At 39.4% G+C, this 136,070-nt stretch overlaps 14 protein-coding genes, 1 long non-coding RNA gene and 1 pseudogene across 23 annotated transcripts in view; 8 read left to right on the forward strand and 8 right to left on the reverse strand.

Moving 5' to 3' along the window:
- Positions 1–1,997: 1,997 nt before the first annotated feature.
- On the forward strand, positions 1,998–3,177 carry LOC111328135 (uncharacterized). The gene is made up of 2 exons (XM_088734413.1): positions 1,998–2,045; positions 2,683–3,177. Exons 1-2 carry the CDS (start codon positions 1,998–2,000, stop codon positions 3,175–3,177), a joined length of 543 nt encoding a protein of 180 aa, XP_088590539.1.
- Positions 3,178–5,844: 2,667 nt separating this feature from the next.
- LOC148723296 (adenosine receptor A2a-like) lies at positions 5,845–6,474 on the reverse strand. The gene has a single exon (XM_088734414.1). The coding sequence runs from the start codon at positions 6,472–6,474 to the stop codon at positions 5,845–5,847; it is 630 nt and encodes a 209-aa protein (XP_088590540.1).
- Positions 6,475–13,181: 6,707 nt separating this feature from the next.
- On the forward strand, positions 13,182–37,743 carry LOC111328136 (protein SDA1 homolog). 2 transcript variants are annotated; one of them, XR_015991419.1, is made up of 24 exons: positions 13,182–13,364; positions 14,214–14,318; positions 17,148–17,246; positions 17,828–17,883; positions 19,310–19,436; positions 20,361–20,519; positions 21,050–21,130; positions 21,496–21,597; positions 21,839–21,911; positions 22,539–22,642; positions 23,134–23,191; positions 23,874–23,932; positions 24,789–24,865; positions 25,411–25,508; positions 25,887–25,963; positions 26,076–26,159; positions 26,885–26,936; positions 28,237–28,313; positions 29,262–29,404; positions 29,832–29,947; positions 30,547–30,631; positions 35,959–36,042; positions 36,164–36,250; positions 36,865–37,743. XR_015991419.1 is itself a non-coding variant. In XM_088732273.1 (24 exons), the coding sequence occupies exons 1-24, from the start codon at positions 13,275–13,277 to the stop codon at positions 36,907–36,909; spliced, it is 2,103 nt and encodes a 700-aa protein (XP_088588399.1). In that variant the 5' UTR covers positions 13,184–13,274; the 3' UTR covers positions 36,910–37,743. The 2 variants fall into 2 exon arrangements, 1 of the variants encoding a protein (XP_088588399.1); XM_088732273.1 differs by having other exon boundaries at positions 13,184–13,364; positions 29,262–29,369.
- A 523-nt stretch (positions 37,744–38,266) lies between these two features.
- Positions 38,267–44,675, forward strand: LOC111328125 (transcriptional regulator Erg). Its single transcript, XM_022932507.2, has 5 exons — positions 38,267–38,541; positions 38,662–38,806; positions 39,371–39,446; positions 41,654–41,770; positions 42,793–44,675. The coding sequence occupies exons 1-5, from the start codon at positions 38,519–38,521 to the stop codon at positions 43,062–43,064; spliced, it is 633 nt and encodes a 210-aa protein (XP_022788242.1). The 5' UTR covers positions 38,267–38,518; the 3' UTR covers positions 43,065–44,675.
- A 232-nt stretch (positions 44,676–44,907) lies between these two features.
- On the forward strand, positions 44,908–72,962 carry LOC111328126 (beta-lactamase-like protein 4). 4 transcript variants are annotated; one of them, XM_088732277.1, is made up of 14 exons: positions 44,908–45,147; positions 54,587–54,702; positions 60,733–60,976; positions 62,186–62,215; positions 63,343–63,483; positions 64,612–64,752; positions 65,729–65,850; positions 66,936–67,097; positions 67,670–67,798; positions 67,979–68,093; positions 69,184–69,259; positions 69,614–69,754; positions 70,583–70,692; positions 71,560–72,962. In XM_088732277.1, exons 3-14 carry the CDS (start codon positions 60,776–60,778, stop codon positions 71,938–71,940), a joined length of 1,749 nt encoding a protein of 582 aa, XP_088588403.1. In that variant the 5' UTR covers positions 44,908–45,147; positions 54,587–54,702; positions 60,733–60,775; the 3' UTR covers positions 71,941–72,962. The 4 variants fall into 4 exon arrangements, with proteins under 4 accessions (XP_088588403.1, XP_088588402.1, XP_088588401.1 ...); XM_088732276.1 differs by lacking the exon at positions 44,908–45,147 and adding an exon at positions 54,107–54,468; XM_088732275.1 differs by lacking the exons at positions 44,908–45,147; positions 54,587–54,702 and adding an exon at positions 56,566–56,887.
- Positions 72,963–74,503: 1,541 nt separating this feature from the next.
- LOC111328137 (uncharacterized) lies at positions 74,504–75,607 on the forward strand. The gene has a single exon (XM_022932518.2). The coding sequence runs from the start codon at positions 74,504–74,506 to the stop codon at positions 75,605–75,607; it is 1,104 nt and encodes a 367-aa protein (XP_022788253.2).
- Positions 75,608–81,403: 5,796 nt separating this feature from the next.
- Positions 81,404–84,877, reverse strand: LOC111328127 (uncharacterized). Of its 2 annotated transcripts, none has more exons than XM_088732163.1 (2): positions 84,802–84,877; positions 81,404–84,547 (listed from the first exon to the last, which is right to left on the reverse strand). In XM_088732163.1, the coding sequence occupies exon 2, from the start codon at positions 84,530–84,532 to the stop codon at positions 83,327–83,329; it is 1,206 nt and encodes a 401-aa protein (XP_088588289.1). In that variant the 5' UTR covers positions 84,533–84,547; positions 84,802–84,877; the 3' UTR covers positions 81,404–83,326. The 2 variants fall into 2 exon arrangements, with proteins under 2 accessions (XP_088588289.1, XP_022788244.1); XM_022932509.2 differs by having other exon boundaries at positions 84,755–84,861.
- Positions 84,878–85,254: 377 nt separating this feature from the next.
- Positions 85,255–97,079, reverse strand: LOC111328124 (uncharacterized). The gene is made up of 2 exons (XM_088734415.1): positions 92,843–97,079; positions 85,255–87,110 (listed from the first exon to the last, which is right to left on the reverse strand). Exons 1-2 carry the CDS (start codon positions 94,796–94,798, stop codon positions 85,770–85,772), a joined length of 3,297 nt encoding a protein of 1,098 aa, XP_088590541.1. The 5' UTR covers positions 94,799–97,079; the 3' UTR covers positions 85,255–85,769.
- Positions 97,080–97,355: 276 nt separating this feature from the next.
- On the reverse strand, positions 97,356–99,085 carry LOC148723297 (ubiquitin-like modifier-activating enzyme 5). Its single transcript, XM_088732161.1, has one exon. It carries the CDS (start codon positions 99,022–99,024, stop codon positions 97,735–97,737), a length of 1,290 nt encoding a protein of 429 aa, XP_088588287.1. The 5' UTR covers positions 99,025–99,085; the 3' UTR covers positions 97,356–97,734.
- Positions 99,086–100,294: 1,209 nt separating this feature from the next.
- Positions 100,295–106,972, reverse strand: LOC111328103 (uncharacterized). The gene is made up of 3 exons (XM_022932474.2): positions 104,442–106,972; positions 102,722–103,506; positions 100,295–101,375 (listed from the first exon to the last, which is right to left on the reverse strand). The coding sequence occupies exons 2-3, from the start codon at positions 103,500–103,502 to the stop codon at positions 100,687–100,689; spliced, it is 1,470 nt and encodes a 489-aa protein (XP_022788209.1). The 5' UTR covers positions 103,503–103,506; positions 104,442–106,972; the 3' UTR covers positions 100,295–100,686.
- Positions 106,973–108,590: 1,618 nt separating this feature from the next.
- Positions 108,591–117,842, forward strand: LOC111328104 (caveolin-1). Of its 3 annotated transcripts, none has more exons than XM_022932475.2 (3): positions 108,591–108,724; positions 108,844–108,980; positions 116,056–117,842. In XM_022932475.2, exons 2-3 carry the CDS (start codon positions 108,861–108,863, stop codon positions 116,407–116,409), a joined length of 474 nt encoding a protein of 157 aa, XP_022788210.1. In that variant the 5' UTR covers positions 108,591–108,724; positions 108,844–108,860; the 3' UTR covers positions 116,410–117,842. The 3 variants fall into 3 exon arrangements, with proteins under 3 accessions (XP_022788210.1, XP_022788212.1, XP_022788211.1); XM_022932477.2 differs by having other exon boundaries at positions 108,600–108,697; XM_022932476.2 differs by having other exon boundaries at positions 108,626–108,742.
- LOC148723298 (uncharacterized) lies at positions 109,231–110,447 on the reverse strand. Its single transcript, XR_015991380.1, has 2 exons — positions 110,234–110,447; positions 109,231–109,601 (listed from the first exon to the last, which is right to left on the reverse strand). It is a non-coding gene; the product is annotated as an uncharacterized LOC148723298 (long non-coding RNA).
- A 462-nt stretch (positions 117,843–118,304) lies between the features above and the next one.
- LOC148723299 (uncharacterized) lies at positions 118,305–119,945 on the reverse strand. Its single transcript, XM_088734416.1, has 3 exons — positions 119,680–119,945; positions 118,822–119,304; positions 118,305–118,599 (listed from the first exon to the last, which is right to left on the reverse strand). Exons 1-3 carry the CDS (start codon positions 119,943–119,945, stop codon positions 118,305–118,307), a joined length of 1,044 nt encoding a protein of 347 aa, XP_088590542.1.
- Positions 119,946–120,021: 76 nt separating this feature from the next.
- Positions 120,022–120,981, reverse strand: LOC148723300 (uncharacterized). The gene has a single exon (XM_088734417.1). It carries the CDS (start codon positions 120,979–120,981, stop codon positions 120,022–120,024), a length of 960 nt encoding a protein of 319 aa, XP_088590543.1.
- Positions 120,982–125,733: 4,752 nt separating this feature from the next.
- Positions 125,734–136,070, forward strand: part of LOC111328129 (caveolin-1) — a 14,816-nt gene continuing 4,479 nt past the window's right edge. Inside the window, exons 1-3 of one of the 2 annotated variants that reach the window (XM_022932510.2) lie at positions 125,734–125,834; positions 126,148–126,286; positions 131,664–131,839. In XM_022932510.2, coding sequence (XP_022788245.2) covers positions 131,768–131,839 — 72 coding nt within the window. In that variant the 5' untranslated portion in view covers positions 125,734–125,834; positions 126,148–126,286; positions 131,664–131,767. Of the gene's footprint in view, positions 125,835–126,147; positions 126,287–128,863; positions 129,447–131,663; positions 131,840–136,070 lie in introns of those variants that run through there. The other variant, XM_022932478.2, reaches the window with a different exon arrangement.
- On the forward strand, positions 132,848–134,225 carry LOC148723301 (uncharacterized; annotated as a pseudogene).

The following is a 136,070-nucleotide window of genomic DNA, read 5'->3' on the forward strand; positions in this document are numbered from 1 at the left end:
CATTAAAAAGCACCATATAAGACACTCGTTCTACGTCGTTCAATTGCAATTTTTGTTTAGGAAAAGGCATTAGTTATTGGCAATGTTAGCCACACGACAAAATAAATTTGAACTTCCTATAAGACTGTTACATTCTTATGATCCCCCTAACTGGCAATTAATTGATAGTCAATTGTGTATAGTTACTCCCTTGTACTCTGCGAGGAATGATCCCCCCTTCATTCCCTCGAAAAACCATGTTATCCTCCCCTAAAAAAAATAGCCTCCAAGCCCCTTACTCCCAGGCGATAAATAACGGCTGGTTCCCAATATTTAGAAAGTGACTACCACCTCGAGGGCATTTTCGAGGAAGCAGTAGTGCGGCAGTACTTGGTAATTGGAAGTAAAATCTTCGCGTACAATTACGAGTCTTTGAGAAGGATACCTGTGGTATCCCTCACTATCATCGTCGGCTCGTGTCCCTTGATCACACACGTGTACTTTTTGGGTACCTATTTTTATAAGAAGGTACTACAATCAAACCAGTGCTGATACCATAAACAGCACCGTCCGTCCTCGGAGAAACTAAAGATTTATCTGTTATCCGCTAGTAGTCAGATTTTTTTTTGCATTCAAAGTGCAATGGAACACAACATATTAGGAGACACCCTTAGACAAGGGAAGTGCTACTGTCCATTGAGTAGAAACAGGGTTGGTGCTTGAGAACAGTTAAATAATAACAACAAAACAAACATTTTTTAGTACTCTGGCTTGGAATCCGCTGAAGTCGGAAAAGTTTGAAGTTTGAAGTTTATTGAAGCTTAATAAGAAGAAAGCTTAATAAGAAGAAAGCTTAATAGGAAATGACAAATTAATCTAATTATTATTGATCTAATTTACACTTTCTTGTTCATGAAGACCGTTCACGCCCGTAAATAGCAGGAGCTAGTCGAGGCGGGCGAGAATTAGAGGTACAGCAGGGGTGATAGAGTACAAATAAGCCATTTATTATCGTCATAAATCTATACTGTGTCGTGTTGCGTTCCCACAAAGAGAGGATACTGGGTACATTTCGCAAACTGGCACAACTTTTATAATCTAATCTTGAAACGATTCGAAAATATTTTTTGACAAATGTTAAAAAAAACAAACACAGCATCGAATAGCTCTTGCATAACTTATAAAATTTTAAATAGCCCAGTAGCCCCTAAGGATTCATCATACCTTCAAGTACGCTTAAAGTGACACCATAGTTATCACGAATCATATACTCCGGTGTCCTTAGGAAAACGTTGTAAAATATATTTTATAACACACACCTTACAACTGTATTTGCAAGATTCCCTCTGCTTCTACGGAGCAAACAGCGGGAAAAATCTTAGTGTCGAATTCCAAACAGACTCAAGAACCGCATAGATGTCAAAGAAAAGAAAAATGTTTACTTTTACTTCTACTCTCAGACGGATTTAATTCCTTTGCAGCGGTTAAACACTCTCCCTTGAGAGCTAAACTATTGTTTATTATTAAAATCCTGGCTTTGTTCATAGAGCATAAAAAGCCTTGTTTAAAAATCTACAACTCATCTTTTTAATAATAATATTCCCAAGGGTTTTTTTTTAAAAAAAAGTAACTCTTACAGCTTTTTCAAGTTTAAGCTTCTTGTTAGTGGATGTTATTTGAAGTTTGCAACGAGCTTTTTCCATTGATCTATCATGGCCACTTTTTCACGATGTCTCCCTTATCTTCCCGTATTCTGGTCGCTTCTATTAATTCTCTCCGTTTTAATGTCACGTTTAATGGCCAATGCAAGCCAGACTCGAGAGGCTGTGCTTAAAACTAGTTATTCCATGGTGCACTCAATTTTCTGCGAAGTTTTGCATCTGTTAGCTCTAGTTGGAATTTTCTCGATAGTCGTACGTTATTTACAACTGGATCTGGCTATTCAAGGCCTTGCACGAGAGTTTAGAGATCGATTCAACCGTTTAAGATCGGCTTCTGTTTCTATCGGACTCGTAAGTATGCTTGGAATTTCGCTGGTGAGCAATTTTCGACGACCAAACTATCAGGTAAGTCTTCTGATCGCATGTACAACTTACCGATCAAGGGAAACCATATTTTAATTCGAGGTCTAGAGCGTATCTCTTTTTACGCTATACGCCAATTTCACGCCTAAATCACTCATCGAACGCCTAGGAAGGCGTAATCAAGTTGTGCATGGGTATGAACTTTGGGTAGCTTGATGGGGCGTAAGTTGGTGGTATTTCTTCACCAACTGGTTGCGTCGGATAAAACTTGATTAAGCATCTAATGATGCTGCTCTCTCTCTCTCAAAACTCTCATAAACTACAGTGAGTGTCAAAAGAGTTGAGGTACTCAATGCCGTATATCAGAAAATAGGAGCAGATTACTTCGGTTGGCAATTCGCTCTGACGAAGGGCTAACGCTCGAAACGTTAGCTTTTAAATCCATTATCTACTCAGTTATTAAAACCTCTACTACCGCCACCGACGCAGCACCACAGCTCTTTAGAAACTTACCCCCTTTTTGAGGGATGCTATAACTTCATTCCACCGATACGCATTTTTAAAAGAAGTTAGTAGGAATTTGATTGTAGAAGGATCGAAGCTTGGGAAACATCGTGCAAAATGAGTTTCGACTGTTTGTGTCACAGAAAAAATCTCACTGATTTTTTATTTCTCTTAGGAACATACCGAAGTCCCTGGTATTATACACTACATTGGTCGAACTTTGGTTGGAGTTTGTGGAATAACGTATTGTTCACTTCAAACCATTATCACCTACTACCTCATTAAACCGCAAACAAATACGGTCAAGCTTTTCGCGCTGCGCCTTGCAACATCGATTCTTCTGTGCATGAGCGGTCTCATGCACGTGTCTATGGACGTGTGGCTTGCAGCACGGCTTTTGAAAGGAGCCGCCAATTCTGAGAAACAGAGATATTCTAACTTGAAGGATGAAGAAGACACCATGTTCTTTATAAATGATATCAGTGAATGGTTGACTTTTGTGCTTTTTGCGCTGTTTTCGTCGACGTATAGTGTGGAATTTCACCGTCTGGATCGGTTGGAAATGAGCTGTTTTGAAAAGGATTCTCAGGAAAAGAAGCCAGCTGAACGGTTTCAAAACGGTTATTTCAAACTAAAACAAGAAGGGAGTGAAAATTCTGATCTAGATTGAACTAGTGATAGTTTTGAATTCCTACCCGACTTAGAGAGGAAACTGAACAAATCGACAGTGGTTTAGCGTGGTCTGTACTGTTATCGACAACGGTATTCATGATCACAGTGGCTGCGCCTCGCAGTACAGACCAAGCTAAACCACTGTCGATTTGTTTTCTACCACAATATCGACCTCAATAGAAACGATTTTTTCAATGCGTGACACGATGCATGACACGTCGACGCCCATTCCTACATGGTAAAACAAAGCAGGCTAATGATATTATCCTTGAAGAAAATAATGTCATCACTGAGAAGAATACCGTTGCAGAGCTTTTTAATAATCATTTTATTCAAGTCGCTAACAGTGTTGCACGGATAAATGACAGTGACTATGGACAGGACTTCGAAAATCATCCTAGTATTTTGGCCATTCATGAACATTATGGGGACAACAATACGCCACTTTCTTTTGATTTTCACTGTACCAACTGTGTGCAGGTTGAAAAATTGCTTAAAGAAGTTAATATGAGCAAGTCGAGTGGTCACGACATGATACCGCCGCGACTAATCAAAGCATCGGCAGCTGTGATAGCTGAGCCTATTGCTCATATGTTTAATGCCTCAATTGCTCAAGGTTGCTACGCGAGTGTATGGAAAATGGGGCAGGTGACACCGCTGTTTAAGAAGGGTGATGAATTTAAAAAAGAAAACTATAGGCCTGTCACAGTCCTACCTGTACTCAACAATATATATATGAGAAGCTGCTAATAGCACAGCTGGGAGACTTTTATCAAGCGATTCTGTCGGATTCCATCAGCTCTTACAGAAAGTTCTACAGTTGCGAGACGGCGCTGCTAAAGTTAATTGAGGACTGGAGGGCTATGCTCGATAAAGGGGAATTAGTTGCGGTAGTCTCAATGGATCTTTCTAAGGCTTTCGATGTTATTCAACACAATCTACTTTTAGCAAAACTCAAAGCTTATGGTGTGGGAGAGAGAAGTTTAGCACTGTTCAAGGATTATTTCTCGGGGAGACAGCAGAGAGTAAAGATTGGGGACACCTTTTCCAGTTGGAAAGATGTTAAAAGAGGAGTTCCGCAAGGAAGTGTTTTGGGGCCTGTGTTTTTTAATATATTCATCAACGACTTGTTTTACTCGGTTACGCAAGGTAAATTTCACGCATATGCGGAAGATCATCAGTTATACTCTTCTGATGTCGACCCAGTAGTTCTAGAGAACTGTATTTGTCGGGAAGTGAGAGTTGCAAATAAGTGGTATCGCAGCAATGGAATGATTGTAAATGGGACAAAACACCAGGCTATAGTCTTGGAAAAAACAGGCCACTCCTTCTCTTTTCCATTAAAAGATTCTTTGGATATATTTGGAATAAATGTTGACAATAGGTTGCGTTTTGATAATTATATATCAACTATTTGTAAGAAGATAAATGGCCAGTTCAATATAATGCTAAGATTTCGTAAACTTATCTCTAAAGATACTCTACTAAGATTGTATAAGGCTTTTATTATGCCACATTTTAACTATGGTTCGTCTGTATGGCACTTTTGTGGTGCGCGTAGTACTGATAAGATAGATACTTTAAACAAGCGAATTCTTAGAGTTATCTTGCAGGATTATAATTCTCCCTATGACTCTCTACTTAGCAACGTTAATTCTAAATCTCTGTATAACAGACGCCTTCAGACTTTCTTAATTATATTGTACAAGAGCTTGTTTTTTAACTGCTATCCAGGCTATCTAAGGAATATGTTTAGTTTCCGGTCTGTATCCTATAATCTACGCGGAAATTATATTTTGTCTCTACCGTCTACAAAAACTGCTACTTATGGTCTTCACTCCTTTTCATATATGGCTTCAAAACTATGGAACTCTCTTCCGGACTCTTTTAGAACGTCTGACTTTTCTGATTTCAAGCGCAAGATTCTACAGTATGACTCTTTCTCATAGTTAAATTTTAGAATGTTACAATTTTACATTTTACATTTTACATTTTAGTAGTATTTAGAATTATACTTGTAACTCGAAGATACTAGCTTATTCTTTAGCTACTCCAAATTCGAGATTAAATAAAGTATATGTATGTATGTATGTATGTATGTATGTATGTAGCAGCGTTGTCTGTACTCTTATCGACAACGGCTCATCAGTTTGCTGCGGTAAAAATTTCCTTTGTGCTTCATAAAAATAACAAAGTCGACCGAACGGATCAAATTGGAACAAAATAGATATTTTTGATTCTACTTCCTATAAGAGTACAACTGTTCGAGAGGAAATTTTTTTTTTTCAAGTGTTCGTTTCACTCTGGAGCTTTTCTTATAGGCCCATTTACCAAGCTGTCTTGATTGGCGTTGCCATTTTGTCATCTGGTCGACATACATGAAATCTCAGCTCGGTTAGTACGCGGAGATTTCAACTCGAACACATGAGAAACGTTCTCGGGAACTGAGCCTGTCCAATTGACGAGTACCAGGCCTATGTGTCCCCCGCACAGTGTTGTACCAATTGGCTTGAAAAGCCCGAAGGGGAGTGGTCAACTAACCCTATGTATGTATGAGCAACTGCGCACCTACTCCTCCCCTAATCCCTTATTAATCCTAACCTGTTATCCGTTGACTGTTATTAGGTTAGGAGAGGGGTGGGTGCAGAGTTTCTCAGATAAATTCTCATGCTCGGCTTGAATGCATTATGTGAAACAACGCTTCACGAAGCTTTTTCATCCGCCAGCAGTAAATCAGTGGATTGAGGAGAGAACAGAGATAAACAGAAGCGAAGGACCACGCTGCTGATATGTACAACACATACGGTTCCACTAAATCGTCTAAGAAAGTTGCGCATACATAAAGTACGATTACAGGGAGATAGGACAATAACAGCGCCATTAAAATGATTGTCAGGGTGTTAGCTGCCTTGTGGTTCGTTTTAAGGCGCTTGACTTCTTCGTCAGGTAACTGCTCACTTTGTAGACGGGGTTTCTGTTTTATGGCTTCTAAGAAGACAGCTGTATGGGAGAAGACGATGGCAGCAATGTAAACAACAAGAACAAATAGGAACGGTAAATCTGTTGCTAGCAGCAGCATTGAATAGAAATCTGATTCAGTGTTTATGAAGGCCTGAAAATTTATAACAATTATCTCAAATGCTGAAATAGCCCAGGCCGTCAGTGCGCCAGCTATAACTCTCTTCTCTGTTACGATGTCGTCATATCTGAGGGGAAGCTTTACGAAAACGTAGCGTTCAACGTTGATCAACGCAAGATGGCCAATTGATGCCAAACTAATTCCTAATGCGATCATCACTGTTACTGTATCGAACGTTCAAAACGGCCCGAGACAAAGGATGTGCTTAATTTCTGACGCCACGGACAAAGGTTGCACGAGCATGCCAACCAGAAAATCTGTTCCCGCCAAAGACGCCAGCAGAATGTTGTAGGGAGTTCTCAGCCGCTGTTTCGTCGTTAGGACGATGATGACCAGTGCATTTAAAAGCATAGCTATGATGGCTGAAACAGAATTGATGCAGATAACAGCAACCAGATTGTTGTGGATACCATCCGCTTAGTATCTTGACTGCCAAGCTGAGAAGGACAGATTTTCGCAGGTTTCTACTGACTGGTTGGCCTTTGACTGACTCGTTTTTGGCATTTTTAGGAAACGGGTTTTGGATACCCCTTATCTCAGATCAGACGGTGTGAAAATTCTAGTCAGGCAAGTTTTCCTACGTGCAACAACCTTTCCTCGTGTTATATCATCGTTAGCTTTAAAGTTTGCCTCTGGTATTGCAAGTTACGTGTGTGCTGCAGTGTCTATCGCTTAAATCGCTTCTGAAGCTTCCTCTTACTTTGGTCGGCATTTCTTGAATTCGAGTAAATCGTCTTAAGTCCATCTGTAAAATTATCTCTTAAATAAATCTGTGCGTGCGTGGCAAAGATAGGTGTAGCCTTACCTGTGTCATTAGAAAGCAGGTCAATGAACCTCCCTTATAATAGCGCACATAATTATTATTTTATAATTTAGTTGCAAATCAGCCTTACTCGCGTTTAAATGAAAACTATGTTGGTTCTTAAAAGTGTTTTCAAGTTCTGAGCGGCTTATTTCCATAAAATTTAAAAGAAAGGCAATTAAGCCGCCATTTATTTTTTCATGATCTGAGAACGCAACCATTTTTTGCTATTTTTAACGAAAGAGTTTTTTTGTATTTGTTTATCTGTTTAGCCATATACTCACCATTGGCTTCGCAGAATCACAGCTGCTTTTTCCCACGAATCGTTTGACTTCGATTAAAACGAGTGGTACTGCTTTAATGAACTTTTATTTCGGACTCCAATAAATGGCAGACAGCTTTATCAATTAATTTGAAAATTTACGTTTCTTCAAAGAACGAATTTCCAAGCCAACAAAAGGAAAAAAGGAGATCTAAATATGCTGAAATTGATATGCAGGAGCTTTTGGATTAACGTGATCTTGAATCAGCCATAAAGAAAAATACATGGGTTAAGAGTAATCTTTCTTTCCCCTCTATTGCAGGATTTAAAATATTGATTAGAAGCAAATCAGTAAATAGAACAAGTACCGATATTCCTTTATACATCTTTCTGTAACAGGAATAACAGCTGTGGTCTTTTTCTTGTGGGTGCACGCATTCTCATGTCCGTATAGTTATGAAAACGAGTTAATAACATAATGAAGATCAATAACTTAACTTTCCGACATAATTTTAATGGCGAAACCGAACGTCGAAGAAAATACCTCTGAGTTACCTCGGTACACTTGTGCTAGAGATAGTTGACGTAAACCTACGATTAAATATTAGCCAGTAGGTTGCAAAGGGGGCTCCTGATCCTGTTTCACACGTTACGTGTAGTTAATCAATATTTCGCTTGTCATGAATTGAAAACAGGGGGTGTGTGGCCTACGACCGCGGTGCATTATTTTTACACATTTCCAACCTGGTGGTATTACCAAGTGATTGCTGCGTTCCGAAGAGGAAAATTCAAGTCCATTTTTCCCTAATGCTAAGCTATACAGAATAGAAAAACGGGGAATTGGAAGATAAACCCTTCCACAATAACTCGAAGCTATTGATTTCTGGATTTACAATTTATATTTTCGTATTTTGTAGCACGAATGAGAGGTCCTAATTACGAGGGTGCAAATCCTCGTGAATCGCACTCCATTCTTTTATTTTTTTCACTATTCCTTGCTTGTACTTGTTCAAAAAATGCACCTACTTATTCCCCTTGGATAAGACTAATCATTGAGTGGATCATAACTCAGCGCACCTCTCGCTATTTCTCCGAAAACTTTGTTTGAAGCTGACGGTTTTTCGCTTTGTGAAGTTATGTGGCTAGCTATTTGCTCGCGAAAGGTCCGACTCCGGTCACACAGTCTTACAGTATATCGGACAAACTAGGTTCTTTTTGTTTGTTGTTGTGTTTTTTTATTTTTTTATAACCATTTAACAATTCCTTCTATCCCCAATCCCATATTTGTATAAGCTATTTTCGTTATATGAACTTCATATATTCATCGTATCTGATTTATCATCACGGGTTTATTACGAATCAACTTAACGGCCTGCTCCCAGTTGGCTTGTTAGCTCAATTGGTAGAGCGCTGCACTAGTATCGCAGAGGTCAGTGGTTCGAATCCCGTACAGACCTGAATTTTTTTTTTTCTTTTTTCCGGTCTGATTTTCTTTATTGCATAAATAGCGCTCTCTACTGCGAAGATTGTACATCATACATTAGCCATTTTCTCACACACTAAAGCAATCTTTTTACAAAACTTAAATATGATCTAAAAGATGAACACTTTCTCATCCAAAGGCATACTACACAGTAAGAGTAACGAAACAATTTGGATGATAAATTATTATGAACAGTCCGACTTTTTTTTTTCAAATAAAAAAAATTAAACAAAAAAAAAAAACCAATGCTTTCCATTGGTTAACCGGAAAGGGTCTCAATGGAGTTAACCGTTAACCATCAAGTGGCCCAAAATTTAACCCAAGTTCAGTCATGGAAAGAATATCTATTGCCTTTGGGTACATAATGTGTAATATCTATCACGTCAATGGTTTTCTTACTTAGAGAGGATAGATGCGTTTTTCACACTTTAGACATTAGGCGTTGCAAATTCCTTCCATCCCCAGCCATATATTTGAAAAGAAGAAGATCCCAAAACCTGAGCTTGCGTGAAATATTAGCAAATAAAGTATGTCTTATATTCGCCCAGTGGGAATAGTTGTAACCAGTGGGAGCTACTGGCCAAGCTTCATTGGGATGGAACTGCTGATTACTCCGCTGCGTTTGCAATTCCATACCCGTGCTAACTTGCGCTCGCCTTAAATGCAATTTCTCGAACAAGGCTCCACGAAGCATTTTCATCCGCCAGCAGTAAATCAGTGGATTGAGGAGAGAACAGACGTACCCAACCGTGCAGGACCATGCTGCCAACATGTACAACACATGCGGCTCCACTACATCGTCTGAGAAGGTTGCACCTCATAAAGTACGATTATGGGCAGGTAGGAGAACAACAGCGCTGTTAAAATGATTGTCAGCGTGTTAGCTGCCTTGTTGTTTGCTTTTTAAAGGCGCTTGGCTTCTTCATCAGGTAACTGCTCAGTTTTTAAACGGCGTTTCTGCTGTTTGGCTACCAAGAAGACAGCTGTATGAGTGAAGACGATGGCAGCAATGTAAAAAGCAAAAACAAATATGAACACCAAATTAGCCGTGACCAGCAGAATTAAATACAAATCTGATTCAATGTTTAAGAAGGCCAGAAAGATCATCACAACCATTCCAACTGCTGAAACAGCCCAGGCCGTTACCACGCAGCAATAACTCTCTTCTCTGTTACGATGTCATCATATCTAATAGGAAGCTTTATGAAAATGTAACCTTCAACGCTGATCAATACAAGATGACCAATTGACGCCAAGACACTTCCTAGTCCAGCGGCCGGTTGCCAGAGTGCCAGCAATAGCGGTTATCCATGATTAAGGCGTGTTCCTTATTACTGCACTGCTTATCCTGTACCGCGCATCAAATCACGGAATGGGGGAATAAGGGCGCATATTGCAAGAACACGGCATGGTCTTCTTTTAATCCATAAACGAGGTAAAGAGGTACGATGGTCCGTCTAGCTCTTAAAAGAGCACGGAGACCTGTATTGCCTACTTATTATATAATTTTGTTTTACAAATTATTTCAAAAAAATTATCGAGGGCAAAAAACGGTATACCAAAAAGTCTGCACGAAGCCCGTTACTCGAAGATGCAACAAATGACTTCGACTCCAGGAAGTTTTTGAGTCGATGTCGTTTGACTTTAAGTGAAGATTTTTCCCCAAGTTGTGTATCAAATTGTTTCTTGGGCTCGAGACTTTATTATTAAGGTTTTTTCAAATGTTACTTTAAAAACCCTTGCTTCAGGCTACTACAACACGTACCGTAAAGGGATACAGCCATAAACTGGGAAAATTTGGCCCATAATATCTCTTAAACAAGCAGGTGACTTATCTTTTAAATGTATTTTTCGAAACAGACATTGGTAGGGGAACATTTAAGGAAAGTTTAAAGAAAAATGTGCGATACCTTTGTTTTCTTTTTCTGAGGAATCACCTTAAGAAGTAAATTTTAATAAAATTTGATGTCGAAGGTACTCCCTTCTTACGCTTTGTCCGGATTTTGAAGGATGTCTATGGACATCTACATTTACATGCTTGGTACAGCCTAAGAGGTGCAGTATCTTAGCTCGTCATTGAGTTCCTTATAAATTTATTTTTAGCAGTATGTAGATATCCGGTCGTCCTTCAAAACTGGCGAAGAGTTAATAATGGTAATTGAACTGAGTGGAGTGCAATTTGGGCTGAAATCATACGTGCGATTTGAAATCACAAGTATGATCTCAGACCAAAATTGCACGACACGAGGTTCAATTACCACTTTATTACATCCATTTTGAAATCGCCCAGATACAGGACTTGGTCAATTCAAATATTTTACTGATGCAGTACTGAGCCGGTTTTTAAATAAAAAGCAGAACCCGAAACGCTTTTACATCTTATTTTGTATGCAAAACAGAAAGACTGACGTCATGTGTCAAAAACTCAGTCAAGCGTAAAATGATGCGATTTAGAGCGAAAAATGGTGAGATTTGTGAATAAATCGAACCAATTAGAGCCAATCAGATTACAGGGACCACCAGTGGTTTCAAAGTGGATGTAATAAACGCTCGAAACGTCAGCTTTAGAAACTCTTAACTCTTCAACTCCTGAGTTGATAAAACCAGATGATCTTGTAATACCCCCACCGACATAGTGCGCTTATGCTTCGTCTGGAAGTTTGTGCAACTTCAGTCCGCAAACTGCTGTTGCATTTGAATGTGTTGCTCTAGGATGTTTTCGATGGTGATGATCAGTGCTTCATAGGCCAGTTTTAAGATATTTGCCTTGCACGTGGAGGGAAAAGGAAGAGTTGCTGGCAAGTCTAGGCAACAGGAAAATGGATCTTGGTAACTGGCGGTATCAGCATTTAATAACTTGAAGGTTTGCCGGGTGACTTTAACTCAACTGGTCAACTATGGTTGAACTTGTTACACCGCGCTAAATGACCAAAATTTGTAGCAATATTGTAAGAGGAGATGTGACGTTTTTACTCGATATATGAAAAAAGAAAAAATACGTCTGTTCAGTTTTAGAAAGATTCAAGACAGGATCAGACTCCATATTTAGCGACACATCATGTACAACCACAACATAAAACTAAATATTCCAAACAAGAGTCTTCTTACAGTAAGTTGAGATGAAAATTGGCAACCAGGTCAATGAGAAGCTTAAAAATAAAATGTCATGTTTGATCCTATTGTATACTTTCCTTAACTTTTTATTTCTATTTTAGTGATTTCAGATTTTCAAACAATGCCCTTTGATAATGCAAGTAATGTCTCTGCGGTCGAATAGAGAATTTAAGATTTAAATTGTTTCCTTTTGTTTCGGAACTTCCTTTGAATAAGGTTACCAATTGTAAATGTAAGGCGGAATTTTTCACCGGCGAGCTTGCTAGATTAATTGATCAATGCTGATACTACATTTTTTTCGATAATAAATATTTATCTTAAGCTTTTATCTTTACCATTCGTTTGAAAATGCTGTGAATTTGTCCTCATCAACAAACTCAAATTTCCGTCCAACCCACGTTTTTTTGTTGTTATTGTGCATAGCAAAGTCGGCGAATGCAGCCGACAGCTGTTCAGCTCATCATGGCTGACCGCTTGGCAACGATACTCTTTGAGAGTCTGAGAAAAAAAATTGTAAAAATGGTGCGATTTAGTTTCGCGGTTTCGACAGGGTAGAGAGTGTCGAAAGTTCCGTGAGTCTCATGAATGCCTTTTCGAAGTATAATTTTCTTTTTTACCCCGACCTTTGTTTGGTTTTCGTTCTCAGGGGCGACGCGTGTGATCTGATCATTTAGACAATCACGTCAACAGAGCTTGAACTTGAAACTGAAGTTAAGGTGATGCACGAATTTGAAGTCGAATTGAGCGCTTGTTTTTTATTTTTTAAGTTTTTTAGTTGACTTGAATGTTGTGCCCTTTATCATGATCCCGAATTTGCGTTCTCTCCTGTCAGAAGAGAGGGGAGAATACGTCTCTGTAACTCAAATAGAGGGTGGCACAGTGACCCACTAATAAAGCTACTGACTCGGTTGTTGATGTGTGTTCGCCGAGGCGCCTCGCCTCTCTCTAAACTATCCGGGATCTCATAGAGTGGACAACCTTGCTGGGCTTGAAAGCCGATTTACATTACAATTAGAGCACGGCATGGCGCCTTGGCATTCTCTGAGCTCGACTTTTAATTAAAAAAAAAAAACTACCACTCGACTGTAACGCTTTTACATTACAATCCAAGATAGGTATGGGGTTTGCCGCTGAATGAGTATGTCGCCATATCACGCCTGCAGATTTCGCTGTACAGCAGTCATCTTTACAGCCAGACTTAAGTATGTCATGTATGGGGAATTATTATATACCTGCCTAACTACAGAAGATGAAGTTTATTTCATTTTAGTTATTTATTTCTTGAGAAAGTCGATATGAGTGATAGAAACAGAAACAAATTACCAAATAACTTACCCCAGCTGCAGAATTTGGTGAAGAGGGATCCTGACTCGTATAAAGAAGAGGTAAGAGTGTGATCGGGTGCGTGTAAATGTCAGTGTTCCGAATACTCTAAAAGATACACGTGCTGGGCTTTAATAACCAAGACAAATCTAATCATGTATGTTACCCAATTCTTTTTTCCCGAGTATCTAAGTCTCCCACACCGATTTAAAACGGGAGGAGTTTTTTTGTGTTATCTTCTGGTAGGGTGATCTTGGAACACTGTCTCTATCACGACTGGTCATGTTTCGTTGGCTTGAATGATTGATTCTTTAACCCCGACGAGTGACCAAGACAGAATTTCTCCTTACCGTATCAATACAATATCAAACAGACAAATGATGAGATTGAAGAAAAAAATCAATTGAGAGATAATTAGTTGATCCAGTACAGAATTCTCCAAACTAGCATCACCAGAATTGTATTGCAGACAGTAAGAAGAATTTAATGAAATCTTGGGCGGGAAAAGGGTTACATACATTTAAGCTTACCCACAAATGCTTCGTTCCCAGAGATGATATGAAAAGTTTAGGATCAGGCACCAAACATTTTGTAGCTTTATTGGAAAGATTGTGTTAAGGTGATGATAAATTTGCTTTGTTTATTTCACTTTGATCCTTGTCGTGCAAGGAATTTATACAAGCAGGCAAGTACAGGAAAGATTTCTGCATAACCCTATACTATTTTAAAACAAATCTGTCTTCTGAAAGGCAAACTATTGTTTCCTCGTTGTTTTCTTTAACCAAGAACTTTATGCGTAATGAAGCGTGAAGCTGTGTGGAAATCTTACCCCTGTATATAATATCATGCCATAATTGTCCAGACTGTGAAAATAACATATGTTTGTTCCTCTTTTACTTTTTTTCCTATAGTTTGGTCAGCAGTTTCGGCACTATGAATCAAATCTTCAGATCTTTAAGCTTGATCCATCCAGTGCCAACAAAACCCTTTCTGATTTGGTTATGTTTCTCAGCCAGGTAAAGTTTGTTTGTATCAAATACAGTCAAGTACATTTGTTGTGTGAGACATGGTTGTCCAACACCTAGTGTTCACCCCTTTAACACCCAGATTTCATTGATGATTCTCCTTACTGGTTGCCATGCCATTCATATTCTTCTTTATTCTATCACTTGTCTGTTTGGTATTGTATTTTTATTATATGGCTGTGTCTCACAAGGACTGGGAACTACCAAATTCATGAATTTGATTGGTTGAAATCAGTATTGAAAGCAGTCTAGACCGGCATCTAGACCGGTCTAGAAAATAAGGTACGAAGAATATACAAAATTGGCATATAAGACAGCCATATGATAAACATTAACCGAGCTAGGTTGGTCTGTATGGGAGAATCTTGACCTCGATCGCTGGTACAGACCTTGAACTTTTGAACTTTGAACTTTATTTTTATTTAGACACAGTAAATCTATCAGATAAAATGATAATATTATTACAATCTATTATTACAGTTACAATCTATTTTAATCTATATAAACATGATCTAAAATTTAAAAGTGAAATAGAAAAAAAAATAAAGAAATTCTGCTTTACATAGATGCCGTGTGTGTTTTGTCGATTCAGACGAAGAAATTGCGACAACCATTTCGGAAGGATTGAAGTGATTTTGCTTGCCGCAATTCAGGGGACAAGCTATTCCAGATAACCGCACCGTTATAGCTAAAGCTATTTTTCAGGAAATTGGTGCGGGGCAATGGAACAGCTAGTTTGTTTTCAGAGTTCCTTAGATGATATGGAGGATCATATTTAGTGAAAAGAGAACCAAGATAGTCGGGCGCAAGACCATGTATAGATTTATAGACCATGGTGGCCACTTGTATTTGTCGCTGAGTATCTAACCGTCTCCAGTTAAGTTGCACAAAAAGAGGATCAGCGCTTGTGTCATAACTGGAGAAGGTCAGAATACGGGCAGCCCGGTTTTGCAACTTTTGGAGCTTATTCGAAAGACCCTTGTTCGGTCTGTGCTGGTGATCTCGGTCAAGATTCTCCCATACAGACCTCCTGCTTGGTTAATAAGAACTAAATATTGTAAGGAGAAATTCTGTCTTGGTCACTAATGGGAGTCTAAGAGTTTAGAGGTCTGGGTTGAGACCTGGTTGGGATCATTGTGATGTGTTCTTGGGTAAGACAGGGAACTTTCAAATAGCCTCTCTTTATCCAGGAGAATCATTAAGAACCAGCAAACTGTCAGGGAACTCTGGGAAAAAGGTTGACGGCCAGCTTTTGATGGACCAGCATCCCATCCAGAAGGGGGAACATGTAGCAATACTCCAAGTCCCTTCATACTACAAAGACCAGGATAAACCCTGGCACCTTTTGGCCTATTTGGTTTTAGTACAGACCTTGTCGATAATTTATATTATTTTGTAGTTAATGAACAGTCAATTCAATCTAATTATTTATTCGGCAAGTTATGGAATTTCTCAATGTTCATGCATGTATATCTCTCTGTTAGTACTTGCGCTATGACTGGTTAATTTAGCAGGCTGTATTTTACTGTATGTGATTTGCGCTTGCAACTAGAAGCGTTACTGTAGCTTTGAAGGTTACAGATGTATAGTGACCCATTTATTTTTGTACTAATTGCCAGAGGAAACAAGTCAAACTAAAAACCAAATAGACAGATTGTTTTAAATATAAAATAACATTTGAGAGTTCAGCGAAATGTAACTTACAATTTGTAGGGCATTCCACACATCTTATACATCTTTATGCGATCTCTGGTTGACCGTTATGTTCAGTATTAAATTCGTCTTTAAATAAAAGGGGGAGGTTGATCCCCAGACTCCCTGGGACAATGCTCTGGTACCAAAACTATTATACGCTAAGTGCAAATCAGTATGCTTTGTTCAATTCAAAAGTTTGTTTAACTCTTTTTCCATCAAGAGTGACCAGCATCTAATTTCTCCTTACAATAACACCCCTGAATCATGCATTAAGGTCATGAGAGTGAAGGAAATGATCACCAGCTAAACAAACTTTTGATTGTTAAACAGATTCTCTTTGTTAGCACCCAGGGAAATGTATGGAGAACAGTGTGGGGAATACACCTGCTGATGTTAGGATTTTGAAGCCAGACATATGATAAAGCTCCTACTCAGCTCATTTTCTTGGTCCATATTGTAACTCACAGAGCCTCATTTTTTCCATTTGGATTTGCTCAGGCCATAAATCTGGATGTATATCTTATTAGACATTTTGTTGTGTAGTATCACAGAGAACTTTATGAGTTGTGCTATATTTTGACAAACCCAAAGGGTGAATCAAAATACAAATAACGAGTAAAAATACTCAGCGATACAACACATCAAAACGTCTAATAAGTTATTTATTATCCAACACACCAAATTGTTATTTCAATGCGGCTAAATTTTCCGGATGTTTATATACACAGAGTGCGTGACAGAAGTATGTGAAGCGAAGTGGAATTGGCCTGTTTTTGTGTTACTGTTTCTATTTTCTTTCATAAATGAAATTTCATTGTCATCTAACTGCTTTTCTTTGTTCAATTTATCTCAGAAACTTGGATTAATATTTGCCAGCCATTCCAACTCTTTGTTGTCAGAAAAATGATTTAAATTGTCTGCCATTTTTTTTGGAACTTCAACCCAATTTGTCGCTTGCGTGATTCAAGAAAACCTGTATAACTGGTTCTCTGGAGTACAGTTACCACATGATATTTATTTGATGATGTTATTTCTACTCTACGGAGTGTGGTTGAGTAATGAATATATTTATGTTTACTTTGTAAATCATTGTTCTTGAATCTAATTATTTTCTTGTATTTGTAGGTTGCACACTGCTACACAGAGGAACTGGAACATTTCCCTCAGGAACTTATTGATGTCTTGCAAAGACATCACAGTGTTATGGATCCTGAGCTTAGAATGGTGCAGTAATTTCAGTGTTTATTGGCATTGGTTAGACTATGAGCAGTCCCTTTTTTTGGCAAGGTCTGTAGCACAAGTAAAAAAAATCCTTGAAACTGAAAAAGTTTATGTTAACGCACAGCAGGGAGTTCTTGAAGTGACGTTGATGTGCTTGTAGGAGCTCCATGAATGAGCCACTTGAAAAGTAGGGACTGCAGACTAACCTTACTTTTCGAGCATCTCATTCATGGAGCTCCATTGCACACTATTGTTACTCCAAAAGCTCCCTGTGGTGTACTAACTTCTATTTTTTATTTTCACTTTTTTTTTTTACTTTCACAATGGACATTGGCAAAAAGGAGGGACTGCTTGAAGTCCAGGCATTGGTGTATGACCCAATATTTATGTACCTGACAAATTTTTGTAAGTCAAAGCCCTGATTAGCATAGATTTATTTACTTCTGGAGACACCTCAAAGATGTTTGGTGGTTTTGAGTTGTACCACTGATAACAAAGAACAACTCATGATCTAAAACTCACCAGCATGTCTAGCCAGCCTGTGCCGTAACTTGTGTTTTTCATGCATGAAAAATTTTTTTCAGACAATTTGTAGAGCTCTTATCCTGCTTCGAAACAAGAACTTATTGTCACCAACAAGGTAGAGGCAATTCATTTTTAAATACTTTAAAATACTTTAATTCCCAATTATAAACCCATTAAATTGTATTTCCTATGAATTTGTACTATTGTTATTACATGCCCACATGTTCCTATACCTCATCATATTAAGTAATAAGACAAATCATGTACAGCCTTCTAGGAAACTGTTTTTTTTCCCTGACTATCTGTTTAGAGCACTCTGTCAGGTAGCTAAAGCTATACAAGTGACCAGTATGGTGGTTAGAGGTGTACTTGTGTTTATTAGTGTTTTATTAGTGTTTTATTAGTATTTTATTAGTGTTTAGAGCACTCTGTCAGGTAGCTAAAGCTATACAAGTGACCAGTATGGTGGTTAGAGGTGTACTTGTGTTTATTAGTGTTTTATTAGTGTTTTATTAGTATTTTATTAGTGTTTAGAGCACTCTGTCAGGTAGCTAAAGCTATACGAGTGACCAGTATGGTGATTAGAGGTGCACTTGTGTTTATTAGTGTTTTTTTTTAGGCAGTCTCTCCTTTTGTGCTTCTTAATCCTACACTAAGTTCGAAGAATTACTCACAAATACAGTTAACATACATTAACACTCAAATGTTAGTTGACAGTCCCTTGAAACTTGAATATTGATTCTGAAAACTTGAGCCTGGAAACTTTATTCTCATTTTCTTGAACTTCTTAGATTGAAGGATTGAGTTCTGAGGGACTGTGAACTAATATTTGAGTGGTAATGTATACATATCATAATGGAAACCACCCTGACTATTCTTATAAATGCTATCTTTTGAAATTATATTGATCACTTTTAATTTGAAGCATCAACATCACCCCCCACCCCACTTGTGAAGATTGGTGTGTTCAAATTCCTGTCCCCCAGGGGGCAAATAATGTGTTCAAATGTGCTACCCAACATTTTTCAAAAGGCAAAATCAGTGACTGTGACTTTCTACTTTACTGACCAAGCTTTAAAACCTAGATTTTGCAGACCTTTTCTTCCCTGAGCCTTCTTATTTAACCCATTACTCCCATGAGTGATCAAGACAGAATTTCTCCTTACAATATCAATACAATATCAAGCAGACAAGTGACGAGAATAAAGAAAAATGTCAATAAGGGGAATTTTTAGTTGATCCAGTACAAAATTCTTGGAACTAACATCATAAGAATTGTATGGCAGACAGTTAGGAGAATCACTATTGGGATCTCGAGAGTGAAAGGGTTAAAGATATAATGCTTGGATTCCAATGGAAAGACTTGACACTACTGGTTCAAATTTCTCACCCCAGCCAGGCAAGGTTCAAATTCCCCACTGCCCAGTGTGTGGAAGGGTGAGGGGATGTTGAAGGTTTGAATTCAACTGTTAGAAATAAATGGCAGTGAACTTGGTGCTGAATTTTAACTGAGCCAATCAAATTTTTTTTGAACTCTTTAGTCTCCTAGAGCTCTTTTTCGCATTGTTCAGATGTAAGGATAAATTACTGAGGCAGGTTTTGTACAGTCACATCGTCTCAGACATCAAGAATATAAATGCCAAGCACAAGAATAATAAAGTTAATAATGTGAGTACATGACATTGAGGTGAACTTTGAAAACGTGCTTTTAAAAATTACAAAATGTAATATTTTTGGTAGTCATGGTAATGATACTTCTAGCAATGGATTTATGATTACTACTTTTTTTGTTACAGTTTTAGGCAGTTCTTAGATTCATGAAATAATCTATAGTACATTTTGACCATCTACTGAGTGATAAATATTCTGACTGATGAACGGAATGAAAGTCTCACAGGCTAATTGACTGAATGACTGACAAACTGACCAACAGACTGGCCAGCTGACTGACTGACTGACAAACTGACCAACAGACTGGCCAGCTGACTGACTGACTGACTGACTGACTGATTGGCCAGGTGCCTGACTAGCCAGCCCACTAGCTGCTAGATTGAATTACTGACTGACTGACTGAGTAGATAATTAACTGACTCACTGACTCAATGACTGAGTAGCTAATTGACTAAGGGCTGATAGTTTCTAAAGAAACTGTTTGGGGCTGCATTGGTGGGGGCAACGAAATAATTTGAATATATCAACAAAGTTGAAATGGTAAATTGGCCACCGTTACGATTATAAAAGCTGACGTTTCGAGCGTTAGCCCTTCGACTGCTGACTTTGGACTGATTGACTAGTTGACTGACTGACTGAATGGCCAATTGACTGACTGACAGACTGTCTGACTGACTGACTGTCTTACTGTCTGACTGACTACCTGACCGACTACCTGACCGACAGGCTGATTGAGTGAGTGACTGACTGTCTTACTGTTTGACTGACAGGCTGACTGACTCTCTTACTGACAGGCTGACTGACTGACTAATTAACTTACTGACTGACTGATGGATAACTTACTCTGATTAATTAATGGTTTCATTGGTGAATTGATTAACCAGTCGCATGTAATGGCTTTGAATTGTCATTTTACTCTAGACTCTACAAAACTTCATGTACACAATGCTGCGAGACAGTAATGTTATAGCTGCGAAGAAATCGTTGGATGTAATGGTGGAACTTTACAGAAAGAACGTATGGAATGATGCAAAAACGGTTAATGTCATAACAACAGCTTGCTTTTCAACGGTTACAAAGGTAGCTAATTTGAATTTAGTTAATAAATAATAGCTCTTAACAGTACTTAGTGTTAAAAAACATCAATTTTAAGCTAAAGTACCTGACTCTTTGAACACTGAGAGTGACTAAGATGTAGTATCTAGTTTCTCATTACAATATCACCCCTAAATCAAAACTGAGGGTCTTGAGAATACAGGAAATGATCACCAACCAAAGGAGCTCCTGATTGTTAAACAAATTCTCCTTGTCAGCACCTTAGGAAATGTATAGAGAACAGGATGGAGAATATACATGCTGATGTTAGCGTATAAAGTGGAAATGGTATTTCTCAAGCAGTGATTTGAACTGATTTTCCAACATGAAGATACTGAAAAAGAGTTTTGGAGAAGGGTATTTTACTTATGAGTGAAGAAAATGTAAACCACTGCAATCCCTGTTTTCTTGTGATGCTCAATTGAAATTTCCTCAATATATTTTGGTACATTTTTGTACCGATAAATTGATCAGATTTGTGATTTACCATATTTTTTGTATTTTGATGCCTTTAGATTATGGTTGCTGCTCTGACATTTTTCCTCGGCAAAGATGAAGATAATGAAGATAAGGACGAAAGTGACAGTGACCATGAGGTAATGGTACATTATTTTTCACGCGGAAGAAGGGGGGGGAGGTGTGCGCGGTGAAACTTACCTGATCTCCCCTTAAAGCTCTGTTATATTTTTATGATCCCGACCCCCCCTCCCCGTAATTGACAGTCGATTTTCTTTAGTCCCCCCTTTGTGCTCGTCGGTGACGACTGATCCTCCCTCTGACCCCCCAAAAACCATGTGATCTCCCCCCTTCCCCCCCCCCCCAAAAAAAATCTTCGCCCTCTTAGGCGTTAAATCGTGAATAGTCACTTAGATAAATGAACTACATTCCCATGGCCAAGCTTAGAATTGTAACGAGAATTTACATGTAGTGTAGAAATTAATTATGATTGCATTTTCACCAGTTAGACCAATCTGCTGTTCGAAGAATGCTCCATGCTGGTGGAGTGAACAAGAAAACGTTAAAAAAGAAACATAAAATTGAGAAAGCAATGGTAACGTTAAAGGTAATTAGCCACATATCTGTAGAAGATAACCAGTCAGAGATGATATTTACTTAATAATACAAAACGCAACCGCTTACAATTTTTTTTCCTTTAAAATAATGATTGGTAGCAGTAGGAGAGCCTGCGTTCCCCTCAGCGTCCCTCCTGGGGAGGATTGAAGACTGGACGCGAGAAAACGGTAGAGATCATTCCCAAAGTCAGTTTATTTCAGGATAATGTTACTCCATAACCTCTTTTTCAGAAACAAAAGAAGAAACAAAGAAATCCATCGGCTGTAAACTTTTCAGCTCTTCACCTCATCAATGACCCTCAGGGTAAAACATAAAAACATAAAAATGATAATGTGTTTAACAATATTTTAACATTGGAAGGTGTTAAAACACCTCTCATACAGCTGACTGCAAATCTTTTTCCCTATTGTAAAGTGCTCAGCTAGGAAATACAACCGAGCAAGGGTTTCAACAACCTCTTTCTTACCGGTGGTGTTACAGGCGTCCGTACCCTGAAAAGGAATCATGGGGTGAAACCCAAACACGTAAAAAAGTAAAAAAGTAAAACTAGCGAAAATCGTTAAAACGGCCGAAACGCACAGACTAGCTACATTTGGTTAAACCGGTTAAATCAGACGAATTAGCCGAAATGGTTAAATCGGCCAGAACGCACAAACTAGCTGAATTTATTAAACTGGTAAAAATGGTCAAACTAGCCGGAGTGGTTAAAACGGTCAAAGCGAACAAACAAGCTAAATTTGTTAAACTGCATGGTAAGAATAGTCAATGAACTTATACGTCCCAATGACCCAACTGCCTCAAATGACCAAACCAACTCAAACGACTAAATTGCGATGTCTAGCCACCCTTGTGGACAAAGGTCTATTTTTCGTTTGCTAAATGAAATTTGTTGTTAAACAAAGCTTGATGAACTTCTCATATTATGCACAGGTTTCAGTGAAAGGCTGTTTAAGCAGCTTGAATCATCAACGGAACGATTTGAAGTGAAACTGATGATAATGGACTTGATATCGAGACTTGTCGGGATTCATCAGGTAAGTAGGACACGTTGTGCGCTTGATCTGAACCAAACCAAAGCAAACAACATATTCTGTGCTCTTTGATTGGTCCAGAAAACTCGCGTCACTCTCAACCAATCAGATGCAAAACTAAAACCAATCAAGATTTGGTCACCCGCGTTTTCGCGCGCTTTATGCACTTTGGTTGGTTTAGTCTGAGTTCTCATTGGCTATGTAAGGTATTTCCTGTTTTGTGATTGCTGTTTTGATTATCTTGGTTTTTGGTTTTACGACACTCAACCGAAAAGTGCTCTAACGACACTTAATCCAAATGCGTTCTGTCGAGCCAGTTCCGAATTGTTTATTCTTTTACTCCCACCACTTCTTCATCACCCTTATCGTACCTTGCTTAAATTTTCAGCCAAGACAATTTGATGTAAAATCGAAACTATAACGCCTTACTATTGTTTCTTTCCTATCACCACATTTTTGTTAAATTGCTTCTTTTTTATTCTGTTCACTGTTAGCTCTTTTTGTTCAACTTTTATCCTTTCATTCAACGATATTTGCAGCCACATCAAAGAGGTAACTTGTGAGAACTTTGTTATTCTCTTTGATAAACATGTAGGAATTTTATCTTTGATTGTAAATAGAGTTAAAAATAGCATGAAGCGACTAGCGATATCATAACTCACCTTCGATGGGATGTTAGTACATCTTATATGATCGGAGAAGGATCAGGTTTTGAAGGCCTGGTTACTTCACTCTCACATAATCGACCATAGTGTCGCCTTTTTCTCTTTAGCAGCTCCACCTCCATCATGTTAATTGAGCCAAAAATGGCCAATTACCCAGACCAATACTCTGTCTTCCGTCTTCCTAATCTCTTTGTATTTACATAATAATTTGGATATATCAACAAAGTTGAAATGGTAAATTGGCCACCGTAATGATTACAAAAGCTGACGTTTCGAGCGTTAGCCCTTCGTCGGAGCTCCGACGAGCTTCGTTATTCGCTCGAAACGTCAGCTTTTGTAATCATTACGGTGGCCAATTTACCATTTCAACTTTGTTGATATATCCAAATTATTTCGTTACTTCCACCGACGCAGCCCCAAACAGTTTCTTTCGAAACTATCAGCCTTTTTTCTTTGTATTTACCCTTAGTCTCCAATTCATTTCGTTTTGTTATTCTCTTAGTTATGCTGTAAATTTGTTGTCACGATATATAGGTCTATACAAACACACTATTTTTATTATTCTACAGAAGTGACCAAACTCCTGACCTACTTTGCCCAGGCCTGTCATGATCTGGTTCCTCCAGAGGTTTGTTGATATGAGCATTTAAACCTTGAGTTAAGTACCTTTATGAGAAATAACGTTAACAACAGGACAGCTCCTGTTGCATATCTTGAGATATTTCGATTCGGATAATTTTTCTATTATTAAATGGTAGCTGGAAAGGAAGTTTGTTTTCCGGGACGTTTGCATCATGGATAAATTCAATCTTATGTCCCCTACTGAGAGCGGAAAACTTGGACACTACTTTTGTCAATGAAAAAAGATGGAACATTAGAGAATGCCTGGTGCAAATGTTTGGGACACAACCTTCCTTTCCCGTGTGAAACTAAAATAACTTTGGTCGAAATCACATATTCCAGCCAACACCTTGATGGATTTCTCTCTTCCCAGAAGTTTCTCTTGGTAACTGAGGTCAACGTAAAAACCTTTCATGAAGTGATATCTCTTTGTTATCGACCAACTGCACAAAGTAGAGAACAGATGTGGTGCGATATTGTACAGTTGGTCCTTTTGCATTATAAAAAATCCTGTTTAATAAGTCGGCTGCTTGCGCTGCGCTTTTCTATCTGCTTTCTTCGCGCAGAGTGCCTTATGAGAAGTGAGCCTAAGATAAAGCAGTTGGATAATAAATAGCTTATTAGAGACATTATGCAGTCATGTAGATTATTTGTTTTGGTACACATCTGGCTTTGGAAGAAAATTCAAGATTGCTCTTTATTCAGTGTCTTATTTATTCAATTCAGTAGATTTATTTTTATGTTGGTTTTTTTATTAATCTATTTAGTTTTGTTTATAAATATGCCCCTCTAAAGGAGTTTATGTTGCTCTATATATTTATTAGCGAGTTTCCTTGTCTGTTTGTTTGTTTTTTTTTTAATAGGTTATCGAGTCAGGTTTGAAAGCGATTGTAAATAATTTTGTTACAGAAAGGAATTCTAACGAAGTAATGGCGGTTGGGTGAGTGTGATTGTTATGGGGAGTGTTATCTCAAAATAATGTCGCTATCTAGACGTGTTAAGAAGACATTTTTTTGACAGACACGTGCAGTTGTTAAATCGGAACCTACTCCCAAGGACTAGAGTAACAGAGGCTCCAAGATTGAGCTGCAGGGCATGAGCCCAAGCCCTAGACTGAACCAAGACTTAAGTGTGTCTACTGAGAGGAATGGGCCGTCCTTACCTTGACATTGGTCAATATTTAAAGGTTTTAGTCTTTCCGGGGGGAGCGAGAATAGGTACCACCTTTTGTATCCCTGCGATCAGCAGAGAACGTTTTAGGCGACAATTAGAAGGGTGTGAACTTCCCTTTCCATTTATATCGATGTCGGAAACCAAGCAGATTAAGTTAAGCATTCGTTCAGTGTAGATGGACGAAAATTAGGACGAGCGGAAAACGGCGAGGGTCTAAGAGAGCGACTCGGCCATTTTTTTCTCCCAGGCTCCCGCCACTTTTCAATCGCCCCTTCTTCTTTCTACAATTAACATACTGTACCCTTCATGCAGTTTGAACGCTGTTCGTGAAGTTTGTGCAAGGTGTCCTTTGGTAATGACAGACGAGTTACTTCAGGATTTAGCGCAGTACAAGACATCTAAAGACAAAAGTGAGTTTTCTTTTAAAACACATCCCTCTCCATTTAAGACCTCTTTTCTCGCATGTTATTTAGGTGGTTTGAAACCACGTAGACCTTGTGGATTATCGTTCCTGTCAACCCTTTACTCCTAGAAGTGATTAACATGTAACTTCTCTCTACAATATCCATACATTATCCCGCAAACATGTTATGAGAAGACCCAAACTTACAGGTAGTTGTTAGCTTGATCTGACACTAAATTCTCGTACCTGATAAACAAAGAAATATGTCGCAGCGAGGGAGGAGAAAAACAAAGTAAGATCCTGTAAGTTAGAGGGTTATCTCCTCGCGAACTGCTTTGTTATGTTTTTCAATACAAAACTGTGAGATTGGATTTGTCTTTCACAGGTGTTATGATGGCAGCGCGATCGCTCATTCAACTATTCCGGTCCGTGAATCCAGCACTTCTTCACAAGAAAGACAGGGTAAGCAAATAATTATGTGCTCAAAGGAAGATGTTATTGGTCAAGAGGGTGGAAAAAAATGTATCAGGTAAGGTTACTTACTTCTTTGGGTTTTTTTTGCGTATTAAATAAGGGAAAACCAACAGAAGCAAGTAAGGAGGTGACAGTGAAGCAGTATGGAGAGCTTAAAACAACAGACTTCGTTCCAGGGACAGAGGTAAAGTGTTTCACATAGATGGAGTTACAGATTATTGAAACTCGCGTCTCATCTTTGGAACTGTAGCTTAACATTACTGCGAAACCCTCAAGACCTTAAACAGGGATCGATTGAAATACACAAGGACTTAAAGGCATGGTATTCTTGTGGCTCACACGAGTACACTGCAAAAAGAGACGAAGTGATGTTAGTCATCCACACAGACTTGACCCGTCTGATGTACACGCTACCTCACAAGCTTCACAACTAAGTAGCTTAGCCACACTCGCCCCTCCTTGGGCTCTTTACTTCAGTCTTGTGATGCCTGCTAAATCTTGTACCCTTTACCCCCTGACATCATCATTATACATTTTCAAAATACTATTCTCTATACATTTCCTGAGGTGCTTGCAAGCGGAACTTGTTTAACAATCAAGAGCTCCTTTTGTTGGTGATCATTTCCTTTATTCTCCTCACCTTAATGCTGGGTCATGGGTCCTGTTGCGAGGAGAAATTAGATGCTAGTCACTGTTAGGGTCAAAGGGTTAAACTGACCCCCTCTATAAGATTTTTTTTTTCATCAAAATTATTATCGAAGGTTCTCTCCCCCTCCCCCCTCTTTTCTCTGCGATATTTTACCTCGAAGGCAGGACGCCCCACTGTTTTGTCACCTGATTGTCATTCTGGCCTCGCGGCGTGATTGGATAAGTGATGTAAACAACAACGCAATCCTTTAATTGTAATAGGCACTTGATGACGAACAGGATGGAGAGAAGCAAACCAACAACGAAAACCAAGGTAAATTTGATTTCTTCAGAGATCCTGAGTGACAGAGATCCTGAGTGACAGAGATCCTGCGTGACAGAGATTATGCGTGACTGAGATCCTGCGTGACAGAGATCCTACGTGACAGTGAACCGGCGTAACATGGCTTATTGTTTCTCGCTTCCTCTTAGGAAAATCTTAGCGATGGAGAGGGAAGTTTTGGGGGGGGTGGTAGCGTTAGGTTCACGCCTAGAAGCGTACCACTAAAACCAAAACAAAAAGGAGGAACAAGAAATGATAATAGAATACAGAGAAAGACGAAAAAAGAAGGAAGGCTGTTTCAGCCTTTGTATAGCATAGCTAACGTGATAGCTATGGGTTTCCACAAAAAGAGATGTAGAGATCTAGATATCTCTAGAGACGCTGTGAGTGCTCTTACAAGCGCTGTAATAGATTATAAATAATCAATTTTATTCACAGAGGGTTACACGTAACAGTATTTCAACTGAAGAACAAATAGCCCTCTATCCTAAATCTAAAATACACTAGACAATATGGATACACTATAGATATGCTACACAAACAATAGTCTCCCTTTGGCGCGAAAATATGCACTGACATTTGTCTGCGGACATCATCTGTTCCGAGATGCGAACAGTTTTCCTCGAGCTTCGCTCTCCGAAAACTGTGGGAAAAATTTTTACGAACAGTTTACCGTTTACCGCACGAGATGTTCACGCTGTAAACGGTAAGGTAGGACTCTGAATAAACAAACAAGTCACTTCTTCTTCTCTAACAACCACAAAACGCTCTGAAATAAATTTTTAAACGAGGACTTATCGTAGTGGAAGGTTCGAAAATTGGGGAATACTATTTGGGGTATATTCTCATATATTCTTCAGTTTTAGCTGGAGCAGATTCGGTCACGTGAGGCGTGTGGACTAATCACGCACGAACAAAAATATTTGAAGGATCATAAATAAATTTAGTATAATTTCAGAGCTGAACAAAGAGTTTCCAGTAATCTGATTGGTCGAGCGGTTCCTTATATGATGCTATATAAACCGCTCCGCGCGGTTTATAGAAAATGTTCAACTAAAATGTTAATAAATGTTACTAAAATGTTATGATTTTAGAAATTTCTCAGTTGTTCAGCTCTGAAATTATACTAAAACAATTATCCACCTCAGGTTCGGTGAATATTGTCGAATAATCCCCTCGACTTCGTCTCGGGGATTATTCGACGATGTTCACCTCGCCTTCGGCGAATAATTGTTAAATATACACTTTAAAACAATAACGGTGAAATTTCTTTCCCTCCTCTCCCCCTCAGATGAGTGGGAGAGTGATGAAGATGACGACGATGGTGAATGGGTGGATATATATCATTCATCAGACGAAGAAGGAGAGGTACAAATTTTCTTGTTTAAATTTGTTGGTTTAATTTTGCCTTTTTTTGACCTACACTTTTGTGTTGCTACCATTCCTCGAAGTTCAAAAGCGAAACCCATTTCTCAGTACTAGATTAACTTACTGGAGATGCATTCTTGTTAAAATTCTATAAACTACGCTTGGTTAGCTCATGTTGTACAATGCTGTGGGTCGAGGGTTCAAGCCCCAGACCGGACCAACACTCAGGGTATTTAAATAACTGATGAAAATATGCTGCCTCTGCTATAACATTGGTAAATGGTTATACATTTTAGTCTTGTCGGATAAGGACGATAAACCGTAGGCCCCTTCTCGTGCATCTTCTCTGTACTGGTTACAGGGGACGTTAAAGAACCCACGAACTGGGCCAGCCTGTCTAGATATCGAAAATAGAGAGTTGTATAAATACGCCCAGGTGGTAGTTTATTGTACCTACAGTAAAGTGAAATAGGAAACTAAATCGATGCAACAGAAGTAGCATTAGTGACTACTTAATAGTAGTTATTATAGTTCTCATAAGCTGTTACAGGATATGATGTTGAATACGTTTATTACTGTTCAACTGTTTAGGGTGCTTTCCGATTGAGTGTCGTAAAACCAAAACGCATCGGCCAATTAAAAGAAAGGAAAAGGAATTTGATGCGAACTCAAAGTAAAAATAAACTGCCAAAAACGCGGGAAAACGCGGGCAACCAACTCGTGATTGGGTTTAGTTTAGCATCTGATTAGTTGAGAGAGTGGCGCGAGTTTTCTGGACCAATCACAGAACGAAGTAAAGAAGAACCAATTCATTCCCGGATTACTTTGAACACTCTATTGGAAATAACTCTATTAGGACCATATCACTCGTAAAAACATTTTCTAGTAATAACTATTGATGGCTAATTGACACACTGTAGATAAAGATGTTTTGTCTTTAATTAAAAGGAACAGAACGAGGAAGAAGAGGAAGAAGAGGAAGAAGAGGAAGAGAATGAAGGAGAAGATGGAAGCGAAGACTTAAAAACCAAGGCAGCAAGAATAAGCCAGTCAAGAGTAAGAGATACGATTCCCTTTTTGGTTTTTGTCAGGTATTTCTCTTCACTTTTCTTTCTTTTCAAAGCGCAACTGTATTATGAGTTAACACCGCTTCAAGGGCTGGTGGACATCACCACAAGAACGGAATATAAATGTTGCCTGACATCTTGCCATCGGAGAGTTCCTGAACAGTTTTCAGGATAACCCCCAACAACAAACAGCAGAGTTAACCAACTACTTTGGTCATTTGGGTCAGCCGTCGCTTCCAGTCATTCCAAATCCAGGTGCACCAACCTCTGGGTGTTAGAGGAAAAACAAAGCCTGAATTGCATGCAAAGCGTAGAATAAAACTTGAAAGTTCGATAACTGAGTTGAATACATGTCAAACACAGCAAAAGACTAAGGACAGTTCAGAGAGCTCATTTTTTCTCCTTTTAGGTTTTTCGCTAAGCGTGTGTATTATTTACCTTTTTCTTTTAGTTCCTCACAGATGACGACTTCAAGAAAATCAAAATGCGAGAAATCGCTCGTCAGATTGATCCCAAAGCGGGCAAGAAGCGAAAGAGGACTACAGACACTACGGGGCTCGCTGAGAGGTTTGTCATTTATCTGTGGATAAACAAAAATGTATATATACGTGAGCTGTGTAGACGGCGGGGTATTGTAAACTGGGGCACTAACGAAAAACGTACGGTTCGCTCGTTTTTGTGTTTGGTTCTGGTTCGTTTTTGTCTTGGTCCTTTATGCGCTGGTTTGTTTGCTAGCTCATTTCCTTTTATGTGAAATTCTGGTCGCCTGGATATAACTTTTGATCAGGTTTCATCAACTGAGTTGTTTCGAGCGTTAACCATTCGTTGGAGCGAATACAGGAATTGTGGGTTGTGTGTGTTTTATATGCAGAAAATGGAGCTATGCTATTGGTGTGTGAGGTGAAAAATAAAATTAGTTGAGTGAAAAGTGGTCCTGGATATCGTGGGGATTGAGAGTGCCGATTTGAAAGATACGTTTTTGTTCTAGAGATTTGCGGCTTTCCAAACTGTCAAGATGCAAGGAAAGGCCACAGACTGCCATATACTGCTTAGAATGATTCGGGAGGTTAAAGTGTCTAGCTACCGTTTATATTTGCTATTCCTTTCTACGTCACGAAGATGTTTGTTTGCTTCTATGCTCTTAAGCTGTTTTTCCTTCTACACAGAAACGAACTTCTTTCCGTGGGAGACATCGAAAACATACATAAGAAGAGAAAACACGATAAGGATTCAAGACTGGAGACTGTCATTGTAAGTAGTGAGTAACGTAGATTGATATTGATATTCTCTACTCTGTGCTCTTTGCATTTCTTATAGTAGTGGCAAGGAGAATTTGTTTGACAATCAGGAACTTCTCGAATTGGTGATCATTTCCTTTCTTCTCTTGACATTCATATTTGATTTTAGGGTGATACTGCAAAGAGAAATAGGTTTCCAGACAACAAAGGGTCAAAGAATTAAACCCGATTCCAAAATGATCCGAACGTGAACCACTTCTTCTAGTTGTGTGGTGGTACTTTCGTTCATCATGAATAATGGGTGAATTGCATTGAAAATTCATCTTCGACTTGTAGATATGGTGTGACGAATTTAGCTTTACTAGTGAATTACAGTTTAAGAAAAAAGGCCTTCGAAGGGCTATAACTCAATTATAGAAACACTTAACCATTTCCCAAGAAAGGATGTTTCGATTTTCGTTAAGACACAATTTTTTCAGGTTTCAATGTCATCTAGGGACCAATCATTATTCATAGCCGAGGGGGAAGGGAACATGTGATTCATTGTATCTCTAAAATGGACTCTGGATGAGGCAATTTTAAACCGCTATCGTTTAACTTTTTTATGGCCATCCACACGGAGTTATACAGAATTTGTTACTGAATGCTTCTTGCTAAACGAGCTCGAGGTCCACACTGTAAGTTACGGACCGTGTTTTTTTTCTACTCGGACTGATGGCCTAAGCGCCAAGCGCTCGGGCCATAAATCTGCACGGAAAAACCAGGTTCTGAAACTTACAGTAAGCACCGAGAAAACGAGGTAAAGAGACTGAAGACATTAATGAATATGGCGGGCCGCACAGTGAAATACGGGTCGCTTAATTGACCAATCATAGCGCGGGCCATGAATCTGAGCAGAAAAAAACTCGGTTCCGTAATTTACAATACGGATCGAGAAGGCGAGGTTAGTAGTAACTGAAGACATTTATGAATATGGCGGGCCGCACAGTGAAATCTGGGTCGCTTAATTGACCAATCATAGCGCACGCTCCAACTGAGAGATATAATAAAGCAGACCAAAGCATGATATGTCAGCCTTGGAATGATAAATGGTTTGAGTACCTGAATTTTTGCAATGATCGTTCGATGCGTTTATTTGCGAAGAAATAAGGACCACCTAATCACTCAAGTTGACGTAAGAACACCAACTGATAGAGGTAAAACATGACGCTAATGGCGATCAGCAAAGGGTCGAGGGAATTTTTTGCCATCTGCTTTCAGCCGTCAATACACTTGGACCGAAGTATCTGCATTGCCTGTCGACTTTTAGATTTTTGAACCAGGGTTTATTTCATGATAGAGGAAGAGCTAGTAAGCTAGAGTTTATTTTTGGCGTCGGTCGTTGTCGTGAACGAAATGCTCGAACTCATTGATCGCTATTGCAGTTTCAAATTTCACTTGTGGCCTTAGTGTGTAACTTCATATTTCCAACATTGTTGTTTGTGTAGTTGTTGTTATTTCAAACAGGGTGGTGTGCTAAATATAAACGTTTCTTTTGTAATTCTCTAAACGTGCGGGGTGAAGGCTTTTATGCTTCACAGCGGCTCAGTTTGCGCTGGAAATTGCAGACATTGCTTCACGGTTGGACGGATACTTACTATCTCTGTCCACATCTGCATGGTACTCTTTGGCTGTCACGATTTGTTTTTGTAAAGGAAACCGCAATGGTTCGTTTTGATCAGCGAATCTCGAGCACTGTTCTAAACTGCACGTAGAAGTTGCTTTCCTGTGTTAAGAGTTCCTTTGCATGCTCCGCCACTGATAACCCGCTTAAGGCGTGTTCTAATCCTGCCTGATAGTATGGCTTACAACTTCCTCTGTTTCTCGATACATGAGATGGAGCTCACGTGGTGGGCGCGCGATAACCCGCGTGAATTACGCACGCCTGACACGCGTAATACGCGCGCGTGGGGTAACTACAGTGTTAGGTTATGTTGAACGCGAGTAACATGTATCTTTGCAATTTTTAATTTACTTTTGAAATGGAAATTGATTTCCGCGAAAACTCGCTTTTGATTTCTCGTTTGTCTCAGCCTTCCACATTGCAATTGGATTTGATTTAGATTATAAGGAGAGTCTTTCTTGTCCAAGTCGTGATTTTCTTGTGATTGTCTTCAGTCTTGTGCTCATCCGTGTCCGATTTTTAGTTTAGAAGCCTATCATGTAGAACTTTTTATCGCTCGATGAATTCGAATTTTCCGCGATTTGCCGTTGTAACGAGTACGACATTCACGAAGTAAACAGGAACAGGTTACGACAACTCACCAGTAGCAGAAGTAACCTCCTGCTCTGCTAAAACGGAACTCTTTGAGTTTCAGTAGACCGTGACATGTTTCAAAAGGTGAAGTGTAGCGTGACTTATTTCGCGTCATCAGTGAAGACCCGCGGGCTTCAAAGTAGCATTTTTCCGCCACCGTCTCCTGACACCTAACCTCCCCTTGTACCGAGAGAAACACAAATGAAGCAAACAGGAACTACAAAATGGCTAGCCTGTGTACAGCCGCCCCATCCCTCAAAAAAATCGGGAAGGGGACCCCACCCGGGTACCCCTTCCGATTTTTTGGAGGGGATGGGGCGGCTCTACACAGGCTACAAAATGGCCCTCTTTTTGGTGGATTGTACACGAAAGGAGTAACTTTCGGTCAAGAGTGGTCAATGACTGGGAAAAGGTTGGACACCAGGGCGGAACCCCCCTCCTTTTTACACACATACATACATACCCAGGGTAACATTGTGGCATTCTGTTGCATCAGAAGGGGGGATTTTCATTGTGGTATAGAGCGTACGCTTTAACTTTTTTTCATTAAAGTCGAGGAAACCACAAACTATAAGCATGAAGTGGGGGGGGGGGGGGGGAGTAGAGAGATATTGTAGAGATATGGTAATTGAAAAGAGGTAATGGATGGTCCTTAATGGAGAAAAACTTTTACATTGATTGCAAACTACGAACTTGGCACATTTGGGCTGATTTTCTCATAATGCACAGATCTTGGGGTCGCGTTGAAAAAGTAAACCAACAGCATGTTTGGGTAAGATAAGTGAGTGGAAACAGCAGGCTTTTAACATTTCCTCTTTACACGTGCGGTTAGTCCAAGAACTTCCTGCACTCACAGCGGGAACTTACCTAGATTTTATTTATAGCTTCCTTGTGCTACAGAAAGATCTGCTCGTCCTAAGACTTAAGAGATAATTTCTCATCCGTTTCAAGGATTCAAATGACTCAATTACACATCGTACTTCGATGACCCATGTAGCGGAATAAAAATTGCTGTTGTGTACAGTCAATATCACTGAATCCAAACATGTGGCTCTTTCCTGCTGCCTGCATGTTATTCTATCGCGATCATATGTGGGACCTTGGAAGCTCATCGGTCTGATGTTTATTTTGGCTATGTTTACCACGAGCACATGATTGATAACACAGTCGGGGTTAACGGCTGCTTTGGGTTAAAATTACAACTTACGTCATAATATGTGAAGTTATTATTACAGCATTGGCTTTAAAATAGAAAGAAACCTCATAGATGACTGTGCATGTGCTCTGGTGGGTGGTTAATGAAGTATTTAAATTGAACCATGTGGAAACAGGCGGGGATGGCTCAAGATGGTGGTTACTAACACAGAATTAAATTGAAGAGCCTTGAAGACGATGGCAAAATGTTCAAAATTTATAAAGCACGAGTGAGCATCCTTGAGAGGTCATTTGGATTTCTTAATCGACATCACTACAGGAAGGTGGAAGATTTGGGACCTTTCGAAAACATTTCCTTTTACAAAGTCGGGACTTTGGTTTAAGATATTGGTGCAAGTGGGAATTTTGCTGACGCGCATGTCACTAATTAATAGATAAACTGCGAACTGTTTCCAACTGTTTCGCATAAACTGAGGGTCTAAAAGAAAGGCTTTTGAAAACGTATGGTCTTGTTGTTGATATGAACCTCACTGAATCGTGTTACATAGCCGCCGAACAAAGCTGTTGGGGATTAGGTTTTGTTATAGATCCGCACAGCTCTTTGTAAATGACGAAAATGTTTACGTCAGTCAATTTATTTCAAGATCTGCCAATATAATACAATACTAGCGTGATCTCGACTCAGACAAGAACTAAATCACTATCGTCTGCCTTTTGATGGAGTCTTGCATACTTGGATTTATAGCCAAACATTGCATGCATGAACAGACAATAATACTTTGAAAGCTTAGGCGGCGTTGGCACGTTTTTGCTGCTTTTTGCATTTTTTATTTGTCTTGATCAAGGTGTTGTACATCAAGAGCAAATAAGGGGTCCAACTATTTTCACTTATACGTCAATTAGAGAAAGAGCCGGAAAAATTAGTCAACAACCGTGAGCTTTATGTAAAGTGATGACGATATTTTGTGTTTATCACTTCTCAGACATATACAAGTGGTTGATATTGTTTTAGAGTGAGACCGGCATTTGGCCGGTCAACCAATTGAGAGAAAGGCTAACAAAAAGAGAAAGAGATTGAGTCACGAAATGGTCGCACGGTTTCCGCATTTTTTTTCTTCTGTTGGAAACTTCACACAAGGGAAAGAAGATATCTTTAAATCCACTTTTTTTCTCGAAAATCCTCTGACGTGCATGCACTGAACTTAAAGATTAGTGCAGCTTATCTTAGTGAGGCGGCCTCGGGGTGGTCTTTTAGAGAGGATCAAATGCTTTTTGAATGAAGGTCTCAATTTGTGCATTCCTAGTCACCAAGCTTACTTCCTGTCTCCATCAAAGGTATAGATATTGGTTGACACAAGCGTTGGCTCCTGACTTTCTAAAGCTAAAGGCTTTTAACACGAACAATGTTTTTGGAAAATTATGATCAGATTCCTTCACGGAAAAGAAGAACGCTGTTAAATGTGTCCCGCTCTCAACATGTGGCTTCGTAGTAGTTGTTAGTAGGGTCCAAATAGTATCTGGGAGGGTGAATGATGGGGGGGGGGGGGGGGGGGGGAGGGCATGAGTTCGAATCCTGCCGAAGCCTGATTTTTTTTCAGGTTTTTTTCAGTTTTTTTTTTGCCATTACTTGAATTACAGCTCACTGGCGAGGAGCGTCGTTTCACCTCCTTACACTGTTGTTAGGTCGCAGTGTTGGGAAGTTTGTGTAACTTATTGTCCCGATGGACGGATGATAGATCATGTCTCTGTCCCAGCAACAGCTATTATGAGAATAGCGCTCCCACTGTAACTGACCAAACTCTTTTTTTTTTTTTTTTTTAATCTCGTGCTAGGAAGATTCAACCCAGTTGAAATTCATTTAGTTTAACGTTAATTTTATTTTGTTTTAGGCTGGCAGACAAGGTAGAGAAAAATTCGGCTCAAAGAAGGCCTCAAAGAAGCGTCTCAATCAGTTTGCCAGCACCTCAAATAAGGTCAGCGGAGACTGTTTTTCGTCACAAACATTTTGGAGAAATTCAAAGAAAGAGTTGCTCAAAACGTACTGAGAAAAAAGTCATTTTTTTTATGAAAACCAACGTTTCTGGACTTTTGCAGGAGAAAAGGAAAAATAAGAATTTCATGATGATGCGTCACAACAAAGATGTCAGAGGGAAAAACAAACGTTCATTTCGAGATAAGCAGGTTGGTCCTTTTAAGGAATTTTTATTTCTTTTACGGACACAGTCAGATTTTGCCAGTGCTTGTCAGTTCAATAAAACTCCATAAAATGACTCGCAAAATGTCGCTACCCCCTATCCCCTACCCCCTATCCCCTACCCCCTTCCCCTATTCCCTAGCCCCTATTCCCTACCCCCATCCGCTACCCCTCCCCCCCTTCCCATCAAAGAAAGAAAAAAAAAAGAAGGAAGAATGTGTTCAAAAAAAGTAAGAAAAATTCCAGAGACGTTACAGTAAAGTTGTTGCTGTAGTTGTTTTTTGTTTTGTTTTTTGCTAAGAATTGTGTTTAAGAGAGGTTCCTTGAAAAACAAAATACACAAATGACGGGGCTGTATGAGACCAAGACTCTGAAAACTTGGAAATAAATGCGCTATAAAAAATTAAACTGAGAAGTTACTTCTGGTAAGCATTATAAACAATTTATTTTCAATTAAAATTTGCATGGGGTTTAACTTTCCTACTGCTTCATTGTTTGTAGCCTCCGTCTCTATCCTCTGATCTCGGGAAGACCAAGAAAGAGAAAAAAACATTTCTGTTTAACTTGGTTGTTTCTCTCGGCCTATTCTTGTCTTTTTCAGTTTGCACTGAGACAAGCGCTTCTCAAGAACAAGAAAGCGAAATAGCGATGAATGGCATAATGCGTTGAGTGACAGCTCAGTTGGTGAAGCTGAACGCTTTGGTTCCCCAGCAGAGTATTCGCCAGTGAAGTGGCTAGATCTATGTAAAAAATGCCGAACTTGAGAGTACTTTCGTCAAGACTGCCAAGCGAGACAACAGTTTTAATTTGATTGACCTTAGAAGTGAAATGAAAACTGAAAGGGCACAAGAAAAAAAGAAAAAACTTTTTAATGTATCTCAAAATAACGTTGAAGGAATAAATACGGAAGTGGTTTAACTCAAACGCGTTTTGTTGTGTATCTGGGTAAAGTTGAAACGTGCTTGGGTAGTTATTGGGTGAGCGGCAGGCAGCAATCGTACTCAGCTTAAGAGGGTACATCTGTACGCTGGACAAAAGAATCCAATGTTAATCATGTTAAGAGACGTGAAACTGTTTAGCATCATGTTACGCTTCCTCAACAAAATTGAGCTTGAGGATGGCACGTTTTAGGGAAGATATTTTTTTTTCCTTGTTTAAAATGTTTTTGTCTCTGTCTTTTTAAATTTATTTATTTATTGCTTTTAAAAGATTAACAATATTTTTAGCGAGAGAAATCGGAGATAGAACCATTTCTTTGACTGATTTAATGTAGCACGAATCAATGTCGTAAAGGTTTGATTTAAATCCCTTTTTCCGTCTGTTCGATAGAAAAAGGAAAATGCATTGAGCTGTTAAGCTTGACCAGTAGAAATTTTATCGTTTGCTTATGAATTAGATAATTAACACTCAGCTGTTCTATATTTTTCAAGGCTCCTAAATATAGCAGTTACCAACCTGAAATTAAACTGTCATATTTCTATTTTGTGTGAAAGGGTTTTATTCTGTTATTTATAAAAGGACGATATTGGCTGATCCGTGTTCAAATATGTTATTGGACAGCTATGCTTTCTCACGCAATTTAGCGTGTATCTCGATTTCAAGTTAGTCTTGAGGGCGACTTGCTAGGCAAAGGTCAAAATCATTTCGCAAAAAATGTTCTGCGAATGGAAGAGTCGGAAATGAAATGTACACCGAGAATTTTTTTCCCTGATTCTCGTGTACAGAACGTTACAGTACACAACTAAGCGCGGGACATTTGTAAATTAATATTTCTGAGAAAGTGTTCGCATACTTTACGGCATTTCTCGGAAGATCTTCGTGACCCGATCCTTAGGCGTGCCGTCATCGGCACGCAAATCTCGTGAAACCCAATTCCAAATTTGGAACGCTGACGAAATCGCGAGGGAGGTGTCAACCAAATAAGGGAGGCCGACAACAATGGGGCTTGATGTTTCCAGGACGACGGCCTCCTGGGTCTTAAAAATACGGTGCAATGACTTCAATCCCTATTATTACATGACAATAGTCGTTGGGTCATCTCGGAACTGGGGAAACGGTACACGAAATGGATTCTTCACAAAGATCCTGACAAACGGCGGTTGTGCTTATATTCCAGCAGAGTTTCGTTCAGTCTTAGACGGTAGTTCTTGTTAAAGCATTGATCACGGCGGATTGGCGTCGCTAGCAGAAAGACCGCGGTCTGCACTACGCTGCTCTGATTTACGAATTTCAATATAAGAAATTGGTCCGAGACAATGAGCGATCCTGTTGCTATTCGGTAAGCTTTAGCACCATTCCTATTTTTGTTTTTGTGCGGTTGTTCTTAGCCTTTTACAGAAATAATCTTTTGATTCAGCTGTGGTAATTGGCTAGGTTCCATGTTTGTTCCTTTTCCTAGAGTTCTCATCGACGATGGCACGCCGCGAATGTCGTTTCCTTTCCGAATTCATCTTTCCTTGACGGTCTTTCGACTGAAACAAATGATAGAGGCGCAAGAGGGCTTTACTGTTGGAGAACAAGATGTTTTCTTTCACGGAAATCCGGTTAGTAGCTTATTTTCTGTTGTATGCTAGAAACTGCACGCCGGAATGGAATTTTTTCATGTCCGCGCGCGATCGCGGACAATGCAGCTACTCGCGCATGAGAGTCACGCTGTAGTGGTGTGTGAGTCCGAAGTTTCAGCTGGTTGCTACACGTTTAATTCTTTGTCTCGTTTCCTGGCTTAAACTTTCTTTCCAATAGCTTTCAGTGAATCAGCTGCACAGCAATAAACGATGCGAGCTGTGTTCGAGTTTCCTTTGAAATATATTTCGAAATGCACTCCCACATACTTAAATTCATTAAACGAAAAGGATCGAAACTGTTCATCGAGGCGAGGTTTGTGCTAATTAGAAGTCTCTCGTGCATAAGCTTGGCCAAGATCTGCTTAAGTAAGTGTATATTGAAATGATTCATGCACACATATGTTTGGCGATATTAACAAGGTAATCTTATATTTCAAACGTGACGCGTTGACTATCCGCGGCATAAATGAGCCTTGTTAGTATTGTGTGATGACCTCCCAGGGATATGACTCTTAGATCAATACTTTTTTTTTAACCCTTCAGCTTCAAGACAATCTCACACTAGGACAGCAAGGAATTATGGAGGATACCCAACTTGATATTCGAGTTAATTTTCAAGGTAATGTATCAATCTTCAGTATTCGAGAACTTTCGAGTGTGCTGGTTTTGTTCTCTGTCATGACATGAATGTACTTGTGTCATGAATAATGCGTGGTTTCCCTGGATTAGTAAATCGGGTTAATGCCACGGAGATCATGGATCTTTTCTTTCCGCTGTTGTCGCTTGTGAATGTTATTTAAAAGCATTGTCTTCAAAGAGAATGTTCGGTAATTATATCTCTCAGTGTTAATGTAATTTGCGTAGGTTTTGGCTATCACGCCGGGTAAATTTATTTCATAGTTCTTTCAAAGAACTTTTTGTTCCAGTCTGAGGTAAACTTTATTCCCGGACGCCCACAAGAATGCTTGTTATTTGCGGTTTCTTTCAATTCATTTTGCTTGGGAAACAGGGTTGTAGAATAAGCAAATCGATCGAACGAACGCAAAAAACTTTTGCCATAATAAATCACCACCTATTAAAGAAACGATGATGAGAAAAGAGTTGTATTTTTTTTTTTTTTGACAAATTTAATTGTCTACTCGATAAATTTTTGATCGGCTAAGTTTATTTGTAGGGTTAAGTTTTGTCTGCTATTGTAGACAGATTATTTTTCTGTATTATCTGTAGAATTACAGTATAGGCCTTAGAAATATCTTGTCAAGATAATTGTTCTAGCAACACCGAAACCCAAACTGGAAGATTTTCAGATGTCGTTTCCCACAGGTAATAGTGTTGTGTGGGCAGCGATCTAATCTTACGTGGAAACTTTTCATTTTTAATTTTCTTTTGTTTGCTCCTAACTCAATAATTAGTGAAGTGTGATTTTTTATTTTTCCTCAAGAAAAAAATTGGAGTGAAAACCAGTACCTGTTTTCAGTTGTAATTAATTCTGATCTTTTTATGGTTAATTGCTACTGCGAGGAAAAACAATTTTTGTTACTGTTCAGGTCTGAGTAAGGTATTTCTTATTTTAATAAGAAGTACCAGAACTTTATTGTTCTTACACCAGGGAAACAAACACTATCAATTCCACAGCTTAAAACACAGGTTAACCAAGTTGAAATGTTTCCTGTGCAACTCTTGAGCAACTAAAAGTTTGAATTGAAGTCTTGCACCTTTATTTATCATTTTTTGTCAAGAAATTTAATTTTAATTTTTCAGCAGTGAGTGGGAGTGCTCCCAAAATCCCTACATGTAAATACACCCACCTTAATAAAACAAAGCATTTGTTGAAAAAGAAAAAAGTAGTTATATGTTGTGATGCTTTTGTGCCTTAAATTTTCTGAGTCAGTTGTTTCAAGTCTGCAAAGAAGTGATGTGAATTATGCTGTGTACAATGTGCAGTGACCTAGGTTAACACCAGAATGTACTATTTTTTTTGGAGGGAAGTGAGTGTGCCTTAAAGATATCATTTTGAAAAGTTTGCAGTGGCTTCCATTATTGATCAGTGTTGCCAATGGCAATCACAGAATATTTTTGACACAATCAATCTTAAGAACTCAGTATTGTACCTCATTCTGATATGCATTATTTCTTAAGCAAATGTGGGGGTGTACGTAAATCATTGCTTTTAAAATAATATCACCCTAAGTGAAAAACCTACGTCTTTCCTCTATTCCAATATTTTCTCAACTCTTCTGTTTCTTTAAATAAGAACTGACGCAAATTTGTGCAGTTTTCTCAGCCAATATTGCTTAATATGCAAAGAACAGTTCATAAATAGAGTCTTCCACATAACTTGGAAATGTTGCAATAAACTATTGCAACAGAAATGAATTCCTTCAAGTGGTAGATTTTATCACTAGTTTTTTGAGTTTAAGGCATGCTTAGCCAATTAGCGTAAGCATACACCTTAATTATCGATTAAATGTTATTGGCCCAGAGGAAAGTGTATGTTAGAATATTCCACCGCATCTAGAATCATAAGCACATGGAAAGGGAGTGGTACACATATTTAGGGGGCTTCTGTCCCCCTACACTTCTCCTTCTCAAAATGATACACATTTCCTTCGGTGTACTGACTAGGAGAATTCATCTCGCAGTTGAAGCTTCTTGGGTTGGCAGTCATTTCATTTATTCCATAATCTTAATGAATGCTTCAGCAGTATTTCTGTAAAGAGAAATTGCTACTTTAGGTGCTGGCTATTCCTAGGGTTTAAATGGTTAAAGCAATATTGTCAACTCAGTTAGTGTTCCTTTCTGATTGCACAATGTCTTTTTCCCCAGACATTCCGTCTCCAACAAGAAAGAAGGGAAGCACATCAACATCTGAAGATTGTGTTGTACCAGATATTGATGATGAAGATAATGTGTTTAACTTTGAACAGCCAAGAGTGCCAGCTGGTGAGGAAGTAGATTAAAAACATGCTTTTTATTTTTGAATTATTCCACCACCATTACAAAACAATGAAATGTAGTGCACTATGTTGAAAAAGCATAAATGGATCTTTTCATTGTTGCAAAATGCAGAAGAAATGTTTATTGTCACACATGTTTAGAAATCATTTAGTATATAAGAATGATCCTTCGCAGTAAAGCACTATTTAAGCAATAGTGGAAATCAGACCTGAAAAAAATTTCAGGCCTGTACGGGATTCGAACCACTGACCTCTGCGATACTAGTGCCTGCTCCCAGTTGGCTTGTTAGCTCAATTGGTAGAGCGCTGCACTAGTATCGCAGAGGTCAGTGGTTCGAATCCCGTACAGGCCTGAAATTTTTTTCAGGTCTGATTTCCACTATTGCTTAAATAGTGCTTTACTGCGAAGGATCGTTCTTATATACGTCTCATAACCGCAGTTCACTCATATGTTTCATATGTTTGTTGTTGTTAAATCATTTAGTGTTGCATAATAATATTGCATGCAAAAGTTGTGTGATATTATTTAAAAATGGTAACATTGATAGCAATTTGTGAACTAAAACCTCGTTGTAAACTGTAGTTATTGATATATTTTTCCTGATCTCTTTATTCTTGTTGTTATCTGATTGCAAGTTATAAGTCTAAGAAAATGAATGATTTGAATTTAGTTAAGGTTCAGTTTGCAGTATCACAGTGTAGGCCAGAGCCTCTTTATATCACATACTTATTCAGCTTGGTATCAAGGGGAGGTGTTTCAGTAGTATAAGTACAAAAAGAGGTGGCTTTGAAAACATTTTTTAGGGGGAAATGTTCAGAAGCAATTCAACCAGGGTTAACATTTTTCTATACAGGTAGTTACTGTACATGCACACTGGTTTATAAGCAAAATGTTTGGAAAAAGAGTAAGCTCAGTTCTGTCTCAAGTTGTAACATCTCTTTTCTTGACAAAAAGGCAGACTGTTTTTCTTGAGACCAGACATTAAAGAGTCTTATTATTTGATTTAGATCCAAGAATGTGGAACAAATGGGAAGTGATGGAGTGGCTGAAATGGGCAACAGAGAGATACAGCATACGGGATGTAACAGCTGACAAATTCTTGATGAATGGGAAAGGCTTGTGTATGCTTGGTGTGGATGGTTTCCTCTACAGAGTTCCCCGAGGGGGTGATGTTCTTCACAGTGATTTTAACAAACGTGTGACGGCAGCAGTGGAACAGTCGCGCCATATGCAGAGCTATCTTAATCCTGGTGCATCGAACTTCTACTACGTGTATTGAAGAGACAAGATAATTTATTTGAAAAAGTACAGACTATTGAAAAGAGTATGATATAATGCAGGCAACCACAAGTCAGGGCTGCAGCTTATAAAGAATGTACACTAATTATTTAAAAAAAATTGCTATTTGTATATATTGTGCATTTGGAATGGGTTTGCCTTAATGCGCTCAAATTCACAGTTCATGTAGTTATAATGGTCAAGATTTGGTTACAGCTTTTGAATATCATTGTATTTTATGAAGACCAATTTCTGAAAATGGGCTGGGGTTAATTTATTTAACAAAAAGATTTTTTAAGATCTGTTTTTACTCTGGGGCCTAACTCTGCTCATTATGAATGACAATGTGAATTCACTTGTCGACAAGACAAGCTGATGTGAAAAATATTATGTTGTTAGAAAGATGCATCTTTTCTCTTTTCGTGTAACCTTTTATACAGGTAAAACTTTGCATCATTGCTTTAATTGTAAGATCTGTGTGTTTATTCTGTTTAGTTTTCTTGTAAGGATAACTTTTGGAAGCCATGGATCATAAGAGTCAGACGTAATAGTAATGTTGAAGGAATGCTTTGAACCTTGGGAGTGATCAACAGTATTCTCCTTGTTAAAGTGGTAACTGGGAAAATTTACAACCTTTAACCTCTCCTTAGGAATTCTTGAAAATTCAACAGGTTAATGACTGCTCTATCCATTTGAAAACTTACTTAACCTGTCGTGCTTGAAATCTGAGAGAATGATGTATCAGAGTCAAATTTTTATGATTATTTTAGTCACTATCAGCTAGTGTATTGGTAACAGTAGATCCTTAGTTCAATCCAGTAATGCATGAGAGTGAATATGTTTAGAGTTTAGAAAAGGTAGAGCTGTGTTCTGTGGCTAGCCACTTACTAGAGTTTTGTGTATGCAAACGTGAATCCAGTGTAAGTTACTGACAGATAACTAGACCCATTATTCTTAACCATGGCGTTCTGGAGATCTCTTTGAGGATTAAGACCATCCAGAAATTTCTCCATCTTTACCAGAGCTTGAGAAGGGTAGATAAAAAACTGTAGTAAAGATGGAAAAGTTTACAGTTCAAGCACCAGCGTAGTTCACTTTTATTACTTCTTTCAGTATTATTATAGTTCCAAAGCTTTTAGTGGTAACATAGCCTTACTAAATTTTTGTTCTCACTCGCTTCTTGCAAAGTATGGTACAAGCTGATGTACTTGTGTAGTAAAAGTAATATTCTGCTTGGAAGAAACAATGTGTATATGAATTGAAGCTAAAAGATCTGCTGTAAATTTTAGCATTAAATTTTAAGTGAATTATAATCTCGAAAAATATGGAAAGCCCAAACAATTGAAAGAGCTAAGTAATTATAGAAGAAGAAAATGAAAAGTCATTGCATTTCCAAAATTTATCTTCAAAGTTGCACCCTTGCACTTCACAGCAAAGAAGTATTCTTTAATCTTCAAACTGTTTTCTTTAAAAAAAGAAAGACTAGTTTATATGTGCAGTTGTTAAACAACGGACATTTTATCTACGTGACATTCAAAGCATGGTAAATTGCTGGGCCAGATTGTATTTCAATGAAACAGATAATAAATTTTTTATTGGTTCTTCTTGATAATTGACTTGTCTTAAAAAAATTTCCAATTACTTGGAAGTCACGACAAGTTCATACACCTTAATCCCTAGATGCCACCCCATCCTCCCTGCCCTAAGAACGAAGGGTAGACTTCCGGAAACAAGTTGATCATTCTTTAAAGTGTTCGACAGGCTTTTCCTTTCTTTTCCAACGTGGCGCTCAGCTTGTGAGGAACTTTCGTTAACTCTATACAACGCACTTCACGTGAAATTACAATTTGCATAATCGATCTGATTTAATGACGAATTTTCGACTGTCGTCTTATGATGCTACATTCAAACGTTTCTGCTTCAATTTATAGTCGTTCTTCCTTCTAAGTAAATATCAAACAGATAAACGTCCTACAATCGAACAATATACGCTTCACAGGGAAATAAGTTGAAAATCACCACGGGATATCTGTAGCAGCATGTGCTATCGAACAGAAAAGCTCGGCGGCTGGTTCAGCAAGCAGGTATTTGAAAATAAAATAGTACACATGTAGACTCTTAAAATATGATTCTCTAGTATCAGAAATGTTGTATTTCTTTACACGATTATTTACATGGCTTTGAAGGTGGCTGGCGAAAATTTATCATCTAAAAATCGCATTAGACGGTGAGGAACATTCTTTAGAATCTATTATTTCCTACACATACATATATATATATACACATACATTAAACAAAAGACTTCCCACGTAAGTTCAGTGGTTGCAAGAAACAAAATAAAGTGGATTAGATTATTGATTCGTAGAACTAAGGTGCGTTTGAGTAAACTTTGCCGAAAGCTATTTTATTGAAGCATTTATATTATATAGATCCTTTAAAAAAAATTCTGGGAAAATGGATAGCGTTTGTGAATGTCTAAAGAGCCGTAAATTTGGACACATCTATTTCGGTTTTGGTACAAATAAAGTTAAAACCAGTGCATGATTCAAGAATATCTGCTGTGAACTGTTCGTAGGAAGTGATTCTCTCCCTTGTGTGTCACTTAGCTAAATACTCTGAGCGAGATTAATATGAAGTAAAAATATATTATTGCGATGTGGTTAATTTTTCATCTCAAGTGGCGTTTAACTCATCTCACTAAAATACCCTGTTTGAATTAGTGGTGGAGTTACTACTTCTGCGTACCGCGCTGAATGCATTGTGGGTTTCGAAACTGTTAAGATTTTCTAGTGGAGATATCAATTTAGGCTTTCAATGTTTGAATGAATAAAGTATCTCAGGATAGAGAGGATTTCCAGACTTGGCTTTAGATTCGCAAATTTGAGCATTTTCGGGCAAAATGTTGCAAGTTTGGGCATCGACGAAGATTGGGAAGCCAAAAATAAATAGTAAGTGAATAAATAAGTAATTTTCATTACTTATTCTGGACTAATTTTTAATTTTTGCAATTGGTTTTTACAACGTCGCTGGGACAGTGTTTTATATAAGTAAATAAATAAAAATGGTTGGTGATTTGGCAACGGACATTCCACGAGGTGACTCTTCTTGTCCACTGTTACCAGGTCGGATTGGAATTCAGAACGTTGGTTTTTGTAGGGGAAGGAAAACTGGACTGACCTTGGGGGAAACCCTCGGAGCAAATAGGAAAACCAACAACAAACTCAACTCATATGTGACGTCACCGCCGCCCAGTTAGCCCAATGGATAGTGCGCTGGACTGTTGTGCGGGAGGTCGAGGGTTCGAGCCCCGGCCGGACCAACACTCAAGGGCTTAAAATAATTTAGAAGAATTTGCTACCTTTCCATAACATCAAGAAATAGTTAGATATTCTAGTCTTCTCGGATAGGGACGAATAAATGGAGGTCCCATCTCTTGCAGGGTTGGGGTAGGAGACGTGAATTTTCCCACACACGAGATTACTGTGTGATGGATGTCCTCCCCTGGGTGGGATGGGTGAGAAGGTGAGATCGATAGACTGAAGCGGCTGCCAGAGGCGCCTGATATGCTGACATCTGTTCTCAACCTTAAACTGTACCCGTAATTCAGCCTTAGGTTGCAAGTGGTCAAAAATACTATATTACTATTACTATTTTAGGTCCGGGAATCAAACCCGGGCCACAATATGGTGACAGGGGACACCACTGCTAGCTCCCCAAATGAAAAATATTGATCTCTGAAGCCCTGAATTTTTCATTCAAAAATTTTATTGAGTGTTTAAACCACTCAGCTTGAATTGTCTCTCCAATTCTACGTAAAAGTATTTAACTAGTTCTATTGATTAAGATTGATATTGCGCATTTGATTTCTATCGTTTGTATGTGCTTCTCAACTGGTTCTCAGCACACGTCACTTTCTTTCCGGATAATGGATTCTCCATCTCCTCCCTCTCCGATAGTTCACATCAATGAATTTTTCTTTCACGGCTTTCCAAAATTCAGTTATATTTCAGCCTCGTTTTATTAATCACTGACTATTTAATTTCCCTTTTCCCCATTTCTTTCAACGAGTGGAAGAGAGTAAAAATAAACCTTGCGGTCGCAGGTGAAGAACCCCCCTAACCGTTAACACCTGTTAAGACTTCCCACGCCCTGAATATCACAACACAAACCGAACAAATATTAAGCAGCCTCTCATACACGATGCAACATTTCATTTCGTTGTTATGAGGCGCACACTGGGAAATTGTGGCTTTTAGTGAACGTTCATTACAACTGGAAGACAATACAAACAGGCCGTTGGCTCAGCATGGTTAACAGCCGGAGGCAGGAGCCCATTACAATTGGAGTGTTCATTTGCTCTTTGGATACAATGAATACATGAAGTTCATATATCTTGAACTGCGGTATTAGATACATATGATGCACGATCCTCGCAGTAGAGAGCGCTATTTATGCAATAGCGAAAATCAGACCTGAAAAAAAATCAGGCCTGTACGGGATTCGAACCACTGACCTCTGCGATACTAGTGCAGCGCTCTACCAATTGAGCTAACAAGCCAACTGGGAGTAGGCCGTATGGGCCTGATTTTTTTCCAGGTCTGATTTTCGCTATTACATAAATAGCGTTCTCTACTGCGAGGATCGTGCATCATACGTATCTAATACCGCAGTTCAAAATATGTGAACTTCATATATTCATGGTATTTGATTTATCATCACGGGTTTATTACGAGTCAACTTAACGGCCTGCTCCCAGTTGGCTTGTTAGCTCAATTGGTAGAGCGCTGCACTAGTATCGCAGAGGTCAGTGGTTCAAATCCCGTAAAGGCCTGATTTTTTTCAGGTTTGATTTTCGCAATTGCATAAATAGCTCTCTCTACTGCGAGGATCGTGCATCATACGCAACTGCTCTTTGTTCATGTCATGGTTTTTTCACAGACAAATCTGTTTTTAGTTTGAATTTACCGCGAAATGGGATTCCCCACGAAAGCCTTTTGACTAATCACGATTAGCGCGTAGTTAATTTCCTAGGAAAAGATTGTCCAAAGATAAACCGTTCTGTGAAAATGCCGTGACATAGGCTCGGATGGGAGTTGAACACTCCAACTGATAATGGGCTCCTGCCGTAGGTCAAAATTTCAATACTTAGGGGGAGATTGCGGGACTTTGACAACTGACCGCTTAATGCAGGTTCGACTGTGTTGTTGTTTCTCTCACGATGTAGTCACTTCCGTATATCGCAGCGCGTTTTGACTGAACAATGGTATGAATGCTTTAGTAAGTAAAGTTTTGAATTTCATGGACATCTCGTTTAATCCCGCATCAAAATGTCAAAACTATTGGAACAAATTCGTGATAAGTACCTGCACATGCTGGTCTGAAGAACAAGAAATTCTGTAGGAAGCCTTCGTGCACGAAAAGAGAGTAAACGCGTACTTTAAAGAAACTCTGTTAACAACGCATTGAAAACGATACTGTAGATTACCTACCTGGGTAAAATTTTGCTTAGCAAGGGGCCTTTAAACCTTTGAAGCATACATCACCCCAAACAATTTTATATATGTATATATTTTTTCACCTTCGGCATGACCAGCATATGCGAGATTTTTTTTTTCAGCAGAAAACTGGTTGAAGAACCTCCCACCGAGTCGTTTGGTTTCTGCACAGTTTCTATTGAAGTTTTCTTCCGGGCAGAATTTTTTTCTGCTCTGTGAAATCGGCCCCCCGGTTGCATTGCAATGTAAACCATTTACAACGATTTCTTTAGAAGGATATCAAAGTTACACGATGCACATACAAAGGATTTATAATCCATTAGTGTTACTTCTTACTGTTACAACAGTAGCCACCAGTGGTCGAAGAATCTCCCACCAAGTCGTTTGGTTCCTGCATAATTTCTATTAAAGTTTTTTTCCGGGCAGAATTTTTTTCAGCTCTGTGAGTCGGCCACCCGGTTGCATAGTAATGTAAACCATTTACAACGACTTCTTTTGAAGGAAATTTAAGTTACAAGATGCACCCATAAAGGATTTATAATCCATTAGTTTCACTACTTACTGTTAGAACAGTGGCCACCAGCTGCAAGGGACCCACCAGCACTGCTATTTTCACTGGTAATTTAAAATTTTTTGTATGGCTGATTTATTTCTTAGACAACATGGGAACGTCAATCGTAGAATGGCGGGAAATCCGGCAATGTGACCGATCGTGTGAAAAGAAAATAACACGATCGCGTAATCATTGTGTTTAGGGGCAGTATCCCCTCTACTGTAAAATAACAATTTTATAGGAATAGAACGCACTTTTTGGTCTTATAATCATTTTCTCTCCATTTTCTTCTTTCACCTCTCCGGTAGCAAGCTGAATTTGATCCCGGCAAAATCGTTTTTAAGGGACGTCGGAACAGCCTTAAGCCACATTTTTATTCCAGCAACTTGCAATTTTTGTCCCATGATCAACCCCAAATCCTCTGCAGATAACTCAGTATCCGATTAGGGGCAACTTATTCTAATAGTAATATCTAAAAAACGAAAACGTAACTTCTGCACCTTCGAGTCCTCGGGCTTTCTTTCTGCTGAAAGAGCAATGAATGGCATTTTTGTAAACGACGAAAAATATACAAGAGTTTTGCAGTAGTGTTCGCGGATCACTGAATACTTCCATGTCGTAGACCTTTCCTTATGTTTCGTGCTTATCTTAACCATTTGCACCCAAACATCAGTATACAGATTCTCTACACTGTTCTCTATGCATTCTCTATGTTACTAACGAGGAGAATTTTGTTTAACAATCAAGAGCTATCGAAGTTTACGATCATTTCTTTTATTCTTGTGAACCTAATACCTGATTCAGCCGTGGTGACATGTTGTAAAGAGAAGTTAGAGGCTGGTCGCACTCCTAAGGATTAAGGGTTTACCCGCTATCGAATCAGATATATAGAGTGTAGGAAACTTCGTTTGAAAATACCTGGTCTTCTTGGACAGTTTGGTTTTTTTTTATAACTTAAATATGCTTACTATTTGCTAACTTACAGTAGTCTGAACACAAAAACTTACTCGATAGCTTAGGCTCGATCTCCGCCGCTCTCTCGAGTCCGGTCTTTATCGTTCCTCCGCGAGAAGAGACGGCGGGACGCACGAGCGGCCATCCATGTCTGTGACGTAATTTGAAAAAATTAATCTATGCGTTCTCAGATGTCACAGGAAGTGAAATAGGACTCCAATTCGAATGGATGGCGTACATATGATCGCTGATACGCCGGCTAAATTTAACTCGAAAACTGGATGTGTCTTCTGTGGCTGCGAAGAAAAAGATTCTAGGAAGAGAACGAAGGTGTCTGATTAGCGGAAAAGGATTTGCGACGTACTGGAGATTCCTCCTTCTCGTATAGACTTTGGAAGGTTGCATTTGTAACGATCACTGCTATCGACTAGTCAAGCGCCTTGAGAGGCTCCGAGAACAAACAAATGCCTTTCCTTGCTCGTTTAAGGAAAATTTTGAAACGATTAATTCTAGAACGAAGCGTGGCGTACCATCCGACTCCACAATTTGATCAAGTGTTGCCGCGCCGTCAATAATAAGCACCTCCAGCAGCAGACGTCGCCGGCGACACGCCGGCAACCGGAAACGTGAAATTTCTCAGAAGTCCTCACTGCGCATGCACAACACGTTAGGACTTGCCGTCGTCCCGAAGTCGAGAACGCAAGAACGTGAGTAATTAATCTTTTGTTTTGATGGCATTTAGCTTACTTTCGGATTAATTAAATTTGGAAGCTAAGTAAAATTACAGAATGATTGATTTTATGTTTGAAATAATGTTGTGCAAGTATTCACTATTATTAGGCTCATTTTTTTCAAAAATTATTTTTGCATGCCAAACTAGCTTCCAGTGGAGAGGTTGCTTTCATGACCAACGGAATACTTAGTTGTTTTTTCCGATTTTCTCAATGTATAACCGGTAGATTGTCAAAGCTTGAAATAACATTAAGTCATATTTGTAGTTCCTTCCTCTTGGTCTTTCATTTAACATTGAAGCTTTTTGATCGGCTCAAATTGATTTGTATTTAGTGTGTTAATCACCATGTTAACAAGTAGACAAATACGCGCTTCTTGTACGCACGAGATACCGTGTTCTTCGCAAAATGTATTTTTTTTGCCGACACTTCCGTCAAAATAGCTGGCAAAAAATAATGAGTATACAATATTGATTGCAATCGATAGCTTTAACATTGCCCATATAACGTAAAACAATTTCTGTCTTTGATATGCCAAGGTAGAACGACTCATAATTTTTCGCAATCATAATTTCTAAAAGGATGTGTCTATTATTAGAAAAGCTTTAATAGTATAAGGCTTGAATTCGTCGGGTTATTTTTTAAATATAGATATGTTGAACTCGTAGGTGGAGTGGACAGAACAAAAAGATGCCATGTTGGTCCGAGAAATCTTATTATGTAATCCTTTAAATTCAAGGCTGGCTCCAAAGGGCGTAGTTCGGCATGGAGCGAAATAACGCAAAATCTGAACACACATCCTGGTATCTAACGACAAGGATACGCAACTCGTTTAAGCAGCGTACACAAGCCTTCCATTCCACTAAACACGTACCTCTGCGAGCAACGGAAAACAGGTGGAAAGCTAAGGGCGTCTGCCAAAACAGGAAGATCATTCATCTGAGATTAGGCAATAAACACTACACAGGCATCTTATCATGTTTTATTTTCAATTCTCGTATCTATGGCTTGAAATGTTCCGTGGTGCACAAAAGCCCTGTGCTATTGTTTCGTCATGGATTACTAATCCATGAGTTATATACGAAGCGTGCTTCGAATATGGCTTCGCTTACAAATGAGAAATGCAGTGAGCTTCGTCAAATGCTATCAGACTTAACCTCTCTTGGGAGAGACATGGACCGCCATCGCTTCGTTGACGGAAACGCCTCGGGTGAACCGGAGACGATTTGGCACTCTCCACGTTCTATGAGCTGACTGGTCTCTTCACTCGTTTGTTCGTTCCAAATGAACTCCACTGTAATTCCCACAGATTTAAGAAATCGAACTTGATCTTGAGAAATGACAAGAACGATTGACTTCGCCTTTAATCAAGGCCTCACATCATATCAGCGCGCCAAAAACAATCGGCGCGGACTGAAAAATCAGCGACTTCCCGACCCCATTGGTTGAAATCACGAAGACATGGCGGCCGCTAACTAGCTTTTCTAGAGCTACTCGTTGTAAATCTTTCAAACTTTCGATTTTAATCGTCTCTAAAATTCGATCGCCTGCCACATTCATCAATTCATCATCGTCCACTGTTTTGAAAACTTTGTCTGACAAGATAATTTACGCGGCCCTACGAAAATGTGCAAGCGAAATTCTGATTAGCTATAAGCAACAAAAGAAACCTCAAGTTTCCAGCCGTCTCTTCGGGAGGAGCGCGGGCTCCGGTTCCAGGACAGCGGCTGGTATTCAAGCCTATCGATAGCTTTAATGCCGGCTAATGTTGCCTCCCCTTGCCATTTGCTCCTCGGTTCCTCGGTTTAGTTGTTGAACGGGAGCTTTCCATCGTTTTACCCATACCTGACTATCGAAAAAGTCTTCGCAGCAGCTATTGCAGCAGAACGTGACTAAAAAAGTCATTCTAACGTGAAACGCGATTTAGTTTGCTGTGAACAGCAGGGGTTCTACTCTATACTTTTCTGACGTAGGGAGCTACGTCTTTTTACAAAATATTCTTAAATTAGAGGGGAAATTTCACAATACGATCTCTGTAACACACTACTTCTTAAAATCTATAAATAGGATATCTAGACTAAATTGACGGGTACCCGTGAAGTTTAGTTCTTAAAAGTTGTCTGAACAGATTAGAGCACAAACTTGTCAACATTTTCAAGTATTTATTTCGTGGTGGCATCAGAACGCAACGCGTTGGCAAATTTTATTTTGTCGTGGAACCTGACAGATCTATGAAAAGAGAACCAATTGGAACACGGAAGGGCTCACGCAGTTTAAGAGAGTTGTGTTTTGTGCTGATTAAAATCTATAAATAGGATATGTAACATTTACGGGTTCCCATGAAGTTTAGTTGAAAGTTATTTGAACGGAGTAGACTACAAGATTGTCAACATTTTTCAAATATCTTTTCCATGGTGGCCTCAGAACGCAACACGGTGTTGTGGAACCTGACAGATCTATAAAAAGAAAACTAATTGGAAAACGGAAGTGCTCACGCAGTTCAAGGGGGTTGTGTTTTGTGTAGATTAACACTGAGCAGTTACACTTTTATATCAGAGACACGTTTCATACCCGAACAATTCGATGGAATTGCGTGGAGTCATCGTCTTATCCGAGAAATAACCAAATAAAGGTGATACATTTTATCGAATTATGCTTCTGAAAGCCTCTTTTTTTTTTATCAATGTTTCCTGATTTCTTGAAAAGCAAGAGTAACTGTAATACTGTTCAGGAAATTTTTAAACATTAAAAAATATCATGTCAAGGGAAGCAGTTTATTCTTGTTTCGGAAAGGGTTTGACATTATGCTGTCTGGCTGTTAACAGCGGTTCCATCTGATTAGACAAATCAAAGCCTTATTGTGAAAATTTGAGATACCAATGAGATTCTTATTTAATAATGACCTAGTGTTGAACAACAGTTGACTGTTGGGGACACATTGTTCAGCCAGAAAAGAGACCCCCTTTCTAAACCATTTTGCACTCTTTGCATAGTTCGTTTGCACAAGCAAATCTCTTTGTGACACTGGACAGTATACAGTGCGTCTTTAATCGATTCGTGACAGTGGATAATGATAAAAATAATATTAACAATAATAATAATAATGATAATAATAAATAAAGACTTTATTTAAAGGGGATTAACACGTAATAGCCAAAGGCTAATAATCTTTTGGCCCTTATAAGTTGCTTTCAAACAATCACAACAATGGTCATGATTTAAATGATAATAAACTATTGCATAAAATATCGGGATGCGAGTTTTTTTTCTCCTTTTGGTTATAAAACTATCACGTACATCACGTACACACGAGATATTTTCCCAAGCCCAGTTAGTTATAAGATCCACTTTTTTCCTAGCGCCACTGACTTTCTACGATTTACTTGATTAATTTCACATAAGGGAAAAACTAACTCCATCAAAAAATGTTAAAATTATGACTTACTAGTCAATCAATTTTCTCGAAAGCGAGCAATTTTTTCGAGGATCAAGAGACACATCTCATGTTTTACTGATTGTTAATTATTGACCAACCAAAGAAATTATTTACTCAGTGTTGTGGTTAATGAATACCTAACTGGGGCAACATATGAGAATATCTGGTGACAACAGGCGTCGCACGTAGAGACAAGAAGGATTCCGACATGGCAATACTGTTAAATACCGTCTGAGGTCTGTAGAAAAGGCTTCAGGAGTGTAAAAACCAATTACACAGAGATAACTATCTGGGATCTGTCGGAGTATTGTTAATTTGAGTACTCTAGCTGATAAATCTTTTAATTTTCCTTAGGTAAAGACACGAGATTGGCATCAACTGAGATAATTGTGCTTTGGTGCTCGCTTAATTATCTGGGCGGCAGCTTTGAAAAGATTGTACATGTAGTCAGAAGTGGTTTCCTTATAAAGGTGAGTTATTTAAGGCAAGTCTACATGCATCAAAAAGGCCGATATAAATTCGAAGCCGACCTTGAAGGCTCGGTTGCGATTTTATGTGTAACTTGGCGGCCAGACATTTACATAAACATATTTTTGTAATTGATCAACAAGGATGTTGTACACGTTCTATGAGCTGCTTTTCGATTAATCGGCGAAGTTTCATCTTGTAGTATATTTGTTTTACTTTAAAAGTATTCCCACCAAACCATTATGAAAGGCGATGTTTTCGAAGGTTTGCGCCGGTATGAGTGCCCGACAAAATCTATTTTTAGGGTTCGTGCAGTCCCAGATATTTGGCCTTCTTCGTCGGTTCTAAATTCAACGAGGGCAGAATTAGAGAAAGATAAAACAAAAAGGGAACAACTACTAAAAACAATAATGCATGGAGGGAAACTTGTAAAGCAAATGAGACTGAAATGCGAGGGATTGATCAGTTTACTCTTAGGATGAATTTTCCTCAGGTCGTTGTAACAATAATCACTCGACCATCTATGCAACAGTCCTTTAGGACTATTCATACTGAAATGGTTAGACTAAGGGATCAATTTTTACGCTCACACATGTACTGTTTGTATTTTATGTTTCACTCTAGTATTGCGTCATTTCTTTCAGTGCACTTTATATTGAAACTCTATGAAGATGATCTTTTAAGAGACCTAGGGTCACTCAATCATCATTAATGAGCCAATTTTTCTGAAAATTGCTCGCATCACCTTAAACTGAAAAGAAGCTGAAAAGAAAAGCGAGAAAGCCAAGCAGTGAACAAAAAATGTCAACGCTGACCGTCCAGTTCTGAAAGCTACTTCTCTCACAAGATAACCACACCAAGATTCGTCTGTTTCTAGTCCTGCCTTGAGAATCTAGTGGTAAACCGGGCAATATCCGCTAGTTCACGTCACGATTTCTTAATTCTTGTGACCTCTATCTTGAATTGTGCATGGATAATTGAGGAGAATTTAACCTGTGATCAATCATGAGGGCAAAAAGATGGAAATCAATCGCGTTGCATCGTTACCCTTTTAGCTCCCACTAGTGACCAATGTTTCGTTTAGTAAATAGGCGTTGCCGATGATGATGACAGGTATATTTCAGTTACACGACTCGTGATGACATTAATTCCGTACAATGATTTAAAAGTGTTAGCTTATGATGTTTTAAACCAGTTCTTCAGAAGAATCATTAGAGAGAGAGAAGTCGGTTTTTTATAATTTGTTCGCTTACCCGGATTTGCTAACCTGGAGAGAAAAACCTGTTTTGGCGACCCGCCACAGAAGTAAGCTTCCAATCACGTTTTCTTGAATTTTGCTACGAGATTAAGACTTAATTTGCGTTGTTCTGATTTCGAATTACAAATGTATTCCTCTTAGATCGAATAATTATTAAAGCTTGGACAATATTATACGATTTGTGGTGGACCAGTTTGTCGACCTTACTTTCTACGCAGAACAACCAAGACAATTTCTCCTTACAATATCAGTGCAATGGCAAGCAAACAAAGGATGAGAATAAAATGAAATGAAGAGTAGGGGATTTTTAGTTAACCCAAATTTTCCGAACGAATGTGATAAGAATTGCATGGCAGATAGTAAGGAAAATCACTAAAGAGATTTTTAGAAAGTGAGGTTTAGACTGATGTCTTAATGTACTATATATATTGACACACCAAACAAAGGTTAACAGACGAAAAATAAGAATTTCAGTGCTCCTCATAACGTGATGTGCCGATTCTAGTGGATTCCGTGACTCTGAGAAAATGTCTTTTCGTTGTCATGGAAGATGATATTAGTGTTCGTTAGAGGCGCCAAAGGCGTGGTTCCTGAGCGTAGTTCGTAAAAGTTGTCAAAGCGATAATTGAGGAAATTTGGATTTCTAGTGGAATTACCAGAACATACTGAAAATATAGCGTCGATCAGAGATTTACTTTGCGTAGATCACGGTTGAAAAATTAGCACAAAATCCATTCATACAAATCTCGTGACGAGGATTTTATTGACGTCATCGTGGCTCGTGCGGTTTAGATCAACTCCAATATGGATGAGCAATTTTGCTTTATGCCAACCACCTTTTGTGCGTTAAACACGGTTTTCTAGCGTGTTTCTGTAGACAAACTCGTGCCGTGACCGTGCAGTGAGAGCCACGTAGCGTGATCAAACAGGTATGTTCTTGTTAATCATCATCTAAAAGAATTGTCTCCGTCCTCCTTTTAAGATGCAAGTGTTTAAATAATCAAATTGATAATTTGCATACAGGGAGCTTTCATTTTAAAAGTCAGTTTGTCGTTGATTTAACGAGTTTGATTGATTCAAAAGAAAACCAGGATCGTTCCATTGTCTTGTAAGAGCTTGTTCAACTTGATCAATCATTGGTATAGAATCTTTTGAAGACTAAATGAAAGATTTTCATTTCGTAAATATTACAAATTCTTATTCAAGCCAGTGTTGTCCGTTTCAAACTCTTAAAAAGCATTTCAAGTCCATTTATGGCTGCTTAAATAAATTCAGCACAGTTTTGACTTTACTGAAGCAAATACTGTTGATGTGGTCGAGTCTCGGAAATTGGGCTGTCCAAGGTTACTGATTTCTCTTTAACGTTATACAAAGTGGATCAACAGTGCATGTTACATTGATCGACGAGAAATTATTCCATTCGTATTGATTGATGTTGCTATGACTCGAATTACACAGGAAACTTAACGATAAGTTCCCGGAATTCTTTGTTATTTTCTACAAACTAACTTAAATCGCATTTATATCTAAGACATGGTGATTTCGACAACATCAGCTGGAAGCTTGGAATCTGTGTTCGCCTTATATACTTGATTATAACTTCATTATTTTTGTCTATCTGTTTCAACTGTTTCGTGTTCAGTAAAAGCCACGATACCAGGTAATTTGAGAAGAAAATGTCTTTATCTATCAGAAAGTATTGCTTTCACCATGCTTAATCTTTCTATAGACCGAATTACCTCGTCATTTTAGAAAATGTATTTTTTTGAAGCGTAACTTCGGTGAATAAACCAAATATTTTCTTTTTGAAGGATACGAGTTGCATAATTCTAACGGAGCCTGACTTGTATGTTAAGAATGTTTTAGCATTGTTATTTACAATACAATACAACACAAACTTTATTGACATCCCAATAAATGGCTTTTCAATACCAATTTACAAAAACTGAAAAATTCGCAAATATATATATATATATATAAAGGGTCATCTTTCAATCAACTTTCAACTTCAACTTTCAGTTTTATCATTCATCATTAAATTTCTGTATCAAGATAGACTTGAGCTTCTTTTTAAAAGTAGTAATATTTACAATGGGTTTTAAAGAGTGTCTAAAGAGTTCCAAATCTTAGTTGCTCTGTATAAGAATGTACATTGGCCACTTGCCGTTCGATATTTATTAATGTGAAGATCTTCTTTATTTGTTGTATTTATAATTGTGTTTGGCGTCGAAAATGTCAAAATATATCGGTGTTGAATAGAGAACACTCAATTGTCATTGAAACGTAAGTAATGAACCTTGAAAGGTATGATGAATATATCTCGCTGCAATTTTCGTTTCGGTCTTGTGTTAATAAACACAAGAAAAGAAAGTTTGATCAACAGAAAAGACTCCAATCCCCGATGGCTTCGGATTCAGTACCTCTAGGCGTAAATGCTGTCTTCGCACGAAAAGTGTTGCAACTTTGCGGGAAAACTAGGGCGACGTTTGAGGAAGGCTCCAACATTGGGTGCTAATTAATCTCAGAGACAGGGTTGCTGGATATTTATTTCAAACAATGCTATGAAATACTTGCTTGCCATCACCAAGAATTACAGCGACGCTACTTCCTGTTTATTTAAAAAAAACCGAACTGCGTTGTGCGGTTTCGGGTCTTGTCATAGAAAGCCTAATGACCTAAGGATTTGCGGAGAGAGGGTGACGGCTGGGAAGGGGCCTGAAATTCTCCTCAGATTCCTTTTTTTAAAATGTTTTAGCAATTCATTCTTTTCATGCGCATTTTTTTATCTCAAGAAAGAACTCGGCGAAAGAATTTGTTTGAAAGGAAATCTGTTAGACCTAGAGAAGTAACAGTAGGGTCACTTACATGAAGATATAGCTTGAAATTTTCGGTTTCTCTGTGGAGCGGAACAAAAGGATCGAGAAGGTCGAAATCTTTGTGTTTTCCCAGATGTAAAACTTCAATTCTTTCAGTAGCCCTCGAGGAGGGTCTCACTTCGGCACCAGCGTTTCTTCGCGCGTTAATAAGTTTGAGGCCTTGAACAACGTGAGTCCGCGGTTGGCCTACCAGGGTCGGGGTCCAGCTCATCATTGGTACCAGACCCTCGACAATCCCTCCCCGACTGGTCTCAAATCTTCCAAGGGGTAGAACGTGTGCCTTGCAGCGTTAATAATTTTAGGGGGTTTAGAAAACCACAACGGTAGCGGCAAAAGGAACCTTTAATGAGCAGAGCACTGGCCGTGCACATGCGTTATAAATCTTTGTAAATTTATTTGCGTCCTCTGCAAAACGAGAACGTGAAATGACCAAAGTTTGCGTTTTCTGGAAAACGTGAACGACGACGGCTAATTTTTTAGATTTCTATATTTAGTTTAATGCTGTGTTCCGTATTCAGTTTTGAGATAACTTTGTCGGTGAGAAACCAACTAAATGAATTTAGAGAACTGCGAGTTTCGTGGGAAAAGTATAAGTAAATTTTTCTTAACTAACGTTGTCCATGGCGTCGCCGTTTTCATTTCTTAAACTCCCTAATGAGGATATGCTCGCAGGCTTTTCTTTCAGAAAATTCTGTTTGTATTTGTCCCGTGCACGTACATCCGTGTGCTCGTTGCACTCGTACGCTTTATCAGCGTAATAAAAAAAAAAAACAAAACAAAACAAAGCAAAAAAAAAAAAAACATAACAATACATGGAGAGCTAGGAACCAGGCTTTTAAACGGCAAACGGCACAACTTGCTCTCTCTCTTTCGGCTGTTTTGCAGTTAAAAAAAATTAAGTATTCAGGCGTTTCGTAACTAGGGGAAAACGTTTTAAATTCTATTCACTCAAGGAATGAAATTAAGAGCCGAAATCGTACGTAAATTTTTCCCTACACATTCACTCTTAACATGAATCAAAATCCATGATCCTCAAGTCGTAAGATCCTTCATTCAGCTAAGGGTATCGGGCCCCTTATTCTATCTGCGGTACTTATCCTCTGTTCGAGAATTTTTCCCATTCTCTCACTGTTTTTTCTTTTTTTATTTCTTCATCTTTCTTGTATCTGTTAGTACCGAACTGTTTCACTATACCAATCTCTAAAATGGCGTTTGTCAATTATTAACGAGATTAAAAAAAAGGTTTGCATAACATTTGCATACACTGCATATAATAGTGTTTTAAACCCTCCCGGCGGGATTCTTTGACAGGAAGGAAGGGACAATTTTTCCTTTTGGTCTTTGGACGTGACGCTCCTCTTTCCTTTCATGTTACATCGAATTCGCTAGTGTAGCTCTTTTTTTTTTCTACTGTTAGTCCCTAAATACTCTTTAAATTACAGAAAGCATATCCACCTTGAAAATTCACCAGCGCCTACTCCAGCAAAGATATCGCCATTGTTGAACCAAGTACTATATGTTTTTTTTTTTTAAACCACACGTTTAACCTTCATTCCGGGCATTGTTCAGCGCCGCTCTTGTTTGACTTGATTATGTCACAGTCATTGTCGCTGTCACACTCCAAAGCATGCGCTTGAATTCGAACCGTGTGACGAATTGTGATGCAAATTTTCGTACGTGCTTGACGCAAAATCTGTGCTGTGCTGTGCTGATGTTGTACTCACTGTAAGGTTGTGTTGTAGAGTCTACCAGTTCATTAGTAAACAATGGAGTCGTATATTGAGTAAGTTTCAAGTTTCCTAGTGATTTTTCCTTTTAGTTAAAACGAAAGTCGGCACGATAGTTACGATGTTACATGGACCAACTAAACGATAATACGCCAATGATTATTCTTTCAGAAGCAGCAGGAAAGTCCGAAGAACCGACCTCAACGCGAGCTTGATGACGGTTTCGAGCGACGATTCATCGGCGACTGGTGCATCGCAGTGTGTTGTCTCTTATCCTGATGTCAGCTCAAGCAGGGAGGCGAAGACGATAGCGCGGCTCAAACTGGCCCTGGAACTTGTGGCCCTAGGATTCTTGACCATGACTGTGCTCTTCATTTGGCAAATCACAAAGAAGCGGCCCGATGCTGCTGTGCAAGTGAGTCTTAAGGTGTACAGAGATTGACGAATTGATTATTTAATTTAGATTCCGGTTTTAGTGAGCTCTCGAAACTGTCTATAACTTCTCGATCGATTCTTGGTTGGAACAGATTTGTTTACATGTATATCATGTAGCTTACCGGTTTTTGATTGGCTACGCTCGAGTGCGCCGTGAATCCAAACAGCTTAATGGTGCAACATGTGCTAAAATCCTCGGTCCTAGCAAGCTCTTGGAAGTCACGGGCAAGGCTGCAAATAACTAACGGGCAGTCGCCGGTCACGTTGTCCGGTGAAACATGCTTTTGCTCGGACACTACCCGTTTTTGGCCGGTCAGATTTTAACAGTCCGGACTCTTGCGATGGTGAACCCAGATTGCACAGTAATCCTTTTACAACTAAAAAACAACTGAATCCAAGTCGGTCTGGCAATAAAAATTACAAGGCAACAATTTTACTACTCTTTACTGCAGAAGCAGCCTCGCATTGAGTACGTGGAACGGTTACGCAAGATACAACCGCAATTGTCCGTTTTACTTTACATCTGGCAAAATCACTTATAATTAAATATTATACTCAGAGCCCTTTTTTTAAAGTTACAGTTGTGAATTTTTGTTGGAGTAAAAGAGTGGTCGGATTCTTCAGGTTTTGGGCCTTTTGCTCGCTTTTTGCACTTTGCAACAAATGCCACTTGGAGTATTCTCGATGCAACAAGATTATTATTCGTGAGGGTGCCTTCCGATCATTCAATCGGTCAAACAATCGATCACTTTATTTAAGAGTAAATGATGGTATCTAGCCAAAGGTAAAACCCTCTACTAACTGGGAACACTTAAATAAAGTAAATAAAATAACGGAAGACACTATGATTTGCGGTCGCGACAGGACTTGATGACATCGCGGAAATTTGCGACTGCCGTGAATTTCTCGACAACTAATTTGTCTACTTTTATCTTGTTTTTTTTTTCTTGGAAACATGACGTTGTCCCTTGTGATTCGCAAACAGTTAAAAATTAAAATTTCTCTGAACGAGTCGGTAAAGGACCGGACAAGATGTCCGGCAAACCAAGGATTTGTCCGGTCAGTACCCAATTTTGACCGGACATTGTCCGTCGACCGGCCGTTATTTGCAGCCTGATGAGAAATCATTTTTTCAGTTTTACACTGAAGGAAGTTCTAAATCGATATTGTACGTTTTAATTTTTTTCAGAATCCTACAGTTGATCCATCAACGGCTGAGGTGAGCAAACCGATAGAGTAAAGTAGTTAGTTTACAATGTCAGCTCGTTGCAATGCAGTGTTTCTTCATTTTTTCTAAACCTTATTTCTGATGGTATCACTTTCCATAATGCGTGTAAACGCCTCAAATTTTATTTAAGGGTGCTTTTCAATGTTTTTTTTTTTTACCTTGGAAAATGTTATGGCTTAATGGCTATTAGTATATACACACTCAGTGATCTTAGCGTTTCAAGCAATCTGATTGGTTCGCTATCTCGGGCTAAGCAACAATGTACACCTCCGATCGAGTGGATAATGTGAAAAACAAAATAGCGGGCGTAAACTCGCGTTTCGCTAAAGTTTCAGAAGCAGAAATTGCCTTTAAATGGCTTCCTTTTAATTTTGTCGAGATCACTTCGTGTGTATGTACTAAAACAATTATTCTTTTCAATCTCGGTGAATAGTGGCTTTCGGGAATATTCACCTCGCCGCTTCGCGGTTCGGTAAATATTTAGCCACTATTCACCTTGATTTCAAAGAATAATTTTTAAATATACGCCAGACTGATTGAGGGTACGGGTTTACCATCTCTAACGGTGCGACTTCTTAACTTCAGCATGAGGTGTGTAAACAGCGTTAAGTTCCGAACTGAAACTTGAATAATTTACATTCGGAGTTTCTGTTCTCGGACGACCCAAATTTTGGTGAATTCACTTTGTGGTTTTGCAGAGGACGGAAAAGAAATGTACAAAGTTTTAAAACGCACGTGGTGAGCTATTGCTCTAACTATTAGTTCTTTTGTTTTGCTACGTCCTCGTTGCCGTAGCCGTCGTGTTTTGTTATAGGTCTCTATTTTATCATTTGATACAAGCGTTACGTAATATTCGACTTGGCCGAAAAGCAGGGACTGTTTGTAGTCTAAGAATAACACTGCACACGAATAAATCTGCTTTCACCGACAACAAAAGCAGATTAAGCCATGCTTTGTTTCGGTCGGTTAAGCGCAGACAATCGCTTTCACACTTAATCTCGCCGAAACATTGAGTTTAGTTAGGATAGTGAACTTAGCAGTTGTTTATGTTGTAGTTTCCAAGTTTTCATCTGTTTCTTTACGTTTCTTTTTCCTTTGTTGTTTTTTTTTTGGTCCAGAAATATTTGACTTTCAAAAATTCCCCGTGCCCTATTATGATCGAGAGGGCTCAAGCACCGTGGATGCTTCCTGATGAAGTAAAGCGAGCTCTCTATCAAGCTGATGTCATCTCTAGCGCCTTTGAAGGTGTCCAAGGCCTCGTAAGTTATTTTTATAACATGCTGTTACGGTATATAGCTCTTTTAAGCTGTAGTTATAAATCCAAAATATGCGAGTTGAGATAAAATTGATAAACTAACGCAAGGTTACTCCTGAACTCATTGGCCTGAGTTCCGTGCGAGGATACGGAGGATCTCCCTCGCTATACAGTTGCCTCGTTCAATGCATATGATACCAGACAATAAATGGAGAACGTTGTACAACAAAGAGGGGGAGGGGGTGGGGTGGGTTGGATGGGAAAGGACACCAGTAGTTCGAAGGGATAAGCCGTGGCTGTTTCGGGCTTATTGGTTCGTGTGTAATACTTCAATAACGTTACCAGCGGTCGTGCTTGAATACTAAAAAAATTTTTCATAAAATTCCTCTTTTAGTGTTTTCTAACCGGGTAATTACTGAAACTTGCATGCATCGGGTTTGATAGCGCTTTGATTATTATTTCGCAAGTAAAGTTGTTTTAAAATGCTGCTGACTAGTTCTGGTTTTCAATAGAAGCAAACAGACTATAATAACGAGAGACACCTTTTCTGTTTTTCTGCTACCGTTAGTTTGAAATAAAAGGGATTTTTAAACACGAAGGCGCGCTATATAAGGAAGTCTTCCCTGGGAAGACCTAGGCTCATTTTTCACTCACCGTTGACGTGTGCGGGTCAAATACAAATGCTGATAGACGAACAAAAGGAGCGAATGAGATATTTATTGTTTACTTCCACCAACATGGTGGCATGAGGTAACGTGCGAACCAACTACTTCGATATCAAATTTACCGCCACAAATAAAGACAGTTTCCATTGGAGAAAGGAAATACAAATCTCAAAAATTCTTGTATTGTGATGAAGACATAAAACAATTTTGAGGAATGCGCCCGCTGTTCACTGCTTTGGAGTAGCTGTAGCTCAAGCTGACTTGACTTTAAGAGTTCTACATCACACGACAGTTGATTGACAAATGGTCGAGTGGGACCTAAGGCTCCTTTTATAGCGCGCCATCGTGTTTAAGGATCGAGAGGACTGGGGAGAATAAAAACTGAGGTAATAAACTACAAATCGACCAAAACATATTTGTTTATCAAATGACAAAATTACATGTTTTGCATGTGATATCTTCTTCAGGTGGGGATGACTGCTAATGTTGTTTACCAAGACAGTGTGGTATGGAGAAAAAATTATGGGCTTAAAGACAAAAACCATCTGGGGGTCTCGCCTGATCAAGATACTGTATTTCGAGTTGCCAGCATTACTAAAATATTTACAGTGAGTATTCTTCGGTCACTGTAGCGTAAAATTTAGATCGGATGATTGGTGATTTGATTAATATATTGAAGAACATATCTATTGACTAGTTAACCAATTCTCTTTAGACCGGTGTGCGTGGTATCTCTTTCTTCCAGTACATGAATATTAAGGATCAATTATTAGCAAATTAGGTTCGTTGTTACCTTGCGTCAGATTTACTGGAGGACAGACGCATAGGTGACGTCATCATGAAAATTTGTTTACTTCTTTATTAAATAAAACAAATAAATTCCATTGTACCGTGGGTCAGTTCAGTAACAGATCACAGATGACGTCAAAATGTGATAAAAACTGAACTGACCCACGGAACATGGAATTTATTTGTTTTATTTAATAAAGAAGTAAACAAATGTTAATGATGACGTCGTCTATGCGTCTGTCCTCCAATAGATAATAGGTAAGAACCAATCAAAACGCTTCCGTTATTCTGTTTCTTAAAATTTAATTGTCGTACCCAAACGCAGGCTATACATGAGTTCAATCGCTTGGGCTATCTTAAACATGTGCGAGCTCTAAGCGATTGAGCATAACGTCTCCTCTTTCTATAGTTATCTCGCTGGAGGTGATTATAATGCTCAAATACCAATTTTCCAAAAATGTCCATTTGGCAATTTTTTCATGTCTTGAAAACAAGTATGTAAAATAAACAAGTTTCTCCAGTAATCGATCGGGTAACAAAACGATTATTCTACTCACCATGTACATAGATATGATTACACTCTTTGCGTTGCTGTTGTTTATCAATTATTGTCACTTGTAATTGTTAAAGATGATGTTGCTGTTTTTGTTGTTTTCGTCTTCCCATGCTGGTATCAAAGAAGGTTTTATGCTGTCTATATTGTGTGGTGGGTAGAGGATTACCTTTCACATTTAACACGGTGAATACATCGCATGTGCAAAGTCTTAAGTGCATATCGTCTTTTTATTTTTCCAGGCCATATTTGTGTTCAAACTGCTGGAAACCGGCAGAATAGATTGTTTAGACGACCCGTTAGAGAAATATGAACCCAGATTTCAAGTTAGGAATTCTTTCAATCAGCAAAAAATAACAATTAGGTGAGTTAGTGGTGATGATGAATTCAAACAACATGAAAAATTTTAGCAATAAAAATGTTGATAATGATTCTTATGATGACGAGGATAGAACAGTAAATGGTTTGAACCCGTTAGTAACACGTGATCAAGTAGTCTGATTGTCTGGGTGAATGAAATCCTGAGAAGGATTCTTATCGACAATGGTGACCATCGCAACCGAAGTCATCATCAGAATCAAGTAAATAGTAGTTGTCAGTCGAATAGACATACTGCTCGTTTCGTGTAAACTGATTGGATCGATTTAGCCGTGATGTTATTGGCTGTTAGACTCAAGTGGCGTAAGTCGCTCATGATCAGTCAGTTTCGATCCGTCGGTAAAGTTACGTCGTTCTGTTCGGTTCGTGTGATGTTAATGTCGTGAAAAAGTCGTTTGTATGGTGTCGGTCGTAGTTGACTCCTGTTGACGGGAGTCTGTTCTAAGTTAGTAAACTAGCTTTCCCAAGTCAGTCGTTGAAAAATGTTAGTACTGTAGGTAAGGCATTGTGCAATCAGACATCAGCGAGCTTTTCTTATCGCTCGCTTGCAGGTTTGTTGTGAGATTTCTGCCTGTCTCTCTGATGTAGGAGGCTTGATACTTGAAGCACTTGATCTAACAAACCGCTTTTTGTTTGTTCTTCGGTTCGTCCTTGTCTTTGAAGTTTGCTAATAGATGACTCAGCGTAGTGACGGGTTTGTGGGCGACGCGGATATTGGAGGGTTTAGGGGTACGCGAAATGCTTACAGGGATGTTTTCATACCGTACATAGAGGGCATGTCTGGATATAACCAGCGCGTCATCCCGTGGTTTTCACGGTGAACTGAGGGGGACTTTGGCCGATACCAACAGAGTGTAAAGGGGGGGGGGGAGGACTATAGAAAATTGATTAACTACCAATGAGGGGGATAATAATAATACTATAGAGTCTTATGGGGGGAATCAAGTAAATTGTACCATGACACAACCAAAATCCTCCGAACCCCCCGGCCCCCTCCCCGGCTAGGTGATAGATAATGACCGGTCCCAATGCATACAATCTCATATATTTTGTCTATGTGCCTCTCTACAGACAAATTTTAGCCCACACGTCAGGCCTCCCTCGTGAGGTTCCATGCAGTGACGCATACTCATATGGTAAAACTCACGTGTGTCCTGTTAACAACACGTACGTCCTTGAACAACTGAGTAAAACTGAACTGAAGAGTCCCCCTGGAAGACTGCCGCACTACAGGTAAGAAAAAGGAAAACGAAACCCGTCTACGGTAACTTGACAATCAAAAGTTTCTAAATGTGTCAGATTCGTTGAGTTAGAACTTCACTTCGTCACTTTGCCCAAAGAAATGGCTAAGAGGATTGTTGCATTGCGGTCGGTTAATGCAATTCGTTTTCACTGCTGAGTTGATAGAAGTGTATCTTCCAAATGTATTTTAGAGGAACACGCAGGCGTAGAAGTAATAGATCACATGAGGGAAATCTCCTCTCCTGATTTTGGCATTCCCTCCTGTCTGGCACTAAGGGCATACCATCGCTTCTTGATGATAGAAAATGGAGAATAATCTTAATGTGGCATTCTGACTTCTCTATTCATAGTAGAATGCACATATTTGGGTTATTGAACGGTACACAATTAAATTATGCAACTCAACTCAACTCAACTCAATGGAAGACAATTACATATTATGTATCAATCGGAATCTGTGGATAATGGTGGTTATTTTAAAAAGACAATGAATTTTTACACATGTGTTCTTGTAGGAATCCAAATGGTTCCACAAAGTCTAATGAACTTATTTTGTTTTTCAGCAACTTGGGCTATTCCTTAATTGCCCGCATTTTTGCGGAGAAATTTGCAAACAGCGACTACGAGGGCTGGGTGGAGAGAAATATTTTCCAACCATTAGGAATGGGGCAAACCGGCTTCAACCTCAGAAGGTAGTTGTGCGTTACTTAATTACTTAGGTCGTGTTTCAAAACTAAAGAAAGGAAAAACATGGTTAAACATTCTTCATTGTCAACGTTTTGTGAAAGTACTTTCATTTTTTAATCGTTGAAGCTTTATTATGGGCTTGCAACTCGGTCAGCGTATTAATTTTTGTTATTTATTCTGCACAGAATGCCCTCTAACATGGCTGTGGGCTACGATGACGATGGTGAAGCTCCTCTAGTAGACTGGGATTGGGCCGCCCCAGCAATTCAAGCATACTCGACGGCAAATGATCTTTATAAGGTTTGTTATTACTTGACATTACTTGTTTTCACACTATGACGCAACGCTAACATTGATGTGGAATGAGTTTACCAAGAGAAAAGCGGTGTCCTAGAGATTAATGACGGCAGCCGGGTTGAGTTGGACAGGTTTAAGGCCTAGAAGGGGTCTCCTTCCCATGGGTTTTCTGTGTATATGTTCATCGCCAACCTACTAGCACGATCAGCGCTAGTCCAGGTCGAACTAACAGGACACGGTTTAGATCCTGTATCCAGTTAACCTGGGTTTACACGGTAACTTGGATCTATCGACTTAGTTGATAAAGTAAATTGATCACCTTGAAGAAATTTTATATCTAATGCGTTGAGTGTTAGCCCTTCGTCATTCGCTCTGACGTCCCGCCCCAACGCAGCGCCACAGTTTCTTTGGAAACGTACCCCCTTTTTTAACCCGGGTTTAGTTTTAATCGACTGTTGAAGAATCCGCCTGAAACGCGAATAGAATATTCTTGATTATTAAGGAAAAAGACAAAACGCGGGAGTTAACATCGATGGACTAGATTTCAGTCCTCGGGAAAATATGCCATTCAAATGCAGAGAACCTTAACAAGATTTGGCGTCACGAATTGCCTTCTTCGATTTAAGTCTGAGAAAAAAAGGAGGATTTCATTTCAACCTTCGGCTGATGGATGCTATTTCATACACAAAACCCAATCGATGACCACAGACGGAGGAAAAATGATTTCTTTCCTTTGTTGTCTTCAAAAGATTCGTAAATTTTTTTTCCCTCCCAAACCGACACGATTGGGCTCTTTATCTCAGTTTCTTGTATATTGGTTATTGGAAAACTCTGGTATCCATGTTCTGACCAATCTCATGTTCGTTAGGAAGTAATCCCAATTCAGTCAGAATTTCTCCTTACAATATCAACGCAATATCAAGCAGACAAGTGATGAGAATAAAGACAAATATCAATCAGAGGATTATTAGGTGATCCAATACCAAATTCTCTACACTAACATCATAAGAATTGTACGGCAGACAGTAAGAAGAATTACTAAGGAGATCTGGAGATGAAAAGGGTTAATGAATTGCTTTATTTCTCCGCACAGCTTATGACGTTTTTACTTGGCATGTCAAGCGCATCACTACTAAACCGAGAATTGGTACAGCAGTTAATGAAACCAGGTATGTGCGTGTAATATAACTGATACTATTAAGTCTTTGAAAAAGCTTTTGTCTAACAACTGTGGCATAGTAAATATATATAATGGGTTACTTTATTTCAGAGCTAGGTTTTGGTTTTTGAAGACATTTTGGAAGAGAAACGTTCTTCCTTCATTCCGTACGTTAGACTAGCATCGTGTGACTACTTTGATCACGCATTATCAGTTTGTTGTAGCCCTTAAGGAGATATGTGCATTCTTCCTCAGCAGTGAAAAAAGGGAAAATAAGAGAAGCGATAGAAATTAGAAGAAGGAAGCCAAACTAGAGGTCTGAGAAAACTTAGGTGGTTGATTCCTTTCCTGTCTTCACTTACAGATTTTATGTACCCGGATGGTAGCACTGTGTTTGGGACTGGCTGGGAGATTATTGACGCCGGTACATATTCAGTTGTGACAAAGTCAGGATTTGTTCCGGGATATTCTGCTGGATTTGCATTTGTTCCAGAATTTAAGCTTGGTTGGTATTTGGTATTTGCATTATCGTTTGATTAGTACTGTTGCTCTGGCGACGATAGCACTTTAATTGCTGGTTCGTAAATTACACTTTTCTTCACCGAAGGACTGTATTTTATAAATCAACACAAACTCGCAGAAAGCAACTTTCAAAAACATATCTAGTTTGGGCGCACGTGATCCATAACAATGTCCATGACTGTCATTCTAAACCAAGCAACGTATAAACTTCTCTGACTAAGTTAAACGAATTGCTGCAAAAAGTAATGCATTACTGGAAGCAGGAAGCACAAAAACTATTTGAATACTAAGTTTAACATGACAATCGTTATCCACCAGGAATTTATTTAGGAACTGAAGTTTCAAACAATAAAACGGTCGAGTCGACTGTAGTGTTCAGAACAGAACTTAATTCGAAGGATTTTCTCCGTTTTATTTTCGCTATGGTCTCTGTAATAATTTTTTTTTTGTTTTTCCTCTTTGTAGTAGATCTTTGGTTTTGGGTTCTCTATACTCAGTTTAGATGCGCTCTAACTTTGCGTTTTCCCACTGACGTTGATTTCTGAACGGTTAAACAATCGAAACCCCTGTGTTAGTTACGCCTCACCAAATAAGGGATTGCCATACAGGTTTTGCCGCTTTTTTCAGCTAAAATTGTTGGTAAATTGTTAATATAAGACCCAACTTTGTTCAATCTAAGTACAAAGTCGTCTTCAGAATAAATTTTAATCTATTTTCTGTGCAGTGTTTTTAGTTTAACCAGCCAGTCAGCAATCCTGTACTTTGAATGTTCGCATTTTTGATGCTATCAACCTTTAAAATACATCTGCAGGAGCAATTGCCCTTGTCAGCGGCCGTGAAGTTGCGTGGAGGCTTGTGCTTTCAATTGTCCAAACACTGGCCAAAAAGATGGATGCCGTGTTATTGCGTCAACAGCTGCAGGTACAACAAACCTTCAATCTATTGTGAATACAGTACTGTCAAGATAATAAAGACAGGGCGTAAAATTAACTTTTTTTTCCGGTAGCTACTTGGCTCCTAAATATTTTAAAGTGGTAGCCAATTCCAAAAAGTTGGTGGCCATTATGACAAACACACCCAAAAAAAATTTTTACACTGTCACTGTACTAGATAGATTATCATATCAGTGATACAGTCATACAAACATCAAAAATGAGCCCGCTAAATTCGCACGAGCTACAAACAGGACACTAGAATGGATCATATACAACGTTATAGGTTACCTAAATCCAATATGGCGTCTAGTGACGACAGATTTACGTTCGACATCGTGCATGTGCTGCGTTTTGGAAACGAGCTTAGCGAGGAACTTTGCAGCAGATTTATCTTTACAAATCTTCAACAATCACTAGATCTCTAGCTAAGGTGTGATTAGAAATTCTAGTCGCCAATTTGGCGACTAATTTTCAGGATTTGGTCGCCAAAGTGAAAAATTTAGTCGCATTGGCGCCTGTATTAGGCGCAATTTTACGCCCTGAAAGATCAGGTGTATTGTGTTTTGAGTTGGAATCGAAGGGATTTATTGAAGATTCCTGAATAGGCTAAATTCTGCAGAAGAGATAACTAGTGCTGACCCATCAGCCAAATATGAGGATCTATTATTTTATAATTCCTGCTGCAAATCACATGGAAGAAACACTTTTTTAGAGCTTAAGAAGCTCACTCAGGGCGACACTCGGACCTCTGACCTTTACTAATTAGAAACAATTTCTGTTAAAGTAGTTACAAGGAAATTTTATTCTATGTCAGTGCAGCAGCATTATGACTTTTTCTTTTAATGTCCTTTAGATCCAGCTCCTTTCCAATAATGAACAGTACCTTGGGGAATACCGTATTGTCTCTCATTGGATGCCGGAAGTGATTGTTAACATAACACAAGAGAACGGACTTTTGCTCTTCACCCAACTTCCGGGCTCCCTCGGTTTTTCTTATCTGAAGCCCATCACAGACCACGTGTTCGAGGTAATTTATAGAGCTGGATTGGACTGCATGACCTATGGATTGGGACAGAATCGAGAGAGAGTGTCCTTCGATCCACCGTCCTCGGATAAAAAGAGTCCTGGTCTGAAGTTTGGCCCTTATATATTCAAAAGAATGAACCCTGTACGTAATAATGTTTTAAAACCAAGGACGTCTGCTTCACACCTCGCGCCATCTAGTCTGCTCTAACAGATTTCATTGATAGTATTTTTTAAATTTGTGGAGTCAGTTTTGTGATATCTACCTTTTTTATATCCGTGAAAAAACATCGCTAACATCTCTTCTGTCTGACCACCTAGGAATACCGTTTAGTTGTCATTCAGTTTTGTTTCTTTGACGACGGGCAAAATCTCCAAAAGTAAGCTTTGGAATCTCTTTACGGTTGCCGATTTACAACTGTAAACTCAGTCGATAAAGCCAAATTACTTGTAATACCCCCACCGACGCAGCACAAGAGTTTCTTTAAAACTTTTCCCCCGATACACTAGTCGAGAAATTTTCATGAGTTGCGGTAGATAAGTAACTTAAAACATTCAGAATGACTGAGTAACGCTAGTTACTGACGGTTATCCTTTTCTTGCTGTGTGTGTTACTGTAGTGTGAGAATTTTAAAACTGCAGTGGCATAATCCACGCAAACTAGTGATGATACTGCCATTTGTCGTCTCAGACAGGAGAATAATTTCTAATAAGGATGAATCATTTTTTCCAATTCTTTTCATGTTTATTCATACATTGCCCCCTCTCTCAAATGATCCACCCCGTACACTCTATTAATATATACCAAAAAGGTGACCAGTGCTTTTCACGCGCGCTGATTGGCTAGTTTGAAAGTGAATAGCAAGTGCAATTCGCCTTCGAGCAGCCGATGAGGCAAAATCGAGCATGAAGAGTTTAATTTCCGACCATGTTTTGGTATGCTGAAAGGAAATTTTTTTTTTTGTATCTGTGTAGTATCGACTAAAACAATTATTTACCTCAGTGTCATTGTTGATTACTGTTGGCAGTTTGCCTGTAAATACAGATTATCGTGGCTTTCATACGCTCGTACCATATTTGCTCAAGGAATTTCCTTAAAACTTACAAATGTATTTAATTATCTGTCAATTTTCGAATATCTTATTTCAAATGAATTATACTATTTAATAAATTTAAGAATAATTATTTCGGGTACCAAGTTACCCAAACCGAATTAAAACAATTAAATCCTCATTGTGTCTATCTGGTGGTCTTTTCCTTTCGTTTTCTCAATTTTTTCGGAAATACCGTGACGATAGGTTTTTCGCCTACAACTAGACTTCAGCGGGGAACGCAAAAACAACGGGAGAAGTAGCTTGGTAGAGATAACTTGACAGCGGGAACGGACATTCGTCACGATTTCCTGGTACACGGAGATCTGCCCCGAGAGAACTTGTACGGAGGTCAAAGACATGACAGCGTTTGGTTCCAACTGTAACTTTATTACAGCTTATGCTTGTGAGCGACATGAACAGTGGCGCACTCAAAAGAGTGGTTGCAGAATGTCATCGAATGTGATCGCATATAGTAATCGCAAAATGTAATCGCAGAATGTAATCAAAAAGCTTTACAATTTACTTCCTTAAATACTATCGAGCGCGTCGTTCTATTCTCTAAATTTACAAGATTTGAATAGTATCCGTCAAAAGAAGCGGAAAATTTGTCTTTGTAGTTAACGATTCTAATTATTTATTCCATCTCTTCGGAAAGCACTGGCTAAGAGAACGGGGATTAAATTAACAACTTGGCAATTAAAAATACTTATCTTAATTACAGTAAAGCAGACTAGGAAATAAAAGCGAGAAGTAATTAAAAATTCACTTACCCACGAGAAGTTGGTGTTAAGATCAGAAAACACCGAAGTGAAAAAAATTATCCAATAAAAAAAAAAGTGAAATTACGAGCAAAAACTCAGCTTCCAACTACCACGAGAACCAATTTCCAGAAAGATCATTAACACTTATATTTTCCTGCAATTTCAATAGAATAGTAATGGTCGACAAAAGTACCAACCTGCAGGCGTACAATGAAGACAGGTAACAAAGCAAAATGTATTAGTTGACTACTCCAAAAGCTACAATGGCTTTTCCTATATCCTTTTAGCATCACAATGAAAGAAACTCAAATGATTTAAAAACGACTAGAATATTGGAAAAACGAATAAATATGCTTGAAACATACACACGGAAAAATCGCTAAATTTTCCTGTAACAATATAATTGTTACCTAAAGAACCCAGTATGTGGGTCGTACCGTCCTTCTTATAGCTTCAGTTTGAAGCAGGAAATGACTAGGCTACTAAAGTGTAAGCTGTGAATGCTTCACTCATATAACTACTACAGAAAAGTCCTACGCTTTCACTCCCAAAGTTAATCATCATTTCTCACCAGAACAATTAAGGTTATTTGCATTAAGGTTTTATTGTCGTGAAGAGTAGTTTATTTGCTTCCCATTCGAGCCGAAGACCGTTTCTCTTTTCTTGTCGTGTCTACGGAAAAGAGCTAAGCACCCAAACTTTAGTAACGGTTTGGATTCTGTGTTGTAGAATTCATCTATTTTGCAGCTCATTGAAACAGTCTCAGAGTCTGAGAATCTACCATATCTTTTAATTTCTTTAAAAAGGAAAAAAATTTATCTTAAATCAAGGCAGCTAGCGATAGATGCTTACTAAAATATCGAAAAGGAGACCTTACAGTCCAACTAATTTTAGGGAGAGATACACAGTTACATGTGCGATGAATTCAAGCAGGGTGGACGACAACATTTTCCCACCTGAATGGAGCGTCTACCAAGCAGTGGGAGGGAAGCTATCCGATTTTGGTGCCCAAGCTAAAAACTTTCTTATCTTTCTCGTAATCACCAACATCATCACCTCTCCTCTTACTGCGACTCTCGACATGTTGGTGATTATAGCTGTGAAAACTAAAAGCCGCTTGAAAGCCAAGAAGTCCAACATACTGCTTGCATGTTTAGCGGTGACCGATTTGGCGGTGGGTGTGATTGTTCAACCGATGTTAATTGTGGTTTCAATCATCGACTTGATCAGCGAACTAACGAGAGGGTTATGTTTCTTACAGATTTGTACACAATTTATGACAAGTGTCCTGTGTAACTCGTCTCTTATCCACCTGACTTTGGTGAGTGGAGAACGATATTTAACCATAAAACACGTTTACGCCTATGCTAACGGACTCGTCACAGAGGTCCGCTTGCTGGTTGCCTTAAGTGTTGCGCGGCTCCTTTCCATAACACTGCACATTCCTCTTTTTGATTATAGATCAGCCTTTTATGTTACAAACAACATTTTCATCGGAATTTCTGTCGCCATAGTAGCTTTCTGCCATGCAACAGTCTACCGCGAGGTTAGCAGACAGCAAAAGACACTTTCAACTCAAGAAGTCACAGAAGAGATAAGGCAGAAATTTCTGAAAGACAAGGAGGCTCTCAAACTGACATCTACAATTATTGTAGTACTTTTTCTCTGTTACTTGCCAATAACCGTTGTTAGAATTGTTTTAAGCCGGTCAGGTTTCATGTCTATAAAAGCAAGGTTTATAATTTTAATCTTTTCAGTGTCGTTTGCACTATTCAACTCTTTCCTTAATCCACTAATTTACGCCATTAGGACACGACAATTTCGCGTAGCTTTTATCGAATTATCGTGTAGAACTGCAAACTTAGTTGAAGCTCAGGAAATTGAGAGGAGAATGTTTGGATCGCCAAATGCTGTGGAAGTAATAAACATAGAAGAAAAACAGGAAGAAGAACATCAAAATGAAGAACATCAAACTGAAGAACATCAAAATGATAAAATGAAGGACAGCAAATCTCAAACCTGAACATTAATGATGTTTTTCCATTATGAGAAAGCCACATCCGAAGAGTAAACTTAAATTTCGTCAATTCCATTGAACTGCAATGCAATAGTATGTAAAACATGCAGGAAACATTGATAGCATCTTCACTTTTTAAAGTTTAGAAAAATATATGATGTGTTTAGTTAAAGGGAACCTCTAGTTTCTTTAACTAATAACGCTCAAAATGTTCCAAAGATACTTCTAAATAGATCTGGAGTAAAAAAATTGCTCGCCACATTCGCGCTGTAGTTTCTCTCGTTGTTTCACAGGCGGCCCAAGCGTACTGTGTTTGATTTTGGGGTCTAAAGGTCATTAACAGGAATACCTAATATATTAAGATCGAATTTTAAGCGTAAGCGTGGGCCGTTAAAAAGGAAAATTATTAAAAAAAAATGAAGAAAAAATTAAAAAGGATAATAAAAGCGAGGAATATAACGTGTGAAGTCTCTTTACCTTTATTCCGTAGCCACTTTGTCGTTTACGGTCTTTTTAACACTGTTTTGGCGACTTTCTTTGTAACACGTTTAGTGCTACCAGTCAACTGTATATAGAAAAACTCAAGGCTGGAAACTTCAACCGGTCCCAAACACCAACTGTCGCCACTCGAAGGCCGATAAATTCCACAAAAGTCGACCGATCTCCCTCAAATTTCAACCGGCGAGAGCGCTTTGCTAATAGAGAGATTAAGCACCACGTATTTTTTTCCCGCGAGAGGTAGAGATGGTCACGTGACCTGACATTTCCCGCGTTTGTCGTTTGCCGGCCGCCGTTTCTACTCGAGGAAGACATTTTTCCCGTTTGTAGGGAACGCGAAACGTGAGTATTTGCAGCCCACTTTTACTGACTATTTCTACATTTTGATCGCTTGCTTTTATAGCTAGGCTTCGTTTATCATCTTACTTCTATATGAACTGCTTGTAAAGCTAATAGAGTTCAAATTCAAGCGGAAAATACATTACTTCTTTGTATCCATTATTTCTAGTCGCAGTGAATGGTGACCGATAACATTTGTTCTGCCGTGTCGTCGGGAAGCTTAAACAGACGAACATCGCGGACGGAACGGCAAACGACAAACGGCTAGCCGACGTTCAGCTTTCGCTGTTTTCGAGGTGCTTAATCTAACTAATACCTACCCGTTTGAGCGGCAAAAGTTTCCAAATTCCAGTGCATCGATCCGAGAGCCGATCCGTTTTACCACCCATTCTGGGTAAATCGCTTTGTAGGTACGCGTAATCCTTTTGCCCTTATACGGGATTTAAATATAGAAGCGCATCTGACCAACTAAAGACTCTCCGGGGGATCGATAGGATGGTTGTTGCTTTTGCCCTACTGTCAAACAACACCGTCTGGGGGAGTCGTGCGTGTAATTCAACCAGATGCACTTCGATATCTAAGCATTCAGTGTCGATTGCAACATTCAGCTTAATCCACTAATTTAAGCCATTAGGACACGACAATTTCACGTAGCTTTCATCGAATTATTAGAGAGATTAAGCACCACGTATTTTTTTCCGGCGAACGTTAGGGAGGGTCACGTGACCTGACATTTCCCGCGTTTTCCGTTTGCCAGCCGCCGTTCCTATTCGAGGAGGACATTTTTCGCGTTTGTAGGGAACGCGAAAACGTGAGTATTTGCAGCCCATTTTTACCGACTATTTCTACATTTTGATTGCTTGCTTTTTTTTAAGTTTCGTTTATCATCTTACTCCTATATGAACTGCTTGTAAAGCTAATAGAGTTCAGATTCAAGCAAAAAATGCATTACTTCTTTGTATCCATTATTTCTAGTCGCAGTGAATGGCGACCGAGAACATTTGTTCTGCCCTGTCGTCGGGAAGCTTAAACAGACGAACTTCGCGGACGGAACGGCAAAACGACGAACGGCTAGCCGACGTTCAGCTTTCGCCGTTTTCGCGGTGCTTAATCTAACTATTGTGTAGAACTTCAAACTTAGCCAAAGCTCAGGAAGTCGAGAGGAAATTGTTCGGATCGCCAAATGCTGTTGGGATGATGGACAGAGGAAAAAAACAGGAAGAAGAACATCAAGATGAAGAACATCAAAATGAAGGCAGCAAATCTCAAACCTGAACATTAATGATGTTTTACCATTACGAGAAAGCCACATCCAATGAGTAAACTTAAATTTCGTCAATTCCATCAAACTGCGTAGCCATAGTATTTAAAACGTGCAGGAAACATTAAGAGCATCTTTATTTTTAGAATTGTTTGCTTTAGTTTTCTAAATAAATGATGTGTGACTTGTAGTGTCGAGAATAATTTTTGTAATTTGGAGTGAATTTTTAACTCTTTCGGTGATCAAGTAAGATAACTCACCAGTTATCAATGGGCAATAGAAGGGTGCCATACAAAGTAAGTTTGCAAAAATTATTTCCCCACAACCCTCTCCTCCATTCCCATTTCCACCTTTTCTGCCTTTTGGTTCACATTCGTAGTTTTCCCTTTCGTTCACTCATGTCCATGAATTAACAAATGGTCAACACCACAGCGTGCACTATTGGGTTATGGATGCACGCGAGAGGTTGCTAAGCACAAAAGAAGCGTAAGAGTCTCTAACTTCTTTGAGTGCTCAGCAAACCTCCCAAGTGCATCTATAACTCAGTAGTATACGCTGTGGTGTTTAACATTTGTTTTATAACATAACATTGATACATTGTAGCAAAAGAGTTCCCCTCGATTTTAACAAATCTTACGTGAAATTGAATTTCTTTGAATTGAAATTGAATTTCGTTGAATTGAAATTGAATTTCATTGAATTGAAATTGAATTTTAGTATTGAATTTTGCTACAATTGGCTTACCATAGTCATCGCCGTTATCAATTTTTCGTGGTTCAGAAATTTGCCAAATTAGTTCACAGAATACTGTATTTAGGTCAGTGGTGTCAATCAGTTCCTCGAAAGCGAATTTTCTTATCGTTTTCTTTATTTTTTCTGAGAAAGGAAATAGTTTGCGCTAATTAAACCTTTCAGTTTTAAGAAGTTTGAATAACTCGTTTCATTATGTTACTGCATGATGGAGCATGAATTATTTGTGACAAAAGGTCTTCATTATCTTGTTGACGTGGATTCTAATATATGACAAAAACGTCTTTTTTGCTTTCCGCCCAACGACCGGAATTTTGATTTCCTTGGATCTTTGAATTGGCTGCTGTCCTGAACAATCCTTGAACGCTAGAAATTTCAATTCACTGGGAATATATTCATCCGATGAGTTATGTAAAAATAAAGAAACGTAGATCTTTGTGCATGTCGCAACAATTTGCTTTAATTTTGCATCGTAAATGATAAACAAGATTAACATCACCATATGATTATATATCAAACAAAGTTAACAGTAGAAAAAGTTTCGAAAAATTTACTTTTATCAAACGCTCGTGTCTGTAGTAAGATTGAAAAGCGACAATCATTATATTACGTTGTATCTTTAAATACTATAGTTTTATCTATATAATTATAAATTGCGGGCAAGACTTGTTCTTCAGCTCTGTGCAACCCAAACCATCAGACTAAAGCTCAAAATATCAGTTCTGCGTTGCATTTACAGTACGTTCATCATTTTAGAATTGAAAAATCCTTGAGAAGCCATGCCGTCCACGACCGGTCGATCTGGAACTTGTGGCTGGACTCCAGCGACAACCAGTGGATTTTCGGAGGCAAGGGGAACCGAAGTCACCTGTGATGGTTGAGGATTTGCACTCAAGACCAATTTGCCAGTGTCGGTATCAAATTCTAACTGTTCTTGTGTGGAATGGTCGCCGTGCGAACTGCTGTGGCTGATATGATGTTGTTGTGTCGAAGCATTCCCGTCTAACTGTATGAGCGCTGTATGCTCTGGATCTTCCCTTTGTCCAAAGTTATCAGGATCCCTACGCCTGTCAGGAAACCTTTGCTTGTCTTCCATTATGAATTTCGGTCTTCAAGAAGTGTTCTGTTTGAATACTTAGTGGTAAACACCCAAATTAAAAGCGAGCTGTTCGTTATGTTCTTATGAAAGAAACGAAACGGAATGAAAAATTAACGCGCATGCGTATTTACGGTTCAAACCATCTGACAGGTGAAGAGTGGCACGCCCAGTACGGTCGGCGTCCGAAAGAATCGTTTTCGTCGCGGTGTGTTTTGTATTCTTGCTGCAGGTTCGGTCACCAATAATGAAATCTAAATAAGTTTAGAGTGCATCGAAGAAATGAATTATCTCTCAAAGGAACAAGTCTCATACTAATTATCATTAAATACTGGATCATTGGATAATGCAATTCAAGACTTTTTATTGGCTTAGCCATTATGGTATACGAGCCAATATACCATAGTCTAATATCCGTACATTGTAACATCCGGTTTCTTCTTACAAAATAAAGTCGAGAAGGTTTTTGTAATATCTTGGGGGCGTTTTCTTTTTTAATAAAACAATTATTCCACTCGCGCTTGTTGAATATGAGATGATTATAGCCAACTCGGCGCTACGCGCCTCGTTGGCTATCTATCATCTCATATCCAACGCGCGCTCGTGGAATAACTGTTAAATATCCCATAGCTCCTTTCTAGCTTTAAATATCTCTTAACGGTGGCCAAAAAAGTCAGTTGATAAAACCAAATCATTTTGTACATGGAATACCCCCCACCGATGTGGCATCACAGTTTTCCTTTCGTCCCATGAATATCTTCGAAGATATTGATACGATTTGTCTATCTAGTAGCCTATGTGATAAAAACTATGAAAAAACCTTTATTCTGCATGCGTGGATTTGTTAGGTGAAAAAATAACAGGTTAGGATTAGTCGTGGTGAAATCTTCAATGTTATCACGGTGAAATTTTGTAGCTAGATAGATAGATAGATAGATAGATAGATAGACAAATGACCTTTATTTATACAGGATAATATTTTACCGCTCCAAGCAGGTGGGGCTGTGTGAAAAAAGAAAGGAAAATTACACTTTACGTAAAAATTACGTAAAAATAACCTAAAGTAAAAAAGAAATAGACAATGTATATATTATACTTATAAGTGAAAAAAAAAATCAGTGTGTGTAAAGTGATCAATGGAAACGGAGAGTAGGTCAAATTTGAATTTTGTTTAAGTATCCTCTGGTGAGTAGGTGTTTTTTCAGAGAATTGAGCGAGCGTCCAACTTATTGTTCATTGTGGAAAACTGTGTTTCGTAACACAGTAGCCTGCTGAGCATATCCACCAAGTGATATGCCCTAACTCAAAAAAAGAAAAAAATTATCAAAGGAATTTTTCATGTCTCTAAATGCTCTATCACAACATTTCAATACAAATTGTTATTTTCAGCGATTCGATTGTTTTCTTTGTCTTCTTTTCTAAGAAAGAACGACAGTTTGTACCAAGTGATTATACATCTTCCGGTTGTTCCCAGAAATTTAGATTTTGTTGATGTAAGTAGATCTATTCTTGGCATTTGCTCACGCAATACATGACGCACGACGAATAAAAAATAATTTTTACTTTCTTCACGTGATCAAAAAAGGATTGTGAAATGACATGAAACTAATAGCATAAGATGCCTATTTTTGCCCATTGCATCAGTTTTCGGTTTAAGGGTTGGGAGTTCGATTAGTATGTCGCATTAAAAATTTAATATTCATCTTTTCTTGGAATTTTCCCTTGTTCTATTGTTTACATATCGATTTCTAAAAAGTTAATATTGTTGGGTTGTTAAAGAAATTGTCAATTCGAAAGGTCAGTGATAATGTTGTTAGTTTTCTATGCTTCAAAATAAAGAGAAGTATCTGTCAGAACATCGCAGAAATTGTATTTAATTGAATAAATGATGCATTTACATTGCGCATTCTCCTTATCAATATACTCTAGTTCCCTTTACAACACTTTGCGGCGGGGACTTTGGCCAGACTGCATCGAGCAGTTTACAATTTCGCAGAAAATTAAAAAGCATCGCTTTTCCATTGCACAGTGTTACATTCTATCGAAGTACATAAAGTTTTTGTTGAATTTAGAAAGCTTGTATACAGAATGGATAAATTGAAAAGCGGGCGTAAAATTACGATTTGCTCTTTGACAAGTTATTATGGCACCACGTTTTGTACTAAATAGTCTACATTACACAGGCCTCATTCTACGGCTAAAGACACTTCATACCTTGAAGGCAACCTTGATTTCTAGCTAGTAGTTCCAAGATGCGTTTAAAAAACGTTCATCATTTGGAAGTAGAAAAATCCTTGAGCAGCCATGGCGTCCACAACCGGTCGATCTGGAACTTGTGCGCGGACTTCGAGTACAGCCACGGAACTTTCGCGAACAAAAGGTGCTTGTGGTGCCTGTGAATTCCTACAAACCACGAGTTTCCCTGTATCTTTATCAAATTCTAACCTCTCCTGCGCCGAATCGTCTGGGCGTCGATTGCTGTAGTTAACTGGCTGCTGCTGTGTCGTAACGGTCGTAGCGGAACGTTCTTGCGAGGAACCGTCTCGGCGTCGATTGGTGTAGTTGACTGGCTGATGGCTTGCACTGGCACTTCCCTCCGTACGCTGTGAACTTTCAAATCCGGAGTCTGCTAGTCTCCTAGGTGGAAACTTCTGTCTGTCTTCCATTGAGAATCTTCAGAAGCAAGAAGTGCTATATTTGAGAACGTACAGAGGCACACTGAGTCCTAGACCACTTTGTTGTTTTAACGTAAGCAAGATGTGAAAGCGGAAATCTCTACGCATGCGTATTTACGTCGACATATTCCTAGAACTGTTTATTTTCTTTTAAAGTGCAACTCATTTAAATATCCACACAGACTTTTTCAGGCTTTTTGATGCCTCACCGTGTTGCATCCAGGCTGGATTTAAAAGCCCATTCTCTGGCGAATTGTGAGAATTTTCACGATAAGAAACGATTTGAATACGCCGGACAAATGTCTAATTTATCACCCCAAAATATCATACGAGTATATCGCAATTCTTGAGAATGTTTATGTTTTCTTTCAAGAATAAACAATTTGTGCTATTCATTGCCAGAGAAAACGTCTTTCTAATCCTTATCATTTTCTTTAATCTAAATTTCGCTTGTAAATGAAAATAGTTATTACTTTTCTCAGAGGGGGAACGACAGAAATGCTTTATGACTAGATTCCTACAACTTATTCAACTCATTTAAGTTTTCACTCGTTTTAGAGTGGAAAGCGGTCAGTCGGGTAGTACTGACAAATTACCAAGAAGCGAAATTTTACTACTAACTCCTACCAACATAAAGGCTCGGTGTATCCAGCATTGCACTTAAACTTGAAAAAAATTTTCATCGGTAGCCACGACCATTTCGTTGAAGGAGACCAGCCGAACATCTTATAAGTAGATTTCTACAATTTATAGCAGTTTTCATTCGTTTTCGAAGGCAAAACGGTCAATCGGGCAGCACTGACTAATATCCCAGGAGCAAAATTCTACTCTTAACTGTTATGACAACCAAGAAGACATAGCGGTTGGGAATGACTAAAGACGCCAGGGAAGATCGGCATATGAAGTGCTACACATTCTTGAAACAAACCTTTTCGCAGATAGCCAACGACCAAATAAGTAACGGCCGTCTATCATTTATTTTCAACGGTATCAATGAGGCTACCTTATGCTATATATTGTCAATTGTAAAAATTCTTCTTAGCTGGTGTCTTGTTAATTTCAGAGAAATTCATTTGTACACAAAATGCTGAAATAGCCATACTGATCTATTTGGGGGAAAATTGTTTGTGTTGTTCAAAGGTTGGACTGCCACGAGTAAGGGGATCATCAACATCTATCTTCTTAATATTTCTTTCTTCTTCTTCTTTACTTTCATCATTCACTTTTTGGATGAACACCTTTCTGCTAGGGAGAAATTCCATTTCAAGTTGCAAAGTTGCGGATCCTTTTTTAATAAGGTATGGATGGATAGCAACCACTTTATCCTGTATCTTAGAAACTAGGACTAAAAGACCTCCACCAGGATACTCTCGCCGCATTCCGCACAAGTCTTCCTCAGATGGTCCACCTGTCTCCCCTGTTTTGAGAATGTATTTTCCAATATTCTCTAAAGGGTAACCTGGAGCCAAGTTATCTCTGGTTTGCATGGTAGCTGTGGGCTGTTTGTGTGAGGAAAGAGGCTGCAGTTCTTTTCCATTTTTTTTCTTGGGTTCTAGAACCAGATGCAAGACAGGCATGCCGTGACTCGTCCACAACCCAAGCAATTCACCTTCCATTTCATTCCCATCAGAGAGAGACAGCCTATTTTCAATCATCTGTTTGTCACCTTCAAACATGTAAGCACATGCTTTCCTGTCGTAAGTTTCTTTATTAGGCGATTTTTCCACTTTTCGATATTGAGGGGTTCTCATGTGTACATGGGCAGTGGTGCTTCGATCTTCGTCTTTCTTAATATATTCGTTAATGACATCTATTTTCCTGAAGGGGCTACAAGAACTGCCAAGTGGGCTAATTTCACCCCTTTCGTAAGTAGTCTGCCCTTGTCTGTAAAGGTAAGGCGAAAGTGTGACCTCCCCGCTCGACAAAATATTAGCAATGATCAGGATAAACCCACGCGCTCCTCTAGGAAAGTTCCGAATGACGGTCGAAGAATCTCCCGTGCTCGGCTCTGATAAACGCAATTTGTGGTGGGAATGCCATTCTCCGATGTGACAGAGCAGAAACTGCTCCGTCAGCAACCGTCCAACACGCTCCAAGTAGGGAATGCTCTGGTAGAACGATACTTCTGTGCGAGCGCAGCCAACTGCAGGACCAAGCACGACGTGCAAAACTGGTTCTTCATTGTTATTCCACAAACCAAACAGATTTCCACCAGTTTCCTTCGCCGGATGAAGCTTCACTAAATCCTTCATCAGTTGAATGTCTTCCTCGTACATATGCACTTGAAATTGCCTCCCGTGTGTTGTCCCCATCTTTGGTCGGTTAATCTAAGGTTCAAGCCGAAGTAGAACTTTAGCCGACACCAAAGTTATAACCAACAATTAAGTTTAGTTGCGTTACAAACCGTAGACCTCACTTCATCTGAATACTTCCGAGAAACGTTGTTCTTAAAATAACCCAAACTGTGGATATCTAGTACATTTGCGGTTATAAGTATTTACTCCAAATGAGTTGTATAACATGTGTCAACTTACTCTCTTTGGCATATATATTTAGAGGGCGAGGATGTGCAAAATATTACCTTCAAACAATTAAAAGTGCGAGTTCTAGTGTAGTGACAGCTGGTGGGTTTTAGTTTTATTCCGGCTTTTCTTAGAAATGTTTGTTTTATTCGTGTCACGCAGGTCACAGCGAAGATACAATATCCGCTTCTGAGAAAATCGATGAGCTGGAAAGTATTGCCAGCATTATTCTCAATTAGAAAAAACCGCTATGGCGTTACTGTTACCAGAAATGAAAGAGCAAGAGTGTAAATTGATATTCATGCTTGTTAACCATCGGCAAAACGGAAGACGATTACTTAACAGCTATAAAACTCGCAAGAAAAACGTTATTATGGTTCTCGTTTTGTGTAGCTTTATAGCGAGCATTTAGTAAAATTTTCAAAACCGGATTAATTACTGGAAAGCGAATGATTTTTTTAAATAAACTTTGTGCAAAGATTCATGATTACACTGAAGGAGTAGGCAAATGGTGCTGGTGAACAAAGTATTTTTTATTTCTTTAATTCGATTTAAGATTAAACACACCTAATCGATTTTGAATTAAATTTTTGTCATATATATATATATATATATATATATATATATTTTTGCATTGTTTTTCATTCTTACATCTAATAAAATGATTTTACACTAAAACTACAGTATATGGAAAGATTGCTTATGAAAATAAGAAAGATAAATTCCCGAACGGCAGACGAAATACTTTTTTGTGACTATTATTTTCTCAATGACTATCAGTGTCGTCTTTTACATAAGACACTATCCCTCCGAAAGTGACAAATAAAATGAACTGAGAATGATATGGTCTGAATATTATGTCTTCCGAAAGCAAAAAGAAGTTTCTTTCCCTCCATGAGTATTCAAATAGCTGCCCTTCAGTGGCTCGGAGCAAAGCACGTTTGATGTCCCTCTGCTCTATGTTACTTATGACCAGTTTTACATTTGAAAATGCTTATCGTTACATTTGAATTCCGTCGTTGCAGATTCACCTCCAGGGTAGTTGGGCACTGGATGGACTTCGCACCCCTCCATTTGGTGCTTGGGGAGTAACCTTTAAGAAATTTGACCCCGAGGACCTTTTTAAAAAGGGGCTGTAAGAGGATTGCAGAGGACTAAGGCTACTTGTAGCTCTTGGATAACGTGAGTGTTCCCTGACTTCACTTCCCTTCTCCTTTTGGTATTTTATCTTCTCGATCTTGTTAAAGGGATTCTCATTGCGAAGACCCTGTACTGTTCCCGCTTTATCAAAGCTATATGTGGATCTCTCAGTGTAAAGATACGGGGATAATCTCACAGAACCATACGACTCGATGTTGCCAATGATCAGAAGAAAGCCCTGTGTCCCTCGAGGGTAGTTTCTTATCACAGTCGTCGAATCGCCTTGGCTTGGTTGGAAAAGTCGCAGCTGATGATGTGAGTGCCATTCTCCAATGTGGCATAACAAGTAGTCTTGAGTAAGAAGGTTGCCGTTTCTTTGCAGATAGGGAATATCTTGATAAAAGGAGGCGCCAGTCCGTTTGCAATTCTGACCTGGCCCCAGAGCGATATGTATGACTGCGTCACCATTAGTGGTCCACAAACCAAACAGGTCTCCTCCAGTCTCTAGATGAGGATATGCAAGAATGTACTTTTCTATCCTCTCGATGTCTTCTTCAAACATAAATACCTTGAAATCACGAGATGAGCTCCGCTGGTAGCCAGAAGAAAAGAACGTGCTTCTCTGCTGTATACCTCCTTTATCCAAATTTCTTGGAAAAGCTTCACCTGCATGAGTAATTTCACCGTAGGGATCTTTTTGGAGATATGAAGAGCTGGGGTAAACTTCGGAGGTAGACCATTCCATTTCTTCCTCCACCTCAAAACCCTCGTTCAAACGACTGCCTGTGTCGATTTCTCTAAATGGGCTTTCAGTTTTCAGAACTTCAACGTCGAGGGCTTTTGGAGAACCTCTCTTCAAGTTGACGATGAATAGCCGAAGCGTGACTTCTTGTCCTGAACGTTTGAGACTGACTGTCGTTTCAAGAAATTTACCTTCTGTATTATGACTGCAGTTTTTAACGTCTCTCTGACTTCTTCGTGTGCTAAGTCGCTTTAAAGAATAGCCATAATACCAATCACCGATATGCGAAAGCGAAAGATCCTTTCCAACTTCGCAGGAATGCTCTCTTGAAACGATGTGGATTACAGGTTCGCCATCGGTTGTCCACAAACCAAATAGATTTCCACTTAGTGCCTCTGGCTTAGTATTGGAAGGAACAAGCTTCTCAAAGACATCATATTCGCTCTGGAATATATAAACCCTCTTCTTCGAAGCAGCCATACCTGTTTAGAGAAAGAGAACGCTAAATCACGGAGTCGAGAAAGGACGCCGTTGAGCTTTGTTTACGGAATGGTGTCTGTTTAACAACCTCTTCACTCATGCGCAACGAGTCAATTGATTTCTGGGAATTTCGATGCTATTTGCATTTCAGTTAATCTGGGTCCGTGGCCGTGGTCCTAAAACCACTTTCAGTAAGAATTATTTTCAATATATGGACAGTAGTTACTAGATGAAACTTAAAGGAATAAATTGTGTTGACGATTATGACAGTCATTCGTGACCTTTTACCCTAAATTCGTCAGTACATCTTTCACAACTCTAATTTAGTTTGTAACGTGGGAATCATTAAATATTCTGTTTTTCGAAACTATACATATTGGTTTCGAAGTCGACATGTCCTTAGTTGTTCAATTCATTGAAAGCATCAATAATTTCCTTTGTCACGTAAAACTCTCAGAGATCCATTTGGCAAGCGGTGTCGTGACATTCAACTTTTACATGTCTACCGATTTTTCGTTGAAAGGTTGAAATAGCCCGTTTGCAATATATACAATATATACCGTTTGCAATATATATATACGAATGACAGGGGAAGGAAAGCCCTTTAATGAATTTAACCTTTTTCCTCAACAGGGTACGAGTTTTATAAATTGTTACTCATAATTTGCAGATTTAGTAATCAAAGGTCACAGATAATGGCTTAGATTAACTATTCTGCTATTGCGACGAGGCTCACATGGCTTGAGTAATTATCTATCTTCGTCGCAGCTGTTTTTCAGACTTGATCCTAAATTATCTTCTTTCATAGACACTATCCAGCCTCTAAGACGGTTTTAATCTAAGTATTGCGTTCGATATGTTGGACTGGACGCGTCTGTAAATCTAAACCATGCCTACGTCACAGCGTTGGAAACAAAAAGATTCAAATTTACCAAATTATTCTTAGCGTTCATGAACTAATCTTCCAGAGGTCGTGAGTTCGATTCCCACTGAGGTCGTAAGAATTTTTTCTTTACCTCGTATGGTTCCCTAAAAACCCTTTACTAGGGCTGACGCCCAGAGGGTTTTTCATTGGTTTCAATTAGCACTTTAATTTACGCTTCACAGTTAATTGTCTGTTCCATCATTTGTAATCTTGCAGATAGTTTTTCTTTTGGTCCCGTAGCTTCTTTTCTTTTGTCATTTTGGTTTCTTTGGAGAGAGCTTTTCAATGAGGCCTGTATGTGAGGTATGACCTTGCCGCATGTCTGAGAAAAAGGTCGGGTGACGTCAACATTATCGTTCAAAAAAAATCCAATCGGAGAGAGGTTTCTGGTCGAGTAGCCGACCGATGTCACGCCGTAGACAGCTTTTAACAAGATAATTTGGATATATCAACAAAGTTGAAATGGTAAATTAGCCACCGTAATGATTACAAAAGCTGACGTTTCGAGCGTTAGCCCTTCGTCGGAGGGCTAATGTTCCTTCGTCGGAGGGCTAAATCATGTACACGGTTACAATAATACATATCCAGAAATTGTTATCCTCTATAACACGCGGGAATCATTTGTGAAATATTGGTTTGTTATTTTTGAAATGGATCGCGCCTAAGGTCAATTGTAATAACGTAGGATTCCGTGATCGATGGGAATTGGGTGTTAATTCTAATGGGGTACTGGATTGCTATTTGGGGAGGAGGGCCATACAATCGCCTTCCAACTTTCTCATAATCTCCGTGTCACTATAAAATGTGTGAATTGTGCACACCTATAACTCATAACAATTCTCTACATCTAATGACAATAATAATAATAATAATAATAATAATAACGATAAGGACTCTATTACAGTATTTTCACTAGAAGGGGCTCTTCATCTTTGAAATTAACATTAATAATTAAAAATATTAAGAAAAAAAATTACAATTGTGATATTTATAAAAAGATGTAGTCATGTACAATATTAAGGATGCTACTGACTAAAGTTAAATTAATAATCAAGAATTTATACAAATCAAGAAAACAAACGTACATTTGCTTTACTTATAAGATGCTTCCTAAGTTGAGTTTTAAATACAATGTATATATGAAGTTCATATATTTTAAACTGCGGTATTAGATACGTGTGATGCATGATCCTCGCAGTAGAGAGCGCTATTTATGCAATAGCGAAAATCAGACCTGAAAAAAATCAGACCTGTACGGGATTCGAACCACTGACCTCTGCGATACTAGTGGAGCGCTCTACCAATTGAGCTAACAAGCCAACTGGGAGCAGGCCGTTAAGTTGATTCGTAATAAACCCGTGATGATAACTCAGATACAATGTATATATGAAGTTCATATATTTTGAACTGCGGTATTAGATCCTCGCAGTAGAGCGCTATTTATGCATACGTATCTAATACCGCTGTTCAAAATATATGAACTTCATATATTCATTGTACTATCTGATTTATCATCACGGGTTTATTACGAATCAACTTAACGGCCTGCTCCCAGTTGGCTTGTTAGCTCGATTGGTAGAGCGCTGCACTAGCATCGCAGAGGTCAGTGGTTCGAATCCCGTACAGGCCTGATTTTTTTTAGGTCTGATTTTCGCTATTGCATAAATAGTGCTCTCTACTGCGAGGATCATGCATCACACGTATTGAGTTTTAAAATCACTAAGAACTACAGAATTCCTGGAAATTACCCGTCTCAAGGGGGTACTTTTAAGGCCGTTTCTTTCGAAGACCTCGGTGTCCGTGTTGGAGTATGAACGTCTAGCTTTAGATAAGACGGCCAGTTTTGAATCTGAGTAACTGTAAATGTTCCCTCTGCTTTTTTTCTTGTTTTCGGCAAGGGATGGTGGTGGAGGGGGGAGAGGAACTAGAAACAAATGTTTTAATATAACCCCTGGCTGTGCTCGTGGATACAGGCGGTTATCTAACATGCCTAATGTATACCATTTGAATTTTGACTCTACAGAATAATTTTATTTATTGGATGGTCTAATAATAGGAAACAAAAGGGCGATTTAACAACTAGTATCACATGGCTGTGTCTCACAAGGACTGGGAACTACCGAATTCACGAATTTCATTGGCTGAAACCAATACTGAAAGCGGTGTAGATTTTCCCATCTAGACCAGCATCTAGACCGGTCTAGAATAAAAAGGTACAAAGGATATAAAAAAATTGGCATTTAAGACACAGCCATATAATAAACATCTTATTAACCGAGCTAGGTCGGTCTGTATGGGACAATCTTGACCTCGGTCGCTGGTACAGACCTCACTGTGTTCGGTCTATACTAGCGACCCCGGTCAAGATTCTCCCATACAGACTTCCCGCTTGGTTAATAAGAACTGAGTAATCGACTACTTTATTCTACCTAATGAAAACTTAATCCTCCGAATTACAAACAAAACAAATTAGGTGACAATTCGTCTAAGGTAGGGGTGAGGGGGAGAGTGTAAGGAACCTCCTCTCACAAATGTTTACTATGTTCCAACATTATTCCCTCAATGGCTGGCTGTGGTCTGGTGAAAGTTAGAAGTTATACAAGTAATATATGCTGCTGGAGAAACTAACATGTCATCAATTTGATGTATGAAAAATGTATATTTTTCTGTATTTATAATGGCCTTTTGTGGCTGTAAAGCTTCTTTTTGTGTGGAATTTCAAAAGTAAAACTGTTGAGATCAAGTTTAATAATGACACTCCCAAAATATTGAATATAATTATTCCAAAATGACGGACTACGTATTACATCTTTCTTAACTTTTCTATTGTTTAAAGACCAATTTCAAAACAGACTTCTTTTTGGAGTTAATTACTTTTTGCAAGAAAGGCTCGCCATCGTTTGTCCACAAACCGTATAAATCTCCCCCTGCCTCTGCATCTGGGTGACAACCAACAACATCCATGATCATTTGCAGGTGACCTTGGAAGACATATAGCTTTAGGTTGGGATTGCCATTTTAGAGGAAGGTTTCGGGGCCCTTCGAGGTGATTTTGTCTGTTGATTCTCACAACTTTCTTTTTGGTCAGTGACTCTCATTCCAACCTGTGACGGCTCAATTTTACTTAGAGGGACTTCCGTTTCCTTTCCGTCCCCCCCTGCTGGCTGTTTTGTAGCCAAGCTCGCTCGTTTCCCTCGTCTTCCCAAAAAATAAGAAAGTGAACAGTACTTGCTATGTCGTCATCTTTATTGAATATGCTACGGCCGGTAGTGCATCCACAAATTCTCCTCCCTTCGCGGTTGAAAATTGTGATAGAAACTACGGATTGAGTTCCACTTTTGATGACTGATCATCGCAACTTGCTAGTATGAGCAGGAAATCCTTCATCTCAGCCCTGGCAAAGAGCGTTTTTTTGGTCAACCGTCGCTAATTTTTCCGCTTCAGTTTGCTCTAAAAGACGTTTATACCGCCATTTTCCAAAATGAATCAAGTGGAAATTATGTTGCGCTAAGGTCCCCGATTCTCGAGTCGACGGAAGCGTTATTTGATGAGAACACTTGCTGCGACGGACGGACAATTTCTATTCCCTGACCAGTAACTAGATAGGGTCTAAAAGTACTTACGAGTGACCACGAGTGACCACGAGTGAGATTAAATCAAAATATCTCAGTTTTGTCACTATTACGGAATAATTTTCGCTGAATTTCGGGAAATAATGACTTACTCACGCAAGCTGAAGTCATTCACTGTATAAATGCATAGAGGACGATTTGAAAAACATGAAAAACAGATGCGATAATATTTAAAAACTTGCAGTGTGGACTATACATTTAAGATTGCACAGTTACGATAGGTTGAAAACAAAAACGATTTTAAGAATAGTCATAAACATCACATGACCATTTTATTTGGCTCTATTTTAACAACCCAATGATGTCAATGATCAACCCTTCACTCTGGAATCCAATGTTTTAATTTAACCCATTCTGTCCCCTGACCTTGCTCGTGAATACAGGCGGTTATCTAATCTGCCTTATGTATACCATTTGGATTTTGACTCAAAAGAATAATTTCATTTGTTGGACGATCCAATAAAATGGAACAAAAGGTCAATTAAGCAACAAGCAATCTACAATTTTATTCTACCTGATGGAAACTGAATCCTCCGACTTGAAAATTAAACAAGTTAGGTGACACCCCTTTTAAGGTAGGGGTGAGGGGGAGAGCGTGAGGAACCTCAGCTCACAACTGTTTATTATGTTCCAACATCACTCTCTCAATAGTTGGCGGTGGTATGGTAAAAGTTTAGAGTTATACAAGTAAGATACACCGCTGGAGAAACCGTCACGTCATCTATTTGATGTATGAAAAATTAGATTTTTTCTGTATCTAGAATGGCCTTTTATGGCTTTAAAGCCCCTATTTGTGCTGAGTTTTGAAACCATTGCGATCAAGTTCAATAATCAGACACTCCTAAAATATTGAATGTAATTATTCCAAAGTGATAGACTACTGGTTACATCTTCCTTAACTTTTCTATTTTCTTAAGACCAATTTGAAAACAAACGTCAGACTATACGCCTTACGGCTACTTATGATGTCCATTATGAAGCAATGATTCTGAAAAAAGTTTGAAATAAAAACCTCTAATTTGCTTCATTGCTTCATTGTACTCAACGCCTAACGCAAAGTTAGCAGATGACTCAGCTAAGTCATTACAAATCGTTCTTAGCTATCTTTAAGAGTTGGGGGTGGATTCAATTTTCTCATTTTCCTTGAAGCTGTGTTCATTTGATGAGGACATCAAAGTTCATCCTATGTCCATCGCTTCCTGGTTATTGTCATAGCTCTGTGGCTCAGTGGATTGAGAGGATTCTCCCTCTTCATGATGTGAGGAATGAGAGTGATAGCGTTGGGAATACTGTGGCATACCAGATGGGAAATGTGGCCATATTTCTCGTCCTTCTTCTATTCTTTCTTTAATTTTCGCACCATTTTTGAAGGCGTTCGTAGGACCCAAGAGAGACAGTTCTCCTTCTTGACAATAATTATGAATTGATCTTTCTGTGTAAAGGTAAGGTGACAGCAGCACATTGTTATGTGATATAATATTGGCGATTATCAAAAGAAAGCCACATGTTCCGTGGGGATAATGTCTGATGACGGTGGACGAGTCGCCGCGACTTGGCTCGTAAAGGTGCAGTTGATGATGTGAGTGCCATTCCCCAATGTGACACAGCATGTACATTGTAGTTAGCATCTCGCCTTTGTCCTGGAGGTAAGGAATATCTTGGTAGAATGAAGTTGGTGTTCTCTTGCAGTTCTGGCCAGGACCTAGTACCATGTGTAGCACTGCATCACCATCAGATGTCCACAGACCAAAGAGATCTCCACCGGTCTCAACGTTAGGGTGACGGAGAACAAGTTCTCTCATCATTTCACAGTCGTCTTGAAAAAGGTAGACCTTAAATCCACGCTGGTTGCATGTAAAACCCGTCTCGAACCTGTGCAAGACAGGAACTGCTGGGTCAGAACATGATCGTCTCTCACCGCGATCAGTTTCCTCAAATCGTTCATCTTTGTCAGTACATTTCTCTTCTATGTTCGCTTCTTTTCGATCGAGGAATTCAATTTCCATATTTCTTAGGGAAGAATCTTCATCAGATAGAAGGAAAGCTGACATAAACTTATCTTTGCTGCATTCTACCATTAGAAATACAGGGCCTCTTTTACCTGGACGTGTGCTTTTATGGATCACCTGTTCTATTGCGCTTTTGCTGTTTTCACCGACACTCTTGTACTTCCATGTGCCAAGACAATCCAAGTATGGGGCTTTTGAAAGAATTTCCATTTCTGTGGCTGAGTTTTTGGCGTTGGTTACTTTGTACAAGACAGGTTCGCCATCATTTGTCCACAGACCGTATAAATCTCCCCCGGCCTCCGCATCTGGGTGACAACCAACAACATCCTTAATCGTTTGCAAGTGATCTTGGGGTACATACAGCTTTAGGTTGGGATCGCCACTTTTGAGGAAGATTTCGGTGCCCTTCGAGGTGATTTTTTCTGATGGTTGATTCTCATAACTTTCTTTTTGGTCAGTGATTCTCATTGCAACCTGTAACGGCACAAATTTACTTGGACGGGCTTCCATTTCCTTTCCGTTCTCACCTGCTGGCTGTTTTGTAGGCAAGCTCGCTCTGTTTCTTTTGTCTTCTCGAAAAATGAGAGAGTCAACAGTACTTACTATCTCGTCATCTTTTTTGAATATACTACGGCCAGGTAGTGCATCCGCAACTTCTCCTGCCGTGGTTGAAAATTGTGATAGAAAATACGGATTGAGTTCCACTTTTAATGACTGATCATCACAACTTGCCAGTAGGAGCAGAAAATCCTTCATTTTAGCCCTTGCATAGAGCGTTTTTTGGCCAACCGTCGCTATTATTTCCGCTTCAGTTTGCTCTGAACGACGTTTATACTGCCATTTTCCTAAATGAATCAAGTGGAACTTATGTTGCAGTTTGGCGCTAAGGCCCTCGATTCTCGAGTCGACGGAAGCGTTATTTGAAGAGAACACTTGCTGCGGCGAACGGACAATTTCTATTCCCTGACCAGTAACTATGTGTAAAACAGGTTCATTGTCGCTGGTCCACAGACCAAACAGATCTCCGCCTGTCTCTTCTCTTGGGCGACGGCGAACAAGCTCGTGAATCATATCATAATCGTCTTTGAAGAGATAAACTCTTGGTTGTGTTTTCTCATCAGCTGCCATTGCTGCCTCCTTCGAAAACGAATCCACCGACTATTCCTGCACTCAAATCACTTTCAAGAAACGCTTTCCTGATTATTACAAACAAATTGATTTATGCACATCTATCAAATAACGGAAACTCTTCCGAGAAAAGGGTATATTTTGGTTTCAATGTCGATCAAGGTCAATAATTTTCAGACGAGAATGTGGAAGGAAGGTTTAAAACAATTGTGATTGGGGGACGGTACTTTTAGATATTGGAAATATTAACAAATAAACAAAAATTTCATTTTTGATTGTTACCTCAGTTTCGATCTATGATGTTTTACACCGTTGTTGTTCGTAAGTGTTCCGCGTTTTCCGGGAAATGTTTTCATGTTTACAACAATGATATCTTCCCCTTGCCTAATAGCTAGCAGTGAGTTTCTCAGAAAATTTATCTGCACGGGAATGTAAATACAGTTATGGTGTTTTCTGAGAAATGTTTTTGAAGTTTACAACGGTGATGCCTCTCTTTTGTGCGACAGCTTCCAGACAGTTTCGGGGAATCCGTCACTGACCGGAAATATGTCAATCGGCGCCTGACATGCAAATAATAAATATTTACAATTGTACATGGTTGGCAGTTTTTATAAGGTACACAGTTGCATAAAGGTGGAATCCTTTACGTCTGTCTTGTAGTGAGAGATGCAAATGTTTGTTTATCTCAGTTTTCATGCGATTAAATGATTTATTCAAGCAAAACGTAAATATACATCTAAATCATTTTCTATGAAACACCTTCTGGAAAAGCAGGATAGAAAAGTATTTCGTAAGGTATCTGGCATAGACCGACACCCTCTAAGGGGACTATTACCCGAGAGGAAAGTATCGACTTACAATTTAAGGAATCGAACAAGTCAGTATCCGAAAGGTAATACAGATAGATTCAAGAACTCTTTCATTAATCGCTTAATTTTTAAATACGATTTAGCTATGTGAGTTTATAATTTAGATATATATATACTTTTTACTCAAATATTGTAACATAAGATATGTATTTTTTATCTTGTGAGGAAATAAAGACTACTACTTAAACCATTCACTAGAAACCATGTCTTCTATGACCTGTCTGTCCCTTGACGACAAATGAGGTTTAGTTGAGTCTGACTCACTCTCCATAGTTAGTTCTCCAGTCTGCAGATCGAAACCAAACTTTCTTTCTTTCAGACAGCTAGCCACTACTTCTAAATTCTCTATATTTCACTTCGTCGTCTCTCTTGACTACAAACCGAAAGTCAAATTTTTTCGCATCTGTTCGTTGCTTTTCTCTGTTTGGTGCATTCTGATACGATTCTGACAGTTTTATTCGATGATTATTCAATTGATTTGTCGTTCGGCAGGAAAATGCAACCAAGGAAAAATTTTATATTTTATAGATACGTAGTTGCCAAAGTGGGAAAACCCTTGCGGATCAAATGACTTCCGCTTTGCTGTGTAAAATATTATATTCACAACTGAAGTATAGAATTTCAGTCACACAACACGCTAACATAAGGCCTTTCTAGGAAAAAATTAGACATGACGTCATTTTGGCAACAAGTTAAATGAGAAAACAGCCTGAAACCGAAAGTGGGCGACGCTGTAACTTCGCGAAGCAACAGCGAACCATCTTAATCGTCGTCTTTTATAACGGAAAAACCTACCGAAAGCTGGCTTAGAATATGTCGTCAAATCCTCAACGTATTCAGCAGCACCTTGAGAATAGAGGAAGCGGCTCTGAAGCACTGGTTTTCGACCCTGCTACCGGAAAATTGATGGTAAAGCCGCAACAAGAAGCTCAAAGTTCCGATCGCACGGTTATGCTGGACATGAACAAAAGTGGATCTGGAGGCTTCTTCAACTACATCGTTTACGCCGACGACTGGCGACAAAGAATTATTAAAGACAATGTTTTGCGTTCTTGAACTTTGGTTATGAGTCAGAGGAAGAGGAGACTACCTTTGGAAAGATTTCTGATCAGTGATTGTTGATGTGACATTTGCGTCGCATTTTTGTTAAAACGTTACTTCGTACCGAAGGACAGATTTCCTTCACGTAATTCTTGTATCATGCATAGCAGTATAGAATGATTTCACTGTATTAAACGATGTCGCTCTTGGCTTAGTGGATGTTAGTTGTTGTTAAGTCACGTCGTGGAGATATCTGATAGCAATAAATGTTATAACCCTGCTATACACGTTTTACTGTCTTTGCCTGAATCTGTCATCGCAGAAGGTACTCTTCATTTTAAGGACATTTTCAAATCTATAAACATCGTTGATTCGTGAAGTAATAGTTGAACTGGAACTTTCTTTTGTAGTAATTAAGAAGAAACTGCTAGAAATATGCTTCCGTTCGAATCATAGCGACCGAAGCATTGTCTTGGATATCTTTAATATCAGCTGCAGTGCATTTTGCCATTCCTTCCTTCAATCATTTTAATATCTATTTCTCAGAAAAGCTCCATACGGTTGATCAGAGATTCTTGGCCTTTTCTCGGAAACAGCGTGACATTGTGTTATTCGTCCGTTCAAAAATCACGCGAGAGTCGAAAAAATATAGTGATAGAGATTGAAGCAATCATCGATTGGGAGCACTTTCTAGTTACAACATAGATATTCTATTGAATATGACTTTTAACTTACAATAATTTAAAAGCATTGTAGTTTGAATTCTAAAGTAGACTGCAACAATTACTCCGTCTTACAAGCAATATCTTCCGTTCTTGGCTAGCGAATTATTACAAGGTTATTTAAGCTCGATGGCAATTTGAATAGACTGAATCCAAAAAAAAACAAAGAAGGAAACAAGTGCCAAACAACGACCAGAGTTTACTCATTTCTTTCACTGCAACAAAAGCGGACAAAGTTTAGGCATTTCGTTCCACTGTAACAAATTGTTCTGATAGATCTAACATATAAGAAAATGTAAGTCGTTTATCTGTCTGAAGACGAGAAAAAGTCAACATTTTCCGCACTAGCTCCCATATCCTGGCACGTCTTGCAGTCGGGTTTCCTTTCGCTTGTCATTGGGTACCATCTTAGAATTCCAGGCTGATCAAACCGATGAAAGCCCTCGGGTGGGTATCCAGCGAACTGCTGCTCTCTACGGTTTGCCCACATGTAATAGGGAGCCTCTAAATCCTTCTCCAATGTGGCCAGTGCACTATCATTTCCCCGACACAATTCCACCAAGGCCAGCTTCACCAGCATATTAGCGACAGGAATGATGTCGGAAGACAGTCCAACTTGAATCGTGGCTTTCACTTCATCGTCTCCAATGTAAGGAGGATTGGCGTCTCGGGCTTGACGGAATGAGGACATCTCCTCAGCAGAGGCTTCCATCGCGGCATCAGCATAGATGCACGAGAAGCACGGGCCAACCTTTGGTCTCACTCTCAACACTTCTCCACCTGCAGCCCTGACAGCACATTTTCCGTAGAGGGTCGTGATGCCAAGCTCTATGGACAGCGTGTTGATGTTGAGCCTGCTTCTAATGTTGTCGGTCGCGGCGATAATAACATCGCTTCCTTTCAGAATTTCTCTGGCTTCTTCCAAGCTGTTGATGTTGGTGTTGTGTGTTTCTACCTCTGCAAATGGATTCTTGTCCAAGATATGGTCTCGCATGACATTGGTCTTCAGACGTCCTAGGTCACTCAGCCCACATACATGGCGGATGATGTTATGCAGCTCAATTCGATCATAGTCGACTAGGACAAACTTGCCAACTCCAGCCTTAGCAAGCTCAATTGCCACATGGGAGCCACCACTTCCAAGGCCGACCACTGCAACTTTTCGCTCCTCCAATAATTTCGACTCAAGTATGCCACGACTGCGTGAGTAGAGTTGCGATTTCCGCGGTTGCCGCAAAACAGCCGCCTGCTCCAATGGTTCAGTTGGCTTTGATCTCACACAAGCCCTGACATGGTCATCTTCAGATACCAGAATTGCAATCTGAGGTTCTTCGAGCGCCGGAAGAGCGGAAATCAGATCAGAAGCAATTTTCTGAACTTCTTCACTCGAAGGTAATTCTTGAAAGATTTTGAAGGCGACTCGCTTCTCTGATTCATCTTTATTGTTACTTTCTACGCGGACGTGAATTGTGTCACAATCGTCAAATATTGTCACGGAAAATCGCTTTTTAGCAGCTTCTTTATCTTTAAGAACATCGGTAAAATTAGGCTGTAAGAAGCAGACTACTTTGCGCTGATCGTCTTGGTCGCTCATTGTAGGTGAGTCCTTTTCTTCGTAACAAAACCAAAACTATAAAAGTTTATTGAAAATGAAATGTATAAGTTGATATTTATCATTTCTAGGAAGTTCAAATGTGCTTTGATTGGTTGATTCATTTCGTGTGACGTTTTCTTTTTCTTGGAATTTAACAGACAACGGAACAAATCAAGTTTCAAAACTCTGTCTACCCGAACCCCTTTCATTATCCCCCCCTCTAATCTTTTCTTGGAAACAGCTACGCGACATTAATTTGCGAATAACACTTTTACGACTGCATTTATTTTTTTTCGAAATGCCACTCGTTGTCTCGTAACCACTGAATAGTTCAAAGCAAAACTGCGACAGTGTTTTGCGTTAGTCTCGAAATATATATACTGCTGTTCATTTTAACGACACATATTCGACAAAATTATGGGAAATTGTACTACGTCACGCGCCAGAAGTTTTGAGTAACGAAACATCTTCCTCAATTTCCGGGAATCCTGCCAAGTTGAGGTGTTTGTCATGCAGAAACCAAGCGAGGATGCTCGTATAGCGATGATAATTTTTAAACATTGAAAGCATCGGTTTATCAAAACAAAACAAGTCAAAAATTTAATTTGTTGTATTTATATTAAGAGCAGCAAGTTGAAAATTTGAAATTTTCCTAATCTGAGATATCGGCACTACAAGAGCATCACATGCTCATATTACAAACATGTAAATTGGTTAATTTGCTCATCCATCCCTGTATGATGCTCGTTTTAAAGTGTAGGATCCCGCAAAAGGTAGAAATTTTAGCGAAAGGAGTGTTTACTCACGGTTTTTACTGATGGAAAAGGAGGAGAGAGAGAATCAGACCCGAACCACACAGTGGTCGGAGAGAAGTATTCCCATCTCCTTGGTTCTCTACGCTTTCCATTGGGAGTTGAGGAATCTCCGATCTCGCCCTTGATTAGAAGACATGAGAGACTGCCACCGGAAAAATGGAAGGGAAAAGGGATTTTGGCTAACTATAGGGGAACTTCTTACAACTAGCATTTTCGATCACTTAAAAAGCTACATTCGGTGAATAGAGCAGGAAGTAGGGCAAGTAGGGTTAGAGCTAAAGACGAAGGTTTGTCTATCCAAAAGAGAAACATTTTTACCCAATAGTTCTCAAGATGCAAGCACAAACAAGCACAAAACAAGGATCTGATGCCTCATTGCTCACCACAGCTGGTCTCGCTCTGTGGTGCTCAAGCTCTTTAAAAACATCTTTTCGAATATGGCTGGCTTCAGGTGATTAAGTCTGTAATAGCTGTATTTGTTTAAGAGAAAAAAACAGCACAGCTGAAGAAAATAAAACAGACGATCTAACAGTTACATGACTAACTAAACAAATAGATCACGGAAATGATTGAATTTGATTGGGAAGATTGAAACTTTGATATAGGCGACAATGGACAAATATATTCGAAGTCTGAGCCAGGTTATTACAGATTACGTTACAAAAGACGCAATGAAACGAGCAAACCAAAACGTAACTCGAATCTGTTTGCTTTATTCTCACTAACTAAATTACACTTGGAGTTACGTCGATTAAGCAGATTATTGCAAATTGCCCTTAACTTTCAACATCTACTTAAGACAAACTTCATCTTGGTCAGTGCATCGTACCAGGTTCTTTCTTAAGAGTTACATCATTGAGCAACAAGTGCTTGAAGGAAGCCCGCTTCCTAATTCATCATGAATCATTAAAGGTCGCTCGCGGTCGTTTTGCATGTCACGTGAGCCAGTTACAACTTCGTCCAGAGACTTTATTTCGTTATCTTCATTTAGACCTTCTGCTCCTTCCATTAAGTTTGAGTTGCGTGCAAATGTAGAGCGGAAAGGGCTCTCTGTTGGCAAGAGCTTAAACCTTCCTGGAAGTAACCTTCGGTGGCTAGTTTCGCTCCCTTCGAATAGAAAACAGCCGACACCTACCGAGTCATAAGCACTCTTGTGTGTTTCAAAATTGGCAATAAATAACACAAAGCGACTCAACCCATATTTAGGCATGTTAGTCCACACTGTTCGTTCATCTCCGCTACTCGGTTCCTTAAGGCCGATTTTATGATGGGAATGCCATTCGCCAATATGGCATAGACCATCCTTACCCGTCAAATGAGAGCCAACCTTTTCTAAGTACTCCACGTCTTGGAAGAAAGAGGTGGTAGTTCTCTGACAATTTTTACCGGGACCCAACACGAACTGGATCACTGCTGTGTGATCGTCGTGCCACAAACCGAACAAATCGCCACCCGTCTCCAGATCTTGATTCTTGAAGACCCAAGCACAAATTTGCTTGTACTCGCTGCCATAAATAGCCACTGTGAAGTCTTCATCTGCGGATATAAGGGAAATAATTGGGGGCTCACGGTTTTTAGTCTGACCCCTGTAAAATAGAACTTAAATCTGTCTTTCGTCCGATTGTGTGTGATCTCAAAAAAATTAACTTTAAAGCGAGAAAAAGCAACAGGCATTCGTTACGATAATAACATTTTTTTCAGTGCTAACCTAGCATAACCTGTAAATAAAAGGTGTATAATCTCGGGGGTTTCTTGGGAATGATATTCCACAAAAATTTTGTGAAAAAAAAAATCATTCTTCGAAACTGCAACTGTGCAGTAAAAAGTTTATTTTCATATATTTTTAAAGTGTTCCTGATTTTAGAAACAATAAATCGCTTTCCGAGAAAGAAAGGAAGCCCTGAGTCAATTGCGTGACTCTGCGGTTTAGTCACACACACCCTAACAATCAGTATAGACTTACAAATATCAACCTTTTCAAGCATCGGAAAAGTTTAATAGTCTTTATCATAATACAGCAGTCTTCGTTCTCCGACTACACACATGGCACATTGTATAATAAATATACTGTGCTCACAATTAAATGGAAGCTATGTTGCGAATTAACCTTCTTGAAAATTATTTCATGAGTTTAAAATAAAGTTATTATTTGTGGCTATATTGAAGCGCAAAATTCCACTTTCTAAAATCTCTCGCGGCTTCGATTCCAGTATAAAATCAGAGATTATGGAGAAAAAGAAAAAGAAAACAAATTTCAAAATTTTGGTCATTTTGTCCAACGTTCGGTTATGGAACCGATTTAGATAATGGCCATTTCGATATTTTAGCATAATCCTCTTGCTAAAATTTGAACACTGCTCCATTGGCTCAAAAACTTAGGTGTAAGTCTCGGAAGCTAGACAGGCAATCTCGATAAGCAGAATATCTCCAAACTAACAAGCGTTCATTGCAAAATTCAGTGTTTATTGACTAGCAATTAACACTGAGCTAAAGTAGCGGCAGCTTGTAAATCTATGATTATATTTTCTTTTTAATAACGCATTTGCAATTACATCGATAATGTCACGTAAACAGCACTTCGCTTTCTTCAGTTCTTGTTTATTCGTTTAACCAATGAGTTCAGAATTATGATAACTCCTTACATTTGTAAGTCTCTGCCCTTGAATTTCTTTACGTTTCTATGCTGGATTATAAATTTGTTAAATCAAAGCAATTTAACTGTTTCCAAAGCCTGTTTTCTCAAAAAAGAAAAGGAAAAGTAGGACAGGTTACGATTTTAACATCACCATGCAGTGCAATCTGTTCTTTGCTTTACAGCAATATACAGCGGAATTGAAAAGGGCAGCGCCTTCTTATCTCATCAAAAAAAATTCTCAGCCTACCATATTCTTCCTCATTCCTCCCGCCCTGTTCTTCATCAAGTGAGTGCCTTTCTTTTACACCGACTACAAGCGCTAGCCGCTCGTTGGGGATGGAGATGGCCTCTTCCTCATTGTCAACGCCTTGTTCTTCATCAAGTAACTGCCTTACTTTTACACCGACTACAGGCCGCTTGTTGGGCATGGAGATGGCATTCTTGGCTACTTCTAGCGACCTCACTTCATATTCCTCGTTCAAACACTCTGCATTTTCCTTTAAAACCTCAAGACACTTTGAACGGAAGGGGCTTTCATTTTGCAGTAAAATAAATTTTCCAGGCCGAAGCTCCCTATTGTTGGTATTCTTCTTGAATTCGAACAGGAAGCATCCTACACTAGCAGATGAATCTCGGTGATTTTCAATGTTTGCAATGAACAGCAGAAAGCGACTCAGCCCATATTTAGGCATGTTTGTCCAAACTGTTCGTTCATCTCCGCCACTTGGTCGTTTAAGACCGATTGTATGATGAGAATGCCACTCGCCAATGTGACAGAGACCTTCCTTGCCAGTCAAATGGGAGCCAACTTTCTCCAAGTACTCTACATCTTGGTAGAACGAGCCCGAAGTCCTTCGACAATGTTTGCCAGGCCCCAAAACGAGCTGGATCACTGCAGTGTGGTCATTTTTCCAAAGCCCAAACAGATCTCCGCCGGTTTCTAAGGTTTGATTTTTTAAGACCCAAGCGCAAAGGTGCTTGTACTCGCTGGTATAAATAGCGACTAGACATTCTCTTCGACTCGACATCAAGCTGCAGAATTACAAATCACACGTCAGTTTACGAAGGTAGCTAAAAATGGTGCTTCCGGATAATTTGAAACTGATTTGGTTTTACTCCAAAGAGAAAAAAAACACACCGCTTTCGAAAAGAGTGAAACTGAAGCAATGTTTTCATGAGTCAATCTAATGGTTCTTTGTATCATGAATGATGATGATTTCTCGGAATTACTTAATGTATTCAATCATGCGCCAGACGATATCAAGACCTATGTTTGTCTTTTTGCATAGAGACGAATTCAACTCTGCCCTTTTAAGCATCTTGTATTTTTCATCTAATTCATTCGGCAAGATCTGACTAAATCAGTGACTTCGATGCGTCTGAGAACTGAAACTTCGATGCCTCACAGCAAGTAATTTTGACAAATTAAAAACATTGAAAATTATTGTTTGTTAGGAAATTATTTCTCAGAAAGCCAAAAGATTCTAGCCGTTACGTGAAGCAGAACCATGACCCCTAAGTTTCATGGAATTGCAAGAAAACAGGAAGTTTTTCAAATGATAATTACTAAAAGATAAGTCTCAGCATACATCCCTGCTAAATAAATGGAAACATTTGAATTTGAGTACGTTCAAATCTTGGACAGAACACAAAAGGACGACAAACCCCCAGCTAGCCACATGATAATGATTTCTAGGAAACAAGTGAGGTTATTTGTTCTCTTTTTACGAGTCACGCATGGTTAACTCTGAGAGAAATGCTAATAATCCCTAAAATCTCTCAAACGCCAAATGATGACCAAAGTCGGCCAAGCTGATTAAAATACCCTCGAATTCCCAAATAGTGACTTGAATCATTTACTCAGTGGTTTAGATTATATTTCAATTTCATTTCGTGACACATGTAAATGGTCATTTATTTCTGGGAAATCCGTCCTTCGTAGAATAATTTTGAAGATATCATCTTACCCGTGAGGTGAAACAGCTAAGTCAGTAGGACTTCTGTAACACTCATCAAGCCATCCTCAAAGTGAAAGCATCGAGGAAAGTCACCCTCCTTAAAGATGAGCTGGAGCGCACAGCAACGAACACGCCTGGGATTTGAGAAAGATATCATTGATGGCAAGCTGAACAACGTTACTTGGATCAACCCCACGTCAGCTGGAAATACCAGAGTCGAATGGCGAGTGAACACAAACAACGGGAACAACTACACGCTTCGTGTTTACGTTCCGGAAGGGTTCCCAAACGAATGCCCCACACTAGTCGTAAGTTCTCCATCATCTGTGTTGAGGAAATTTGATATGTCTCTTCTCAACTCTGCTAGCACCCAAGATCACGTTTATGGCGTACACGATGGTCTGACAGAAATTTGTCATTTCGACAAGAACAGATGGTCGTGCGAAAATACTATTTATCAAGTGTTGATGAAAGGTCGCATCTGGCTAGAGGCGTACGAAATCCATCGGCGAACCGGTGAACATCTTGAGAAATATCTAGCACACATGTAGTGATTCACAGGGAAATTGTATTTAACATTCGAATTCTGTTGGAACTACGTTGAGGTAATATGTAGTTACTATAATAGCCTAGAGATGAGCAAACTATTTCGATATTTGTGGCACGAAAGATTGTTTTTTATGAACTCTCACTAGCTTTCACGGCATAACTTTAGATAGTTAATCAGCTATGGACTGTTACCTGTTCTTTAATTTGAAGGAATCAATTAAAGTGTCTGAACACACGATATTTAAGTCTGTTGTGCGGCAGAAAGAATTCCTTTTTTTCTCAGAATACTTACTTGTTTTGACTTTAATTTTCTTGGAAAAAGAAAACCCGTGTCAAGCATATTTCGTTGGCCGAGGAAGCTTAGAGGCATCCTTTCCTTTCAAGAATATGATGAGGGACGAAAGTGATAGAAGTTTTTGTTAATAGGGAAACTTTGGAGACTCTAGAGGCTGTCACTAAAATGTTTCCTTGAAAGATGATGTTTCAATACGGTAAAATTTGTCCATCATGTCCATGTGAGAAAGGTTCCTCTTTGATATCAACAAACAGAGCTTTTTTCCTCAGAAAATACTGAGCTGTTTCTTATTCTAAGAACAAAAATCGTGACTGAAAGGATTGAGACCTAGAATGGGTGATGTTTCGTTTGTCGAGGAAGTTTTAGGCAATCGTTTCGTTCACGAATATTTCTGGAACGACAACGATAAATTTATTTCTTAACAGGATGCTAGCTCTTACAGATCTATTCAAGGTATCTAATGCTAAATAACTTAAGAGACTGTCACTATGATCATGGGTATGATTTGACCAGTTCATATGCGCGATGATTGGGGAAAATATAATGGGAAAGGTTTTCGGTTTAAAATCTCGACAAAAAGAGAGCTGATTGCTCTGAAATTTACCAAGTAGGTCCTAATGGTGTTTACTTCCATTTTTCTCGAATAAAAATGATTCATCGTTTTGGAACCCGGCGACGTCAACATTTCCTTGACTAGGCAAGACAATCGAAGCTTTAAATGAGGTAGACGCAGGCTTCAACGTAGTTTACCCATGCCTTATGATAGTAATACGAGCTATGTTCGAAGGATTTGTTCCCACTGCAGTTACACTGGTAATATTTTCAAAAAAACCAATATCAACAATAGCACGATTTATCGATTCATGATGAATAAGAAACGAAATAGTGTCTAGTCGCTCCATTTTCTAGTTGACAGTATGTTTTTTAGAGAGATAAAATGTCGGCAAGAGACAATAAGTAAAAGATACAAAATGCCTTTCAGCCCAGTGCAACATCTAGTGAAACTAAAAGAACAAAGTCCACCCCATTAAAAGCGATGTTGTACCTCCCTTACACGGCAGACCATAAGTTTCCCTGTAGAAGGGTCAAAACACAACTCTGCCTCCGGGCGGCTTTCATCCCAGGTTTCGCAAAGGTTTTCACTCCTTTGGTAGGGATTTTGTACCGCCCTATTCTGACGGACTTTCAGTTCTCCTGTAGCAGGGTCAAAATGATACAGGAAATCGTCGTCGTCGTAGTCGTCGTCGCTATTGGAAGAAAACTGAAAGAAGCTCGAGTTGACTGAGTCACTGTTATCAGAAATGATTTTAATCTGTGCTGCTTTGGCGCGCGTTTCTTGTCTTGTCATAACTTCCATCTTTCCTGTGGAAAGGACTAGGACTAAGATGAATCCAGGATATCCTGCAGGGTTTTTTGAGAACTCGGTCACCGATGGACGACCTGAACTTTGACGGTTACGCGTTGTGTTGTTTCGAGGCGCACTTTGTCTGCTTTCTTCAGCGCCCATGATCGAATCGATGAACGGCACAAGGTTAGGCATTGTGTTGTTGTTTCGAAGCACACTTTCTCTGCTTTCTTCAGCGCCCATTATCGCATCGAAGAATTTCACTAGCGATATTAGCAAAGTTTGAGAAGATTATCTATTACTCTTCGTCCCTCATCATTTGTGTCTCATTCTTCGAACTTGTTGGTCAGCGGAGGCAAAATGCTAACACTTTTTTAGAAATTCAGGAAGCGCAGTTTGCAAATAGTACAATTCTATTCTCTAATTGTACCCTATCCTTAAATTTTAATAAAAGACAATATTTTAAAACAATTTTCTCAGTGGAAATTGTTTAAGTCAAAGAAAGGCAAGAGGATTAAAATCGGTAAAGTAGTAGAATCTACATCCGAAGTAGTTTAAAAACTATGCGAAGTTCATAAAATTCGAAACCGTGCTGTTTTGAAAACAGCTCCTCCCCGCAACATTTATTAATGAAGTTCGTAATATGAAGAGCGCACGTAGCACTTGATCATCAGAGATCAGTCTTTTTTAAGGTGAGATTATTTGGATAACTGAAAACATCTCAGACATATTTGGTTCCGCATCGGTCATGTAATCGAGGGTCTCAATGGGGGGTCACGTTGACGGTTGACGGTTAAAAATAGAGAGCTTACGCACCAGACGTTCTTGACAACACGAACGGCAGAGAAGCCGTGTAAGACTGGATCGAGGCCTTCGTTCTTGGCGCGAAATAGGAAGGTTAAGCAGTCGACGTTTTTCAGACACGGACTTCTACCCGTGTTAACATGTCTTTGCTAAAAGATGCTAGAGATATGACCTGAATGAGCAAGGAAATAAGTTTCTTTACCCCACTCTCTTGACAGAATGAATAATTCGTCAATTTATTAGGCGACTTGAAATTTACCACTTCATAGTTCTGTAAACAATGCGAACAAACGAGCGAGCATGAAGTTTTCAGTGTATGATCTGGATGCCTAGAGGACCATTTCTCTTTTTCTAAATTCGTTAATCACAGCGAGATTTGTTATTCTTATGTTTGTAGTAGGTTGCTCAAAACCTAGCATAGATGCATACGATATACAATGTGCAGTTACAAAATACAACCGATGCAGAAAGACAATCATCTATCTCATTTTGCACTTTGTTATTGTATCTAAATGTCGCTTAAGTGTCTTAATTCTAAATTATTGCTCAACGTAATTTGTGATAAGCTTAAACCCGGTTTTAAAAAAATCTTAGTTCTGCATTTGATGATTCAAATGGACATGAAATCAAATGACTTAACTCACCCAGACTTGGCGAGAAAATTGTCTGCCATTGTCGAAACCCGTTTAATCTATCGATTAAGCAAAAACCACTTTACACGCTACGAAAACGTTTTTTAATCACTTAATGAAAAGCAGAAGAGCTTTCAATGGTTTTGAGTAAATAATTTATCTCCTATAAACAAAATAACAGCATATTTTTGTGGCGTCCTACCTTTAACCTGAAAAGTGGCGTTCTGGCGTCTGCGACGTGACCACGCGAACGTCATGACATGCGTAGTATGTACATAGTTCCTCTAGTGACTTCCGGTAGGCGTTCGTGACCTCAGGAACGTCTGGTGCTTAAGCTCTCTAATAAGTTCTTTTGACGGTTGACGGTTAGATTTTAGGTCATTTGACGGTTGACGAATAACGTTTATAAAACGAACAAAACGCGCGACTTTGGCGCGTTTTTATAGCGCATTTTTATAGCGCGTTTTTATAGCGCGTTTTTATAGCGCATTTTTATAACGCCTCTTATTAATAAATGAATGACTTTTTACGACACCGGAAGTGTTTCCACACTTTAATAGGTATGTAAAGCGGCGAACGCATCCCCATTTGGTGGAAGACTAAGAAAATTATGGAGGAATGATGATAAAAACGGGAAGAGGTGAATTCTCCAAAGGGATATCAGGAAGTGCGTTTACAAATGGTTGTAAGAAAATGGTCTTTAAGGAGCTAACTTACTGTGATAAAAAATACTCAAGTAGAGGATTGCGTTACCATATTTGCTTTTCAATTTCGTACCTGTCATAGCTTTGCACTACACCTAAATGTTCAGCGAAGATTTGATGGAAGGACAGATCATACCCCAAACACACGGAATGGATGGTGCAACGCTACTTAGCGTCAGTGAAGACAGGGATCCAGAGAATAATAACGCTTATTTGAAGGTAAGAGATTGAAAAGAAGTAGTACTACTAGGGTACTTTCATCCGTTGGCGATCAGCCATTTTGTAATGCATGAGAAGCATCCACAACAAGTTTCGAAAAGCCATGTCTATTTACAATCTCAGCACTGTTTTAGTCAAGCAGACTTTTCTTGAAGGTGAATACTGATTTATTTGTCTTTGTGGTTTCAATATTGAAGCCTTCGTCTGAGATTTTTTCCCAATAAAAGCGGTAACTCGTGGGAAGATGTCGTAAGGGTAAAAGGAAAATATATTTCATGAAGCAGCCCAAGTCTACAGTCATTATCGCTGCATGATTGTAACATTCTTTCCTTAAGTTGCAATTCACTCGATGTTATGTAGTCGTTCAAGGTAGCCCGTGAACATGAAAGTTGCGCTTTTGAATCAGTGATTTCTGTGGCGCTATGCAGACAATATTGTATCCGTGTTTGTAATACGATTAGTCACTGACCCGCTTCTGCTCTCGAGGCACGTAACGATATTTGGCGACACAGTTCTGTCCTTCCCAAAGTTCTCGAAGGTGAGTCCTTGAAGTAACCTACTGTAGGAACCGTCGTCAATTCAGTGACTGAGTTCAGAATTAAGCGCAGCAGGGATAAATTTCTGTAGGTGCAAGGGTAATAAACTAATTCAATTATAGTGCTCAAATCAAGCTTGAAAATTGATTATGATTGATGATGAAGTCGACGGTGTTATTTTGCATGATAATTACGTGACGACGAGCGATTTTGCCAAAGATGGACCCGATGCAAAATCTAGTTAGATCGATTAGGATTTTGATAACTTGGAAGTGAAAATTTATTGGTTATTACGGTTTTGCATGCGGTTTTCGCTTTTGATCGCAATTTTTTTTTGCGGTTTTTCGGTTTTGGATGATTTTTTCTCCGGTTTCGTGGTTCTAAAAGACCCTAATGCCCCCTCGCCAAGGAACCATACTTACTGCATTTTCCTTACATACTGCATGAGTAGAGTATGAGGATATTCTACGTTAATTTACAAGACTTTGTGGGTTACTTTGGTAAGCCTGTATTATGCAGTTTATCATTTTTAGAATGAAATTTTCCCACGACAGTCCGACGCTAAATAACTTGAGCTGACTAGGCATCCATATTTGCTGCTTCTCGAGGAAATTTCGGACGCTATTAGAATTGAGGACTATAAGTCAGACCCAACTAAACATTTCATGAGCGTATTAAAAATGGAACTCGAGTTAACTATAAAGAAAGTATTCTTACCATTTTCTTGGCTCTCTATGTCGCTTGCATCGGTACTTTCCCGTACACAGCTAACCATATTGCAATTTACCTAATTTAAGTCATTGTTAAAAAATCGCATATCTTATTTCAGCATTTGGTTCATCATTCGTTACTTCGATACGGCGATCTCAGTTATGAAATATGACATCCACAGGTTACTATATTGCATAATAATTTGAATGTATCAACAAAGTTGAAATGGTAAATTGGCCACCGTTACGGTTATAAAATCTGACGTTTCGAGCGTTAGCTCGTTACTATATTGCAATTTACCAAAATGAAGGTCCTATTAAAAAATCGCACATTTCATTTCAATATTTGGTTCAGTAGATGTATGCAGGTAAACGAGGTTATTCGCTATCTTAAAACCATCATACGTTACCAGTGCGAAATCGCGACCCCAGTCATGAAATATACTATCCACGATTAATCAAAAAATAATGGTTTGGGGTATATTACTATTTCATTTCCTAAACTAAAGAAAATATCTGTTCGCCTTTTAAAATTGTTCACCAAAATTATCGCTGTATAGCTTACCACTCAAGGGCAAATAATGGGTGTTTTCCTCTTGCAAGCAATTCTTATGTTCATGTCAGTGTCTTTCACACTCCTCGCAACGATCTCTCTCTGATAGGAAGCGCCTTATAAATATATCATAAACAATCTAATCACTTTACTTTGCAGGGAGCCTTGCTGCAAATTGTGGTCTCCTAAATTGTAGTTTTTTTCCCCGGCGTACACTATTGAGTTATGGATTGTGGTGTTCGGATGGCACGAGAAACGGAGATATATTCTTGGATTTCAACACAGAACTTTTAATATTTTCTAACATGTGTCGTCGCCATTACCGGAAGTGATTATACATCGAATCATGAACGGAAGCGAGGCTGAATTAATGTAAACGTAAATCGAATACAGCACATCTCCCCCTTTAAGATAATGAAAGAGAAACTTACTTAGACATACTTGTTTCTTATCTAGCGTGAAATTCAAAATTAAAACAACGTCAATCAAATGTCCTCAAGTAATCGTCATTTTGTTAAGAAACACATCCTGGGTAGCTATTGTCATTTGTCTCTGCACTAAGTCTCACACACACTAGAATACGCGTTCATAGTTATGACTTTCTGTCTGAGAAACCAGAGAAAATCTGGCCAGAAAGTATAACTTCACTTATGGCACATAATCCTTCAATCTAGATGAGGGCTTAGATTGACGGCCAGATCTGGTGTACACTTTTGATGTGCCAGTTCCTTCTGCAGTGTTAGCTGTTTGGGGTGAAGGAAGTTTAGGTGATGGAGGTACTGGCACCGGTGTGGGTTTGGCTGGAGATGTAGCTGCAGCTGGGGGTGGGGGTGGTATCTTGTTGATCTGTACTCTATTCCTTCTATATGACCCAGTGTCCGTATGGATCACATAAGAACGAGGTGTGCACTTCTCCACTACTATTCCAGACTGTCCTCTGTCTTGTACCATCACTTCATCTCCCTTCTCTAAGGGAACAAGAGGCCTCGCTGAATGCCTTCTGTCGAAGTGCAGCTTCTGTTTGGTTTTGTGATTGTCTTCAAACTGACGTAGGGCATGATTCTGCACAAGGTTTGGGGACAGCTGAGACGGGGCCACCGGCACTTTGGTTTTGAGCCTCCTTGACATCATTAGCTCAGCTGGAGAATAACCATTAGCCAATGGTGTCGCTCTATACTGTAGCAAAGCAAGATAAGGATCTTGAGAGCCAGCTAGGAGACGTTTAGCTGTTTGCACTGCTCTCTCTGCTTCACCGTTGCCTGAAGCATGACCTGGGCTGCTAGTGACATGTCGAAACCCGTAATCTAAAGTGAACATCTTAAATTCCCTTGATGTATAGTAGCTGGCATTGTCAGATTTTACTTGATCTGGAATTCCGAATCTGGAAAATGCACGTTTCATCCTGTCTATGACCTCTGCTGAGGCAGTTGAACTCAGACTAGCTACCTCTATCCATCTGGAGTAGTAATCAATCATTACTAAATACAGTCTTTTATTGAGTTCATAGACATCAGTGGCTATGTATTGCCATGGTCGTTGTGGGAGCATGGTAGGAACTAGAGGTTCTGGAGGATTTTTCCTGTTAGACTGACACTTGCGACAGTTTTCAATTAGCTCCTCTATATTCTTCATCATGCTTGGCCACCACACTGTGTTTCTGGCCAATGCCTTGCACTTGACAATCCCTTGGTGACCGTCGTGGATCTTATCCAGGACTTCCAATTTCATAGACGATGGTATAACGACTCGAGGTCCCATCATCAACAGCCCTTTAACCACTGTCAGCTCTGCTCTATGAGCAAAATAAGGGCTGACTAAAGCCTTGACATTATGTTTTTCAGGCCAACCTTCAGCTACATAGTTCATAATTTGCCTGCATGCTTCATCCTCCTGTTGATGGATCATAATATCATCTAATTTGCTATCACTGATAGGCATTCCAGCTATGACTTGATGAGCATATAAGTTCACTTCCTCATGAAATGAATCACCTGATTTGGCTGGTGTTGGAGAACGAGATAGCGTGTCGGCAGTGTACAACAGTTTTCCTGGCACATGAACAGGTGTGAACGAGTATCTCATGAGCCTCATTCTCATTCGTTGAATACGTACGGGTAGTTGATCCAACTCCTTCGTGGATAGCAGTGGTACAAGAGGCTTATGATCAGTCTCAAGTATAATATCCTTTCCCAGAATGTAATCTGTGAATCGTTCACATGCGAAGGTACTAGCTAAGGCCTCCTTCTCAATCTGGGCGTACCTTTTCTCTACATCCAGAAGGCTTTTGGACGCATACGCCACTGGCGCCCACCTGTCACCGTGCTTTTGCAAAAGCACTCCGCCAAGTCCGTATGAAGACGCATCTGCTGACACCTTGGTCTCCAGTGAAGGATCATATATTTGCAACACTGGGCTGCTCGTCAAGCATTGTTTAATCTCTTTAAAAGCCTGTTCCTGTGCTGGACCCCAGCACCATGCACTGTGAGAGCTCAAGAGTTCACGTAGAGGTTGTGTCATAGTAGCAAGGTTGGGTACAAACTTCATGAGCTGGTTCACTGTACCCATCAGACCTCTTACCTCACTCACATTCTCTGGAGCACGCATTTTCAATATAGCCTCAACCTTCTCTGGAGAGCTTTCCACACCATTAACTCCGATCCGATGACCTAGAAAGTCAATCTGGCTTTTGCTGAATTGGCACTTATCCTTATTCAAGGTGACACCTGCTGCTTTCAGCCGTGTTAATGTCTGTACGAGTCTCTCGTCATGTTCCTCCTGGTTCTTTCCGAACACGACAATGTCATCCATGAGACATACCACACCTTGTTGACCACCTAGTATTCGGTAGATCTCACTCTGAAACTTCTCAGGGCCAGATTTGATACCGAAGGGAATTCGCTTGTATCGAAATCGACCAAATGGTGAGATGAACGTGGTCAGTTTCCTTGAATCTTCATCCAAGCAGATTTGGTGGAAGCCCGCATTGGCATCCAGTTTAGAGAAAACCTTAGCACCTCCCATCAGAGCAATTGTATAATCCACTGTGGGGAGCATGATTCTTTCTCTCTTCACTACTTCGTTAAGCTTCGTGAGATCCACACAGATCCTCACTTTGCCATTTCCTTTAGGCACCACGACCATAGGAGAACACCATTCCGATGGTTCTGTGCACCGTTCTATAACATCTAGCTCGATAAGCTTGTCAAGTTCAGCTTTGGCTAGAGGACGTAGTGGAATAGATATCCTCCTGGGAGTCATCACACTGAATGGCTCTGCGTTTTGCTCGATCTTAATCTTATATTCTCCTTCTAGCTTTCCTAAGCCTTTGAACATTGATCCGAACTCCGCTGACTGGATAGGATCTGACGTAACTTTTCCAATGAACTTAACGACACCTAGATCTGCACAAGCGTCTCTACCTAGCAATAGAGAGCCTTTGGGGAACACATATATATCCTCTGTGATTGTCTGATCACCTTTCTTTAGTTCTGCAGTAAAGAATCCAAGAGTTGAAAGGTTGCTTTGATCTGGGCCACTAAGAGGCCTGTCAGGCTTCTGCAAAATGAAGTGTGAAAACTGTGTATCATACACAGCTTTGGGAATGACTGTCACATCTGCTCCAGTATCAACAGCAAATTTCAGGCTCTGACCTGACACCTGGACTTCCGTAAACCATGCACTCCTGCGTTTCCTGTTGTTGATACTCTCAATAGAGTAACTTTCATCACTGATGCTTCCTAAGAAGTAGTACTCATCTGAGTCAGACTGCACTTCTGCTACCTCTTGTACAGACCCTTTTCCTTTGCTACTCCTGCAGACCTTGCCCCAATGTCCTGGGCGTTTGCACTTGTTACATTTACTGTCTTTTGCAGGGCATCTTTCTCTGGGGTGCACCTCCTTTCCACACCACCGGCATGACCGGCTATTCGATGCCTGGGAGCAATTTGATGCACTTCTTTGCTGCCCGTTACTACGTGGTCCTTTGTCACGAGGGCCTCCTTTCCGCCTATGTTGAACTGCCTGCACTTTAGAAGTCTCTCCTTTTATATCCTGAGCCCACCTTCCAGAACATTCTTCTGCTCTACACTCATTTATCGCTTTTTCTAAAGTCAGTTCACCATCTCTCAACAGCCGTGCTCTGACCTTATCACTATTTATACCCAATACGATCTTATCTCTGACAAAATCGTCCTTTAGTTCACCGTAGGCACACGTAGACACGAGAGTGTTAATTTGTGATAAGAAATTATCGAAACTCTCACCTTCTGATTGCGTATACCTGTGAAACTTGTAACGTTCATAAGTAACGTTTGTTTTCGGCGTGCAGAACCTCTGGAATTTCTCCAGAATTAATTCCGGATCCAGTTTGTCCTCTGCTGGTACATGTTCCTCGCCTTCGGGGTCACCTACAGCTGGAGCCCATGTGAAGCCATTGTAGATTTTCAGCGCCTCCTCACCTGCGAGATTTAGCAGTATAGCACTTCTCCTTTCCTTACTGGCAGTAGATAATCCAATGGCGTTCACATATAATTCGTACTGCTGCTTGAACAACTTGAAATTCTCACTTGCATTTCCCGATAGACAAAGAGCTTTCGGTGGTGGAAGATTCGTAGCCATATTTCCGCGTAATTCCTGATCACTGATCGCTAAATATCCGTTCTGGACACAGTTTATATCTTCTTGTTCACTCCTGACACCATGTGGTGTTCGGATGGCACGAGAAACGGAGATATATTCTTGGATTTCAACACAGAACTTTTAATATTTTCTAACATGTGTCGTCGCCATTACCGGAAGTGATTATACATCGAATCATGAACGGAAGCGAGGCTGAATTAATGTAAACGTAAATCGAATACAGCACAGGATACACGCGGGGGACTGCTAAGCCCAGAGTCGCTCTCGGCTATATTCTCGGCTACTGCTTCGCGCGACTCTCACACTTGTATCGCGCTTAGTAACCTCCCGCGAGCATCCATAACTCAATAGTGTACTCTGCGGTGTTTACCATTTGTTTTATAACACTGATACATTGTAGCAAAAGAGCGTCCTCTTATTTAACAAATCTCACGTGACCAGAAAAAACAAGCGCGCGAAAACTAGTCTTTGCATTTGCTCAAATCAGCAGCGTACATCCATGGGCAAATGGTGGGCACGGAATTGACCAATCAGAGCGCGCGCCTTACTTTGGTTATGTTATAATTAAAAATGATAAATTCGAGAGTCGCGGTGAGGGAAATTATTGTTAAAAAACTCACTGGGTTTTTTTCTTCTAGGTGGCTTATTCAGATGTGATCTGCGAGCCAACAGCAGTTCGTAGCCCTCAGTGCGTTCATCAGTTTACCAAAACTATTTATGATGGCACTATCCTTGGCACTTACTGGGTACTGACCATTGTATTCGGCGGCCTTCTGTCCTTTATCTATGGCTTAACCTGCGGAGCTCTGAGCTTCATGATGATTTGGGTGGCAACTCCTTTTGCCCGCTTCTGGTTGATCCCATTGGGATTGTATGGTAAAATCTGGCAATTTATTGTTAGATGCCTCTACGATCCCCTGTACGAGTCTTGCGGCAAGATCTTCGCCAATATCAACATAAACTTTAATACTAGAGCTATCCAGCGTGTGTAGCTACATATTGTTTTCGTATTATGCAAAACTACAGCCTTAATTAACAGCCTGAGATTCATTCATCGTTCGACTGTGACTTGAGATCAACTTAGTATTAGGTCATATCTGAACTTGAATTGAAACCCAATATGTAATGTAAATTTGCGTTATTCTCGTCACAGCTAATTTACTCATAGGTAGAATATCACAGTTTTTTTACTTCATTCAACATTTAATATTTCATTTAGTAATATCTCTGTCTGATACTTGCCCGTCTCCTTGTAGTTCTTTCTCTTGGATTTTCACTTCGTGCGTTTGTGTAGTATAGTAGTATTTAGACACATTTCACCAGTGAGCCTGGGGCTCGTTTAAATGTGAACGTGTATGCAACAATTAAAATGTAAAATTTAAACATGTAATCTATTCGATAAAAATACAAAAACTAGACTATAAAATTTAAAAACTAGACTCTAAAAATAAGTATGTGAACTAATCGATACAAAGATTACATTGTGCGTATATCTTCAAAATCCCCCAACAACAAGTAAATGTTACGTGCACCAAAAACAATGTCCAGTAATCACCACTGTTTCTCTACAGTTTTTCATTACTCCTACCCGGAATCTTGGTATCAAATCATTAAAAAATTCAATGATTGTCGTTCCCTGCTAGTTGATCACTGTCTATCGAGCACTTCGATTGGTCTCGCGCTTTCTGACGGGTCTACTTAGAGTCAGCAACAAAAACAATTTATTACACGACTCGGGCAGTCAGAGGGCCAATAACTAAAATCAACCAATCAAAATATTCTATTGCTGGTCAATATTCTCTCAGTATTGGACCGGGCACTGTCCCGAATGGTCCCGAATGATACCGCACTTTTGTCCCTTTGAACTTCAGTCGTATAATAAATCTCTTATTAACCAAGCTTGCTCGGGACCTTACTGGAAAAATATCGGCCCTCGGTCTTTTTTGTACGGACCTCGCTGCGCTCGGTCCGTACTGTCAAGACCTCGAGCCGATATTCTCCCAGTACGGCCCTTGCGCTTGGTTAATAAGATCTATATACGACTCCTTTCCTCGGCGATATGTACAACGTGATAAATACTCTTGGAGCACTGGGAGAATCAATCAATCAATCAATCAATCAAAGTTTATTGTCTAACGTGAGGCATGGTTGCCCAATTGCCCGAGCCAGAGGCTCATGTATTAAACGGTAGACTATAAATTAACTATAATTAAAGGTATATTATTAGAAGTACTTAAAACTTTATAGGTAAAAATATATAAGTTTAGAGTACGAGTGATAATTGTAAAATTGTAGGTGATTAATATTGATAGTTAAAAGAGTCTAAACATTATGTTCGGTGAAAGATATTGCAGTAGATGAATATGAATAAGAATGACAATGTATGTGTACGTACAATAAAAGTCAACTACATGTATTACATTTACAGATTGGTCCTAGAGTGCTAAAATCGAAATTCTTAAGTTTACTACAAAAGTCGCTAAGCGTAGATGCTGTTTTAATTTCTCTTGGTAAACTGTTCCAAAGGTGACTAGCTTTATATGTAAAGGAATTATGATACGATCTATTATTATACCCTGGTTGCACTAGATTTACACCTTTATTCCTTAAACTATATCTATTAAAAAATCAATTGGTAATTCACTCGCATTACTTCTGACGTTCTCTTCCAATAATGGTTAGCCAGTAGTTGTGCCTGGCGCCATTCCTTTGGACTAAACTTGTCACTGTCATCAACCATTTCTGGGAGTAGATTCACTGTAGGACGGATGTTTAAGAAATGGCGGGGTGTGAGAGGCCCATCGTCATTCAAGCTTGATGAATTTCTTGTCAATGGTCTGGAGTTAGCAATTCGTTCAGCTTCCATAAACACTGTTTGGAGTACTTCTTAGTTGATAAGGTCTTTTCCAAGGATAGCCTTCAGGCTCCTCTTTACAGTTTTCACAAGTCTTTCCCAAACTCCAGACATGTGTGATGCCCCTGGAGGGTGAAACACCCACTTACAGCCACGCTGTGACAACTCTCTACCCACTTTCTCATTGTCGATTTTATCAATAGCCTCTTTAATCTCCCGATCAGCCCCAACAAAGTTCGATCCATTATCGGAGCGAAGCTCCTTCACATGTCCCCCTCGATTTAGAAATCTCATCAGCAGCGAGATGAAGTCATCTGCTTCCAGGGACCTAGCAACCTCAAGATGCACGGCTCAAGAGTTCATACGTACAAAGATGGCGCCCCATCGCTTCTCTGCAACTTTTCCTCTTCCTCTCTTCACGTAAAAGGGGCCAAAATAGTCAACACCGGAAAAAGTAAACGGTAGTTCATAGGGCGTCAGCCTAATCTTTGGTAATTCTGCTATTTCTTGAGTCATCTTAGGTGCCATTCGTTTCTTGCAGGATATGCACCTCCCAGTAATCTCCCTCACCGCAGCTCTTCCTCTAACCACCCAGAATTGTTCTCGAAGAAGGGGCAGCACTTTCTCAACTCCAAAATGTCCATTTTTCTCGTGTACATAGCGTATCAGGATCGTGGTGACTTGATGATTTTTCGGCAGGATCATAGGGTTCATAGCATCAGGAGACACGGGTACTCTCGAAATTCTACCACCGACTCTCAATATACCGTCATTCATGATTGTTGGTTTAAGCTTCATAATATGGCTTGACGCCTTCACTTGTCTCCCAGCTTTGAGATCCTTTATCTCTTGCGGGAAGACGCTCTTCTGCACCAACTTGACAACTTCTCTTTTAGATTTCTCAATTTCTTCGTGACTGATACGTCGTGGGACTTCGCATGTGTTTGTCTCTTCTTTCTTTTTTCTTGAGGACCACTTGATCCACTGTAGAAACTTCAGTAACCAGGGAAATGTGCGAAGAAGAGCGATCCAGCTAGAGAATCGGGTCAGAAGGCAGTTCAAAGATGATGTTGGGTTTACCGCGGTCACGTACACTTCTTTCTTTATCCAAAGCTTCTCTACTGCGATGTTCTAAAACTTGGTTTCTGGCCAGTGATCCTCACTGCTATACAGGAAGGGTGGGCCTTTTAGCCAGGGCTCGTTCTTAAGAAACTCATTCATTCCAAGGCCTCGACTGACATCATCAGCGGGGTTGAGTTTGCCAGGACAATGTCTCCACTGGTGTGGTGATGTGAGGTGCCTAATCTCTCCAACTCGATTGGCCACATAAGTTTGAAATCGCCTGTTCTCGTTGTGAATATAGTTTTAAGCGATCATGGAATCGGTCCAAAAAACCACTTGTTCAAACTCAAAGTTCAATTCGTTTCTCACTGCAAGATCAACACGTGCTGCCAAAAGAGCTCCCTGTAGCTCATGACGGGGAATACTGACAGTTTTCATCGGTGCATCTCTCGACTTTCCAATAACAAATGCACATTCTACAGTTCCATCAGAGTATGTAACTCGGAGGTATGTGGCGGTACCATATCCAAATTCGGACGCGTCGCAGAAGTGATGAAGCTGTAGAGTAGCTCCATCATGGTCTACCCGACTAAAAGTAACATCTGGGGACATTCAAGTTTGCCAGAAGAGGTAGCTCATTTTCCCACTGTAGTCATCTTTGGACGAGGTCTCCTTCGAGAGTTTGATCTCACGCCCTTTTTAACCTCAACAGTTCTTGCATGATTTGCTTCGCAGGCAACATTACGGGCGCAGCGAGGTTCAGTGGATCGAAGACGGAGCAGGTTGTCGATAGAACTCCCCTCATGGTGTTATCTTTTTCAAACTCTAAGACCTTGAAACCAAACGTTTCCGACTCTATGTGCCACCGTACCCCCAGCGCTCTATCGACGGGTAATTCATCACGATTGACATCCAGAGACGGGTCAGCTCTCTTTCCCAGAGGTATAGAAGTCCAGACCTTGCGGTTGTTGCTAACAAATTTCGTCAAGTTAAATCCACCCGTAGCCCAAAGTTTAATCAAACTTTCCATCAGCGCAATTGCACTTTCCGGTGTTGGTACTGATTTCAAGAGGTCATCAACATAGAAGTTGTGTCTAAGAGTGTCTATCGTAATCGGGTCAAAACCTCCTCCATTGTCATCAGCAGTTCTCAACAGGGCAGAGTTAGCTGAGCAGGGTGAGTCGGCTGCTCCGAATATGTATACTGTCATCGCGTACTCTTGCAGTGTTTCGTCTATGCCTTCTCTCCACCACAGAAATCTTAGTGAGTCTTGGTCTTCTGGGCGCACTTTCACCTGGTGGAACATGTTTTCAATGTCCCCAACCAGAGCCACATTCTCCTCACGAAATCTCAACAAGACTCCAACTAAATTGTTTGTGTAATCAGGCCCCTGTAATAGATTCTTATTCAAGGACGTTCCTTGGTGTTCTGCGGCAGCATCAAAGACTGTCCTTACTTTGTTGGGCTTGCTGCTGCTAGTGACTGCAAAGTGAGGTAGATACCACGTTCTGGGACCAGATTTGGAAGCTTCTTCATCTGATAGCTTACGAGCATATCCCTTCGTTATGTCATCTTCCATAGTGGCACGGTATCTCTCCTCAAGACTAGGATCTCTATGGAACTTTCGTCTCAAACTCTGCAATCTCATTTCTGCATCCCTTCGGTTATTCGGTAGCTAGCTGAACATCATCTCTTCTCCACAACAGCCCCGTCTTGTAGTGATTTTCGTCATTTAGTCTTGTCTTATTTAGGATGTCCACTACTTTCATATCCTCTCTGGACAAGATAAGGTCTCGGCGTTTACAATCTGGGTCCCCTTCCGTTTCAGCCTTCAAAGTGTTCTTTGTTCCAAACCTTTCCACTTTTCAAAACTTCTCTACTTGGTCATGTAAATTCTTTTCACATGTGACAAAGTTTACTGAAATGTCAGGTATTTCATTGTCCGCTAGGTGTGAGTGTGATTTCCTGTCAATATTTTCTGGAAGGCACTTCTCTGCGATCTTGAACTTCTCTGATACAAGGCCTTCTTCCACAGTAATGACCTCTCCTTCTCCACTAGCGGATTGCAACTCGAATTCTATAACTTCAAACTCTTCATCTTTTTGTTGCAAAAGGGTGCTAAGAGAACCACTTCCTTCCGACCTTTCAGGCCTAGTTCATTAGCAACATCGGAACTAATCATGGTTCCACGTGAACCATTGTCTAGCAATCCATACGTGGTGATAGACTTCCCATCGGACGATGAGATTTTCACTGGTATCACATGGAGAAGTGTGGTCTTCTTCTTGGTCGGTTCTATTGCGGTTGCGTACTGCACTGTACTCCTAGGTTCAGAAGTGCTCGGGTGGTCACCATTCCTTGGATTTGGCTGATTCTCCGCAGGTTGTTGTTCCCGTTCACGGGTTTGGTTGCCTCGGTCAGGGTCTCCATTGTCTCTTCTTGGGGGGTTGTGAAGAAACCTGTGATGTCGTTTATCACTTCTATACGGACAGAATCTTTGAGATTCACACCTGTCTCTACGATGTCCTGGCCTCATACAAACATGACACAACCTATGGCGTTTCACAATATCCCAGCGGGTTTGCAGATCTTTGTTCTGGAACTCGAAGCATGAGGCTAGTTCATGTGCACCAGAGCAACACAAACAGCTCTGTCCTCCGAGTAAGGGCTTACTCTGACCGGATTCATTACTTGTTCCTGGCCTTCTAGACGAGTCTTTCGCAGAGAAATCAGTAGCAAAGGATGAGGTCTGCGTTGGAACCGGAGGGACTTTACTTCTGTTGGGCAGTTTTTGTTTGCCCTTGTCTCCTTGGTTGGCATGACGACTACACCTGCAAATCCTGGGTCATTCTTAATTGCAGCCTGTCGTTTGACAAACTTGGCTAGATCTTCCAGGCCTGGATTCCGTCCCTTTTCTCTGATGGAATACGATACGTCAGCCCACTTGTTGATCAAGTAGTCGGGCAGTCGTCCGGCGATGAGCTTCATATTCGGCGATGAGCTTCATATTCGGTTCCACTGTCAGCTTTTCGATACAGGCAGCCGCAACTGTAGCTGGTTGACCATAGCGATCTTCTAAATTCGCAACAATATCTACATATGAACACCCTGCAGATCTTGCGACAACATCATATGCTTCACCTGTCACAAACTTCGGTAGAAATTCGATCTTCTGCGCATCAGATATTAAACCATCTTTCAAGTTGTCTCGAATCCTTCATCTAAAGACTGGAAAGTCTGCGGCACTTCCACTAAATTTTACTGGTTGCATCGCCTGAAGCGTGGTGACTCTCAACAAAACTGCCTGAGTTGAATTTTTGCCTGAGTGTTGAATAAATTCGGGGGCTCTGGGCTTCAGTGGCTTAGTCTCCTGCTGATAGTTGGCAACCCAATTGGCTGTCTGTTCTTGTTTCGGTAGATGAGGTTCAAGAGAGAATCTGGGTTCATCTTCATCTCTTACAACCGAGTTCTCTTCATCAGATGCACTGTCATAATCCTCTAAAGCCAGCAAATCAACCTCCTTTTCCTCTAACTGAGCTTTAAATCCCACCTCTTTAGCAATTTTTTGTTTTTGCATTTCAATTTTTTTTCTCCATTTCTTCATCATATTGTGCTATCTCTAATGCCTGTTTTGCCATAAGTTTCTTCAATTCTACATTTCTCTTCAGTTCCTTCAGTTTTGAAGATTTCGAAGATCTGGATGGCTTCGACTTAGTTGAAGTTATTGGTGAAAATTTTGGTTCCCCATTGGAGGATTTTAAACTATTCTTTGAAGTGTGAAGTGAACTTGGTCATAAATAATCTTCAACTGTCTTTTCACATCGAGAGTAATCTCGATGAATTTTACTGTAACGCTGTTCGACACGCTCAAATTCTTCAACAGGAAAGTTCTTAAGAATATAACTCTGATACACTTCACTATAACGAGCCCATGCATGCTCAAGGTTCCTCACAGCTTCACGAACTTCTTCACATTCTCGTCCCTCAGTAATGCTGTTTTAACTTGATTTATAACTGTACTTACTCGAGCCAAATAGCCTCCAACTGAGCGCCTTGCCTGATACAGTTCTTCCGCTGCAACATCTTCCTGGTCTTTCATATCAACCCTTCTCGTTCATACAGGATCCGCACTTGTCTCTTTCTCAGGATCTAATTCAACATCGTCGATCTCGCCACCATGCACATTCATCTCCATGTTGCCTTTATCCATTCTTTTCCCGGCTTACATTCGAATCGCTAATTTCACACTTTATTTTTTAGCTCACAATCGAGATCAATTTTATGATTCGAATGTATGAGCCTTAACAACGCTAACTGAAAACTTCAACAACCAACATGTCCGATTTAAAGACAAAACGTTCAACGTGTTTTCTTCTCGCTCGCTATGCCTTATGGGAGGCACAGGCCTCCCAACGCTAAAAATAAGAAATTCCCCTTTTTTTTGTAAATGTTTAACAAAAAGGTAACAACAGTAGCGAATGAAAACAGTTTCTTGAGGTCGGATTTTTTGATCGAAAATTTGGTCATGCTTGAAAATAAGATCAACAGCAATATCGATAGCTTCATTTACCGGAATATTGGTAAAAAGACTTTCAACATCAAAGGAAATGACAAACTTGTTGTTAAGATCGAAACTCCTGAGCTCTTCAACAAAAGAGAATGAATCTGTGACCGAATATTTGTTAGGTAAAAGTGGAGCAAAATAGCCGTAACATTGATGAAAATAATACACGTACGTTACTTTAAACTCCCTTTTGTCGGCAATTATTCTCAGAATAGCGAACCTCAAACTCCGACAACTCACTAAGCGCTTTTGAAAATGGGACCTAAATATCAAACTAGTTTTCCCTTCTTTTAAAATTAAAAACATGTTCACTGTTAAAGATCGTACTCCTAATGCTCTAAAATCCATGGTAGTTTATCAATTTTCTTGTGCGGGATGTAATTCCCGTTATATTGGCGAAACTAGTCGCCACTTCTCTACTAGGATAAAGGAGCACACGGAAAGCGATAAAAACTCGCATATTTTTAAGCATTTCAACACATCTCCTTCTTGTAAGAACAAATACTCCCTTTCTTGCTTTAGTATTCTGGGTTCTGCTACCAACTCAATTGATTTAAAACTCAAAGAAGCTTTTTATATAAATAAGATCAAACCTGAACTTAACAAACAATTACAGCATTATAACACTTTTCTGGCGATTTAGTTCACACCTTTGATGTTTGGTGTCACGTTGTAATTAGTACCCGCTTTTGTATTCACATCATACTGTAAATATTTTATTCATCTACTTGTCTGTTATACTGATTACTCACGTTTCTGTCACTCATTGATTGAAGATGGCATAAGCAAGCCGAAACATGTCTCTCAAGAAAGTTGTCTATTTCTTACAAAACCGATATTGACAATAACACGATTTAGGGAGTCATGATAAATAAGAAGCGAAATAGTGTCTAGTCGCTTCATTTTCTAGTTTAACTTATTCATAGTATATCAGAAAGATAAAAGTCGTTGAGAGGCAATAAGTAAAAGATACAAACTGCCGTTCAGCCTAGAGCAATATCTAGTGAACCTAAAAAATAAAATCCACTCCTTCAATAGCGATGTTTTTCCTCCCTTGCATGGACTTTAAGTGTCCCTGTTATAGGCTCAAAATACAATGCATCCGTAGGGCTCCTATGCCAGTTTCCCTGTAGTTTTCCTGTAGTAGGGTCAAAATAAAGGAAGTCGTCGTTGTCGTCGTCGCTATTAGAAAAAAACTGAAAGAAGCTCGAGTTGACTGAGTCACTGTTATCAGAAATGATTTTAATCTGTGCTGCTTTGGCGCGCGTTTCTTGTCTTGTCATAACTTCCATCTTTCCTGTGGAAAGGACTAGGACTAAGATGAATCCAGGATATCCTGCAGGGTTTTTTTGAGAACTCGGTCACCGATGGACGACATGAGCTTTGACGGTTACGCGTTGTGTTGGGGTTGTGCGCCCATGATCGAATCGAATATTTGCACAAGGTTAGGCATTGTGTTGTTGTTTCGAGGTACACTTTCTTTGCTTTCTTCAGCGCCCATGATCGAATCGAAGAACTTCACAAGCGATATTAGCAAAGTTTTAAAAGATTATCTATTACACTTCGTCCGTCATCATTTGTCTCATTCTTCGGACTTGTTGGTCAGCGGAGGTAAAATGCTAACACTTTCTGAGAAATTCAAGAAGCGCAGTTTGCAAATAGAGCGGTTCTATTATCTAATTGTAACGTATCCTTTTTTAATAAAATGCAATTTTTTTTAAAACAATTTTCTGGAAATAATTTAAGTCAGAGAAAAGCAAGAGGATTAAAATCGATAAAGTGATAGAATTTGTAAGTAGTTTCGAAACTCTGCAGGTTCATTGAATTCGAAACTCTGCTGTTTCGAAAACAGCTCCTCCCCGCAACATTTATTAATGAAGTTCGTAATCTGAAGAGAGCACTTAGCACTTGATCATCAGAGATCACTCTTTTTTAAGGTTAGATTATTTGGATTAGTAAAAAACATCGCTGACATATTTGATTCCGCATCGGTATGTAATCGGTATCTAAGGCGGCAAACGCCGATCAACGTAACGGCTTGTTTAATATCCCCCTTGGGTGGAAGACTACGAAAATTATAGAAGAATCATAATTAAACGGAAATTAATGAATTCTCCAAAGGGATATCAGGAAGTGCGTTTACAAATGGTTGTCAGAAAATGGTCTTTAAGGTGCTAATTTACTGTATTAAAAAATACTCAAGTAGAGGATTGCGTTACCATCTATGTGTTTCAATTTCGTACCTGTCAGAGCTTTGGACTACACCTAATTGTTCAGCGAAGATTTGATGAAAGGACAGATCACACCCCAAACAGGAGGAATGGAGGGCGAAACGCTACTAAACGTCACTGAAGACAGGGATCCAGAGAATAATAACGCTTATTTGAAGGTAAGAGATTTAAAAGAACTAATTCTATTGCGATACTTTAATCCATTAGCAATCAGCCATTTTGAAATGCACGAAAAGCATCCACAACTAGTTTAAAATCTCAGCCGCTATTTTAATCAAGCCGACTTTTCTTGAAGGTGAAAACTTATTTGTGTTTGTGGTTTGAAAATTGAAGTTTTTGTCTGAGTTTTTTTTCCCAGTAAAAGTGGTAACTCGTGGGAAGATATCGTGGGGTCAAAGGAAAATATATAACGTGGAACAGCCCAAGTCTACAGTTACTATCACTGCTTAATTGTAACATTCTTCAAGATGCAATTTACTATTAACTCCATATTATGAAGTCGTTCAAGGTAGCCCGTTGCACTTTTGAATCGGGGATTTCTGTGGCACTATGCAGGCAATATTGAAACCGTGTTTGGAATAAGATCAGTCATTGACCCGCTTCTGCTTTCGGGTCATGTAACGATATTTGGTGACACAGTTCTGTCCTCCCCAAAGTTCTCGAAGATGAGCCATTTTACTAACCTACCGTGGGAACCGTTGTCAACTCTGTGAGTGAGTTCAGAATTGAGCGCAGCACGGATAGATTTCTGTAGGTGCAAAGGTAATACTCAAATCAGGCTTGAAAGTTGATTATGATTAATCATGAAGTCGACGCTGTTATTTTGCATGATTTTGCCAAAGACGGACCAGAAGCAAAATCTAATTGGATCGATTAGAGTTTTGATAAATTGGAGGTGAAAATTTATCGGTTACGCTGGTTTTACACGTAGTTTTCGGTTTTGTTCGAATCTTTTTGCGGTTTTTCGGTTTTGGATGATTTTTTTCTCCGGTTTCGCGGTTTCTAAAAGACCCCAATGCCCCCTCGCCAAGGAACCATGCTTACTGCATTTTTCTTACATACTGCATGAGTAGAGTATGAGGATATTCTACGTTAATTTACAAGACTTTGTGGGGTACTTTGGTAAGCTTGTCTTGTGCAGTTTACAATATTTTGAATGATATTTTCACCATAACACTGAGAGCTGTGTTATCTACTATTAGCGACAAGTGCGTGGGTTCTCTAACGTCCCCTGCTAGCCAATACAGGGAAGATGCAGAACATGGGGCCTAAGATTTATCGTCCTTATCCGAGGAGACTAAAATGTCTACCCATTTGCAGCCATTTCATAACAAAGGCAGCACATTCTCCTCATGCAAGTTTTTCGATATCCTGAGTTTTGGTCCGGTCTGGGTTTGCCCTTTGACCTCCCCACGACAGTCCGGCACTAAACAACCTGAGCTGACAATCCTTAACGGTGTTCCATATTTACTGCTTGCCGAGGAAATTTCGCATTTCGCACGCTATTAGAATTGAGGACTATAAGTCAGACCCAACCAAACGAATTAAACACAGCAATCTAGCATTTCATGAGTGTATTTAAAAATCGAACTCGAGCTATCTACATAGAAAGTACGCTTGCCATTTTCTTGGCTCACTATGTTGCTTGCATCGGCACTTTCTCATATACAGCTTACCATATTGCAATTTACCTAAATCAAGTCATATTTAAAAAATCGTACATCTTATTTCAACATTTGGTTCATCATTCGGTACTTCGATCCAGCGACTTCAGTTATGAAATATGACACACACAGCTTACTATATCGTAATTTACCTAAATGAAGGTCCTATTAAAAATCGCACGTCTCATTTCAAAATTTGGTTCAGTAAACACATGCAGGTAAATGAGCTTATTCGCTATAAACCGTTATTTTACAGTTATGACATCTTAAAACCATCATACCTTACGAGTGCGATATCGCGACCCCAGTCATGAAATTTGCTATTAACGAATAATCAAAAAATAATCATTTCGCGTATATTACTATTCTATATCCCAAACTAAAGAAAATATCTGTTCGCCTTTTAGAATTGTTTACCAAAATTATCATTGTATAGCTTACCAATCAAGAGAAAGTAATGGGTTTATTTTCTCTTGCTAGTAATGTTTATTTTTTGTTCGTGTCAGTGTCTTTTACACCCCTCGCAACGATCTCTCTTTGCTAGGTAGTGCCACATAAATATATCATAAACAATTTAATCGCTTTACTTTGCAAGAAGCCTTGCTACAAATGGTGAACACCTAAATTGTGGTTTTTCCTTTGATAAAAGGTAAACACCACAGTGTACACTATTGAGTTATGGATGCACGCGGTAGGTTGCTAAGCTCAGAGTCGCTCTCGGCCATCGCCTCGCGCGACTCTTACGCTTCTATCGTGCTTAACAACCTCCTCCGTATTTCAGTAGTATACGCTGTGGTGTTTACCATTTGTTTTAGAACATAACATTGATACATTGCAACTAAAGAGCTTCCTTTTATTGAAAAAATCTTACGTGACCAGAAAAAACAAGTGCGCGGAAACTGGTCATTGCATTTGCTCACGTCAGCAATGTACACCCATGGGCAAATGGTTGACACTGAATGTTGGCTAATCAAAGCGCGCGCTTTACTTTGGTTCTGTTATGATTAAAAATGAGACTCGAGAGTCGCGGTGAAGAAAAGTTTTGTTAAAACACACTTTTTTTTCTTGTAGGTGGCTTATACAGATGTGATCTGCGAGCCAACAGCAGTTCGTAGCCCTAAGTGCATTCACCAGTTTACCAAAACTATTTATGATGGCACTATCTTTGGCACTTACTGGGTACTGACCATTGTATTCGGCGGCCTTCTGTCCTTTGTCTATGGCTTAACCTGCGGAGCCCTGAGCTTCATGATGATTTGGGTGGCAACTCCTTTTGTCCGCTTCTGGTTGATCCCATTGGGATTGTATGGTAAAATCTGGCAATTTATTGTTAGATGCTTCTACGATCCCCTGTACGAGTCTTGCGGCAAGATCTTCGCCAATATCAACATAAACTTTAATGCCAGAGCTATCCAACATGTGTAGCTACATATCGTTTTCGTATTATGCAAAACTACAGCCTTAATTAACTGCCTGAGAGTTACTCATCGTTCGACGGTCACTTGATGGTTATCACAGTATTATGTCATATCTAAACTTGAAAAAAAGCCCCCTATGGAATATAAATTTGCGTTATTCTCGTCCCAACTAAGTTACTGTTCAGCATGATATTACAGTTTTTTGGCCTTCATTAAACATTTACTATTTCTTTTCATTTAGTACCATCTCTCTCTCGAGTATGTCCGATACTTGTCCATTTGCCTCTAGTTCTTTCTCGTGGCTTTCCACTTTGTCGTTTGTGCGTAGATCTTCAAAATCATTGTCGTTCCCCGCTGGTTGATCATTTTCTATCGAGCACTTCAATTGGTTCCTCGCACCTTTTGACAGATCTTCTTAGAGTCAGCAACAAAAACAATAAGTTTCGGGTTTTATCTACTGAAACCCACTTGAAGTTATTTCATGAAAGCAGTATAGGACCCCTTTCTTCAGTGATATGTACAAGGTGATAAACACTCTTGGAGTATTGCAAGAACATTAAAAAAATTGGTAAATCACTCGTATTACGACTCGTCTATCGTACCTATTATCAGTACTATTTTGTAGTAGCAGATGTGATCTGCGAGCCAAGAGCAGTTCACAGCCCTCGCTGCATTCACCAGTTTACCAGCGCCATTTACAAAGGAACTGTCTTCATCTTGTGACAAGTAGTGACCATTGTTTTCGCGGTTTTCTGTCGTTCGTCTATGATTTAACCCTTGGAACCCTGACCTTCTTCACAATTTGGCTAGTGACTCCATTTTTCCGCTACTGCTTACTTCTATTGGAGCTTTTTCGTAAAATCTGGCACTTAGGTGTTAAGTGTCTTTTAGATCCGTTGTTTGAGTCATATGGGAAGATCCACTCCAATGTCAATATAAACATCAATCGCACGAATATTCAAGACGTGTATCGTTTTAGGATTGTATTAAACTGTAACCTCAGACCGTAGCTTGAGAACTGGCACCTTGCGCGTTATTGAGCACCCACTTGGTTCAGTTTTCCCTTACAATCATGCAAGATTATACTCTTTTAATCCCAATGTGCCGGAATAACCTTCCGGTTACCTTCCCAACCTTGTCAGCGAGAAACATTTACCAAAATGACGTTCAACTTAGTACCAAGCGAGGTAATGACAAATTCCAAACGACAAGTGGTATCATCCTCGCCAAAACAAAACTGTACATAGTTATCTCTGCCTCGACTACATCTGGTACTTGCCCTGTTTCACTCTAGATCTTTCTCTCCGCTTTTTACTTTGCGCGTTTGTGCGTATATCTTAGAAATCCCGCACCTATAAGTAAATCTAACGTGGAGCAAAAAAGATGTCCAGTCGTTTGTAATCGTGGCAAATAACACTACCAAAAGAGAAATATAATCTTTTGTCTCACGATGTGGTCGGTTCGGAAGAGGATCATGACGTTTCGTCTGACTGCTAGTCTCCTTCAGGCGTTGAGGTCGATCGATGCTGTTGAGCTCATCTGTGATTTGATGGAATTTCGCGGGAGTGATTGGTGTGTCCTCGGATCAGTTTCCCTCTGCGGTCGGCTACCGCGGTTGTGTTACTTGATCATCGGCATCCAGGCTTCTTGGATTTCTATGCCACTGTCCTTGTTGATGCTGTTAGGGTGAAGTCTTATATGAATTGCTTCTTTCACCATGCGTGTGTAGTAATGGGGAACATGATCAATAAACCTTACTTCGTTCCAGAGCTGGCGGTGTCCGCTGTTGTGGACGTGCTCTGAAACGATGGAGGTCTGCGTCTCAGCGAGTGAGATATCCCTGTGGCGCTCCTTGATTCTCTTCTGCATGGGTCTACTAGTTTCACCAGTGTTAACCTTCCCGCACTCACAAGAAATCCTGTGGACCACGCTATCCTGTTAATCCGGGTCGACGGCATCCTTCAGACGTACCTGTTATGATCATTGCGTAGTCTCTGATTTCAAAACAGCGCGCATGCCTTGTTGTTGTAGGCAGCGGCGAAGTTGTTTGGAGAGGCCTTTGACATATGTAGGACAGGACTGCGGTGGATCTGATCTCGGCGGTTGATATCTTGGTTTTTGTTACTCAGATATTGATAGAATAAGAGGCTGGAGCCTCCACTTGCTATCAAAGTGCTTTAGATATCCTAGCAATTTTGGTTTCTCCGAGCCCTCCCTACTGTTATTGTGTGGCTAGCAATTGAAGAAATGTTAGCATATATATGAAATGTGTGGAAGTATTGTGGCAGTTACAGGCGCAGCGATAGTCTACCATTCCTAATGCTTCGCAGTTAACTCAGCTATGGTCGCGGCTATTGTTCACCCATGTCGGGCTACGTGACTAATCTATATCTTATGAAGCGAAAGCTGACGTTTAAGATTATATAACTGACGTCGCGTGGCCTCAAATTTAGAAGGTTGTCAGTCTGCCTTTGGAAATCAAGGAGAACAGCTGCTGAGGAGATCCTGTTCATTATTTGCTTTGAGAAGGAGGAAAATTACCGCTGTAATTCAGAATATGGATGTTGATACGATTCAGAAAGCCGTGAACGAAGATCGGGATCCAGACAAAAATAACGATTTTGTGAAGGTAAGAGACTCGGGCAACACGAATCATCTAAGCACATGACTGAAGGGAAATGTTCTAATAGGCCATACTGTAACTTGTAAAGCATCATAGGAAGGGTCCAATCATGGCTTGCGATGATTGTTGTTACCCCGAACCTTGATCGAAAATAATCCGCAATGATTCCCTTTATTTATTTCAAACTGAAGCTCTGTTTTTCATTCGTTTCCGACTGGATTCTTTCAGGGCAGGAAATTATCTTAGACTGCAGACTGAGAAGAGAAAAAGTTTTGTTCGCCTTAATCTCACTGAAACGGTTTTTGCCATTTTCTCAAGCTTTATTTTGGGTTGGAGTTGGTCACAACATTCTGCAACATTTTACAAATCTAGATTTTATAACGGTAAAGTCATGAAGCACACGCCATGATAAAATCCGTAATCTTGCTCCCATTCGATAAATGTTTCTTCTGACAGAGAAGATGTAAAATATGACTGAAATCGTTATTTTTTTCTCTTCATTTTCAACCGAACAATTTCAATAAGACTTATAAACAAGTTAATCTGTGAAACAAGATAACTTGAGACCACAACACTGATCAACTATACAGTCACGAAATAACGCTTCGACGGAGAAAAACAGGCAGCTCTTTGTTATTCTTGCTATAATCATATTGTAAGTCTTATTCCATAATATCGCATTGTAAAGTCATATTTGTACAGGGAAATATGTTGCAGCAAAATTGCAAAAAAATTTACTTTTATATTTCGACATGAAAGATACTTCTCTATCAAAAATGTTTCCTCGTCACATATATTTCCTCGTCAAAAACATTTCCTCACCAAAAGTGTTTCCTCATCCAAAAGATATCTCGCTTACAAAAAATGTCATGCATATTTGGAGGTGTGTTCATTGTATTAGTCCTGGCATGTCCGAGTTTCGGATTCCTAGAGAATCACATGAATTCCCCGGTGTACTCGATATCATATTCCAGAGAATATTTAGGAGAATAGACCCTTCTCCAAAATGGCGCCGACCGAGGAAGGACTGGAAACTGGGGGTACAGCTTGTTTACATCTCAAGAGTGGAAGAGATCGATTTCTGCAATTTTTGTCGGTTAATATTGAAATGCCACATAATTGTTCTGTCCCCTTTTGTAATGCTACATCAAAGAAGAATAAGAACCTTCGATTTCACCGTTTTCCCAAGAAAAGAGAGCTAAAAGACCACTGGATTGCTGGATTCGGCGGGACGAGGGAGATTATTTTGCTGTTACAGAAAACGCTCGTGTCTGCTCAAAGCACTTCTGCGAGGAAGATTACACAGCGAAGATGGAAAAGGCAAGAAAATCGTTCTGAAGAAAGGTGCTGTTCCAACTATTTTTAAATGTCTAGTGAAAAACGATATCGGAGTACTTTAGTAAGCAAAGGAAAGCGTTAAGGTGAAGCTTTGGAGGTGCCACGGAAGAAGCGGCAACAAAAGAGCTGCCCACATTGCGAAAGAAAACAAGCGGCTATCTACAGACTGCTAAATGATCTGGAAGCAAAAAATGCACAGTTGAAAGAACTAAGTGAGAGGTTCGAGGATTTCAAAAAGGAAAAGGGAAAGCAAGAAGTTGCCGGAGCCTTGAAGGAGGATAAACACGTGTGTTTTTCTCCTGAAAACTTCAATAACAAGGACCAGTTAATTCGATTTTACACAGGTATTGTAAACTGGGCAGTGTTTTTACAGTTGTTTAACTTTATTGTCAGTAGATGCAAGGATATGAAATACTGGAGATCTGACGTCAATGCAGATGAAAATCATCAGCGTGAGCCTCATCAGCTACGTCAAGGAAGATCTCGAAGTTTGTCGATGCTTGATGAGTTGTTGTAAAGTTAAGCATAGCGTGACAAAGCGTGACAAACAATTCTGGAATAAGCTTTGATTACATAATTACAGCCGGAAATATGATTTATGTGTAACCCTTTGTTGTTACAGTATCCGTGAAAATATTCCTACTACGTGTCGCATGGAATATGGAAACTTGTCCATGTTTTCCATCTAAAAACACGTAGGAACACTAGTTCCGCAGGATTTACGTAAGTGCTCTCCCATATCTGTGAAATTGCGGATATGTGGTAATTAAGTCGTTTATTCCAAGGGAAACTCGTATTATCTTCTATATTTTGTATCCCCAATTATTGACCAGAAAAATATGAAGAAGATCATTCTGGTCCACAAAGTTCCTGCCATTATTTAATTGTTAAAAAAATTTAACATCAAAATATCAAACCCTCTTTTGTACTTTGCACAAAAACACGCTTGTAAATGAAATGACTTAAAACTTTGTATGCTGTTTGTCATCAGTTATCTGCTTATTGTCTCAAAAGCTAAGGCAAACAGGGAGAAAAATAAATTTCATGAACTTTAGCAGTGATTTTGTGAAAAACCCCACGGTCGAATTAAATTTTTTCTACAAATAGATTTTCTGACCCCTCCTTAGAATGGATACAAAATTTACTCCACAACAACCCTGAAATTCCCATTAAGCCTTGTAGCTGAAAGTAATACTTATGATTATGTTTGAGTCCTATTTCTCCATTTTGATGTCGATGAATACAAATGTCTCTTTTAAGCTCTAAACATTCTTCAACTGACTTTCCTTCATCGAAAATATGCTCAATCTCCAGAATTCCAACTGATGGATTCTCATCATTGGGATCATAAATAACACCATCAGGAGAACAACTCATCCGGTAAATATCAGGATTAATCAACAAGGCCGCACATTTGAAAACTTTTACTTGAGGGCCTGATAATTCTTTGAAATCTTTGACAACTGTTTCGATTTCCAGACCATATTTCATGGCCTCAGTTTGCACTTTTGTTGATGAAAATAAACTATGTAGGAACCTATCATTAATTGGTGCTCTTCTGGAAACAACTTCACCAAATCTTGAAGCAGTGATTCTGAATGCTCTCTCTTGATACCAAGCTGAGCAAGTGGACTGACCTCTCGTATTTCTCTCGATTTCCAACGCTTTTTCTCGAGACAACATGATATTTGATAGAAAGAGTTTTTCTTCTTCTACCGCTGTTAGTGGTGGCCCTTTCGTAACATGTTCCGGTAAAGAAATTTCTCCGGGAAATTCAAACACTGCCTCAAGGCCCCCACTGTAAACGGTAGCTACAAAGCCTGGAGGATATACATCCCTTAACTGATTTGCTAAAGGAGACCCTTCCAAAAAATTCCCCCATGGAAGAGACTGGTGGGTTACTGAGTTAAAGTATTGGAGCCAAGAAGCATAAGTGGTGGGACTCACATCGGAAATGTTTCTCCGACTTGTTGAATGTCTCTCAGTCATCAGCCGTTGTTCGATGGGTCTGGGATCGTATAAATACTCCTGTACAGTCTTAGGTGCTACTTTGTGAGGTTTTCGATCTATTCGTGGTTTCACAAACTCAGAAGCAAACCATCTTTGTGGCTCAAGTGAAGGACCTCGAGGTCTATGCCACTGTTGAAGATGGGAGGTTGGAGAGTCGTCATCATTTAGTTTTACCGTTACATGTGTAAACAAAGCAGCTAAATGCTGGCATTTCCCAGTTCCAGCTTTACATGAACACTGAGTGGTGACTTCGATGCCTTCCTCTTCGAAACTATCAGGTACAATTCTTAGTTTATATGGCGCTTCAGTCTTCCTCATGGAGCGATAACATTTTGCTTTTACGACGCAGCAATCCTCAAAAAACAAGATTTTAACACCCTAAAGGTACGTTTCCAGGTAGTACTTGTCTCCCTTTTTCCTTCCCTTTTTGCTCTTGAGCCTCTTATTCGCAAACTCTAAAATAGCTCTCCCGAAGTTTCCATTCCGCGGCACATTTCTCTCTGCCCTTTCCGCCATATTAAGTGTCCCTGTCTGAGAAAGTGTTCCTTCTCACCTAATACAAAATAAAGGCCTTATGTCAAGAATTTGGTCTGTTTATAGCATGAATTATGCTCAAAACTCCAATTTGCTTCGCCTAAGAGGGGCATGGAGAGTTTGTGCCAAAAACCTAACAAACCTCAATAAGCCAAAGTTTTCTCAACTGATTTTGATAAATGGGTCACTAAAGTACATACTGGATTTGGTATGAAAGTTACTCAAGAAGGCAGGTGAGTGTTATGGTTTTTTGAAAAATGGCAATTTTGGAATTTGACCTAACTTTTTCCCCAGGCCCTTCTCTGTCTAATCACTTGAGAACAAAGTTGCATTTATGAAGTAAAAGCTCCACTAT

This window comes from Stylophora pistillata, chromosome 9 (assembly GCF_964205215.1).
Source record: "Stylophora pistillata chromosome 9, jaStyPist1.2, whole genome shotgun sequence".
NCBI classification, from domain to species: Eukaryota; Metazoa; Cnidaria; class Anthozoa; order Scleractinia; family Pocilloporidae; genus Stylophora; species Stylophora pistillata.

What these genes read in the sequence shown, in the direction of transcription:
- LOC111328137 (XM_022932518.2), top strand. Translation starts at nt 74,504, where the DNA reads ATGAATTCAAGCAGGGTGGACGACAACATTTTCCCACCTGAATGGAGC.
- LOC111328136 (XM_088732273.1), top strand. Translation starts at nt 13,275, where the DNA reads ATGAGTGATAGAAACAGAAACAAATTACCAAATAACTTACCCCAGCTG. An exon ending in AAAGTGACAGTGACCATGAG is followed by an intron (nt 21,131 to 21,495) that starts GTAATGGTACAT and finishes CATTTTCACCAG; the next exon opens with TTAGACCAATCTGCTGTTCG. An exon ending in GACTTGTCGGGATTCATCAG is followed by an intron (nt 22,643 to 23,133) that starts GTAAGTAGGACA and finishes GTTCACTGTTAG; the next exon opens with CTCTTTTTGTTCAACTTTTA.
- LOC148723296 (XM_088734414.1), bottom strand. Translation starts at nt 6,474, where the DNA reads ATGATCGCATTAGGAATTAGTTTGGCATCAATTGGCCATCTTGCGTTG.
- LOC148723300 (XM_088734417.1), bottom strand. Translation starts at nt 120,981, where the DNA reads ATGAGATTGCAGAGTTTGAGACGAAAGTTCCATAGAGATCCTAGTCTT.
- LOC111328125 (XM_022932507.2), top strand. Translation starts at nt 38,519, where the DNA reads ATGAGCGATCCTGTTGCTATTCG. An exon ending in TTTTCTTTCACGGAAATCCG is followed by an intron (nt 38,807 to 39,370) that starts GTTAGTAGCTTA and finishes TTAACCCTTCAG; the next exon opens with CTTCAAGACAATCTCACACT. An exon ending in ACAGCCAAGAGTGCCAGCTG is followed by an intron (nt 41,771 to 42,792) that starts GTGAGGAAGTAG and finishes TATTTGATTTAG; the next exon opens with ATCCAAGAATGTGGAACAAA.
- LOC111328124 (XM_088734415.1), bottom strand. Translation starts at nt 94,798, where the DNA reads ATGGCAGCTGATGAGAAAACACAACCAAGAGTTTATCTCTTCAAAGAC. An exon ending in AGGAAGCGATGGACATAGGA is followed by an intron (nt 87,111 to 92,842) that starts TGAACTTTGATG and finishes CTCTTTCTCTAA; the next exon opens with ACAGGTATGGCTGCTTCGAA.
- LOC148723297 (XM_088732161.1), bottom strand. Translation starts at nt 99,024, where the DNA reads ATGAGCGACCAAGACGATCAGCGCAAAGTAGTCTGCTTCTTACAGCCT.
- LOC111328104 (XM_022932475.2), top strand. Translation starts at nt 108,861, where the DNA reads ATGTTCAGCGAAGATTTGATGGAAGGACAGATCATACCCCAAACACAC. An exon ending in ATAATAACGCTTATTTGAAG is followed by an intron (nt 108,981 to 116,055) that starts GTAAGAGATTGA and finishes TTTTTCTTCTAG; the next exon opens with GTGGCTTATTCAGATGTGAT.
- LOC111328135 (XM_088734413.1), top strand. Translation starts at nt 1,998, where the DNA reads ATGCTTGGAATTTCGCTGGTGAGCAATTTTCGACGACCAAACTATCAG. An exon ending in TTCGACGACCAAACTATCAG is followed by an intron (nt 2,046 to 2,682) that starts GTAAGTCTTCTG and finishes TATTTCTCTTAG; the next exon opens with GAACATACCGAAGTCCCTGG.
- LOC111328126 (XM_088732274.1), top strand. An exon ending in GGAAGACTGCCGCACTACAG is followed by an intron (nt 67,098 to 67,669) that starts GTAAGAAAAAGG and finishes TTTGTTTTTCAG; the next exon opens with CAACTTGGGCTATTCCTTAA. An exon ending in TGTTCCAGAATTTAAGCTTG is followed by an intron (nt 69,755 to 70,582) that starts GTTGGTATTTGG and finishes ATACATCTGCAG; the next exon opens with GAGCAATTGCCCTTGTCAGC.
- LOC148723299 (XM_088734416.1), bottom strand. Translation starts at nt 119,945, where the DNA reads ATGTCCCCAGATGTTACTTTTAGTCGGGTAGACCATGATGGAGCTACT. An exon ending in AGAAACGAATTGAACTTTGA is followed by an intron (nt 119,305 to 119,679) that starts GTTTGAACAAGT and finishes CCGATTCTCTAG; the next exon opens with CTGGATCGCTCTTCTTCGCA. An exon ending in GTGAGGGAGATTACTGGGAG is followed by an intron (nt 118,600 to 118,821) that starts GTGCATATCCTG and finishes TGAGGTTGCTAG; the next exon opens with GTCCCTGGAAGCAGATGACT.
- LOC111328103 (XM_022932474.2), bottom strand. Translation starts at nt 103,502, where the DNA reads ATGTCGAGTCGAAGAGAATGTCTAGTCGCTATTTATACCAGCGAGTAC. An exon ending in GAGGAATGAGGAAGAATATG is followed by an intron (nt 101,376 to 102,721) that starts GTAGGCTGAGAA and finishes TTATATCCGCAG; the next exon opens with ATGAAGACTTCACAGTGGCT.